This window comes from Bidens hawaiensis, unplaced genomic scaffold (genome assembly GCF_021521415.1).
Source record: "Bidens hawaiensis isolate Kalapana, Puna unplaced genomic scaffold, B.hawaiensis_p1.1 tig00012999_1, whole genome shotgun sequence".
NCBI classification, from domain to species: Eukaryota; Viridiplantae; Streptophyta; class Magnoliopsida; order Asterales; family Asteraceae; genus Bidens; species Bidens hawaiensis.
Window position 1 is genome coordinate 66,732 of NW_027492089.1, and position 143,119 is coordinate 209,850.

At 39.3% G+C, this 143,119-nt stretch overlaps 10 protein-coding genes and 4 pseudogenes across 12 annotated transcripts; 9 read left to right on the forward strand and 5 right to left on the reverse strand.

Moving 5' to 3' along the window:
- The first annotated feature begins 3,548 nt into the window (after positions 1-3,548).
- Positions 3,549-9,318, forward strand: LOC143542876 (lysophospholipid acyltransferase LPEAT2-like). 2 transcript variants are annotated; one of them, XM_077035350.1, is made up of 15 exons: positions 3,549-4,067; positions 4,938-4,970; positions 5,662-5,842; positions 5,912-5,971; positions 6,109-6,272; positions 6,356-6,419; positions 6,507-6,575; positions 6,880-6,975; positions 7,066-7,110; positions 7,229-7,299; positions 7,397-7,463; positions 8,077-8,127; positions 8,314-8,424; positions 8,502-8,549; positions 9,011-9,318. In XM_077035350.1, the coding sequence occupies exons 1-15, from the start codon at positions 3,604-3,606 to the stop codon at positions 9,173-9,175; spliced, it is 1,689 nt and encodes a 562-aa protein (XP_076891465.1). In that variant the 5' UTR covers positions 3,549-3,603; the 3' UTR covers positions 9,176-9,318. The 2 variants fall into 2 exon arrangements, with proteins under 2 accessions (XP_076891465.1, XP_076891463.1); XM_077035348.1 differs by lacking the exon at positions 4,938-4,970 and having other exon boundaries at positions 3,549-4,100.
- A 10,608-nt stretch (positions 9,319-19,926) lies between these two features.
- On the forward strand, positions 19,927-20,481 carry LOC143542847 (uncharacterized). The gene has a single exon (XM_077035327.1). The coding sequence runs from the start codon at positions 19,927-19,929 to the stop codon at positions 20,479-20,481; it is 555 nt and encodes a 184-aa protein (XP_076891442.1).
- A 1,163-nt stretch (positions 20,482-21,644) lies between these two features.
- Positions 21,645-23,775, reverse strand: LOC143542877 (receptor-like serine/threonine-protein kinase At2g45590). The gene has a single exon (XM_077035351.1). It carries the CDS (start codon positions 23,773-23,775, stop codon positions 21,778-21,780), a length of 1,998 nt encoding a protein of 665 aa, XP_076891466.1. The 3' UTR covers positions 21,645-21,777.
- A 4,595-nt stretch (positions 23,776-28,370) lies between these two features.
- LOC143542878 (vesicle-associated membrane protein 722-like) lies at positions 28,371-32,096 on the forward strand. Its single transcript, XM_077035352.1, has 5 exons — positions 28,371-28,681; positions 29,846-29,987; positions 30,073-30,193; positions 30,347-30,409; positions 31,629-32,096. The coding sequence occupies exons 1-5, from the start codon at positions 28,492-28,494 to the stop codon at positions 31,776-31,778; spliced, it is 666 nt and encodes a 221-aa protein (XP_076891467.1). The 5' UTR covers positions 28,371-28,491; the 3' UTR covers positions 31,779-32,096.
- Positions 32,097-33,865: 1,769 nt separating this feature from the next.
- LOC143542879 (zinc finger protein CONSTANS-LIKE 16-like) lies at positions 33,866-35,574 on the forward strand. Its single transcript, XM_077035353.1, has 2 exons — positions 33,866-34,998; positions 35,116-35,574. The coding sequence occupies exons 1-2, from the start codon at positions 34,063-34,065 to the stop codon at positions 35,368-35,370; spliced, it is 1,191 nt and encodes a 396-aa protein (XP_076891468.1). The 5' UTR covers positions 33,866-34,062; the 3' UTR covers positions 35,371-35,574.
- Positions 35,575-38,863: 3,289 nt separating this feature from the next.
- LOC143542848 (cytochrome P450 76T24-like) lies at positions 38,864-46,409 on the forward strand (annotated as a pseudogene). The gene is made up of 4 exons (XR_013136967.1): positions 38,864-38,892; positions 39,412-39,900; positions 40,669-41,118; positions 45,638-46,409. The product of XR_013136967.1 is annotated as a cytochrome P450 76T24-like (transcript).
- LOC143542871 (cytochrome P450 monooxygenase 76AD94-like) lies at positions 41,210-41,899 on the forward strand (annotated as a pseudogene).
- A 12,967-nt stretch (positions 46,410-59,376) lies between the features above and the next one.
- LOC143542881 (cytochrome P450 76T24-like) lies at positions 59,377-66,297 on the forward strand. Its single transcript, XM_077035354.1, has 3 exons — positions 59,377-59,978; positions 64,629-65,078; positions 65,611-66,297. The coding sequence occupies exons 1-3, from the start codon at positions 59,532-59,534 to the stop codon at positions 66,211-66,213; spliced, it is 1,500 nt and encodes a 499-aa protein (XP_076891469.1). The 5' UTR covers positions 59,377-59,531; the 3' UTR covers positions 66,214-66,297.
- A 64-nt stretch (positions 66,298-66,361) lies between these two features.
- LOC143542880 (small ribosomal subunit protein mS80 (rPPR6) pseudogene) lies at positions 66,362-69,151 on the reverse strand (annotated as a pseudogene).
- Positions 69,152-70,309: 1,158 nt separating this feature from the next.
- LOC143542882 (brefeldin A-inhibited guanine nucleotide-exchange protein 2-like) lies at positions 70,310-77,958 on the reverse strand. The gene is made up of 11 exons (XM_077035355.1): positions 76,599-77,958; positions 75,118-75,435; positions 74,683-75,040; positions 74,183-74,605; positions 73,812-74,095; positions 73,453-73,726; positions 72,880-73,376; positions 72,460-72,781; positions 72,022-72,373; positions 71,301-71,935; positions 70,310-71,150 (listed from the first exon to the last, which is right to left on the reverse strand). Exons 1-11 carry the CDS (start codon positions 77,789-77,791, stop codon positions 70,539-70,541), a joined length of 5,268 nt encoding a protein of 1,755 aa, XP_076891470.1. The 5' UTR covers positions 77,792-77,958; the 3' UTR covers positions 70,310-70,538.
- Positions 77,959-80,325: 2,367 nt separating this feature from the next.
- LOC143542884 (LOB domain-containing protein 30-like) lies at positions 80,326-84,372 on the reverse strand. The gene is made up of 2 exons (XM_077035356.1): positions 83,839-84,372; positions 80,326-80,706 (listed from the first exon to the last, which is right to left on the reverse strand). Exons 1-2 carry the CDS (start codon positions 84,136-84,138, stop codon positions 80,326-80,328), a joined length of 681 nt encoding a protein of 226 aa, XP_076891471.1. The 5' UTR covers positions 84,139-84,372.
- A 25,161-nt stretch (positions 84,373-109,533) lies between these two features.
- On the forward strand, positions 109,534-111,116 carry LOC143542849 (LOB domain-containing protein 31 pseudogene; annotated as a pseudogene).
- A 2,823-nt stretch (positions 111,117-113,939) lies between these two features.
- On the forward strand, positions 113,940-116,059 carry LOC143542885 (uncharacterized). Its single transcript, XM_077035357.1, has one exon. It carries the CDS (start codon positions 113,957-113,959, stop codon positions 115,817-115,819), a length of 1,863 nt encoding a protein of 620 aa, XP_076891472.1. The 5' UTR covers positions 113,940-113,956; the 3' UTR covers positions 115,820-116,059.
- Positions 116,060-116,248: 189 nt separating this feature from the next.
- LOC143542850 (protein transport Sec1a-like) lies at positions 116,249-122,201 on the reverse strand. Its single transcript, XM_077035329.1, has 21 exons — positions 122,132-122,201; positions 121,305-121,351; positions 121,079-121,160; positions 120,883-120,961; positions 120,670-120,720; positions 120,483-120,579; positions 120,372-120,404; positions 119,672-119,800; positions 119,411-119,584; positions 119,224-119,307; positions 119,058-119,156; positions 118,910-118,980; positions 118,311-118,407; positions 118,118-118,243; positions 117,938-118,033; positions 117,279-117,395; positions 117,105-117,182; positions 116,848-117,026; positions 116,695-116,785; positions 116,538-116,627; positions 116,249-116,448 (listed from the first exon to the last, which is right to left on the reverse strand). Exons 1-21 carry the CDS (start codon positions 122,199-122,201, stop codon positions 116,407-116,409), a joined length of 1,932 nt encoding a protein of 643 aa, XP_076891444.1. The 3' UTR covers positions 116,249-116,406.
- Positions 122,202-143,119: the final 20,918 nt, after the last annotated feature.

Consider the following 143,119-nt stretch of genomic DNA (forward strand, 5'->3'; position numbering starts at 1 on the left):
TGAAGTGAACAAAATGAATAGTATAGCTATAACTATAGTCAATAAAGTTAGCTAAATAACAATAGTGTCAATTTAGCTAAAAGAAATCAATAAGGTTGACATATTACTTATCATTTTAAGTACTATACATATACAAGTATACAACCATCGTTTTTATATTTTAAAGTGTCTTAACCTTTTTCGAGACGAAACTATTGTTTATGTTATCAAGTGGTTTATAATATTTCGAGTATCAATTACGTCTTGATTACTTTTGAGCATCTCTTCATGTTATGGTTATTTCGCATTCCATTGGTATATATCTTCATTGCTGAGAAGATATAGCGTAACTACACGTTCTAGATAAAATATATTTTTTAACAAGACTAGAACAAAGTAGCGACTCAACATTCATGGCGGTAAAATCAAAATAAGTAAATTAGTATAGTAACAAATATGTTAAAAGTATGACTATGTTCAATTTATTTGAGATAATCTTATGGTGTGATGTTCTAATAACTGGTTAAACGTGTTAACAAGGTCTCTTTCAGAGTTTCAGTCAAGAGTTTGTGAATATTATACTGGAATGCAAGGAAGTTAAAATAGAAGGACTGTTATGCAATATTGAAAAAGATAAGGAGCTACCTGCAACTGGTCAAAAAGAGAACTCGATATCATCTAAACACTAGTTTCCTTCATTTTGTATTTTCGTTTATTGGATTTGCTCTTGTTTATTTGTATTTGGATTTGTAAAATTCTTTTTGAAGTAACAAGAATTGGTATTTTGGTTTCCATTGTTATTTGTTAACATCTTTTTCGTAGTTTGAAAGGAATAAAATTTAAATTAAAATAAGTTGTGTAATACTCGAACGTTGTCACACGTTAATCACTAATAAAAAATTAATTGTCTTCACAACTTGTTAATTTTTTATATACTTGAAATATTTTAATTAGTTATAATTGCTTTCTTAATGAGATCTCACGCTACAGATCAAAAGAATATTGCCACCCATTATTTAATTTAATGAAATCTGCATTAGTTTTAAAATTAGAAAATCTTACATCTAGTTTTATAACTGTATAAGGTATATTAGTTTTTATTAATTTCAACTATTATCTTATAGTCGTTGTCAGTTTTAATTAACAAATTTGTTGTTGACGGTTCCATCTTTCAACGTATTCGTTCCCAACAATGCGCGACTAACAAAATCTTAACTTCGTTACTTGCAGGTCATCAGAAAAACGTTTTTGGCTGTAATTATTTTGTCGGAAAACACCACCTAAACATCGCCACCACCACCGCCAATTGACTCACCACCAACACCACTTGAGCAACACCAACCGATTTTGACGATGGTTGTAGGGTTCCGGCGACCTCAATAATTGAGACTTTTACTATAAATGTTTCTAAATATCCGATCCAATGTTACAAAGATGTTTGAGACGAAAATGTTGAGTTTCCCGAAAAAAATACGAGTTTTCCAACCAAACACGTTTCCAACTACTTGCAACTAACGACGTTAGGACTCTGTTAGTCGTGGACCGTTGGGAACAAACACGTTAAAAGTTGAAACCGTCGGCAACCAATTCACTAGTTGAGACCGACAACGATCAAAAGATGATAGTTGAGTGATAAAAACCAATACAATATATAACCTATAAAAGTATACATGTATTATTGGATAATTAATGTGTTGATAATGTATGATTATAAACTCGCCTTTTAGTTGATTCAGATGTGATGCACAAAACAAATATAGAATAATATTTAGAGTATGGGTGTGATTATTAGTTTTCTTAAGATGCAATTCTTTATATATTATATTGAATATTGAATCTTATACATACAAAATGAACGAACATAATTGTATTCAAACAAACATAAATAAATGAACATAAACAAATTTTATACCGTAAATGAATAGACAGAACCGTGTTCGTTTTTGTTTGTTTGATTAAATAAAATAAAAACTTGATTCCTGTTTATTCTTAGCATTAAATAAAAGAACATAAAATATTTTCCGTCACACAATTTATGAAAGATTCAGTAAACGTCATATTCTTTTATGCCTCTATAATTAGTAAATCCATTTATTTCGTCTACTTTTCAATTTTATTCCCATAAATTCAAAAAGTTGTAAAAAGTTGAAAATGATGTTGCTTCTCCCAAATACAATTACACAAATCTACTTGGAACTTCAACACATTTACAACTAACACCCTGGGAGTTTCGACCGACAATAGTTATCCAAACTACATTAACGTATACAAAATTATTAAACTATGACGATGAGTATTCATTAATTATTAGCTGGAAAGCTTGTTGTCCGTTTGCCTTCTATTTCGATGTAATCATTACTTTTTAGTCTGTTATATCGAATCTTTCCAAAGCTTATGTCCGTCATATTATTTGTCTAGAATCTTTATATCACTAGACAACACTGACAACCATAATTACATTGAGGAACTCATCACCAACAATCCAAAAATTGTGTCTCATTATCTATTTGATAAATTGTTGTTTTGCAAGGATGATTTGGTCAATAATTCTCTAATGGGTCAAGCTATTAGTACAACAATTTTGGAGTTCCCAAATACGCAATAGCTAACAAAAGAGAAGAGTGATGGTTTCACCTCTTCTATTAATCTATTATACTAACACACAAACACTAACACCTTTTCTTGACCCATTGGTTATAGCTTGGAACAATTCAAGGATGTTTTTAGCCACAGAACTAAAACTCAAAGGGTACAATCGTATATAGTTATCGTTATCTCGTTTTTTCTCATCAACTTCCAGAAAATATTAAAAAATTTTACGGTGCGTACAATAAAACCCCAAATGTAACATTTTCTATCTCCTATTCTCACAACCATTCATAACCAGACCATATCATCTACAAACCCGAATCACATAATCATATGCATGGGCGAAGCTTCTTTAGGGCCCTGGGTGCCCCTTTTCGACCCCCTGTTTTTTTGCGCAGCAGTGGAAATTGATCCATTTTCGCCTAAAAATGGGGTATATGTAGTGTAAATTTACTCGTTTTGCCCCAAAATTTGAGCCCAGCCCCCTCGTTTTTTATTTTAAAAAAAATACATTTTGACTCCGGCCCCCGACAAACTCGTCCAAGCTTCGCAACTGATCATATGACACATTCTGAGTAAGGATGGATCGGTACCGGTACCGAAAATCACGATCCCGAAAAATCACAAAATTTTGTTACCGGTACCGATACCGAGACGGTACCGGTATTGAAGGTAAAAATTCGAGAATCCGATACCGTACCGTACCGATCCTGAAACTTAAAACTTTGGTACCGATTCGATATTGATAGTACCAAATCGGTACCGATTTGCTCATAACAATTTCTTAGAATGCTTAGCTCACGTATTATACTAACATACAAACACCAACACTTTTTATTGCCCCATTGGTTGGAAACTTACAACAATCCAGGGATGTTTTCAGCCATAAATCCAAAACTCAAAGGGCAAATTTGTAATTTCACCACCAACATAATGACAATTTAAAATGACAAAAATAGTGTCCAAAACCAGACCACCTTTCCCTCTCTTTTTGACTGCAAATAATAATAATAATAATAAATAATAATAATAATAATGTCGCCGGCCGACGACCTCCGCCGCCACCTACTACCGTCCACCACCGTCAACCACCACACACCCACCACCACCACCAACCCAAATCACATCATCACCATCACCGACCCACAAATCAAGATTCAACCCCAAACACCCACAAATCAAGATTCACCATCAAGACTCAAACTTTACACTGATCCAACACCAACTGACCAAACTGAGCAAAACCCCTATCGGGTTATCGGGTCTGACGGGTTTGACCCACCCGGGTCAACCACCGTTGACCCGTTTAGAAACCAGACGCCCAAGATTGTTGGGGTGTATGAGTGGATCAAGATGGTGATTTGTGTGCCAATTGTTGTGGTTAGAGTTGTGTTGTTTATGTTGATTGGGTATGTGGCTACTAAGACTGCTTTACATGGGTGGAAAGATACGCAGAATCCGATGCCGAAATGGAGGTGTAGGGTTATGTATGTTACTAGGTTGTGTACTAGAGGGATCTTGTTTTCATTTGGGTAAGAATTAAGATCAAGTTTGGATTTTTATTTAGTTATGCAAAATCATAAGCTTGATTTGTTGAGAATTGAACTTGGTTGGGTTGGTTTTGGGCTAAAACCGAAACTTTGGTTTTTGAATTTTTGAAAACCGTTCGATTTTGATCCAAAATATTGAATATGGGCATACATGGTTTTGTTAATTAATAACTTGTTGATTATTAAACACTTGGGCGAAAATATTTGAGTTACGTGTTTATTAAAATTTTATGTTACATAAAATAAAAAACATAATATTGCTTTATTTGGGTGGAAAAATAAACTGAATCCGATGCCGAATTGGAGATGTAGGATTATGTATGTTACTAGGCTATGTACTAGAGGGATCTTGTTTTCATTTGGGTAAAGATCAAGTTTGGATTTTTATTTAGTTATGCAAAATCATAAGCTTGATTTGTTGATAATTGAACTTGGTTGGGTCGGTTTTGGGCTAAAACCGAAACTTTGGTTTTTGAATTTTTGAAAACCGTTTGGTTTTGGTAGTACAGTTTGGGTTCGGTTAGATTTTGGTTTTTTATATATCAGTTTTGTCATTTGAGTTTGAAAATTTGGGCCAGAAGAAAATTGATACAAAATTATGAATTTTGGGCGTACAGCGTTTTGTTAATTAATAACTAGTTGATTATTAAACACTTGGGCGAAAATATTTGAGTTACATATTTATTAAATTCTTATGCTACATAAAATAAAATATAATAATAAAATATAATAATAATAATAATAAATTGCTTTATATGGGTGGAAAGATAAACTGAATCCGATGCCAAGATGGAGGTGTAGGGTAATGTATGTTTCTAGACTTTGTACTAGAGGGATCTTGTTTTCATTTGGGTAAGATCAAGTTCTGATTTTTATTTAATTATGCAAAAATATAAGCTTGATTTGTTGATAAATGGACTTGATTTTTAGTCCTGCAATGACTTTTCAAATCAATTACAGATTTTTATTTAATTATGCAAAACTATAAGCTTGATTTGTTGATAATTGAACTTGATGTTTGGTCCTGCAGGGACTTTTTCATTCAATTGTAAATTAAATTAATTTTTAACATTATTTTTGTGCACGGTTTGGTTTGGGTCGGTTTTGGGCTAAAAACCAAAACTTTGGTTTTTGAAAACAGTTTGGTTCGGTTCAAATTCGTTTTTTTGGTTTTGCCATTTGAGCTTGAAAATTTGGGGAAAAAATTTGGTCCACAATGAATTTTGGGCCTAATTTTTGTTAGTTAATAACTAATTGATTATTAAACATTTGGGCTAAAATATTTGAGTTACATATTTATTAAATTCTTATAAATTACATAAAATAGAAAACACATAATGAAAATCTATAAATTTGGTCCGGTTAGGCTTTTCGGTTTTTATTACATGCAAAACCAAAACAGAACCGTAAGTTACGATTTTTACATAAACATAAAAGCAAATCGTTGGTATTTGTTTCGGTTTGGTTTCATCGAGGGTAAAATTGTGACTTATGAAGCTAACAAAGTTGTTAAAAATCTTAGCTTTTTGTTAATATGATGCAGCTACCATTGGATTAAAAGAAAAGGGAAACCAGCTCCAAGGGAAACCGCACCAATTCTTGTCTCTAATCATGTATCATACATTGATCCAATATTCTTTTTCTATGAATTATTTCCAACAATCGTCGCAGCCGAGTCACACGATTCCATGCCCTTTGTTGGAGTCATAATCAGAGCAATGCAGGTAAATTCAAACTATTACTAGTTTTACTATATATCAAATATGTAATGTTATTAAATATTTTATTCTCAGGTGATATATGTGAATCGATTCTCATATCAATCACGGAAGCAAGCTGTGAATGAAATAAAGGTAACACGCCTTCGTTCTTTATTATTTTGCTTACCAATTTTGAAAGTTGATAATACTTTAAAAATACTAGCTTTTGCATTCTATGAGTACATATACAAAGTTGATACAGATGTATTGTTTCAAGGATTTGTATACAGAAACGGGCGGCAAGCAATAGATATCCACGAGTACTTTTGTTTCCCGAGGGAACCACAACCAATGGAAGGCAGCTTATTTCTTTCCAACTCGGTGCATTTATTCCTGGTTATCCAATTCAACCGGTGGTCGTTCGTTATCCTCATGTACATTTTGATCAATCATGGTAAACTCAGCTCTTGTTTATTCAATATTACTTTTTTTTAATGTTCATATGGTTTTTTTAATTGGCATCTTTCGTTGCTATAGGGGTCATATTACGTTGGCCACCCTCATGTTTAGGATGTTCATGCAGTTTCACAATTTCATGGAGGTAGTAATGTAGTATGCTTAACTGGATGATATTTAATTTCTAAAGCTTCTATAATAATATTGTTTTGTTTTGTATTAAATAAATCAGGTTGAATATCTTCCTGTTATTTCACCCTCACAACATCAAAAGGAGAGTGCTGCGCGATTTGCTGAAAGGGTTAGTTTATAACTTTATATCTTAAATCAAAACATTATATCTTTTTCTTTATCATGTTAATTTGTTTTATTAATACAAATAAAATTAAAAATACCAACTAATATTGCACTTTGTAGCACAAGGAATTATTAGAAACCTTTCATATTAACGAATGTTTATCGTCAATAAAAAGTGCAGCTAAAAATCGTATAACAAATATTTAGTAAAGTATTGTTAAATTTTTCATGGTTCCTTTTTATTTTTGTTTTAAAGAAACGACTTAAACGAGTGTATATCTATTTAACTAACGTTGATGGTTTTGCAGACCGGGAGAGCAATGGCTTCTGCTCTAAATGTTGTACAAACACATCATTCTTTTGCAGATTATGCTCTTCTTTCAAAGGCACTTGAGGCCGGACAGGTGTCTACAAATTTTCAATAAGTTTAAATATAAGATATAATTAAAATATCTTCTTTAAAAAAATCTTACCGTATCTCGTTCTTTTTGCAGGAGAATTTTTCACTTTTTATGGTTGAAATGGCGAAAATCCAAAAAGTAAGTTTTCACTTAAAGTTATCCTTTTGTAATTTTCATATTAATACAAATTTGTTTATTACTTAGTGCTGCAAAATTTACTTAACTGATATGAATTTTGTTTTCCTGGTGTTTCTAGTTATATCATTTGAACTCTTCGGAAGCCGTTGACTTTTTGGAACAATTTCTTGCCATGAATCCAGACAGCAGGTATATCCATATGAAATTGTTATCAATTTATTTATATTTTTAAGCAGAAGATTTGCAGCAGATGTGTTAAAATTCAACTACTTGCATTTTGTTTCAGTGGATGTGTTAAATATCAAGATTTTATTAGGGTTTTAAGATTGAAACATTCTCCCCTTTCGGAAAATGTCAGTAAGCAAACCACTCCCGCTTTCTTTATAATTTACTTTCTTTCGTTTCTCTATTAGATGTCGTTCTTCGACTCATGATTATCAGTTGTATATAATAAAAGCGCAAACTGCACTAAAAAGTACTAAACTTTATGCAATTTTCCATTTGTAGTATTTTACTTTTTTTGTCAATAAAAATTATTTTACCTTTCTTTTAGGCATTAAAAATGGATTTTTGTAGGTTTTCACGTCACAAAAATTTAGCCAGCGTGTCATGTACACACGGCATGCCACATGTACTGCCACACAGACAACCAGGGTGACCTGGCATGCCACGTTCACTGCCACATCAGCATTTTTTGCCATAAATGAAAATTTGCAAAAAAAAAATCAATACCTTTTAATAATGCAGTTTTTGCTTGATAAAATTATATGTACAGAATTTAGATTACATTTTGTTACAATGTAGTTTTATTATAAAGTTAATACTATAAAATAAACCTGAAAGTAGTTTCTTTGACATTTGAAGTCAAAGCAGGATGAATAACAGAAAACATAAGGAATATTTTTTTTATTAAATTACTGTTCTGCTCCAGTCATTAACGACTTTAAGCTTCTTTCTTTGTGACAGATTTTTCGGTTTATTGATGTCAACAAGAACGGTGTTATTACCTTCAAAGAGGTAACTATGTCTATATATGCATAAATGCCCTTCATTTTACGGGTCTCGTTATTGTTTCGTATTAAATTAAAAAACCGAGATCCACTAAATATTTTAATCGTATGGTTCCGTCTTTGCTTATGTTAAAAATATTTCTGTGTGGGTCCCACGTCTGTAAATATTTACCGTAAAGTTTAAATGATGCAGTTCTTGGTAGGATCGGCTCACATTCTGAAGCTGCCGTTATTCCAGCAAGCATGCGAAGCGGCTTTTAATGAAAGCGATGAAGACAAAGATCATTACATTTCATTGTTGGAAGTAATACTAAATAATTTTTGTTTAGTTTCTTGATATTTAAACCACTAAAATATTATCTAATTCGTGTTCATATACAGTTTGGAGGTTCCACGAGCCCAGCTATACCCACCCTGACCATGAGCGAGGTAAGTGTTTCTTAGGCGTGTCGGTGTCAATTATGTCGTGTTGGCATGTCGAATGAGTTGTTATTTTGTTGTAAATGTTTTAAACTGGTTGGTAGGTCGACCTGTTTAATCACACGGGTTAAACAAGTTAACCCGAACACTAGAGGTGTAAACCGACCGAGTCGAGCTCGAACTCGGCTCTTTAGTATATTTTCAAGCTCAAGCTGGTTCAAGTTTGGCTCGTTTATTATGTATTAGTATTAATTATTTTATTTAGTTTACTTATATAAATTTATAATTATTTTAATATATTTGTAAAATTGTAATTGTAACTTTTATATATAACATTACATATCATTTAGCTATTTTTATAATAACTTTATATGCACTAATAGTAATTATTATGTAAATATATCAATTGAAAACCATAAAAAAATATTCTTTATTAATATTTATAGTCTAATTAATATATTTTTGAACAGATACAAGCGCTGTTCGAAATGTTTGACATCGATGGTGACGGTAGGATCAGCGAGAAGGATTTCGTGACTTGCTTACGAAGAAATCCATTGCTGATAGCTCATTTCAGTCATTTTTTAAAGCATAAAGATTTAGATGCAGCAATAGGTTTAGAGGAAATAGTTTGATACAAGTTTGCCATTTTCCAGTGCTAAAAGAACAAAAATTATGTACAACTTTCTATGCATAGGGTGCAAGTCAGAAAAGGGATTATTATTTATTATTCTTGCTGTAAATTATGTAGATGGATTTTGTTTGACTCTTGAAGTTTTGACTTTTGACTTTTTGATTGATTAAAATGAACAGGGATCCTAGCATGAATTTATTTGATTATAAATATGTATAAAATAAGTTTTTGATTATAAAGTTTTTTATTTTTTTCGTTTTTGTTTTTTATATGTTAGGGGGGACGGGGTGGTCTCGGCAAACCCCACCTGGGGTAGTCACCTTGACGATGAAATCCCGATATGTATTTCGTAAATGCTCACAAAACAATTTCAAATTTGATTTTTGGTAATGTGGAAGAACCAGTTTTTCTCAACGAAAGAAAAAACGCAAAGAAATATATAGGGGTCATAAGGAAGGAGACACTTGTGGGATGATTACTTTGCTTCAAGCCTGTGTATGATGAGAGTTTATTTAGACGACAGTACAGGATGAGCTACGCCTTTTGAATCACATTCTTATGGATATATACGAACAAGGTCAATATGAAAATTTTAAATGTTTTACGCAAAGATATGATGTTGTAGGTAGAACGGGTCTATCACTAAGATAAAAAAGAAATGCATATGTGCCATTTGTTAGTTGGTTTATGATGCTTCAAGTGACAAATGTGATGAATACATATACATGGGTGAAAAAAATGCCCTCGAATTTAATACAATTTTAGTTTTTTATTTTCAAAAACGCCTTTACAAAAATAGTGGTTAATTAATTAAATTATTTCATACGTAAAAGAACACATTTATTTGTTAAATAAAGTTTAGAAAGTAATAATGGTTTAATGTGGGAAGGATGAGTAGGGATGGCAAAATAACTTGTGCCTGACTTGTATACCCAAAACCTGAATCATCCGAGACGGGTATACCCGAAGTCCAACGGGTATTGGGAGGGTATGAGATTATTTTAAAAAAATTTCCCGGGTACGGGCTATGTATGGGATTTGGTAATACCTGGCCCGATTACTAGAAACCACATGCCCATTCCGAAATATAAACCTGAAAAATCATAACTATTAATTTTTATTTTTCCTTAACCTTTGTCTAATAACACTTCATTTTTTTTAGGTTCATTATAAGGAAAAAAAAATTTGTTTAAGATATGTTTTTAAGAAGAACATTATTGATATTTTATGTCAATCAAGTTTACATAAAGTTACATAAAAATTATGGTGATAATTTTTATATATGATAATGTTTATATATATGTAATGTGTCAATTTTAATTTGTAATAGTTCATATATAAGTAAAATATATATGTGATAATTATAATGGTAAAAAATATAAAAAAAATATGCTTGAAAATCTAAACATGAATTTTTCAACAAACTAAATGTATACCTGATACCAGAGGTGCACAAATCGGTTTTTTTAAAAAAACCGGTTCGGTTATTAACCGGACCGGTTTTTTTTGGCCCGGAAAAAAACCGGTTCGGTTAATAACCGGACCGGTTAATAACCGGTTTTTGTCTGTCAAAACCCTAACCGGTTAGGACCGGTTTAGAAACCGGTTAGAACCGGTTAATAAACCGGTTTTTTTATTAACCGGTTTTTTAATAACCGGTTTTTAGGTTAACCGGTTTTTTTTTTTTTTTTAATAACCATTATTTTTCCACAGTATAAACAAACCGGTAACTACAAGGCAAACCGGTAACAACAAGGCAAAACGGACTGACCGAAGCCATTCTTTGCTTTCGTTGTTAGTGTTCTTTGCTTGGAAGATGAGTATGAGTGTGTGTTGGTGAATGTGTTTTCAACAAACCAAAGATTAAAAACACATAACTTTCATTTATAGTTTTTACATTAAAAATACAAACATTAAATCGTTATCGCATATTCGTAACTCAAAAATACAAACACATAACTATTTTTCTTCGCTACCCGATCCCGAGCTATTTCTTAGGTAATCGTCTTACGCGGCTTCTTCATCGGTCATTGGTTGAGTGTGTCCTTCATTGACCTCGTCTTCATACAAGCCCGCTTCATACTCCATTTCCCCCTCGAGTGAGCGTTGATGTTGTGCCCTATCTAAAGAGTCCAAGTAATCCTTGTAGCAAATCGACATCTCTATAGCTGGTGGAGTGAGTCGAGTCCTCCTAATCGATATAACCCTGCCAGAAACAGAAAAAGCAGACTCCGAAGCTACAGTGGAAGCTTGGACCGTTAGTAAATCTTTGGCCATGGCGGCGAGGATCGGAAACTCATCCTCCTTACCTCTCCACCAAGCCAGCAAATCAAGACTTCTAAATTCATCCGGAGTCATGTGTTTCACAAAGTTGGTACCACCATACCTTCCAAGTTCACTGCTTGGGGTGTTTACCTTTTGACGTTTACCAGCGTCTTCCCAAATCATGTAGTACATCCCCATTTCAAGGTCGGTTTGGGATTGGGATTGGGCAACAGCTCTTAACGAGTCATGAATTTGGGAAGACGACCCGTATTTTGTAAGGTAGACATCATACATGTTTGACAAGGTGGTGTTGAAAGCATTCTTTAAAGTTTGGCTATAATAGGGGTTTTGATCGTCGTTTAACTCTAGCTCATCACAAATTTTTTCTATTAAAGCTTCAACACCACCAACATTGATGCAAGGGTTTAACGCAGCAGCACATGTCAAAACAGCGGGTAGTTCTTGAAAATATTTTCTAAATTTTTCTTTCATTTTTACACCCATATCAAAATAAGGTGCACCCCTACAATGAAGTTCACTCAACTTTGTGCACATGACAGCAATTTTTGGTAAAACAATGGGGCTTGTTGGATAGTAAACCCCGGATAAACTAGTTGTGCAAGATTTATAAATTTGAAGGACCTCCGTAACGATCTCAATCAATAACCAGTTTCTAGGATCGTACGGTGCACATTTACCCCTACTTGACAAAATTTGATGAAACGCAATTAATGATTCTTTTTGTTGGATGGCTTTCTCAAACATATTACAAGTCGAGTTCCATCTTGTTGGACAATCCCAATTTGGCCCCAACCATTGACAATTAGCTTCTACACAAAATTTTTTGTATCTTGAAAATGTTTTATTGTTGCTAAAAACATCTCGTAACATTCTTTTAAAATTGTTTCTTTGCGTTTCGATCACGTTTAACCCATCTTGCACGGCCAAGTTGATAATATGTGCAATGCATCGGCTATGAAAAAACGCTCCATCACAAATAGGTTTATACTTTAATTTTAAATGGCCAACCGCGGCCGTATTGTTGGACGCGTTATCAAACGAAATTGAAAAGATTTTATGTTCAATCTTGTATTGTCGAATGACTTTATCCAAGATTTTAAAAATATTTCTACCTGTGTGCGGGTAATCAAACAATAGAAACGCAACGGTTCGTTTCATCATTTGCCACGACTCGGGGTCAACCCAATGAGCCGTCACACAAATGTATGAGTCGGGCGAACCATGAGGTGCCGACCACACATCCGTTGTTAAGTTTACACCAGTTTGTAAGTTTGAAAAGTATGAAATTAGTTCGGATTTAGCGTCTTTCCATGCTTTAAGACAATCTCTTCTAAGGGTCGAACGACTTACGTGTTGGTAGCGTGGTTGAACATAGTTTTGCATCATCTCCGTGAATTGAGGGTTGTCGAAGTGGTTGAAAGGAAGACCTTGTTGAATCACAAAGTTTGAAAACTTTTGACGTACCGCTTCAAGGTCGTACGTAAACACCGCTCCTTGATTCGTCATCTCCGGCTGCGAACTACTTCCCGATTCGTCCTTCAAGGCCTTGCAAAAGGGCCTTTGTACATGCGCTTTTAAAGTGGAGTTTGCATCTTTGCCATAAAACTTCAAACAATGTTTGCATCGAGCTTTTTGGCTACCGTTAGACATTTCGCATAGGTCGAAATGTTGCCAAACATCTTGGTTTCGTTTCGTGGGGATGACCCGAACGACCGTTTCTCCCGTGTTCGAGGCACCCATGTTGACGGATGAAGCAGCACTTTGGGAGGCCATGATAATCGACTACGAAATAAGAGTGGTATACTCGAGTATGAAATAAACGACTACGAAATAAGAGCGTATGGAGTGGTAATGTGGTATGATTGAGCGTGAGATAACAAAATAATCGCGTATGAAATAAACGTTTAGAGCGTTTGGAGTTGTATAATCGAGTGTGATCTAACCAATACCCAACCTAAACTATATATAGATGTTTGTGGGGGCAAAATGGAAAAAAAAAACGGTCAAAAAAAAAAAACGGGCATATAGCCGTTTTTCAACGTTAAAAAACCGGTTTTTAACCGGTTATGGAGAAACCGGTTAACCGGTTTTTCCACAACGGTCAAAAACCGGTTTTTTAATAAACCGGTTATTAAAAAAAACCGGTTTTTTCATTAACCGGTTCGTTAACCGGTTTTGGATCTAAAACTTGTAACCGAAATACGAACCGGCGGTTTGTAAACCGGTCAAACCGGTTTTTAAAAAACCGGTTTTCGTAAAAACCGGTTTCCGGTTTAAACCGGCAAACCGGTTCCCCAACCGGTTTTTTTGACCATCTCTACCTGATACTCGCGGATATGCTCGATACCTGATGGGTAATGGGCCATGTATGGAACTAAATTCTACAACCGGATATGGGTATCCCGGCCCGAACCCGGCTCATTACCATCCCTACTTAAGGCTGCAAACACTTTGTGATTATCATTATTACATAAAAATATTGTTGGGTTAAGTTATCTTACACAATCTCCTGAATCTAGGAAGAGTATAAAGACACAATGAATCACAAATATAAAAAATGATAAACAAAATATAACACAATGCTGAGTAATATTATATATTATTGGGAAAAAAAAAACACAATGACAAAATAATTAAAAAAACATAATGATAAATATAAATATACAATCATCCGACCAAAAATTCTAAAATCTGCAAGCTAAAAATCGAAAAGAGAAAACCTAAAATCCAATATCATAGAGTTCGACGAGACGGTTCAAATGCAATTAGTTTGAGTTTTATTAGAGTCCGTTTAATACCCTTTCTACGAGTTTATAGTTTTAGATTACTATCTATTTGAACTCAACCCTATTATTGTTATTAAAAAAACTCCCATATAAATCAAAATAACAATACCATTTTAACTAAAACTTTGTAGCATTTTGTTTATTTTCATTTATCAAGGTTGATAAAAAAAAGTGCATCTCTTTATTTATTTACTAGGATGTAGCCCGTGTAATACACAGATGGTTAAAAAAATACAAAAAGAAAGAAATAAATTTAACAATATACATAATAACATACTTTATGGATTCATAAGAAATGAATAATGATAAATTAAATTTAATAATTCATAAATATCTAAAAACTTCATTTAATACAACAATTTAATTTATATTTGTAACTTTGTTAGTAATTCTATAACTGATAAGGCTGAGGGGTGTGGAGCGCGAGAGGGGGCGCGTGAGCCCATCCGCTCGCGCCCCGGGGCGCGAGCACCACACCACCGAGGCGCGAACGCGGAAATCCAGGCAGGCGCAAGGGGTCTCGCGGCTGGGAATAGCGTGAGGGAGCCTGGGAATGCGTAAATAGAGCCGTTGGGCTCAAAAAAAAAAAATCCGCTCGCGCCCCCTGCTCGCGCCCCTCCACACCAGGGCCAGGGGCGCGAGCGGGGGCTCCAACACCCATCTTATCAAGTTTCTCTCTCTGCCACACGTCACAATATTATTGGCTGGAGCCCCCACTCGCGCCCCCACACCCCTCAGCCTAATAATATTAGTTGGCATCCTATTTAGCTACACTAGTTGAATGACATGTGAAATGATAGTTTTGTTTTAATAGCATAGGCATATGAGATGAACTTGTATGATTGTATAATTTAATTGCTGAAACTCTTTAAATATACTACTTTTACATCAATAATATATGCATATACTAAACTAAATTTAACTGCGCAATTGACGCGGACAGGGATGGTTTCTGTCAGGTTAAGCTGATTTAGACGGATTTATGGGTCGAACTGTGACCACAATTTAAAGAACTAAAACAAAGTTTATTGTTTAGCCGGGTAAGCTGGACCAGCTAAATTATTTTGGTTTGGGTTGGTTTTTTATCTGAAATCGTACTATTAAATTTTTAAAGTTCAATAAAATGATAAGCTAAAACCAATTCATTTTACATTATAAGTATTCAAGGGTTTACAAAAACAATTTGACTAAAAAATTAAAGCTACATCGAATAAGGTAAATTATATATCATTCACAATAGTTCATTCATAAACATCTGAGTCTTGTGAGTGGAAGAAAGGAAAACAAATTATTGTTCATGAGTAAATTTGGAGATACATTGTTCACACAATAATTTTTAATTTTAATATTTTTTTAAAGTGGTTGTGAGTAAATAAGAGACTAAAATGTGATAATAAATGTATAAAAATTATTATTCAATTAAAAATGAGAGTGAAAAGATAGTGTTTTTAGTGTAATTATAAAAGTAGAGATTAATGATCAACAGATAATTCTCTATTATATGTGTGGTTCAAAATACCAATACGCATTATAGTTAGCAGGATTCATATACATGACTTTTTTTCAACTAATATATCGATTCTGAAAGGACAACACTTTGATATGTCTGGTAATAAATAACAACTAGCCCGACAACACCATTACCCATGTCTTATGGGACCGACTCAACTGTTCAAGTTGGACCCACAACCGCTTCAAATTCACGCACATCTTTCTTTATATTAGTCTTTATCGGTGCTTTTTTTTATTTTCATGACACGGAGCCGTCCATGATGCATCCTAATCAAAACATTTTTATATCTTCCAGGCAATACATACGAGTATATTATACGTTTCTCATAGTGTTTTTGATAGGCTAACTGGATTGTTGATGAGTTATTGATCCACCTGATCAACTTTATCCTCTGTTTATACGTTTCTCATAGTGTTTTTGATAGGCTAACTGGATTGTTGACGAGTTATTGATCCACCTGATCAACTTTATTCTCCGTATAAAACCGTAGGATGCTAGATTGATACGTCCAAAAAAAATCATATATCATCACACATAAATCTAGAGTCACGTATACATAAATATAATATTATACCTATACATATATTTATGCCCTATATATACACTCCTGACAACCCCACCACATCAAGAGACTAGACATCCACCTGGACCCACCTAGCAAAACTCAACCTGGGTGTGTGGGCCCGGATTTAGATGCGTTTTCGACATCTAATTGGTTCATGCTTCTTTCATCGTACCAAACACACTGTTGAGCTACTTCCCACTCGTACGGACCACAGTTATTCTCTATATACAATACTTGCCTCACATAGTAAACTCCTTATGCTATTATTGTCCATGTTTCCTAAATTTAGTAGGTAAACATGAAAGAAAACATGTCTTTGTAATTGCAACCGAAGTTTTTAACATGATCATCACAACCTTTTATTCTCTTTGATTTGATTTAAGTGATATTTTGATCATTTCACACATATTTTAATATAAAGTTTTCTTAAATTCATTTCAAAAATAATTAGACTATGTGTTATATATATCATTTATTCATTCTCTTATTCGTCACCTCAGCAGATCATACATCATTCGCCTCCATTCAACCTATGTTATACTTATTGGATGATTCAATCCCCATGTCGCATAAGGCACACGCCCTATCTGAAACCGATAAATTCCTCTGCTATAGCGTCTCGTTTTTTATATAATAATTACTTTTATGTATGTTTTTTTATTATTTTTATATATTTTGAGAAAAAAACCTTTAACGAGCCAAAGCACAGCCGGACTTGATTAGTTGGTTGTGCAATGTGAAACTAATATATAGAAGTAGAAAAGAGGTCAATGTTAACTAAAATGTGAAAAGTGGCCCGCAACATCAGTTCCAGCAGGACTTTTACAAACCATAAACAATTAAGAGCATTCTTAGCCTATTCTCTATATTTGTGTGAGAGAGTTTTGTAAATTATATGGTATGTGTATGAGTGGTTGTGAATATAGCAGAGAGAAAATGTTATATGCGAAAGTTAAATTTGGGGATTCACTGTTCATACCGTATAATATTTTATTATTTTCTAAAAGTGGTTGTGAGTGAAAGAGAGAGAAATGATAATAATAAATGTATAAAAAATATTATTTAATTAAATATGAGAGAAAAAATACAGTGATTTTTAGTGTATTATATGATATATATATAGATATATAGTAGAGAATGAGTTCTGAATGCTCTGAGTATGTGATGGTTTCACTAGATTGCATTTTTATTTATTTATTTTAAGAAACATGAGATGGACGATTGTGACTGGTCCATGCAATATAATAAACAAACAAGTAAACACCCCGCACCTCACTCTCGTTATTTGCCCCCACCCATTCCTCTAAAACGTCCCGGGCAGTGTTTCACAACATTTTGGGCTGAGGCAGCCATGGTGTTGGTCCATTACACATGGTCTAGCATCATACGAAATATATAGCTGACAAATCTAGACATGTTTTATGCTGGAATCTTTCTGAAGACAGGAAGTCACGTCTCTTGAATCTTGATGCCCAAATATACATAGTTTAATTTTCAGTTCAAAAGAAACGTTAAATAATATATACAAAACGCCAAAATATATTATTATTAATCTCACTAAATTTCGGTCGAAAATCAACTCAACCAATAATTAATGTTTTGACTTTAAAAAGTGTAAAGTATACTGTATTTGAAAATACAAAAAAAAATGGTGTATTCAAGATGACAATATAAATATTCTATAAAGGATTAAATTATTTCTTTCAATATCTTCGAAGTTTTTTTTAATCCAATTATGCCATATTTTAATAAGAAAATTGGGTTATAATATTATATGTTTTGCAAGTAATGAAGATATTATTATCCCTATAAAGTGAATCACATTAACACGTGAAGATTTCGACAAAGTTCTTGAGGTTGTGGTCCTTGCACCTGTTGGGTTAATATCTCGAGGACATGAACATCAAACCAAACATAATTAGCTAATATTTAAAATACCATTCTTTTTGAAAACTATTTTTATTTTATTTTATTGAAAATAAATAAAATGTAGGAACTCGTGTCTTACACTAACACCTAGTCACTTGGGTGTTTGTAACTTGTTACGATCTGTGTAGAATGGAATCACACATATAATAATGTAGACATATGCTTTATGATTTAAAAAGACGTATTATTTTGTCAAACCTCAAGTTATGCATCATAGATCTTTTACAAGGTGAACCCGAAAATATGGATTCGGAAAACCTGATCCGATATAAAATCAACAGTTTGGTTATATGCTTTTATAAAAACCGAATTAACGGATCAGTTTTGGTTTTGCACGTACTAAAAGACAGAAATACCGAAGCAAACTGAATATATAAGTTTTAATTTTTCTATTTATTATTTTAACTAATTTTTAAGAATTTAATACACATGTAATTTAAAAATTTAGCCCAAATGTATAGTAACCAATTAGTTGGTAATAAACAAAATTATTTATCATTTACGCCCTAAATCATTCTTTTTAGCCAATTTTTATTTTCAGACTTACATGACAAAAACGTAAAAAAAACAAAACTAAATCCAAATCCATACTGGAAATCGAAATCGAACATTTTTTAAAAATTCAAAAACCAAAGTTTCGTTTCTTGTTCACTTTTAGTCTAAAACCAACTCCAACCGAACTGTACACATCCCTTATAAACAAAAGAAATGGAAAATTCTAGTCATGTTGCAATATAACCATCAATTATTATTTTTTTCCTTATTTAACTTTGGGAATGGATATGTTGCAAAGTAAATGAGACATATGGGTATAAGTTGGTTGTAGCTCAATTGTAGAGCACTTACTTTATAAGTGAGAGGTAGGGGGATCAAACCTCAATACCACTAATTTATATGGGAGATATGAGGGATGACCCTGACTTGCCAGGGTTCGAGTCCTGATCTCACCCGGTTTTACCGGCTCCTCGCTGTCGTGCCGTTTGGCGGGCGTGGGGGTCGGGTTTTATCCGGTGAATCCCTCAACAGGTGGACCGCTAGGGCTCCGTCCATCCGAACTAGTGACCGGCTCGGGCTACCTTTAGCCAATGGGAGCCGCGTACGGGATACCCGGCGTTACTTAGTTGGCCGTTCAAAAAAAATGAGACATATGGGTCCCTATAAATTCCCAATGCATAAAAAGTTAAATGTAATGAGTTCAAAGTAGAATCTCTAATGAAAAAGTGAAAAGGTGACTCATGGAGATTAAGTGTAGAGTGGGAAAAAGAAAGTCATCGACAACTTTAATGCACATCTATCACCACTTGAAAACTTTATACCTCAATTTCAACAACAATAGCAAGAAAGCTTATGTCATAATCATAACTCTCACCAAAAAGTTCAATCACACAATTAAGTTGTAGACCATCCCAGACCCATACCGATTCTCCTACACAAAATTGGAAAACCATACTGTGATGTCAACTTCTTCATTATCAGTGGCTATCAAAAACGAAGTTGGAAATGGATACTGAACTAGATTTTGGCTGGATCCCTGGTTATCGGATATCACACTCAAATATGCTTTTCCTATCCTATTTAATTTAGAGGTAGAGAAGAGTTGTCGGGTGGCTGATCGGTGCAATTTAGTAAATGGGGAGTTAAGTTCTTTTAATTGGAATTGGAAGAATAGAGTGATGAATGGGGATATGTCAAATGATCTCAACAACCTAACTACTTCCTTACAAGCTTATCACTTCAAGGCTGGTGCAGATAAATGGTTGTGGTTAGGTGATAAATCAGATTCATTTTCGGTTGCATCAGTCAAAAAACTCCTTAATCAAGTCGGGCATGCACCGGAGGAAAATATTTATAGTTGGAATTATTGGTTACCCCTAAAACTAAACACGTTCGGTTGGAGAGTGAATCTGGCTCGGTTACCGACCATGGACGCGTTGATTAAACGTAAGATTATTAATGGCCCAAACGCTTGTTGTTTTTGCTGGTCCGACGCAGAGACCGTGGATCACCTTTTCACAGGGTGTTTTGTTGCTTCGTTGGTGTGGCAAAAAATTAGCAAATGGTGTAAAATCCCTCCCATTTTTGCGTTTACGATAGGCGACCTGTTTAATGTCCATAAACACATCCCAGGCCACTTCAATAAGAAAAGAATAGTACAGTCGTCATTTTGGTTGGCTACTGGAGCTTATGGAGAGCCCGTAACAGATTCGTTTTCTCAGATATCCCTATAAAGGCAGAAAAAATAATTGGCGAAATCAAGTTTTGGTCGTTCATGTGGATTAAATATAGGTCAAATAGTGCGGCTTTAGACTGGGAGAAATGGAGGAGATTTGATTTGTAATAGTGTCTTTCGTGTGATGTTTTGTCTCACCCGCTAGCTGCTTGTTAGCGGGTTGGTAGGCTGTTTGTTTAATAAAATTTGATGTTCGAAAAAAAAAGTGTGATGGTAACTCATTTGGTGAAAATTGGTCGTGTAGGGACCCGGAGTGTAATTTTCACTTGATTAGTTACCGAAGTCAATAATACCCTGCTGACTAACGGGATCAAATAAAGACAGAAATACAAATGTTATCCTTTAAGCATACTTGATTTACGAATCAGGTCGTTTAAAATGTTTACTTTTAGACGGTGTCCTTTACATGCTATGTTTATTTGATTTTCGTCCTTTAAGTTAACTGTCATCCAATTCCTCCGTTAAGTTGATGCACGTGAGTAACATGTAGACATGTCAAAGATATTTGGGTGTGATTGATCTGGTATTTTATCGTGGTTAAAGAGAGAGAGGACGGATAATTGACATGTTAAAAGACCAAAAAGCCCTCACATGTTACTCACGTGCATCAACTTAACGGAGGAATTGAATGACAGTTAACTTAAAGGACGAAAATCAAATAAACATAGCAATGATAGCATGTAAAGGACACCACCTGAAAATAAACATTTTAGATTACTTGATTCGTAAATAAGGTGTGTTTAAAGGACGAAATTTGTATTTTTCTCGCAAATAAATTACAATTTATGTTACAATTGTGAACTACAAGAGGTTATGCTAGCAAGATTCGCTTCATACTTAAGGAGTTACAGGCCAATTTATTAGATTTTGTTAATCGCTTTTTTGTATCAAAAGATAACAACTACCATTTGGTCACTGGTATCTTGGTGTATTGTAAGATGTTATCTCTTTTAAAGGTCGAGAGTTTGAGTTCCGTTAAAGACTTGGAGTAGATTTAGGAATAAATTAGATGTTCATGTGAGTTATTGTTAAAAAAACAAACAAATGCTGAATGTTAATAATATGAATTGACCAAACATTTAGAAATCTTTACTAAAGTGACATTTTCATTAACATAGTAAAGAACCTAAACCAATTTCATGTAAAGATGAGGTTTGTAAATGAAGCAACATATATACTTTATTTCTTTTCTTTTTCAATTTTCTTTTCTTTTGAGTAATAATTAACATTTAACAAAGAAGATGCATGCTTTATCATATCATCAACCCTTGAAGAATAAAACTTTATAACAAACTCACCGAGGTTTTCTCCGGGACTTGAACGGAATATTTGTCGGCGGTGACGGAGAAAACTCGAACGGCAAATGAGGCGGGTCGGCCTCACCGGCCAACATACCAACAACCTCCGGCATTGTAGGACGTTTATCCGGAGATCGCTGCAGACATAATAGCGCGGTTGTGATACAAACCATTGCTTGTTCTTGATCCAATGAATGAATATTAGGATCAACCAAATCTAAAAGCTTTCCGTTACGCGCTAGTTGTCTAGCCCATGAAATAAGATTAGCCCTTTCGAATTCGGACATAGGAGAAGCGGTCACTTGAAGCGGCCTGCGACCCGAAACCAAAACTAGTAGCAAAACCCCGTAACTATAAACATCACTCTTTTCAGACAGCTGCCCGCCGTCACATTTCTCTGGGGCAATATAACAAACCGTTCCTCGCATACTCGGAGTACTACTAATACCACCACTTTTAGGGATCTCGCCACTCGAACATTCTTGACTACTTCTTCTTCGGTGACGAAACTCGCCGCTTAACCCGTCTAACCACCAATCTATACTTGACTTACTACTGTTTTTACTCTTCTTTTGCGGAACAAACTCTTCGTCCCGTTGCCACCACATTTCCCCGGTGTGACTTCCTCGTCGTTTCTTCTTCTTTTTCGATAACTCGTCACAAAACTCCTCCTTCCACCACTCCCTCGGCTTTCGATTCTTCTTCTCCGCCTCCTTCTTTGGCTTCTTCTCCAACGCGTTCGCGCATTCCACTTCCGACGAGAATGAATCCGTGGCGGTCAACCAATCTTTCTTCGGTCTCTCCTTTATCTCGCTCCCGATCCACTCCATTACATAATCCTTCACTCTCCCTGACTCGCCGCCGCAACCGTCCTGCTTCCACCACCAATCCCTCCCCGAACCACCGACGCCCTTCTTTTTCCCTAAAAATCTCCGGTTACTACTATCAACACTAATCTGATCCGAAACACTCGTCCTCTCCAAATACTCCGAAGGCGACGCCTCCATATCTGCAACCACAACACTACAACTCTCCGGTGATAGATCCACATTCACTACAACTTCTCCTGTTACCACCATCTCAGTCTCCTCTTCGGTATTGTTCGCCTTATTAATATAATTATCATTATCGTTTTCTATATCGCCTTCGCCTTCTTCTTCACCGCATTCAATAAACGATTCGATAACATTAATCTCGTTATCATCCACGCCTAAAACTCTCGCCAAACCGAAATCGGCAACTTTCGCGTGGAAATCACAGTCTAACAACACATTAGAAGGCTTAATATCACAATGCACAATAGGCGGATCACACGAACAATGCAGAAACTCAATACCTCTGGCTACATCTAACAATATCCTAAACCTAACATTCCAATCCATAAGCTCAGTACACTTACGATACAACAACGCGTCCTGTAAGCTCCCGTTCTGCATATACTCATACACGATCATCATCCTCTTCCTACGCCGGCGGCTCTTGTCCGTACAGTATCCGAGCACGGAGATCACGTGACGCGCGTGCGTTACACGCGCGTTAACAACGCGCGTGGATAGCGATAACTCGTTGTGAAACTCACGCTCGCCTTGTAACGAGCCTGAACCGTTCATCAGCTTCACGGCGATCTGTTTACCGGCGTTACCGGTACCGGACGGAAGGACGCCTTTGTAAACGGAGCCGAATCCGCCTTGGCCGAGGCGGTTAGTGGCGGCGAAGGATGACGTGGCGCGACGGAGAGTTTTGTACGGGAAGTGTTGTAACGATTTTTGAGGTTGTGGAGGTGGAGACTTGAGATCCGATGGAGCTGTGCGGTTACGTGAGAGTTTTCTGTAGGCGATTGCGAGAGCTGTGAAGAGGATGAGGAGTAGTGCTCCGGCGAGTGTTGAGTGGAGGACGGTTGAACCGTGGTGGTGGTGGTGGTGGTTGTATGGTGGTGGTGGTAGTGGTAAGGCGGTTGGGAAGGTTGGTGGAAGTGTAGTGGTGGTAGTAGACATTGAGAGGTATGTGTTTCTCTCTCTAGAAATGGTTGTTTCTCTCTCTAGAATGTATATCTTCTTTCCGGTGAGGTGAACCAGTGTGAGTGAGTGAGAGAGTGAGGTGGTAATGGTAAGTTGACAACAGGGTGATGGTGACTGGTGAAGGACTAATGAGTAAGTGTGTGTAAATAAATAAATAAATATATGTAGGTGTGGAGTTGACTATGGATAGTCATACCCATTGTTTTGTTTTCGGTCATGTGGTCATACACTCATACCCATATACTTGAATCATGTTATTAAACTATGTGTATGTGTAGTCATAAAGTTTCACTCACAGGCGTTATGTGTCACATAGCGTATCGTTAAAGTTACGGTTTTTTACAAAAAGATGGTGTAGTAATAATGCCCCATTTCCGGGCGTTATGCGCCACGTGACGCCCAATCACTTTTACATTTTTTTTGTTTTTTAAATAATAATTCATTACATTTTTAAATATACAATTAAATTAAAATAACATAAACCCTCAAAACGCGCATTACGTAGGAAACATCTTGTTCAAAAAGCCATCCATAATGCCCAGGGGTGGTGTTCCCAGGCATTATGACACCAAAACGCCTCCATAAAGCTATCACTACGGATGGTCTTAGACCGAGCGTAGTGGAGGTTGGTAGGGGTACAAACGAGCCGAGCCTGAGCTCGATTATACGAAGCTCGGCTCGTTTTGATCTTTATTTATAAAGCTTGAGCTCGGCTCGTTTCGTAGTTTTTCAAGTTCGAGCTCGACTCGTTTAATATTTATTAATTAGTTTTTTTATATATATAATTATATTTGTATATTTTTGTTTTCATAATAACTTCATATATAAAATATATGTTATTTAGTTATTTTTTTCATAAAATTATATATATATATATATATATATCAACTACTAATTATTAAATATATATGTCTATTAATATTTATAGTTATAGAAATATATATAAATGTAAAGCTCGTTTAGGCTCGTGAGCCGGGCTCGAGCTCGATAAGTGAAGCTCGGGCTCGGGCTCGTTTATTAAACGATCTTTCTTTTAGGCTCGATCTTGGGCTCGTTTAAGCTCGGCTCGATCGAGTTTTTTCACGAGCCGATCTCGAGTAGCTCGTGAGCAGCTCGGCTCATTTGCACCCCTAGTGGTTGAGAAATGCCCATCACCATCTTTCTCATTGTCCGGAAAAATTGATGGTCCCACCTTTTACACTTTTAGCGTTTTTTCCGTAACGCTGGAAGATTTTCTAATATTCAAAAACCCCCCAAAACAACAAGAGAGACGGTGTTTATCGGCGTTTTGAAGCAAAAATGCCACCACAATGTTGTCATTACGGCTGTTCTTAAAGAGTGGCGGAATTAAGAATTTTTCTCATACAGGTTGGAATTTTTTGAGTCGATGGATCGTCACTATATACTTTTTTTTTAAGTCCGGCTATGTTATTTCGGTTGGGTTAAGTCATATATATATATATGTATAAGCATGAAATCCCTCACTATTAGATGGATTAAATTATTATCGCGACACAAACAATTTCATTCAAAACTTATCCAGGCATACACTATGCTTGTGGTAGTGTACCATAGGCTGATTAGTGTATGGAGTAGCTTCCCAGCGGCATATACAAAACACTATCGACATATCCGACCGGGTGACGGTATACGCTAAGGCACACCATACCCAACGTAGTATACGCTGAGCTCTGCATAACCCAGTTTGACGTAGTTTTGCTACAAAACTGACCCATTACCTTGTTTCTACCTTAATAGTAGTGGCGGACCTAAACCATGGGTTGAGGGGCTGGCCATCCCCTTTCTATATATATATATATATGTAGGGGTAGAATCGGCAATTTGACAGCAAAAGCAATAAAAAATCCAATATAGAATATTATTTCAAAAGCCACAGGATACGACTGATTAACTGATGTTTCAAAATTTAATGTTGGTTCATTAGAACCATATAAACCGATACCCAAAACTCCCATTAAGAGAAAAATAGAACCCCCCGCCGTGTACAAAATAAATTTTGTGGCTGAGTAGAGACGTTTCTTTCCTCCCCACATGGATAGAAGTAGATAAACTGGAATTAATTCTAATTCCCACATGATGAAAAAAAGTAAAAGGTCCCGAGAAGAAAATGATCCTATTTGACCACTGTACATTGCTAACATCAAGAAATGGAATAATCGAGAATCCCGAGTAACAGGCCAGGCCGCTAAAGTAGCTAAAGTAGTGATAAATCCTGTTAATAAAACGGGTCCTATAGACAGCCCATCTATTCCTAATTTCCAACGGAAATCAAAAAAATTGATCCATTTATAGTCCTCTACTAGTTGTATTAATGGATCGTCCAATTGGAAATGATAACAGAATGCCCCATGGTTTAGGTCCGCCACTACTATTAAGGTAGAAACAAGGTAATGGGTCAGTTTTGTAGCAAAACTACGTCAAACTGGGTTATGCAGAGCTCAGCGTATACTACGTTGGGTATGGTATGCCTTAGCGTATACCGTCACCCGGTCGGATATGTCGATAGTGTTTTGTATATGCCGCTGGGAAGCTACTCCATACACCAATCAGCCTATGGTACACTACCACAAGCATAGCGTATGCCTGGATAAGTTTTGAATGAAATTGTTTGTGTCGCGATAATAATTTAATCCATCTAATAGTGAGGGATTTCATGCTTATACTATAAAGTCCCATATCGATAATTAATACACAAACTAAACGAATAACTCTCGTTTATATTAATCAGAAAATATAACTCAAAAAACTGATTACAACTCTCAAACCCTAACTCGGTTTGACTCTTGATGAACCCTAACTCTGTTACATCTAGATGAACCCTAACTCGGTTACATCTCGTGTGTGCCTATTGGATGAACCCTAACTCGGTTGCATCTCACACCACACCAATCTATAATGTCTAACAATGACATGTTTATATAGGACTAACCTAACTTGCTATCAAATACATTACCTATTATAATTATAATACAATTAGGAAACATACTATAATTGTGAAACATAACCAACTATGACAGACTTGTTATCCTTGGCCCCTCAAGTTTACCGACTTGTGACTTAGAGTCTGAAATTACTTCCAACATACTATTATTTGTTTGACCTCTTGGGTGTAACAATTTTAGTTGAATGTTCAGTTGTGGTCTTTTAAGGTTAATAGTCTTGTATTGACATAGATAGCCAATGGCTTGGGCACTCATTTTGTGAAGACGTTTATGGTAACTATAACCCTCTCATCATGCTAAACAAGACATTAACAGTTAACACTAAGGTTTTGTATAGTTTAAAATTAAAAGTCATCCATAGTACTCTTGTAGGGATAAAGAAGTTTCAAGTCCATGAGGTGTTCTAATGGGTTAACTTTAGCTAAAACCTCACTAAAATAGTTCATTAGCTACCTTTGTTTTATCGTGGGACTTATTTGCGCATAATTATGCAATTAATCACTTAAATATTTTTGGTTTGTAACACTTTTAACTCAAGTAAACCATAAGTAACTTCGGTGATTTTTGTTCTAAACCTTTCGGTTCATGGTTTCGTATCAATGGTTTGTCTGTTTAATAGTTTGATGTCGTTCGGTACTTGAAACCAATAGAGTAAACCGAATCATCCCCTTAACTTAAACTATTACTTAAATTAAACAAATTTTAACAGTTTATGTATCATTTTAGTTATTAGATATACAGACTTTAAAAGCAATATCCATATAGGAAGCACTCTTATCACTTTTGCAATTTTCCATTACTTAAATAAACGAAATTAAAATAAAAATATATTGATAGATATTCTTTTAGTGGACATCAACAGTATTCAGGAATAGATCTGACGTGTTACTAGCTCGCGTGAAAGTCACGCGAATAATGTGTAAGCTCATGCTGCAATATTTAGCTGTGCTCCTCAGTCAACGCTCAATCTAGCTGAGCCTGCCTAGATAGTGAAGTCAAACTTTTCAAGGGTAAATAGGTGGGGATAGCACATAGTAGTACAACTGGACAAGTAGGTATTTAAAACCGGTATACCGACCGATAATGTCGGTTTTAACCAGGTATCGAGCAAGTGATCAGTACATTTTAGCCCCGTTAGTTGGACAAACGGGTTTATTAGTTGAACCGTTGATATTTGCAGTAATACCGGTTTGTATCAGATAATTGGTTTTTAAACCAAATACTTTTGACGGCTCATAAGGGTAAACATTCTAAACTAGCGGCCTTATCTTCCATAAATGATTTACTTGCCTCCCAATTAAAACTTTTAACTTAGAGGCTTTATAGTTCCATAAACGATTTACAAATGAATCCTAAAATTGGTGTTTTTAAGCCCAATGCGGTACGATTATTGTGTTAACTAGTAAACCCAGTTGAACCGTTTCTAAGCCCAATGCGGTACGATTAAAATTCTAGTTTTAAAACATTGACAATATTTAATTACTTAGTAACAATTTATACAATTAGTAATTACAATTTCTAAATCTAAATCCACTATTCCATCCATCCATCCATCCATCCATCCGACTCAGTTACTTTGGGTCCATACCGTATCTACAGTGTAAACAAACAAACAAACAAATTAAAGCGTAAGCCACACCACTTTCCCCCAAATCACACCAAACAGTCTGCTCGTTCGTTCGTTCGCTAGGGTTTCAATTCAATAATCAAACTCCATAACACAATCACCATGGGCCAACAGTCGTTGATCTACAGCTTTGTCTCCAGAGGCACCGTGATTCTCGCCGAGTACACCGAGTTCACCGGCAATTTCACCTCTATTGCCTCCCAATGCCTCCAGAAGCTTCCTACCACCAACAACAAGTTCACGTACAACTGCGATGGACATACCTTTAATTACCTCGTTGAAGATGGCTTCAGTATGCTTTATTTCTCATTCTAGGGCTTTTATTTATAATTTTGTTATACTTATGTGATTAATTGTTTATGAATACAAAGCTTATATGAAACTTAGACAGAATTAGAGAACTCATATACTATATATATATAAACTGGATATATGTAAGACATAATTAGAGAACTCATTTTTTATGTGATTAATTGTTTATAATTTACACATATGTGTATGTTATCATTTAATCTCCAGTTACATAATATACACATACATATGTTTACATTATCATGCATCTTAATTGGACATATGTGTATAAAAATAACATGTGTATGTACATATATGTATATACGTGTTTATAAGTATTATGCATATATGTATAATTTCGCAAAACTGAGGTTTTTTTATGAAACCGGGATGCTAGATAAACATTTTGTTTTTTTTTTACCTTTTTTTATTTTCGCATTTATTTTGGTTATACACACACACACTGGATATATCATGGAAATGAGGTTGTAAAGGCCTTGTTGACGTTACGTTCGTTAGGCTTTTGTCGGTCAAGCTAACGGTTCACGAACAACTAACCGAATGAAGGTTTTTGTTCGCGTTCGTTTATTATGGAAATGAGGTTGTTTGTGAACCGTTCACGAACATAAACGGACAGACGTAAATGAACACAAACAATGTTTTATTGTGGCTAACAGAGAATGGTTAGTGTCAGCGGTTTGGTGCTACCAAGTTTGTGTTGGTGCTTTATTTTTAACATTTATATTCGTATGTTAGTTTTATATATAAGTTAATCATATAATACTCATATATATATGATAATTTTGCTTGAATCTGTAGGATAAGATTTGAAAAGTCGTTAACAACTCTTAAAAATCTTCAATGAACAAACATAAGCAAACAAACATTAATGAACACAAACGGGCGTAAATGAATACATTATCAAACGGACATGGCCTTTGTTCGTGTCTGTTCATTTAGATAATCGAACGAAATTCATTGTTCGCCTAACGTTCAGTTCATTTACAGCTATACTGGAAACAGGTATTTAAGTTGTATGTATCTTTATAAAGGAGGGAATGCTAAGAGTTAATATTAATAATAATAACATGACATAACGAAAATTGTTATAGATGTTAATGAATAATGAATTTCGTGTTTAATTGTTTGCTTTTGAATCATGAAGCTTTCTGTGTTGTGGCTGCTGAGTCTGCTGGCAGACAAGTTCCAATGGCTTTTCTTGAGCGAATCAAGGATGACTTTAACAAGAAATACGGTGGTGGGAAAGCTGCTACAGCTATTGCCAATAGTCTGAACAAAGAATTTGGGTAATTTGGTTCTTTGTTTACTTACTGTATTTGTATAATCTTTCTTGATTAGTTACATATTTATGGTTAAGCTTACTGTTACCAGACCTAAGCTGAAGGAGCAGATGCAGTATTGTGTTGATCATCCTGAAGAAATTAGCAAGCTTTCAAAGGTCAAGGCTCAGGTCTCAGAAGTCAAAGGTGTGATGATGGAGAACATTGAAAAGGTAGTCCTTTTGGCGTGTCTAGGTTAAATTTTCACGCACACACACACACAGAGAAAAACATTCACACACTCCTTTCTGTAAGGAATGTGATGAAAGATGCTAACTACACATGTTGGTTTTATTCTGATGTTGTAATTGTTTGAATTTGTATAGGTTCTAGATCGTGGTGAGAAGATAGAGCTTCTTGTAGATAAAACTGAAAACCTTCGTTCTCAGGTCAGTGAATTCAAGTTCTTATTGGGATAGTAGGTGTAACATAGTACACAGGTTTGACTTCAAACTCTAAACATAAATTTTTTAGAAATAATTAAAGAGATTACAATACAAATTAGCCTTTTTTGGCATGTTTCTATCTTTTTATTTTCTTAGCTAAGTCAGGCTTTCATAATAGTATAAGAAATATTTGATTTGTCATTCTACATTTTCATTATAATCTCTTCACATCACTATGTGTATAGGCTTCTGCATACAATTGTTTCACTAACTCCATATGTTTTTACATAATTTAAATTGCATCAGAATTTATCTACTACTTGATTACTATCATGTTCTTTTTGTACAATCTAATTGGCAAAGTGTACGCAACTATGCATATTGGCATATCTTGTCAACGACTAGTTTAATGTGTGCAGTTTTGCTTAAGGGTTATAACGGAATCTAATTGTATGTACTTAGGAAGAGTTTTCTGGAGTTTAAGATATTAAAGTCCGTTCTCAATATGCACAAAATACTAATATAATGCAAAAGCAATTTCAATATGAAAAACTAAACTTCTCATAGGAGTTTTACATGCTTCAAATATGGATTTGTGTAAAGGTAAATAGTTAATAACCCTGAAAACTTATTTTCATGATAACGGTGATTGTAAAATTGTCACTGGATACCTTTACTTTGTTATTATTAAATAAATGGTACGTTAGTTATTTCGCGAGTTCTTGAACAGCTATGTGAGTGAATTTTCAAACTAACATTTTTAGTTTACACATGAATCGTTGAAGATAAATCCCCTTTATACCGCTCTGATATAATTCAAAATTTGGAATTTGGCATTTACATTTGCATTTCATCTGATTTGTTTTCTTCATTGCTGCATTTTTTTCATTACAAAGCATGAATCTTTATTAGTGGTGGCATAGTGGGCGGGTCACACAGAGCAGGTAATGGGCCAATACATGTAATTTTCTGATATGATCTGACTTGGGTCCCAAAACATCGTCCAAAAGCTTTATTTTTCATAAATAATCAGGTGTCAAAATTAATTACAAATTTTTATATATTTTAATAGTTTGTTGCATAAAACAAGCTAGAAAGTATTATACATAATAACATAAATAATAATACACTTTGGTGGACTTCTGACCAACATAACTTATATGGACTCGTTCGTAAATAAACGATTCAAAATGCCCCCTTTAATCTTTATATTTACTTGCAGGCACAAGATTTTAGAACACAAGGCACACAAATGAGGAGAAAAATGTGGCTGCAGAATATGAAGATAAAACTTATAGTTCTTGGAATCATCATCGCCTTGATTCTCATCATTGTTCTCTCGGTCTGTGGCGGCTTCAACTGTGGCAAGTGAAGTACATACACATAATCTCTCTTTCATCTGTCTCCTTGTTTATCTGGTTTCCATGTTTTTACTATCTGCTATTGAAAAGCCTATGTTGTGTGAATGTTTGCTATTTTGTACCTCTAGACCATGGTCACTGGTCTGTAACTTTTAGTAGAATCATTTTCGGGGAGGGTATGTTAAATGGGGCTTATCGACATGGACAAGATTGTTTCGGCCTATTCTTAAATTACAAAATTGCTCCATATCATGTCGCTTTTTATTCCATTGCATCTGAAAACATTATTGGAAAACAACATTTTAGAATGATGATTTGTGTTTTGAGAATGTTGGTTTTGTCTTCGGCTCAATTTGTTATTTTGTTTGGAAGTCGTACTAAAGTGGGTACATCGCATTGACATGTTGAGGCTATGTGGTTTCGAGGTTTCATGTCCACCAACGCATCAAGTGGATAAAGAATTAAAGATAACAGAACGAAATTAGCCATTGATCTGAATGGAAATAACCTTAAAGCAGGACCAGTGCCTATGAATCGTTTGTGTTATCACTGTAAAATGCATGAGTTGAATGGATCCTTGGATGGTATTTGAGTATAAACTAAATTCGGACAGGACATTGAATCCTTGGTCTATCAGTTTATCAAGTTTTGAATCATGTTTCTGCCGTATTGTAAGTATGGTCTTTTAGTCTGTTCATGATTTGAAAACGATACGCTGACTGACCTACAATGTAAAAAACCTATCGCCAATTGAATTGTTGATAACCCCCTTCGTGAAAACAATGCGATAGAAAAAGTTTGCTGCATAATTGATGGCCTAACTACTGATGCTAACTCTCTCTCTCTCTCTCTCTCTCTCTCTTAAACGAGTAATTTTGATGATTCAACAATATTATTACTTGAATTTGAAGTTCGTAGTTACTTTGATTGGAAGAATCGTAGCAATGGAATAATTAAGTCATAATTCATTGGTTGAATGTAAAACGGAATTGAAAACAGTACAACAAAACTACCCGACCCGACCCGATTACAGCTTAAACCCACACCAATCTTCCCATGATAAAGACAAACTAGCCAACCTATTCTTTTTTTTTTACCAAAGATAAGATGGTGCTTTAATATCCACCCCCACCCCCCAAAACATACACACACACACACACACCATGCTCACAACCGATGTTGTCTTGCCGTTAGACACCATGTCGTTTCTCACATTCCACAAGCACCAATACGAGACAAGACAAATTGCATGAAAAAACTTCACTTTTCTCATCAGGAACTTGATGAATTTATGAAGGTCCAATAAATCTCGAATACCAAAAACAAGTATACACGGGATTTTACACCATGCATATTGTAGTCTTGAAGATAATAAAAATGATATATGTAAATGCTGTTCAAATATTTAAAAGTGTTGTTATGTATATCATATCAAATAAAAACACACCAAACAAAATTACCGTTATTTCAACTGTCGTGTAAGTTGTTTGGTAACCAACTACAATATAATAATAATGATAAAAATACCAAAAAGTTGTTAAATGGCCATTGGAGAGACCTTCCTTGCCCACATGCCAATGGACCCATAAAAATCCCCAAGGCAGCATATTCACCAATCAGAAACCTAAGATAACTCTAATCACTTGACGAATCAGCCACCAGATACGAGCCATATGATCGTGCCATGGGTCCACGAAACCGGCCCCTCGAGCCTGCTTGATCACAAAACGTGACTTTTGGGGACCAACACAACAATCAACAATTCTAATGATCAATGTTATCATCATCATCATCATCGTACTCAGTATATCCCACCAATAGCAAAGCTATGGTAGGGTCTGAGGAGGGTAAGATGTAGGCAGCCTTACCTCTACCCCATAGGGATAGAGAGGCTGCTTCCGGTGAGACCCCCGGCTCGATAGTAGTTTTGCATCAAGCCTTGGACATAAGGCACATAGCACTCAATCATCAGGACACCGGCTAATCGGTGCATGTACCCTTATCTTTCAGCCTTGGACATAATGATCAATGTTATGATATATATATATATATATATATATATATATATGTGTGTGTGTGCAATATTGTCACAAAACCTTGCACCGTACATTGACATTATGTTACTATTTTAGACTTTTTAATACTTATCAAGTTACTATTTTAGTACTCTCTAGAGTGAGATTAAATTATTAAGTTCCTTTTTATTATATAGAAAAAGTGATATTAACTTTATTAAGTTGTGAAACTTTTTGTTTGATTGCAGGAAAGAAAACAACAAATGTTGTCGGTGGTAAAATGGCAAGGGTGTGTGATAGCTGTGTAAGAAAGCGGGCTCGATGGTATTGCGCCACTGATGATGCTTTCCTTTTTCAAAGTTGTGATAACTCTATACATGGGGCTGACCAGGCGGGTGGTCAGCATGAGAGGGTGCTTCTCAAGATAGCAGCACCCTCTAAGCTGGTTGGTTCAGGTGAACTTGAACTTGAACCAACCTGGCACCATGGGTTCACCCGTCGTGCACGTACTCCACGACGGGCTAAGTGTTATCTCAAGGTAGAAGGAAAGAACAAGGGAGTAAACTCTTCGGTTCATGTAGTTCCCGAGATAGGTAGTTTAGATGCATCATTGCTTGATGATAGCAATGATGATGAAGAGCAAGAAAAATGTCTTGTGTATTGCGTTCCGGTCTTTGATCCTTTCGAAACTGAATTATGCAATGATTCTAATGAAATAGGTAGGAGCGTGGATGATATTCGTCGGTCTGATCACCCGACAGATGATTTGGAGCTCTTGGAATTTGCGGCTGATGTTGAAAGCTTATTAGGGAAGGAGTTTGATAATGATAATAATACATCATGTAGGATTGAAGATTTGGGGCTAACTAACAACTATAAAGAAGATGATATTAAAAATATAGGAACTTGTTTTGATGAAAATATAGTGAAGGTTGAAGATAAAGAAGTGGAAACAATTTTAGGCTTTGATTTTGATGCAACTAAGGAAACACTAGATTGGGACTTCGATTTTGAATCTTCAATGATGATTAAAGAGGAGGGGAACATGACGATTGTGTTAAGCGATCAATGTCACGAAGGGAAGTCGAGAACATCAAGCATGCTTTTGAGGCTAAACTATGAAGATGTGATCAATAGTTGGGATGACCAAGGTTCTCCTTGGACGAATGGAACCCGGCCAGAACTCAATTCTGATGATTACTGGCCGGATCTCATGGTTCTTTATCTATCTATACATCTATCTGTCTGACTATTTATAAATCCATTAGTCTCGATTTCTCTTATTTATTTGTTTAAGAACCACACATTTGCTAATCAAGAAATAATATTTTAGGGGACGCAATGGGCGTGGAGTAACAATCCTTCATACCGAGGCATAGGAGGACGTGACGGAGGAAGAGAAGCAAGGGTGTCAAGGTATAGAGAGAAAAGAAGATCGCGATTGTTTTCGAAGAAGATAAGGTATGAAGTAAGAAAACTAAATGCGGAAAAAAGGCCAAGAATGAAAGGGAGGTTTGTGAAAAAAGAAACCTTTGAACTTCCTCCTTCAACTTCTAGTTTCCCAACTTATGTTATGAAAAACAACTAGTACTAAGTAAATCTGTCGACAATAAGCTTTGTTCAGTAGTTTGTTGCATGTTTTTCGACAACCAACCGCCCAAATTTCTTTGCAAGATTGGGAAGTGTCGGCTAGTCCGTTGATTTTTCTTTTCAAATTAATAATTAAGATGAATATGTGATAATATTGATTGTACTTTCATCTTATCTATGATGTATATATATGATAATAATGATGCATATCATCATCATCATCATCATCATCATCATCATCATCGTACTCAGATAATGATGCATATAGTGATTGAAACCTTTCCATAATAATGATCATCATCATCATCATAATAATGATGCATATATAGTTGCAATTTGAGTTGCACTTAAATGAATATTCAAGCAAAATTGATGTGATATATTAAATGATCAACATTCAACAATGTCATTTGTTGCTTACACAAACCAACTCCAAATGAAAGTATAGTGATTGAAACCTTTCCATATCAATCTTGTGATATTGCATAGACCATGTGATGGATCGATATTCCGTAACAACATTATGGGGCATCCAATATTTAGTCGAATTTAATGAGGTGGCAACAACTAATAGTTAGTTAGTTTAAGAGCTCAATCACATAGAAGCTGTGATGATCGTCTTCGACTTCCTCAAACTTGTAGTAATCCTTTTCCTTCCTTTCGAAAAAGGTTGATCATTTGATCAGTTATCTCATAAACACTCTCATTCTTTGTGGATAATATTGCTCTAGAGATAAAATAATATGAATCATATACATTGTTCTGAATAGAGGAAAATATAATACATTAAAAGATATAGAAAAAACAAAAATAAATATATAAACTTGTAAAATACATGAGTTAACTTAAGGGAGTGGAAAAACATATATTATTTAGATTTATAAAAGTTTAAGTATAGTTGAGAATTAAAGATGTAATTATAATTTAAAGAATTAAATGTGTCGTTGAGGCATTGGATTAAAGGCCATAATACCTAATAACTTCTTTAAGACATGCAATATGGTAGTACAATGAGCAACGATAATTGCAATACTTTAATTTTAGATGTTGAAGCTGAACGCTTATGTGCCAAATAGCACTTAATTCTGACAAAAAAAGTCATGTTTAATGAGATTATCGTCATGGAACATGTGGATAATGATTCTCCATGCGTGTTCTTTACAAAGGTTTTTACCCATAGATTGTAGGAAAAAAATAAAATGGTAGAGAACATCTTGTTTATTGATAAGCAGATTATTGTGAAATTAACTGAATATTTGGCACATAAGTGTTCAAGCCTCAACAACTTCTCTTTTATGCATACTTTTCATATGTTTTTTTTTTCTCCTTATATTAAACAAATACATAACAAAAACTTTTAAATTTTTTGATGTATATATCCACATGATTTGTAGCATGTGATTAATTATGTTAGGCAAGGTTTTAATGCTAAACGCCCTGCTTGCGGTGCGCGCATATAATGTATATATGTGTGAACCCTCGGGTGGGCAAAAGTAAAAGTGCACTAATTTTGACGTTATTTTACTAATCTCGTGAAAATAACGTTAAAAGTGGCGGAAGGTTAATCAGGCATCATGTGGTGGCGTTGATAGCCGAAAGACAAGGGCACATGCACCAATCAGCCGGTGTTCCTGATGATTGAGTGCTATGTGCCTTATGTCCAAGGCTTGATGCAAAACTACTATCGAGCCGGGGGTCTCACCGGAAGCAGCCTCTCTATCCCTATGGGATAGAGGTAAGGCTGTCTACATCTTACCCTCCTCAGACCCTACCATAGCATTGCTATTGGTGGGATATACTGAGTACGATGATGATGATGATGATGATGAAGGTTTTAATGCTAAAATGTAGGAAAATTAATGTATATAGGGCAGCTGATATAAGGTCATGGGGTATACTCTAACCCATCTTAATTCTACATAAGCTCCACATCATCATTTTTTCTCTCATTCACTCTATGTCATACAAAGGAAATGGTTTAACCCATTTAACACATAACTAATATAACAAATCAATTAGTAGTTAATACATATTTAATGCATATTGTTCCTTTTAACCTGTTAAAAGCTTAATCCATGGGCCATTTTAGCACACTTAACACAAGTGGAGAGTGGTTTAATTCATCTTTAAAGTGCCATGTCATGTTAACCCATGTAGGGGTTAGAGTATACCCCATGGCCTAAAAGTTGATAAAAATTGTCTAATGTAAAAAATAAAGGGAGAGTAATTAATGGCATAAAGAGCAAGTTTAGGATTGGGTTTGAAAATAAGTTATTAGGTTGTTGGGTTATTGAAAAAAAGTGTTTGACAATCACAAAAATCTTTTTTATTTTAGCCTTTTGAAAATAACTAAATTTGCTAAATTTCACCAATTTATACTCACAATTTAATTGTAAAATTAAAGCCTTCTAGTGCGATCTTGGGGGATAAATTTGATAATCATAAACTGTTATGCAGTTGATATCACCGATATATCAGTGATATATAGGTTATCGGTCCCTTGGTGAAATATCAGTCAAAATATTGGTTAGAATATCGGTACCGATAATATCAGCGATATTGACCGATATTTGACAGATATATCACCGATATTCTCGATATTAATGTTTTAAGTCTTGTTTATCAACTTTTAGTGTTCAAGTAAGTGTTTTGAGTCTTAATCAATTCTTACTTGCTACGATTGTTAGTGTTTTGCAAGTTGGAAAATGTTAATTTGTTAGTGGTAGAAGACTTTATTAGTGTTAATTGCTATATATGCATATGAATTTTACATGATATTAAAATTACCGATATCCCATCGATATCTCACTCGATAAGATATCTGTCCTTAACCGATATCCAATATTTTTCCAAATTAACAGCTTAAATAAATTCAAATCCTTTGCCGATACTATCTATTTGATTTAATTTTCAGTTCTCCTGTCCACAAACCTTAAACAAAACGGCCATGCGGAATAAATGATCCGCCACATATCTAAACAACATTCTTCCAACTAAACGCCGTAACTTCTCCACTACACACTTCGCCCTATACCTTCATTACCTGTCATACGAACACATTCACCGATTCACGTGTTCAGTAACTTCACTTGTGTCTACTATCCAAACATGTATGCTACTATGCCTTATAAATCACATCCTCGATCTCTGCAAGGTATTTTTCTCAACTCCCCCCCCCCCTCCAGGGTATCGTTTTTACGAACTCTACGAATCGGTTTATGGTGTACCAACATGTCGTATTTGACAAAACCGCATTTCCTGTTTTCGAACCTGCTTGATCTTCCTGAAACCTATAACTTCTTAGATGATGACCCACTCCCATTACATTTCACACCCAGCCTAGTATTTAGGGTAAACACCACTAGTTAACCGACCTACACACCTACAAACCCAACCCACTATACCCAAATATTGAAATCCCATACGGTATTAAAAGTTTTAAGTTATAAATTTAGTGATTAATTATCTGGTCCAAGCTTAGCCGATTAGGCATGGCAACTTATTTGATCAAACCTAAAAGGTTAGTTGGTCATTATACGTGATAGGGGTGTGCGTTGTGCGGTTCTGGTTTTTGGTTAAAACCGAACATAAAACCAAAACTTCGGTTTTTGGAGTATTTGAAACCGTTCAATTTCGGTTTTCCGATTTCATTTTGGTTTCGGTTTTTTCGGTTTTTGTCATTTGATCTTGAACATTTCAGGTAAAAAAAAGTTTTCAAAAAATAATTAATTTAGGTATAAATAATTTTGTTAATTTTAAAATAATAGACTATTATACATTTTACCAAAAATATTTGAGTTACATGTTTATTAAATTCTTATAAATTACTTAATATAAAATATAAAAAAACAAAAATTTAGGATTTCGGTTCGGTTTTTTCGGTTTTTATTATACGCAAAACCAAAAACCGAGCCGTTAGTTCGGTTTCTACAAACACATAAATCAAACCATCGGTTTTTGTTTCGATTCGGTTTTTTCGATTTGGATTTTTCGGTTTCGTGCACACTCCTAATACGTGACACACAATAAATATATATAGTGTCATCAGGACATATTCTCTCGTAACCTCCACACACAAACCCATAGATTATATATCTTTCTTTCTAATGTTTTCTTTCCTTTCAACATTAGTCTATTTCATCAACATCTCTAGCCGCCACAACTCGCGCTTCCACCAGGACCTTACCCATTTCCAATAATCGGAAACCTTTTACAGCTTACCAACAACCCACACCGCGCTCTAACCACACTCTCTAAACGGTATGATCCTTTAATGTCACTTAAGCTCGGATGTAGAACAACTATAGTTATTTCATCACCTGATATGGCTAAAGAGTTTTTTAAAACACATGACCAGTCGTTATCTGGCCGATCAATTCCAGACACTGCCCGAATGGTGGACCTACATAAACACTCGGTAGCATGGTTGCAGCCAGGAGATCATTGGCAGAGACTACGTCGGATAATTAAAGAATACGTGATCTCTATGCAACATCTAGATGCTAGTGAACTCCTACGATAGCAGAAGGTACGAGTCGATCAACTAACAAACTTTTTATGTTAAATTTATGCTTAAATTTTGGTTAAATGCAAGAGCATAAACAATCCCAGGCTATTCATTTATTATTAAAAGCTAAATAAAAATAATATGAAATTAATTTTCCTGATCAATATTTTTCTACTTTTCCTATCCTAACAAGTATTGTACACTTGTGTAGATCATAGAATTATAATAAAATTACATATGATTAACAATATAGGAATACACGTATATTTACCCACATATTCGTATAGCAATTCAAGTATATTCAGATAACCATGATGTATTATAATGGTCATGTTAAAATCTTAAAATAAATACAAAAACAGAAGGTTCTCGCAGTTATCACATTAATTAGTTATAGTTTTGAAGTTTACACTACATATAGCCGGTTAATGTGTAAAAAGTGATTATCCATGAAGTATGTGAAGGATACAAGACGCAAGATGTTTACTTTAGGGCACGGATATATGTGTCTATAAAGTTACAAGTAGTTTTAGATGCACCTTGCAATGGTTTGCACGCACCATTATATTCACACAGTTCTTTCATGCATAAGATCGACCTTAACAACTTGGACATATTGTTATACATTAAATGAATTCTCGTATTTGGTTAAACGCAATGCTCTAACTAGTTTAGACGCATTGCACTAATTGGATAACTTAGACGCGTCGTTGTAGCTAGCTTAGATGGACAACTTTTTTTTAAAAGAATAAACAATTGTAATATATATTTTTTATATCATGGTTCTAGGTACAAGAACTGCTTGATCATGTTAATCAATGTTGTACAACTGAAAAGGCTGTCAACATAGGTGGAGTTGCATTTACGACATCAATTAATATTATTTCAAACATCATGTTTTCCACGAATTTCGCTCAACATGACTCAGAGTCTACACAAGAATTCAAGGACACGGTTTGGGCTTTAATGGAAGTTCTAGGGAAAAGTAATATAGCCGACTTTTTCCCGTTTCTTAAACCGTTTGATCCACAAGGATTAGTGAAACAGGGAAATGTTTATGGCAACAAAATAATTTCTGTAATTGATAGGATCATCGATCAACGGTTGAAAATAAGGTCGGGTTCAGCACCATATGAGAGTGCTACGGCAAGAAACAACGATGTTTTGGATTCACTGCTCAACCTCAACCTAAAAGATGAATCTGAGTTTAGTCGAGATGACATGAGACATTTGTTTTTTGTAAGTATATAGTTATAGTATGTCATCAAGGTAAGTCACATTAAACTATTTTAAAAAATCAAATTACATGCTTTTAAAAAAAATCTAGTACATGAACCAAGTAGTTGTATTTTTTTCTTTTAAGATATTGAATCTTATATTTTTATCATTCATAAACTATCGTAGGCATTTTTTACTGCAGGAACTGATACGACATCAAGCACGGTGGAATGGGCCATGGCTGAGCTTATTCGTAACCCAGATAAAATTGAAAAGGCCCGATCAGAGATCAAACTCATGGAAAGCAACAAGAATACGCACAACATAGATTTCTCTCAACTGACTTACCTACAAGCTATTATAAAAGAAACTTTTCGATTACATCCTCCGACACCATTACTTGTCCCTCACCAAGCGATACACGACACAGAAATCCAAGGCTTCATCATCCCTAAAAATGCACAAATTCTTTGTAATATTTGGATGATAGGGCGAGACCCAAAAATATGGTCAAACCCAGAAATTTTTATGCCGTAGAGGTTTTTGAACGTTAAAACAACCTACAAAGGTCAAGATTTCGAGTTCATTCCATTTGGTGCTGGGAGAAGGATATGTCCGGGATTGGATATTGCTCATAGAATGTTACCTATAATTTTGGGTTCGTTGATTCAAAAGTTCGATTGGAAGTTAGAAGGAAACATGAGAGGACAAGATTTAGACATGGGTGAGAAGTTTGGTCTCACCATACAAAGAAGTATACCATTGAAGGCCATTCCAGTCAGAGTTTGATTGTTTCTAAAGTAGTGCTTATGTTGTCTAATTAAAAATAATAAGCATGAATCATAAGTGTTAGCAAATGATTTGTCAAATAATGTCGAACTAAATATTAATGTACTCGATATTAAATTTCTAATGAATTTGTGAAGTATATAATTTTCCAGGTAGTTTAAATATTAATGTACATCAATGGCGAAGGATAGCGAGGGCCAGGGGTGGTCCCGTCTGTTAGGATTAAACGCACACACGAAAGCAATAAACGAACACGAGGATTTAACGTGGTTCGGTCTAAACTGACCTACGTCCACGGGTGGCAACTAGGTATATCTTTATTGAGTGACCAATATTACAAGTACATAATGTTGTTTATATAGAGACTGAACTAGGGTTAGTAAATTATTATGCAATAAATCTAAACCGGGCCGGGCTTGGGCCCGACCGCCCACACCCGTCTCCTCTTTTGACTTCATATAATAAACCGGGCCAACAAGGCCTACGAACCCAACAATCTCCCACTCGGAGGCCTTGAGTACTCTCGTCTGCACTCCTGATTGTACTTCTGTAATCTGAACATTAAACTTCTTCTAGTTGCCACCGCCTTCTCATCAATTAACCTGAAGGCCCGTTGAATTTCCCCGGAGCTCCAACACGTCAGTCATGGCTGAAACTGCCCCTGACCCGTTCTCTGTCCCTACCGGCTCCCACTGTAACGAACTACCGGATTCTGAGATAACCTGAGAACAAACACTCTCCATATTCAGCAAGTAATTCATTGGAGAGACTTTTACAGCTGGAATACCGGTTTTCTTAATCCACTGTCGACCTGGAACTGTAACTGAAACACGACCTGTGCTCCCACTGTCACGATGTCCCCCAACTGATTTAACCTTCCTACTTCGTTCATCCTGAATCTTCACTTTGGCTATGGGTTTGTTACTTGCAAAACAAACCTTCTTCTGCCTACGAGATTCTGTGAACCGGATTTTGTCTTTCACCAAAACTGGATCCACTCCTTTCGGTGACATATCGACCATATAAGACGAACCCATTTTCTTGCCACGAGCAACCACAAGATTCCCTTTGACTACTTTCCACTGCCCATTCCCGAACTTAACATCGTGCCCCTGGTCATCCAACTGCCCAACTGAAATCAAACGTTTCTTCAAACTTGGAATAACCCTCACGTCTTTCAAAGTCCAAGAAGTACCGGCTGAAGTTATCAAATCAACGTCTCCTATACCCGTAACCTCTAAAATATCATCATTCGCTAGTCGAACCTTTCCAAAATCCCCAAATTTAAGATTCTTCATCGTTTCACTACAGTGAGTGGCATGAAACGATGCACCAGAATCCATCACCCAAGCATCAACGATACTCTCAACACTACAAACCAAAGCCTCATCACTACTGACCCCGTCATCTGTGTCGTCTTCTGTAACGTTCACCTCTTTCTTACCATTCGGACACTGATTCCTGAAGTGTCCTTTCTCTTTACAACCCCAACATTCAATATCCTTACGAGTCTTAGACTGACTCCTCTTCCTGCTCCCACTGCCTCGCTGTTTTCCCCTACCTCTACCTTCTGTGACTAGCATATTGCCTGATGATTCACCTGAACTTCTGCGTCTTGAATCTTCTCCCAGAATCAGATCTCGAATCCCATCGAAAGTAATATTTGTAGACGAACTACAAACTGCAGTCACTGTTTGCGACCAACTGTCGAGCAAAGAGGATAATAACAAGAGGCCTTGAACTTCATCATCAAACTTAATGTCAACTGACACTAAGCGGGACAAGATCGAATTAAGATTATTGATATGAGTTGTAACTGACCCACCCTCTTTCATTCTTGTTGTCACTAGCTCTCGGATAAGATAGACTTTATTCGCTGCCGAAGGCTTCTCATACATGTTGGATAGCGCCTCCATCATACCACGTGCTGTGGTTTCTTTCATGATGTTAAACGCCACATCTTCCGACAACGACAAAGTAATACAAGCCCTAGCTTTCTTGTCTAACTTCTTCCAATCTGCTTCTGACAACTTTTCTGGTTTTTCATCCTCAAACACTACATCCAAGTCTTTCTGACAAAGTAGTGCCTCAATCTGCATCTTCCACCAACCGAACTTCTGTCCGTCAAACTTCTGTATCGAAACCTTTCCGTCTTCTGCCATAACAATGACTAAAACGAAAAACTGGATAAAAAAAAAGAGACAGACACAGCAACACGAGCCTGAACTTAACGATTGTTCTACTGAACTCTGTTAAAAATCAACCTATTTAAACCGCAGCGGAAATACGAACTGTAAATCAGAAACTGAAACTTTAAACTGAAATGATGAAACCTGACAAACGCGGTTGGTACTAGTTCTAAGTTTCTTTAAATTTCTTCTGACTTGAAACTGTTCTTCAACGAAAATAGGATCTTGATTCGCTGTTTTACTCGTTCTTTGCTTAACCGAAAGCTGATTAAAAAAACTGATCTTCAACCCAAGCCCACACAATATAAGAGACTGGGCCTACAGCCCTTTGTATTTCGGCCCAAAAGAGACAGCCCACAAATAAAAATTAAGAAACCCTTGCTCACGTATTCTTCCCTGCCAAAAAAAAAACTCTCTTGTCTTATAGTGGCATGAACTCCAAAAAAGGTTGAAATAACAATTCTTGATTTCTTGCTCCTTCCGGCCGTCAAACGTTCTGCCACAAGAACACCAAACTCCAAAGAAAAAATAAATAATAACTTTCTCCTTTATGGTCAATCATATACAGCCAAACAAACTGGAAACAAATACACGTTGACCAAGCAATCGGTGGCGGAAAGCGGCACAGGTACGGTGGTGATGCGTGAACCTACTTTCGAACAGAACCTTTACACAGATCGTCGGCACTGGGTATGGCAGAACCCTAGCCGGCGATTACCCTTCTGCAGTAACGCAACGAAACTGACCGGTGGCTACTGGGTACCGTAGCGGAACCCTAGCTCCGACTCTTGATGCGGCGGCGGCGGAACTGGTTCAACGTGTTCTTTGCGTGATCCGAACCTAAGCTCTAGATACCACTTGTTAGGATTAAACGCACACACGAAACCGAACACACACACGAAAGCAATAAACGAACACGAGGATTTAACGTGGTTCGGTCTAAACTGACCTACGTCCACGGGTGGCAACTAGGTATATCTTTATTGAGTGACCAATATTACAAGTACATAATGTTGTTTATATAGAGACTGAACTAGGGTTAGTAAATTATTATGCAAGAAATCTAAACCGGGCCGGGCTTGGGCCCGACCGCCCACACCCGTCTCCTCTTTTGACTTCATATAATAAACCGGGCCAACAAGGCCTACGAACCCAACACCGTCCCCTTTTTTTGCGTGGTAGTTTAAATTTACCCGCTTTTCGCCCAACAAATTTTATACATTGTGTAAAGTGTCCCGTTTTTTTTACCGAAAGCCCCCCCCCCCCTCGTTTATAATTTTTTTAGATACCTTTTAACCCCCATTGACTCACATTATATATCTTTTAGACTAAGAAATGAAGAATGCATGGACATTTTCACTTACTAGTAAATGGAGATTTTTTATATATAAAAGTGGGTGTTCTATTAAAACAGTTTACATGTCTGAAAAAGTTCTTCATTTATGCAAACTGTTTTAATTTTATTATTATACTTTTAAATCAAGTACACGAACCAGATAGTTAATATTTTTTTCTTTTCTAGATATTGGGCCTTATATTTAGTAATTCATGAACAATCGTAGGAAAATTTAATTGCGGGAACTGATACAACATCAAGCACAATGGAATGGGCCATGGCCGAGCTTATTCGTAACCCAGATAAAATGGAAAAGGCCCGATCAGAGATCAAACTCATGGAAGGCAACAAGAATACGAACGACCTGGATTTCTCTCAACTCACTTACCTACAAGCAATTATAAAAGAAACTTTGCGATTACATCCTCCGGCGCCTTTACTTATCCCTCGCCGAGCGATACACGAAACAGAAATCCAAGGTTTCATCATGCCTAAAAATGCACAAATCTTCATTAATGTTTGGATGATAGGGCGAGATCCAAAAGTATGGTCAAACCCAGAAACTTTCATGCCGGAGAGGTTTCTAGACCTTAAAACCGACTACAAAGGTCAAGATTTCGAGCTTATACCATTTGGTGCTGGGATTAGAATATGTCCGGGATTGAATATTGCTCATAGAATGTTACCTATGGTGTTGGGTTCGTTGATTCAGAAGTTCGATTGGAAGTTAGAAGGAAACATGAGAGGACAAGATTTAGACATGGGTGAGAAGTTTGGTCTCACCATGCAAAGAAGTATACCATTGAAGGCCATTCCAGCCAGAGTTTAATTGTTTCTAAATTAGTGCTTATGTTGTCAAATTAAAAATAATAAGCACAAATGGTAAGTGTTAGAAAATGATTTGCTACGTAATGTCAAAGTAAATGTTAATGTACTTTATATTAAATTTCTAATGAAATATTGTACTTATTATAAAACTTTAGGAATTATTCAATTTTTCGGGTAAGATATTGTGTTTGATTTTACTCAAATGGAACCCAAAACTAAAACACAAAGTCACCTAGATTCCAAGTAGTGGATGATGTTGTGGTGTTGAGCGCTGCAGTTTTCCTCATCTTTTCCTTTGAAATTTTCTAAGTGTTCAGAATAAGTTAACTTTTGAACGTGGTAGATGATAGGTTGAAGTTTTGCTTCCTTGTTCGTGATTGTGCGGGTAAGACCGTCACTTGCATTTACAAGGATGGCTAAACTTTACTTACATCTGACCTGCGTGTAGGTTTTCCTTATTTTTAGCGTTGTGTTTATGCGGGTTTTGCCGCCTTCCACACGTAACGACTTACTTCTTCCCCCATTTGTGCGGTGAATACCGGCACCAGTGTGGGAAGTTCATAAGTATAAAGGTAAGGCTATCAACACATTGTGAAAGGAGAATCATTTCCATTAGAAGTGGCTCTAGGCCTTTTCTTTACAAATTTGGAATTGATCTACATATAACATTTGCGTAATTGAGCTCCATTCCATGTTCTTGGGATGGGAGTGCCATCGAGCCTTTCGAGCCGGTATGCGCCCTTTCCCAGGACTTCTTTGATAATGTATGGCCCTTCCCAGACTGGGGCCAGCTTTCCTGGGCGTTCTTGGTTCGAAGCCTCGTTGTTACGCAGTATGTAGTCTCCTTCATTGAAGTTGCAGAGTTTTACCCGCGTGTTGTAGTACTTTTGCATTTGTCGCTTGTAGTTCTCTTCACGCACTGTGGCTAAGTCTCTGCGTTCCTCGGTTAGCATAAGGTCCAACCGTCTTTCCGCATCATTGTCATCTGGCTGAATCAAGACCCTTGGTGAGGGTAAACCAATTTCGACCGGGACCATGGCTTCAGTGCCATAAGTGAGACTGAACGGGGTTTCTCCCGTACTGGCCTTCTTCAGCGTTCTGTTTGCCCAAAGGACGTGCGGAAGCTCGTCCACCCAGCCGGATCTGTGTTCCAAGAGTCTTTTCTTTATGCCTTCGACGATGCTCTTATTTGCTCTTTCCACCTCACCATTACCTTGCGGGTGTGCCACTGAGGTAAAGGTGTGGGTGATTTGAAGTTCTTTCAGCCACTGTTGTAGCTTCTTGTCAGCAAAGTTGGTGCCGTTATCGCTCACCAAATTCTGTGGAAGTCCAAAACGACAAATAATAAATTCCCAAATAAATTTTTTGATATGTTTCGCGGTTGTTTGGGCTAAAGGTTTTGCTTCTATCCACTTGGTGAAGTAGTCGATGGCTACCACTAGGAACTGAACATTTCCTGCTGCTGTAGGAAATGGGCCTGTCACATCGATGGCCCACTTCTGAAATGGCCATGAAGAAGTGACTGGAACAAGTTCATTCTTCGGGCGGTGCGTGTTGGGTGCGTAAAGCTGGCAAGACCTGCATTTTCTGATGTATGCCAGTGCATCCGTATGCATCCCCGGCCAAAAGTATCCCGCGTTGTTTAACTTAGCTACAACAGCGCGGGGACCTGCGTGTACTCCACAGATGCCTTCGTGTACTTCCCTTAGGAGGTAGTCAGCATCTTGGTTGTCCACGCATCTTAAGAGTGGCCCAAGAAAGTTACGTCTGTAAAGGATGTCATCGATGAGTTGATAATTCAGTGCTTTACAGCGTAGTTTTCTTGCCTGTGTTTTGGATTCTGGTAGTGTACCTGCCGCAAGGTATTTTATTATTGGTGTCATCCACGTTTCCATGCCGGTTTGGATGACACAAATTTCCTTGTGCGGGACCGAAGGTGTCTCGAGGAGTTCAATGCGGATATCCTTTCCTAAGTGGGTGAAGGCTAATGATGCAAGCTTGCTTAACGCATCCGCAGATTTGTTTTCACTTCGCTTGACGTGTATGACTTTGCAGTCGTTGAAATCGCGCATAAGGGATTTTGCTTGTGCGAAGTACAGGGCCATTGTGTCGTTCACGGCCGTGTACGTCCCGTTGATTTGATTGGCTACTAACATGGAATCCACGTGGGCTTCCAAGTTTTTCACACCCATCTTACGCGCAATTCTCAGCCCAGCCAAGAATGCCTCATACTCGGCTTCGTTATTCGTACTTGGAAAATCCAGTCGAATAGCGTAAGTGTATTCTTGGCCTGCTGGGTTGGTTAGTTTCAGCCCTGCGCCTGAACCCTCGTTACTGGCTGCTCCATCAGTGTAGAGTCGCCAGACATCATTGATGTCTTGTGCTGGAGAGGGTTGAGCCTCTTCCTGGCACTCTTTTTCCCGCGATGCAGGCACTTCTGCAATAAAGTCGGCCAGAACCTGGCCTTTTATGGCTGGTCTTGGCTTATACTTTATCGCGTATTCCCCCAACTCAATTGCCCATTTGGCTAGGCGTCCCGATAACTCGGGTTTGCCTAGAACGTTTGCAAGTTTGAAGTTGGAGAGAATGGTGATTGGGTGACCCTGGAAATATCGTCTTAGCCTGCGTGAAGCGTGTATAAGTGCTAAGACTAATTTTTCGAGGGTAGAGTACCGGGTTTCTACGTCTGTTAGGATACGGCTGACATAATAGATCGGCATTTGGATGCCTTTTCGTTCTACTAGCAGGACTGCCCCGGTTGCTCTATCAGTTGCGGAAAGGTATAGGATTAACTCCTCTCCCGCTTTTGGTGCTGTCAGCGTTGGGAGTTCGATCAAGCGTGACCGAATCTCCTGAAAAGCTGCTTCCGCTTCTGGTGTCCAGCGGAAGTGCGTTTTCTTTAAACAGTTTCTCAATGTTGACACGAAGGGAAACGACTTATCCGCGTGGTTTGCCAAAAAGCGATTAAGTGCCACTAGTCGTCCATTCAGTGTCTGAGCCTGTTTGATGGTAGTAGGTGATTCCATTTTGATAATGGCTTCGACCTTTTCAGGGTTCGCTCTGAAGCCATCTTTAGTGACGATGACCCCCAAGAACTTCCCTTCTTCCATTCCAAAGGCACACTTGCTCGGGTTGAGCTTCATGTTTATCTTCCTGAGCGTGTTGAAAGTTTCTTCGATGTCTTTCAACATCGCTTCTGGGTCAGGGCTTTTGATGACCAAGTCATCCATGTAGACTTCCAAGTTCCTCCCAATTTGGGAATGAAACTCTTCGTCCATCAGGCGTTGGTATGTGGACCCGGCATTCTTAAGTCCGAATGGCATCATTTGATAACAAAATGTGCCATCGGGCGTCCGAAAAGCGGTTTTGTCCTGATCATCAACGGCCATGTGGATTTGATGGTACCCCTTATACGCGTCCAGGAAGCATTTAAGGCGGAATGGTGCCAACGAATCCACCTTAAGATCAATTTCAGGTAACGGATAACAATCTTTGGGGCATGCTTTGTTCAAATCCTTGAAATCTATGCACATGCGCTATTGTTTGTCATTCTTCGGTACCATAACGGGATTTGCAACCCAAGTTTGATATCTACTAACGCGTACGATGCCTGCGTCAAGGAGTTCCTTGACTTGGGTTCTACACGCGTTAGTTTGTTCTGGCCCCATTACTCTGCGCTTTTGTACGATCGGAGTAACAGCCGGATCGCATTTGAGCTTATGCTCTGCCTTACTTCGGGGTACACCAGTCATGTCAGCTGGTGTCCACGCGAAGATGTCAGCGTTCTTTTGTAATAAGCGCTTGAGTAAGGTGCGTGTGGGATCAACAATTGTTGGGCCAATGGTGACGGCCTGGTCAGGGTACTTGCCGTTGAAGGCCCATCTTTCTGGTTCGGTGATGGTTGGTTTAGCCATCTTTGGTTTGGGTTTAGATGAGACAGATGCGATGCATACCTGGGGAATGCCGGTGATCATCGCTACACCCTCAGCTGTTGGCCATCCCATCATGCCGTGGACTGAGGATACCACGGCGTTGAACCTTGCCATCCCGTCTCTCCCGAAGAGGATGTCGTATGTATGGTGTGGCTTCCTCATCACGACAAAGTCCACATCTTCTGTGCGGGAGTGTTTTCCATCCGTAAGAGTGACGGGGAAAGATAGGATACCCAGGGGGGTGTTTGTGCTGCCATCAAACCCTTCCATCGAGGCGCAGATCGTTTCCAGGCGTTCCTTGTCTTCATCGTCTAGCTTGTCAAAGAACTGCCTGTACATCACCGTTGACGATGCGCCGTTGTCAGCAAGAGTGCGGGAAGTGATGTAGTGCCTCAGCTGGCTTTTGATGACGATAGGGCCTTCTTTGCTGGGTCCTCCTGGCACTCGCGGGAAGCGCACCTCAGCTTCCTTCCACGCGCATGGTTCTGGCGTTCGCCTTTTTCTTCCTCTGACCTTACCATGAACCATGTTGATGCTGATGTCAACGGGCTTTCGTCCGTTGCCTCGGTACCGGTTGTCGTTTCTTCCTCCCTTCTTGATTGATGCCACCAGGTGTGCCAGTCTTCCATCCTTGACGAATGCTTCGATAATATCCTTCAAGGATGTACACTCTTCCGTACTATGACCTTTTGTCCCGTGGAAGTCACAGGATTTGCTCTGATCCGCATTAGGTCGCTGCCGGATCATTGGAGCTTTTGGCCACGGTACCTTTTCAGTGGCAAATATCTCCGTGACGCTTTTGGTGAGTGGCGTCCACCGGTGCTTTTGGTTTGAAGGGTGTGTGTGATTTCTTCCGCCAACAAGAGGGTGAGAGTTGGATGATGTGTCAAAGTTTACCCTTGACTGCCAGATACCTAGCTTCCTCTTTTTGTTCTGCCTGGCGATCCGAACATTGTTCTCCCTTGTCCTCTGCGTGTAGAGGTGTGTACTCTGGGGAAGATCCCTTCCCAGTTGCTTCTCCGTCTCGGCAAAGCGCTTTGCCGCCGTCATGATGGCATCCCATGTTGATGGCATGCCATCCTTACCCGTTAATGTGCGGATAAGCTCTGGGTATTCAGCGCCTTGGATGAAAGCGGCGCGAACAAGATCTTCACTTATGTTGCCGAGACTTAGCTTTTTGGAGTTGAAGCGGGTGATGAAGTCTAGTAAAGATTCATCCTCCTCTCTCACGCAGTTGAGGATCGTCCACTGTTCTTCGGTATATTTCCTCTGTTGGCTGAAGTGCTGGCTGAACTTGTTCTGAAAGTCCGCCCAGTCATATATGTGGTGGACCGGTAAACGATCGAACCATGCCCTGGCCGCTCCAACCAGAGTCATCTGGAACATATAACACCACGTGGGTTCCGTCCAGTTACTGACGGTTGCCCCCGCAATGAATCTGTTCAAGTGGTCGTCTGGGTCGGATAGACCATCATAAGTGCCAATGTTGGACATTTGTTTGGCACTTCTCGGGGCGATTGCTTCCGCAATGTCCCTTGCGAACTTTGACTTTCCTGCATTTGTAGCAGTTGGCCTAAAGGTTTTGGAGAAGTCACGCGGGTTTCTCTCCGCATTGGTTGGTTTAAAAGCTTCCCCAAAATTTCTTTTCGGCTGGAAGTCCGTTTCCTTACGCTTCCCTTTCGCCTTATGGCGAGGGTTTGCGTCGGTATCGGATTCTTCCCTTTCGTCGTCTGAGTACTCGCACTCGCTGTTCATATTGAGATGTTGGCGAGTACTGCCGAACTCGTCAGCCTGTTGAACTGAACGCAAGCGTTCATCCAATTCAGCTTGGAACTCTCTCTGACGTGCTTCGGCCCACGCCTTCACTTGATCCAGTGTTTGGCGAGGGACCCTCGTTCGTTTTTCCAACTGGGCATCAGTGAACCCCAGTGGAATATTTACTGCACTTGCCCCGGCTTGGGTAGTCGGGGTAGTGTTCGTAAGATTTGTATAACCGCCGGTGTTCCTCCCAGTTGCTGGGGTTGTGGTTACCGGGGTTTCTTGGTCGGTTACTGGCCTTGGGACCGGAGTAACGTTAACCATTTCTTCAGAAATTTTGAAAAAACTAAATTAGTTCTAGCTTTTATGCACGGATGGCGCCAATGAAGAAACACTAGGTTAACCCTGGGCAGATTATAGATAATCTGGGGGTTAAGTAATGTTTCCCACGAGGATGAGGTCTAGCAGAGAAGGTTGTTCTTCAGGAGACCTGCAAAACAGACACCGTAAGCTCGTCACTGAGAAGGGGGGGGGGTTCCTCCTTGTGACCACCCTCCGGCGTGAGAATCAGACTAGATTGCTCTGAATATAAGTGTATATTAAGAGATTGCTAGATAAGATTGAGATATCAGATGATGTCCTTACCATTCCAAGGTGTTGGAGTATTTATAGCCGAAGGTAGGTTTCCCAGAAGGTACAGCCGGCTGAATAGTATTCCTGTTCTACCAACAGTGGACTACGCACAGGCCATACTGGTTGGTGGATAGGCTACGGCCAACAGTAAAGGTCGGCTGTATACTATTCCTTTATTGCCGGCTACGCACTGTTCCACCAACTGTAGGCTGCGCACGTCCCATCGTAAGGGTTGGTGAGTAGGCAGCGGCTAATAGTGACAAACAGTACTAGAGGGGTGCTCCTCGTATTGTTGTCGGTGAGCTGTCACCCTTTGATTGGTTCATGGGCTGCTCTGGTCAAATTGTCTGTTCCGTCCATACCTTAGTAGGTATAGTACGAAAGACCTTCCAGAAGCATACGGACTGGCTCATTTATGCGGGCGTATTCCTGCCTTGCTCATTCCTTCATGTGACTACTGAAGTAGCGAATGCCTTGTGCGTGTAGCCTTGCTGTTAGTGCGGGTAGCCTTCCCTGATGGCTTGTATCCGCAGCTGCGGGAACAGGCGGTGTACTTCGCCATTGGGAGGCTTTCCCTGCTGGTACAGCTGGCGTACTGCGCGTAAGGTTCTCTGAGCATGGTGGGTCCTGCTGGAGCAGTTGGTCATTGCACAGACGTCCCTATTCAAGGTGAGTCTTGCGGGTCCAACTGGGCTCTGCTGGGACCTACCTCTTCAGTGCTGACCAATTTGAGTCGCGGAAAGATTGTAAGAACCTGTGCCGCAAAATTAACATTATGAAGAACATGTGGAATAGTGATGTTGACCTTCGAGTTGTCTCAACGTGTTTGTTTCTAAAGAGTTGCGCATTCGACTTCAGCATGGTTTATGTTCTCTTTGTTTGTCATTGCCATCAAACTGAGAACACATTTCATTAAGGAGTCAGAGATGGAGATTCTCAGATTCAGAAGGTTGGTGGTGGCCGTGGCACAACGACGATTTCATGTCATTGTCATCACCTGATGCACTAATATAAATAAACCAAAAGAAACTTATACCATATTCATTTTGGTTTTGACTGTCAAATCGCCATTTATGATTTTGACTGTCGAAACTATATACTGAGTACGATGATGACTGTCGAAACTATATTATGTTGTGCATTGTAGCTCTAAAAAGACTTCTGCACTAATATGTGTGATCAGAAAGTGCAACAACGTGTTAATTATTCAAAATGACTAGATTACTCAAAAGTGTTCATTACTCTAAATGACTAGATCACTCAAACGTGTTAGTTACTCAAAATGACAAGATTACTCAAATGTGTTAATTACTCAAAATGACTAGATTACTTAAAAGTGTTCATTACTCAAATGACTACTATGCCCGTTTTAAGTCCAACTTGCTACTTTAATATTCTAGAGAACCCGATCTATCATTATTATAACTTATCGTTCTAATCATCAAAAAGCACACCTTTTAACGAGAACATATCTTTCACGCACTCGTACTATCCAGATGATCTTGTGGTTGTTTGATTTTGTTTCTTTAACGTTTTTGAAGTTTGGATGAGATCTACATGTTAAGGGCTTCGTTTCTTGAATCCGAGAGTGTGTGTTTTAAAATGTGATTATGGTAAACCTTCCTTAAGCCCATAGTTCGAATCACATAATTAATCAACCCATTTAAAACTTACATAAATCTTTTATTTATTATTTGTTCTAAATAACCAGATGTTACATTAAGACATGCAATAAGAGTAGTACAATGAACAACAAATTATAATACTTAAATTTAAGATGCATCTTGAGGTACATGAAGAGTATTGGATAGTTTTGGGGCTGAACAACTTATGTGCCAAACATTCACTTAATAATTTTAATAAAAAAAAAGTCAGGTTTCATGAGATCATGACGCATGTAGATAATGCTTATGCATGTTCTTTATGAGATCATGGCGCATGAGTTTAGATCCGTGTTTCTTCACCATATATTGTAAAAAACGATAAAATCGTATATTTAAAGAAACTTTATCCTGCTGAACATGTTTGTTGCAAGTTATCCGGGGTAACCTAAAGGTAAAAGGCAAGCTCATACGTCCACGATAGCAGACAACACTAGATATCTCAAGTCCATCATCTCCGATTTCGGGGAAACCGCCGCCTGAAGACCCATTATGGTAAACCCGGTTGGATTGAAATTCGAACATAAGACCTTGCAGTCTCTTGTCCAAATCTTCGGTTCTTCTCCTATATATATATATATATATATATCAGTTGAGCTAAGCTTATTGTACAGTTAACTTTTGTGTTTACAAAATTTGAAGTTGCATTTAAAGTTTGTCAATCTTTGCCAATTATTAATAAGTTTAGCTCTCGTCTACTTGTTACTTTGAATAAAGCAACATATAGTCGTCTATGTGAAAAACATTGAGACCTAAAGAGCAAACCAACCCTAAAAAGAGAATATCCTTTTGACTACTATTTATAGTCATTGCAAAGCTTATGACAACCGGAAACTGTATCCCTTAGAATATTAAGGAAGTTTTTTGTATGGGAGTCAAATTAATTCTTGATATAAAAGTTCGTTTTGCAATATTACTGTCTGGCATGACGTCTGCCTCTACAACCCAAGTACCCAATGATTTAACTTGTAGCCTTGTCCCATTACATAAACCGTTTTTCTAACTAGTGTTAGTAGTAACATAATTGGAGTTCTTTTTTCTTTTTCTTTTTTTAATATCAATTGTTGATTTGGAATATATTCAAGGTAATTTTAGCCCATTAAAAACATCATATGAATATAATCACTAGCAGTGGAACATCCTGCATCACATTAATCCATCCATCAAAAATACGAAATTCGTTTCCAAACTTTCCAAGCCTTCCGAAGGTTAGGATCTTCGGCATATATATGCAATAAAGTGTTGCTAAACGAAATACCAAATTCGTCTACAACATAAGCCTATGGCAAAGACTGCATTAAAATTAAAATAAAAACTCTTAGAAATGTATTTAAGAAAAACAAATTAATAACAAAGATATTACTTATATGTGTAAATTCTGAGACTTTGTTATTAGAAGGCAAACAAATTTAGACCAAAACGCATATTTTGTATTTCATGCTAGTTATACATTTTGTATTACAGAACGGTTTGATATGATTAATCGCAAGCCATGTCACGCTCCGGTTGATACGTCCACTAAGCTTAGTGCCACTGCTGGGAATCTTCTCCCAGATGGTTAAATATTGTATGCAGTTCAGCAGGCTTGTTTGTATATGCATGCCCGCATGACTCTCATTTCGGATTTGTGAAACGAATTCTCCAATACAGCTTAGTAGCACCATTGATTATGGTATACGTCTTGTCCCGGTTACAACCGAAACTTTGACCAAGTTCATTCTCTAGGTCTTCCAAACGACAACCTTCTATTTCACGATCTAGTATGGAGGCTGAATACCGAAGTGTGGTGAATACCGTGGCAGAAACTACTTGGATTCACAATTTACTAACTAAACTTGGTGTTGTATTACGAAAGGCCACATTCGTCTATTGCGATAATGTGTTTGTAGTGTATTTATTCCATAACTCAGTGTATCATCAACGAACAAAGCATGTTGAAATTGACTTTCATTGTGTTCACAAGAAGGTTCGTCTAGTCATGTTCGGGTATTACATGTCCTGTCATCCATTCAATATGCTGACGTCTTTAGCAAGGGGTTGTATCGACAATTATTTCAGGAATTAGAGCTAGTTTAAGCGATCAGTAGAATCCCGCTCAAACTGCTGGTAAAAGATTATATATGAAGAATATATATTAGACTCATATTATAAGTAAAATATATTTACGTATTTATCTAATGATCTAGTTTCCTTTTCTCTTAAATTGCTTCCCTATTTAAAGGTTTACACAATTAATAATAAACACACAAATATTGAAATCATATGTGTGATTAAGTTTATTATGTTAACTAGGGTTTTCCCCGGCGCATTGCACCGGAACAGGTTGGTAAAACCCCGGTGGTGGTAACCCAAGTGTTGTCGGTCTCGGGTGTTAAGACGGTATGTCGACACAAACTCGGTGGGTTTTGGTTATGTTTGTTATGGAACCGGAACAAAATATAAACCAAAAAATTACAAAATTTGAGGTAGACCAGTGGGTGATGTCGATAAGTTTTTAATAAAACTCAGGCGTTAGTAAAACTCGAGCGTTGTTGACCCCATGAGGTGAGTCTATGCAAATTTAGTTGGTTAACGTCATGTTTTGCTACAGTACCGAAACTAAAACAAAAATAAGAATAGAGAAAAAAAAAGAAGAATAGGAAACAAAACAAAATTGACATTTGGTTGGTTTTCATTGCGTTCATTACGGTACCATAACTAAAACAAAATGCGGTATGTTAGTCTACGTAAATTCGGCTGGGTTTCGATAACTTCGTTACGGTAACAGAACTAAAAAAACAAACAAATTGGCATTCGATAAGTTGTTATTACGTTCGTTATGGTAGAAGAACTAAAAAAACAAAATTTAAAACAAAACAAAACAAAAAGAAAAAACAAAAATCCTAATATCAATATTATGGTAGAAGAACTAAAAAAACAAAATTTAAAACAAAACAAAACAAAAAGAAAAAACAAAAATCCTAATATCAATATGGTGTTTGCCCAATAGGGACTTTACAACACCAAAGTTCTTAATTATTATTATTAGATAATAGATAATATATCAAATTAACCTAAAATTTAGTTGGTCGTTATACGTGAGTACGTAATACACTATAAATATATAATGTCACTAAGAAACAGTCACTCCAACCTCAACACACAAACCTATGAAATATTGTAATTGTACTTATAAAACGTTACGAGTTATTCAAATGAATAATATTATCTGTGATTTTATTCAAATGGAACCTAAAGCGGAAACACAAAGTCACCTACTTTATCAAATTAATAATATTATCTGTGATTTCAAATGAATAATATGATATGATAATGTGGTGTTGACGTTCGAGTTGTCTCAGCGTGTGGTAGTTGGGAAAGTTGAATTATGTACCAAAATTTCACCTAATTTTGACAAAAAGTCATGTTTGATGAGATCATGGATGATGATTAATTGATTATGATGTCTTTAGAGAGGTTTTTACCCATATACCGTAGAAAACGATAAACAAATATATTTTAAGAAACTTTATCCTTATCCAGTTGAACATGTTTCTTGCCAAGCTAGTAATTCTAGTGGTATATTGGTTTTTTATTTATCTCAGTTATCATTTTTTTCTTCGGTTGTCGGTCGTAACTAATAAATTAGTTGTTGACGGACACTATCCATTAACTCATTTGTTCCCAACGGTGCACGACTAAGAGAATCCTAATGTCGTTACTTGCAGATCACCAGAAAAACGTTTTTGGCCGGAAAAGTCACATTTTTTTGCCGGAAAACTCAACCTGACACCGCCACGGCGCCACCAGCACCAATTAACTCACCACCACTACTTGAGCACCACCAACTGATTCCATTGATGGTTTTTAGGGTTCTTGTGATCTTAATAATTGGGGCTTTTTTTAAAGGTCCGATACAAGGTTACGAAAATATGAGATATGAAAATGTTGAGCTTTTCGGAAAAAAATGTGAGTTTTCCAGCCAAAAACGTTTTTCCAGCGACTTGCAACTAATGACGTTAAAATTTTGTTAGTTGTGGACTGTTGGGAACAAATATGATAAAAGGTGGGATCATTATCAGCCAATTTATTAGTGGCAGCGACCAAAATATGATAGTTAAGACTAATAAAAACTCACACACCAATCTAAATGAATATCTGACAAATAAGTATTCATCGTCCACAACTTCCCTTCTATAACTACTTTTCATGTGTTATCTTCTCTGGTTTAAAGAAATAAATAACAAAACCACTTAATTTTTGGATGTACTCACATGAAGTGTGTAACGTCCTGAAAATTTCGATTCAAGTGTTGACAACTTAGAAAAGATGATGGACTACAAAAATTCCTAAAAATATGTTATGGAGAATGTGAAATAAGAAAAATGTATTCATCCCACGTTAAAGAAAGAAGTGGATTATTCCTTGCTTATCTATAATCACAGACAACAACATGATTACTTATTACTTTATGCAGACGTATTATAGTCATCGCTCTTGCCTCTACGTTGTTACAATCCATTTTAAATACTCTGTCACGAGAATTTGCCATGACTAATTTGGGGGATCTACATCATTTCTTAGGCGTTACTACTATTCAGATGTTAATGCTCTAGTTGATAGTAATACATGTGATATTCTGGAACGGGCCACTATGGCTAATCGCAAGCGAAGTCACGCTCTAGTTGATACATCCACTAAGCTTAGTACCACCGCTAGGAATCTTCTTCCAAATGATTAAATATTGTATGTTGCTCGGGGCTCCTCAGTATCTCACGTTTAGTTGTCCAGATATTACGCATGCGCTTCAGCAAGTTTGTTTGTTTGTCAAGAAAAGAGACAATCAATGACGAAAATAAACACAAAACTTAATAATAAACAAAAAGACACAACAAATTTTTTCACTTACCATTGTGTGTGTTTTTTTTATGAGAACGAGAAAGACGGTGGAAATATTTTTGTGTTTTTATTTTCTTTGTGTTTTTATTAAATTTTGAGTTATGATTTTTTATTTATTTTTCTTTAAATTTTCTTAAGGTTTTCTTTTTAAAGAATTTCTTAAATTTTGAGTTATGATTTTTTTTAGAATAACTTGATCCGTAAAATAAAATATATATGTGTATTTATCTATTAATCTATAGTTTCCTTTTCTCATTTTAAATTGCTTCCTTGCTTAAAGGGTTTACACAACTAATAATAAATACACAAATGTTGAAATCATATGCTCTATTAAGTTTATTATTTATTATGTTGGTCGTTAACGTGACACACTATAAATATATAGTGTCATTAAGAAATATTAACTCATAACCTCAACACAAACAAACCTATGGATTATCTATCCTCTTTTCTTTTGTTTTCTTTCCTCCTAATATTAGTCTATTTCATCAACATCTCTAAGCGTCACAACTCGCGGCTTCCACCTGGACCGTACCCTTATCCAATAATCGGTAACCTTTTACAGCTTACCAACAACCCACACCGAGATCTAGCCACACTCTCTAAACGTTATGGCCCTTTAATGTCACTTAAGCTCGGATTTAGAACAACTATAGTTATTTCATCAGCTGGTATGGCTAAAGAGTTTTTAAAAACACATGACCGGTCGTTCTCTGGCCGATCAACTCGAGACACTGCCCGAGTGGTGGACCAAGATAAACACTCCATGGGGTGGTTGCAGCCTGGAGATCATTGGCAAAAACTACGTCGAATAGTAAAAGAATATTTGATCTCTATACAACATCTAGATGCTAGTGAACTCCTACGAAGGCAAAAGGTACGAGTCGATCGACTAACAAACTTTTTATGTTAAATTTATGCTTTTATATATTACGTTTAGTTGTATAAAAATTGGACCATTCATTTATTATTAAAAGTTAAAAATAAATTGATATAGTTGTGAACTTGTAAAAGATGAAAATGATTTTTTAATCAATATTTTCTACGTTTTCTATCCTGATAAGTTTCGTAGACATGTGTAGATCATAGACTTAAAATAGATTCACATATTTTTTAATCAATATTCGTCCCTTTCCTTCTCTCAAAATACAAAACTAATCTAATTTTCTCTCATTCTTAACTAAATAATATTTTTTATACTGTCGAAACACGAAATGAAATCTGACCTGATCCATGACGATGTTTCCACGGATTTTGAGATGAACGAACCACGTCTTGATCTTCTTCTTCAGCTGCTTGAGACCTGCAATGGTTTTTCGGGGGTGTGGAGGTGACTGCTAAGAAATCCCGAGGATCTCTTGTTTACAGACACAAAAAAGTGGTGGTGGCTCTTATTGAGCATGACCCTGAATAAGGAGGTGGAGACCTCCTTATATAGAGAGCCTCATGGCCACCATCATGGTACCCTAATGGGCCTAGCCCAGTTAGGGTTACCTCCACAAAACCCCCTCAGCCCAATAACATTGTATTAGTCCATGTAATAAAATAAGCCAAACATAATAGATTTAGGGTCGTAAAACCGGGTTTTAGTACCATACCCCTACAAGCCCCCCAAGTCCAGCGTTGCTCCTGGGCGCGCAAGCGTCTAGGTGGAGCGCTGGACTTTATAAGGTGTGTTAGGCCATGAGGCGGTTTTTTTTCCCTTTTCTTTGGCCTTGTCTTTATTGTCTTTGAGTTTTGGGAGATTTTCTTCATGATGGTGACGTGTTGAGGTCTTGCGCATAGGCTCTGGCTTGCGCGAGTTGCGGCTTACGAGCTATAATAATAATGAAGCTTGCGCGTGAGGCGACTTACGAGCTATAATAATAATAGCAGCTTGCGCGCGAGGCGTCTTATGAGCTGTGAGAATAATAAAGCTTGCGCGCGTGGCGTCTTACGAGCTATGAGAATAATAACAGCTTGCGCGTGAGGCGTCTTATGATCTGTATGAATAATAACAGCTTGCGCGCGAGGCGTCTGTATGAATAATAAAGCTTGCGCGCGTGGCGTCTTACGAGCTATAAGGACAATAACAGCTTGCGCGCGAGGTGTCTTATGAGCTGTAATAATAGTGGAGCTTGCGCGTGAGGCGGCTTACGAGCTATAAGAATAATAACAGCTTGCGCGCGAGGCGGCTTATGAGCTGTATGAATGATAAAAGCTTGCGCTCGAGGCGTCTTACGAGCTATAAGAATAATAACAGCTTGCGCGCGAGGCGTCTTATGAGCTGTATGAATAATAAAAGCTTGTGCGCGTAGCGTCTTACGAGCTATAAGAATAATAACAGCTTGCGCGCGAGGCGTCTTATGAGCTGTATGAATAATAAAGCTTGCGCGCGTGGCGTCTTACGAGCTATAAGAATAATAACAGCTAGCGCGCGAGGCGTCTTATGAGCTGTAATAATAATGAAGCTTGCGCGTGAGGCGGCTTACGAGCTACTTTATGTCCCGCGCCACGCGCTGATGTTGCATGCGCGTGCGCGTAGACTTTATATCCCGCGCCGCGCGCAGATGTCGCATGCGCGTGCGTTAGACTGTGATATGTGTGAGCATGTGATGCGTAAGCATGTGTAATATGCGTGAGCATATGTGATGCGTGAGCATATGTGGTGCGTGAGCATGTGGTATGAGGATTCCCAACCTTTAAGTATGGCGTGTAGCCATATGGGATATCATGAGGATTCCCAACCTTTAGACATGGCGCGTGGCCATATGGGATATTATAAGGATTCCCAACCTTTAAGTTTGGCGCGTAGCCATACGGGATATTATGAGGATTCCCAACCTTGAAGTTTGGCGCGTAGCCATACGGGATATTATGAGGATTCCCAACCTTGAAGTTTGGCGCGTAGCCATACGGGATATTATGAGGATTCCCAACCTTGAAGTTTGGCGCGTAGCCATACGGGATATTATGAGGATTCCCAACCTTGAAGTTTGGCGCGTAGCCATACGGGATATTATGAGGATTCCCAACCTTGAAGTTTGGCGCGTAGCCATATGGGATATTATGAGGATTCCCAACCTTTAAGTTTGGCGTGAGGCCTGATGCGCGCATGCACGGCGATGGAGTGGTGACTCGCGAGTGCGCGTGCATGGCGGAGGTCTCTTGCGCAAAACCCACATGGTGGTTTCCGCGGTGGCACATGCACGGCTGCGGAATGAGAACCCGCGGGCGCGCGTACATGGCGGCGGAATGGTAATTTTTGGATCTGCAATTTAAGAGTTAGACCTGCAATTTTAAACCTAAAATCCAGGTCTGTAATCTAGATCTAGATCTGTAAATCAGATCTTGGTAGATCTGAAGCTCGGAGCAGATTTAAAACCATCACAGATCCGGAGACTTGATCATTCGAGTCCGGCAGTTTCTTTTCGCACAGATCTGGAAGCCACTTTTAGATCTATGGATCTTTTTGAGCTTTAATAGAACAAGTCTTGAAGCCTTTTTCTGTAAACTTCCAAATCTGGGTTTTTCCTGGGAGAGATCTGACAGCCGAGATGAAGATCGAAGGGTAGTTCGTTGCCGTCCCATGGATGGCGCCAATGTCGAAACACGAAATGAAATCTGACCTGATGCATGACGATGTTTCCACGGATTTTGAGATGAACGAACCACGTCTTGATCTTCTTCTTCAGCTGCTTGAGACCTGCAATGGTTTTTCGGGGGTGTGGAGGTGACTGCTAAGAAATCCTGAGGATCTCTTGTTTACAGACACAAAAAAGTGGTGGTGGCTCTTATTGAGCATGACCCTGAATAAGGAGGTGGAGACCTCCTTATATAGAGAGCCTCATGGCCACCATCATGGTACCCTAATGGGCCTAGCCCAGTTAGGGTTACCTCCACAAAACCCCCTCAGCCCAATAACATTGTATTAGTTCATGTAATAAAATAAGCCAAACATAATAGATTTAGGGTCATAAAACCGGGTTTTAGTACCATACCCCTACATATACATTTATCATTACTTTTATCTCCTTATTCATTTACAACTACTTTCAAAATATATTAAAAAATTATATGGTTTTACAAGAACTTTTCAAATATACAAAAAAATCACTGCATTTTCACTCTCATCTACTCACAACACCTTAAATCACTTCCTATATAATGAAAACCATAGTCACTAAATTTGATGGACGGATTGTGAACGCTCTAAGATAATGAGAAATTCTTTAGACACCCTCATTTAGGAGGGACGACACCCTCTATACATCGCATATATTGTTATATGCAACATATAGAGAGATGTCCCCCACACCCCCACCCAAAAGTGACATTAATTAAAAGTTATATGACGTGTGTAGAGCTATACATTGCATATGGACACGTATATTTTTTCTCTGTGTTTTTGTTTTTGTATTATTAATCTTTTAAAAAATCATTTTTTAATACAATTGTCGTTATCAACAGGCTCGAATTCAAAGTTACATTGGAACAATATAAATAAAACGATATTTATATAAATATATATACAACCATTACAACAAGTTCATACATATAAAACAAAATGTAGAAATCTATATAAGCGACACCATTTGGATGCGGTTGCATCTGTCATGATGCTCGCCTGAAACTGCATACAGGGGTAAGTCTGTAACTCCACATCCCCCTCGATGTAGACCGGTGCTAGTGTATGTGGCATCGCCTGATCTTGCTGCTCCATCTCATTTTTTTTAAGATTAATTAATATTTTTTAATAAATTAGTATATAAAAAAAGTATTAATATTATTTTTAATAAAACTATTAAAAAGTATTAATCAAAAAAATTAGTTATTATATTTGATTAATTATTTTTAAAAGTTGTTAATTAAAAAACTAATAATAAAAAATTATTAAATTAAAAAAAGATTAATTGGTTATTTATTAAAACAGTTTAAAATACATGGCTATACGCGACGTATAATGGAGAGCACTGTAATTTTTTTGCATGATATCTCTAGCAGGACCCTTAATAATATATGAATACACGTAACTTTACGCCCATATTCACATAGATCTTCACGTGTATTTAAATAACCATGATGTATTATAATGGTCATATAAAAATCTTAAAATAAATATTAAAACAAAAGGTTCTCACAGTTCTCACATTGATTAGTTATAGTTTTGAAGCCTAAGTCACATATATAGCCGGTTTATGTATAAAAAGTTATCATCCATGAAGTATGTGAAGAGGATACATGACGCAAGATGTCTATTTTAGGGCAAGGTTATATGTGTCCATAAAATTATAAGTAGTTTTAGACAAGCCTTATAATGATTTGGACACATCATTATATTCACACTTCTTTCATGGATGATACCTTAACAACTTGGACATATCGATGTACATTAAATGAACTGACGTCCTTGGTTAAACGCATGTAACTAGTTTAGACACGTGGTACTAATTGGATAACTTAAACGCATCGTTGTAGCTAGCTTAGATCGATTGCTTTTGATTTTTAAGAATACACAATTGTAATTCATATTTGATTGCGGTTCTAGGTACAAGAACTTCTTGATCATGTTAATCAATGTTGTACAACAGAAAAGGCTGTCAACATAGGTGGAGTTGCATTCACAACGTCAATTAATCTTCTCTCAAACATCATGTTTTCTACGAATTTTGCCCAATATGACTCTGAGTCCGCACAAGAATTTAAGGACGCGATACGGGCTTTGATGGAAGTTTTAGGGAAGAATAACATAGCCGATTTTTTCCGGTTTCTTAAACCATTTGATCCACAAGGATTAGTGAAGCACGGAAATATTTATGGCAACAAAATATTATCTGTAATTGATAGGATCATCGATCAACGGTTGCAAACAAGGTCGGGTTCATCATCATATGAGAGTGTTACATCAACAAACAACGATGTTTTGGATTCGCTTCTTAACCTCCACCTAAAAGATGAAACTGAGTTTAGTCGAGATGACATGAGGCATTTGTTTTTCGTAAGTACATAACGGTAGGATGTCATTATGGTAGTTACGTCAATGGCGAAGGATAGTGAGGGCCAAGGGTGGCCCCGTCCCCTTTTTTTGCGTGGTAGTTTAAATTTACCCGTTTTTTCGCCCAACAAATTTTATACATTGTGTAAAGTGTCCCGTTTTTTTTTACCGAAAGCCCCCCCCCCCCTCGTTTATAATTTTTTTTAGATACCTTTTACCCCCCCCCCCACCCCCCCCCCCCCCCCCGGGGCGCAGTTCTCGTCCAAGCTTCGCCATTGACTCACATTATATATCTTTTAGACTAAGAAATGAAGAATGCATGGACATTTTCATTTACTAGTAAATGGAGATTTTTTATATATAAAAGTGGGTGTTCTATTAAAACAGTTTACATGTCTGAAAAAGTTCTTCATTTATGCAAACTGTTTTAGTTTTATTATTATACTTTTAAATCAAGTACACGAACCAGATAGTTAATATTTTTTTCTTTTCTAGATATTGGGCCTTATATTTAGTAATTCATGAACTATCGTAGGAAAATTTAATTGCGGGAACTGATACAACATCAAGCACAATGGAATGGGCCATGGCCGAGCTTATTCGTAACCCAGATAAAATGGAAAAGGCCCGATCAGAGATCAAACTCATGGAAGGCAACAAGAATACGAACGACCCGGATTTCTCTCAACTCACTTACCTACAAGCAATTATAAAAGAAACTTTGCGATTACATCCTCCTGCGCCTTTACTTATCCCTCGCCGAGCGATACACGAAACAGAAATCCAAGGTTTCATCGTGCCTAAAAATGCACAAATCTTCATTAATGTTTGGATGATAGGGCGAGACCCAAAAGTATGGTCAAACCCAGAAACTTTCATGCCGGAGAGGTTTCTAGACCTTAAAACCGACTACAAAGGTCAAGATTTCGAGCTCATACCATTTGGTGCTGGGATTAGAATATGTCCGGGATTGAATATTGCTCATAGAATGTTACCTATGGTGTTGGGTTCGTTGATTCAGAAGTTCGATTGGAAGTTAGAAGGAAACATGAGAGGACAAGATTTAGACATGGGTGAGAAGTTTGGTCTCACCATACAAAGAAGTATACCATTGAAGGCCATTCCAGTCAGAGTTTGATTGTTTCTAAAGTAGTGCTTATGTTGTCTAATTAAAAATAATAAGTATGAATCATAAGTGTTAGCAAATGATTTGTCAAATAATGTCGAACTAAATATTAATGTACTCGATATTAAATTTCTAATGAATTTGTGAAGTATATAATTTTCCAGGTACCTAAAGCTGAAACAGTCTAATAGATTCCAAGTAGCAGATTATATTGTGGCGTTGATCATCGAGTGGCCATGAGATTGTAAGAGTTTATGCCGTAAGATTAACATTATGGAGAACATGTGGGGAGGATTTTAACGTCAAATTGACCAACGATATTGTGACCCTGACCTTAAAGATGCCTGCATAACTTATCGTTTGTTTCTACAGGGTTGTGCATTCGACTTTTAACATGGTTATGTTCTCTTTGTTTGTCATTGTCATAAAACTGAGAACATATTTCATCAGGGAGTCAAAGATGCAGATTCAGGTTTTGACTGCCGAAACTATATAATGTGATCATCAAGTGTTTGTAATTCTTAAATCGATTAAAATTACTACAGATTATTCATCTTCCAAAACTTGATCTTTCAGATTTATAATGGGTTATCAATTATAATCTAAGTTTTAGACAAGATGTCGCAAAAACTATTAAGCAATCAATCATGTAAATGTCTACAAAAAATGCACAAATAATTTCCAACATTCAGATAAACAAAAGGTCCACTATGGGAGATATCAAGGACAAACAGATAAACCAAGTCACCGAAATAAAATACTACAAATTCTTCGTCTTCCAAACCTGCCAGCGCAAGCTGAGTTTTACCCGATCCCATTGATAGCAGGGTATTGTTGGAACCCATTAGTTTTCTGGTAACGGGTTATCATGGTAACCAAAAAAAAAATATTAAAAACTGTCCGCCCTTGTTATTGTTTGATGGTTAATTGCTAAAAACCTAACTAAAGGGGAAATCTTTGTTGCAAAGTAGAAACATTTCTTTCTGTTGAACCTTATAAGGATCTAGAAAACAAAAAAACAAGATTTGACATACCTTCTTCATGGTACAGAACAACTACCAAAAAGACAAAAACTTTAAGCTGCAACACTCGTTTCTTTGCTCCCTTTTCCCTCTTCTTCCAACTCCTTAACCGCTCTTATAAGTGACTTTGTAATCCCATTAAGATGCAATCCCTTCTTGGTCATTTCCTCCATTAACTTCTCTGCCATTACCCAATCCGCAGCTTTCAAGCAAAGCGATTGAATCAGTTTATTATACTCATCAGTATTAGGCCGAACCCCATACTCTTCCATCTCCTCCAATAACTGCACAGCCTTTTCAAACTGTTCAAGTTTACAATACCCACGAATAATCGTATGATAAATAACAGGTGTCAGCTTGCAGTGATTCTTTTTAGCCTCGGTTAACATCTTGGCAGCTTCTTCCATTTCACCACCCTTAACGTACCCACTCATAATCACACTGTAAGCAAACACATCAGGCTTGAGTCCCCTATTTTCCATCATCCTCATAACCTTTATAGCTTCTGTTAAATCTCCCGACTTTGAAAGTGCATTGATAACCGTATTAAAGATTGCATTTCCAGGTGGAGGCCCGTTATCAATCATTCTCGACAACAACGCTTTTGCCCCTTCGATATCATTAACTCTGCACAACCCTTGAATGACACAAGCAAACTGCTTGATTGCATACTTCTGGTTCTGTATATCATCCAGCATCTTCAACGTAAAGTGAACCGAATCAAAATCGTTCTTCTTTCGGTCACATAACGAAGTAATCAAAAAGTTAATAGGCAGTTGAGGTGGATATCTTTGTTTCTCCTTCGCTGCCAAATAAACAGAATGAGCTTCTTTCACCATCCCGCCTTAACACAAATAATAAATAACATCCCCAACTTTCCCTGCTTCCGGTAACTTTCCTTCACTAACCATCCTCTCACAAACCAAACCAACACGATCATAAATCGATCGCCTGCAAAGCGCTTGAACAGTATAATAATAAGTATCCACATTCGTCTCACAACCCAAGTCTCCAAACTTGTTAAAAACCTCGAACCCAGCCATCCCTTTACCTAACCTCGAAAACAACGATATCAACACATTAAGCATCTCACTACTCACAACACTGTTATCCTTTTCCCCAATCTCCTTAACCAAATCCCATAACTTATACGCAACCTACTTTTTCAACTCATTCGAAACCGCTCTCACGAGCGCATCTAACGACCTCGTAGTAACCGGAACCGCAGCCCACTTAAAGAAACCAATCAAATTCTCCCCCGAAACATCCGAAGCTTCCAACACTTTCACCACAAACTCTTCGCTTATATTCAAATTCATTTCGTCAAGACTAGACTCTAACGACCTCGTAACAACATCCACATCCACGTCATCACCTTTACTCTCAAGCAAAGCTATCACTCTCTCTAACTCATCAACATCAATGTTAACCTCATTAGTTTCACCGTTAACCGGCTCCACCGATTCCTGATTCATGGAATCTGTATCTTCGATATCGAACACGCTTTTAACCTCATCGACACTCTCACTCCATATCTCTCCCATATTAAAACTATTATTATTACTTTCAATTTCATCAGCAATCATATCACTATCATTATTATTAATATTATTATTATCAGTAATTATTGAATCTGTGGAGGTGGAACTGAAGAGTCTAATAACATACGATTGTGGAAATGAACCTATGGATCTGAAACTATTATCCGTACGGCAATTGGAAGCTAGGGTTTGAAGATTGTGTACCTGAGAATGCGATTGTGAGACTCGTTTGACGGCGGATCGGAATCTGCGAGCTGTAATGACTCTTGATCGCCACATTTTGGTGTATTGGATTTGATAGAGTGTGTATGTGTGTGTGATGGTTGAAGGAGAATTGTAAAACCCTAATTATTTGGGGGTGTTTTAGGTTTTAGGATTTGAGTGTCAGTGGGTCGGGTCCGTGATTTCAATTATTATATTTTGGTTGTTTTCTGTTTTAACTAATGAATTGGCTAATAGCGACCTTGACTTTCATCATATTTGTTCTCAACAATACGCGACTAACAGAATTCTAATGGCGTTAGTTGTAGGTAGTCAGAAAAACGTTTTTAGTCAAAAAAAACTCAACATTTTCGTCCCTAACATCTTTGTAACCTTGGATCGAACTTATAGGAACTTTTTTCTAGTAAAATCTCCAATTATTGAGGTCATTAGAACCCCAGAACCATCGTCGAATTCAATTGGTGGTACTCAAGTGATGGTGGTAGGTTGGTGGTGAGTCGGTGGTGTTCAGGTTGAGCTTTCTGGCAAGATAATGTGACTTTTCCGGCCAAACGCGTCTTTTCGACGAACTGCAAGTAACGACGGTAGATTCTGTTAATTGCGGACCGTTGAAAACTAATATGTTAAAAGATGGGACCGTCATAAGCCAATTCATTAGTTGAAACCAACAACGAACAAAATATGATAGTTAAGATTAATAAAAACCAATACATCTTTAAAATAATAATAATAATAATTAAAAATATAAACTTTCTGTTTTTTATGGTACAACTAAGAAAAGTACTAAAATTTAAAATTATGTTATTTGACTTTTAAAGAACTTAGATTTAATCATATATATAAGTCAACAATGATGGTTATTCTTCTTTTACCCTTTAAAGTTTCAATCTTATTATATCAATATCAACTAAGATCTTCTCACCACTTAACATTAACCATTTAAGGGTATTAGGGACGTAGCTCGTGTACCAAAATAGGTTAGTATGGCTAACGCGGGTACACCTTCACCGACAATTTGGGTAGTGCAATGGTTATAGCATTTCGGGTTGTGCTACCCAAGTCTTCATGTGTGAGTGTGCAATGATTTAAAATGTTGTGTTTGTATTACCGCCACCATCAATTTGGATAGTTGTAGGTAAATATGAAGTGTAAGCTAGCGATTGGTGGTTGCATTCAGGTAATAGGTGGAGCACCTCGGAATCTATAACACTCAATGAGGAAACAGACCAGCATCTCATCACCAGTCGCAACGAGAAAGGGCAGCCGGATTGTACATTCGAGAAGGCGACATAGGATAAACACGCCACCTTACACTCTAACAATGAAACAAACCACCATCTCTAAGAACCCACCAGAAAGTCGAATTAACTACCATGTTATAAAGAAGGCTGTAATTTCTATATCAAAACCAAAAAATACGCAATACTTATTACATCATATGAAAATTCATCACCAAGATACAACAAAACTCCTTACCCAACCTATCGATCTCTAAACTAGAGAATAACGGTATTATAACACACAAACTTAAACATAAACATCCCTTACACTATCAACATGACCGGAGCAGAACTGGTCCAACTGAAGAACTAAGCATTTCACTAAGAGCCACCGGGATATCACTGGACCCATGTTCGCACCTAATCAAGCTTGAAAGCAGAGGGAAATAGCTAGCCAGATGCTTCTCAAACAAAGACTCGCCCAAACCAGATATAGCTTGTAAGGTTACAACAATAACAGGAGCACGAGCCGCCAATTCTCCCTTTTTACCAGACCCCAGCGGTATCAGCCACTGAGGGTGGACCCCAGACGACCCCTCGTTCGTATTTGCAGGAAGTGCTAGTTCTATGTAGGATTTTAAAACTTCCTGGCAAAGGGAAACGAGAGACGACTCCACTTTTGATTCGTCGTAAAACGGAGGCTTATCGATTGCAAGATTTTGTACAAATGTTAAGCAGATTTGGTATGATTCGATTTCGAGGCGTAATAATGGTGGATCTTGCATTTGTGTCATGGGTTGAAAGTCTAGTAATTTGGCGCGTAATGTGGCGTCGGTGTTTATTTTGTGAGCATGGTCTGCCACTGTGTGCACTGCATCAAATAAAACCATGGTGTTCTTTGCTGATAGAAGATGTCTATACCCGCTGTAAATGTCTGTTATCGCCTGACAGATTTAAAAATATTAAGTGATTTTATATAACACAAACCGAGCTACATCTGGATAATGGGTAAGCGAGCTACATATGATTATTTAAACAATATTATGATTATAATAAGAATGTTTAATAAGCATATAACTATATAGTATATATACCTGGATCAACAAAAGTTGAACTGCAGCGTGGCACTTGGCATCAGAAATGGCAGCATGTAAACGACTCTTCTGCACGTTCTCCAAATTGTCGCCATCACTTTGTGCTAATGAAACATCTTCATACTTCAAGTTGATAATATCTTCATTAAGAACAATTGAGAAATCTGGAAGTGTTGCATCAGCCGCTTCCTTAAGTGACAAAACCACTTCAAGCCATTTATCATCCGTGAAGAACTCGCCAGCACTGCTCATCAAACGAACAAATGCAGCAATACCAATACCAGCAAGGCTTTGATGCGGTCGTTTAATAAAACTTACTAATAACGACAAAACCTTCTCCAAAAGTGGGTTAACGGTTTCATAAAAGTTAACAAACAGATCCATAACCAATTGGAGGGCTAGAGTACACGTCTCATACAGCCAAGAGTCTTGATCGAGCTCATCCACGTCAGCATTAGGAGAAGAGTCAGACGCGTGCCGAACATAGTCAAAGATAGGAAAGAGGACAGAATCAAACACTCTTTCCCACAATGGTAGAGTAAAATGACGACCATGGTTCCTTAATGTATCAAAAAGTACTTGGAGGGCGCTTTCTCTAATCTCGGGCCTCGGGTCAAAGCCAAGTTCAGACAAACCTGATAAGAAAAAAAACAAAACAATTATGAAAATAGATCAATAAGATGTCACCTCAGCATCAAATAATGTTAATTATTCTTCTCACCAGCCAATAATGGAAACCAGAAGTATAAATGGTCTTCCTTATCTGCCAACTCATCACGGTCGTGTTTCCCATCCTTCCCTTGCTGATGTGGCGAAAGGGACATTGAAGAGGAACCTAGATCTCCTTCAGCAAGTTTTGCAGCACAGAAACGCAAGAAATTGATGGCACTGAGACTTATATCTTTGTCAGATCTGTTATTGGTAAACGCGACCAGACAATTTACACAATCGGTAAAAGTTGTGGTTTCCGTCTCGGTAATGTATGGAAAATAATCTCGAATTATTTTCTCGATTATCTCAAACGCGAGAAGTACAATGCTTCTATGGTCATCAGAAGCTGCTGCTGTGAACACCTGATAATGTTACCATGATCAGAAATAAAACAAAATTGCACGAAAACCAAGAAAACGAGAGCTTTTATATTGTAATAGTGTAATACCATGAACATGCTTTTCCAGCCGGACTTGACATGATTGACACGCGATAAAACCATCTGAGAGACGCATCGGATTATTAGTTCTCTAATTTCCACAGCACTACTCTTGCGCATGACAATCACAAACGGCTTCATAAAATCATTCTGGAAATTGTAATTAGACAGCTCTTCTCTTTCCAAAAACTTCATGGATAGTTGCCTTAACGAGTCCATTGCAAATATTGCAATTGACAAATTCTCAGAACATCCTATAGTAACGAAAAAGTTGGAAAGCACGTTCCAGATGCTTGTCCACACGAGCCTGATCCGGTTCATGTTGTAGTGACTGAGCAAAAAAGAAAAAACAAAGATATGTTACATACAATAAAATTAAAAGCAATGCTGACATAGCAGAGCTGATGTGGCAAGGAATAAGATTCATACGCAATCTCGACTAATTTCGTGAGGCTGAATACTCTGGGATCAGATGGAGAGCGTAGCTCCTCCATAGACACTTTGCAAAGTGCTTTCACAAAGTCAACTATAGCTTCACTGTTTAATTTCTGACTTCTTGTGAATATACGGTTCATTTCTCCAACTTGTTCCAGCAAGCTTAAGTTGTTGACCAAATTGTTGACTTGTTCTGGTGTAATACCAGCAGTAACATTACCACCTATGCCAGCACTATCATATGAACCTCGTCTCATAGCTGCCGCCACCTGGTGAATCCTACCAGCTTCCTTTTTCTTAAGTACAGGAAGGATGTTTGACTTTGACTGTGATTTTTTGGATTCATTCTGATTAACAGAAAAGAAAGTGGCATCTGGTGGTGCCCCCTCTCCCAACAAATGCAAATGCTCAAATCGAGACACGCATGTGAAAATATGTTCCCATGCGTCCTGTAAGTAGTTCCCATCTTCATATGCAACTGCAACCATTGCCTGTGAAACAACAAAGATGTTAATAAGAAATTTATGACCATAAAAAGTTTTTTATGATGTCAAAAATGACACAAACCTTGATGGCCTCTATATTCTTTTGTTTAATATCTGCTGGTGAATGGAGACTAGTAAACTTTGCAAGAGATGTCACGAAAGCATCTCGATGAGTCTTCATGGACATTGCTGATGTAACATGTATTGCATACCGGAACCCTTCTAGACATTGTGAAATTACAAGGTCGTCCTCACTTTGGTCAAAAGGAACAGTAAAGGCTGCCAGCATAGGAGCCCAGCATACCTCTACCATGAATCTAAGTATAAAGACATCCGTTGCAGCATAGAAAACCGACCTACAAAATAAAAATATATGTAAAAAACATATGAAGGTTTACAATTTACACCAATTGTTCTTAATAAATAAATGTTTCATCTTACTCAGATTTTTGTGCTTTCTCTTTGAACTGTTCTTGCATGTGTTGCATAAGATCGTCACTTGTATTGTCATCACCTCTCTTGCGAACCACAATATTCAGTATACTGTCTAAACCCAAAATCCTGTTTGAATTTACAGATTGCTTCTGTTTAAGAGCTAAATCATCTTCCTTCATTTTGATTTCATTTTTAGATATTCGTTCATATAATGATTTCAGGTACTCTGCAGGCAAATCTTTTCCGTCATCTATGCCACGGTTATTTCTTATAAAATCATCAGCTGACATCTGCAAATTTACACATATGTTCAGTATTGGCAACACTATGATCACTAATAGTTAATACTTCCATTTAAGTATATCAAATGATTATACCTTATTTTTAACCATGGGATTATGAGCATCAGTATTGAGCAGTATAACAGAGTAAGCAAGAACATAGGCAGTGTCGGCACTAATAAATGCTTTCGGGTTGCATTTACAGTAACGTTCAGCAAATTTTTCCATAATTCGATCAATTTTTTGTGCCTCGCCAGGCAATCTAAATCCCCTCAGAAAAGATCTGATTGCCTCATCGAAATCCATACCTTCAAAATCAAACGAGTCAACGTATGCATGCATCACTTTCAGTGATAGATCTTCTCTTTCCCCAAGGTAATCCCCAATCAAAGTTTTATTCAAACCAGAAGCATTTTTTAGAAAATCTGCTATTTCTTCAGGCGTATTCCCCACTTTGTTCACTTTGATCAAGAATTCAATACCCTTCTTGGGCTTCCTATTAAAAAGAGATATACCTTCCTGCAATTAATCTATCTTTAGATATCTGAGAAAAATCCAGATAAAACAGAATTAAAAACAAAACTGAAAATATTAACCTGAAGTTCAAGCTTGTAAGCCCGACGTTGCTCGATTGTTGAAGCATCTGAAACTTCACTAGAAGCTTCCGAATGGGAATCTAATCCATCTGAAGGCTCATTCTCATTTGCATTTGCATTCCCATTTTCCGTGGGAGAATCTCCAGTTTCAGGATTGCTTTCAATAACTTCAAATTTCTTTTCCGAATAAGGATCGGGAATGTGCAATTGTTTGTTCATCCAGTCACCCATTGATTTTAAAATAGCAATCAAGCACTTCATTGCTTCATGTTTCAAGGCTGCATCTTGAGGTGGTAAAAGTGTAGTTGTAACACCTGGTTGGACACCTTGAGCCGTTTTAAGAAGTCCATTCACCGTCCTGTGGAAATTAAAAACTTGCCATATTTAATGCAATCCTGTTAATTATAAAGGTAACGTGAATATAAAAGGATATACCTCTCAAATATGTTGGAAGAATTGACATCACAATCATAGTTGATGAATATATCTACCAATATCTGTGAATCAACGCACAGCCTTTCGAAAAACCGCAGTACAATAATCTTCTGATGGAAATTAGGTTGGGCAACATTTTCTAAAACCCTAAGAACAATCATTGGAAAGAATACTCCAATTTCTGCTTTTAATCCAGCTCTGAATCTTGAAACTAAGCTGAAGAATATGGAACAGGAGAGCTGAAATACAATCACAAGGGTTGAAGCACTGTTCTTCAATAAAGACAGGCATAGGTACTGCCTGATGGCACCCAAGAATCTGTTCCAATAAAATAAGGAATACGTAAGTGCAAACAATTTGAAGCTGAACCGTAACAAAAAGTAACAGTTTTTAATACGATAAATAACCAACTGTGAAAGCAGGCTTAAAAGTTTCCTTGAATGAAGAATATTCTAACTTGTAACCGTTCAGGACATTGGCTTAACACGAAATATAACTTGAGTTTTAACATGTTTGAACAGAAGCAGGTAATAGTACTTTAGCCGTCGTAATTACAGCACGGTAGCACTCTAAAAGCAACCGATTCTGTGGTGCTCAACATTCTGTTTCCCTATGCTTATATCAAAAGGTTTAAGTACTTGTATAAAAGCCTAGAAGCTTAAGATGATCTATTGATTCTTGTGGCCATAACATAAGAAAAGCTGGGAAGTATTATCCTCTCATTAATCCAAACAAATTGCTAGTGGGCAAAGAAAATAGTAATTCTAAGGAAGTAAACAAAATAAACTTTTTATCAAAAACTAAAAAGAGTAACTCTAAAGCCACGACCACAAAGGAAAGAAACTGCATGCATGTATCAATGTTCTAAAAAGCGTTTGGCAGAGCTACTCAGTCGAGCTACTAGCATAGCATCTATTCACCAACTTCATTTATACTGACTCATCATAGAAACCGTTAATTACAGGGCTACAACACATCAAATATTATTGGCATAACACTTTCCTTTTATCCATCATGTTTATCAATTCACATATTTGACTTTCATCCAAAGTATTTATACACGTATTATGTTAACAAGAATAGTCTTCTACCGTGAATTACTGTTTTCTAACATAAAATGAGCTTATAAATTAAATGCCTGGAGCAGTAGAGCCCTAAACTATTCTTTAGTTTATAAAGATCGGATGCATAGTAGTATAGTAAACAATGTCTTCAACAAAACATCATATCATAAAAAGGATAACCAGTCACATAGATAAGTCTTTTGGCCTTGGTATGAAACTATTTACAAGTGAACGTTCTAAATCATATATGGTGCACTTTATTCGATAAGCCGAGTAGCCGATGCAACCAATACAAGCATTAAATCATAAACTACAAGTTCACAAAGAGCAAGCTAACTGGCATAACTTAACTAGGCTAAATTACAAGTTACTATTAACATATAAAGGAACGGAAAAACATGCGTAAGTGGTAAGTACCTTTCACTAGTTCTAAATATAGCCCCAGCATTCTCCAACAAGATCTTGAGCAGCTCCAAAGCAACAATCTTTCCTCTCATCAACTGCGGATCTGACAATGCCTCTTTTGGAGGAGTCTTCATTGACAGCTTACACAAAGCTCTAAACACCAAAAACGCATCTCTTCTCAGCTTATTCCCAATCTGCACATCCGAATCATCATCCTTCTCAGTCTCCCCATCCGCCAACTCCCCTTTCCGCCCCTCCAAAGCCGTCTTATACATACTCATCTCCCAGTACTTCGCATCCAGCATATCCTTATCCGTCGAATCCAACAAATCCGCAGGATTCGTCGACTCCGTAGTCGACGTCTTCGTCTCAAACGCTCCATTATGCGCACCACCATTCGCTCCTCCCACGGGAGTCCCCTGATTCAAAACCCCATCAATCTCCTGCATAACCTTACTAATAAACCCTTGCACAAACACCGCCATCGGCCCGTCCTCATCGCCACCCTTCTCCGGCGGATCCATCAACTCGGCCACAACAATCGGCTGCACCGGCACGGTCGACGAATCCGCCTCCATCCTCCTAAACACAATCACCAGCATCTGAATCAACGACGCCTTCGCCGTCGTCTGGTTCACCACATTCCTACTATTCAAAAACACATCATAACACGTCCTCACAATCTCCAACAAACTATCACCATGAATCCTCAACTGAATCGACGTCACCGCCGACAAAATCGTCTTCAACACCAGCAACTCCACTCCCTCATCACCTAACTCACTACACCTACACACAGACTCAATCACCTTCCCTAACAGCTTCGAATCCGGTCCACCGGACGGATCCGATTCGCCGCGTAAGCAACCGAACGCAATCAGCTTCTGTATACAATCGACCGCCGGTTCGGCGATCTTAACATCACCGGAACAGCAGGCTTTAATAAGAGGACTTAATAACAATTCAGATTCATCTAGGTTAAGTTCGTTATTACCGGAATCGAATAACACACCGGAGTGATGAGGTGAATTTGAATTAGGTGACGTGGCTAGGTCTACTTTAGGTGAATTAATGCGTTCAATTAAGGATTTGCATTCGTTACCTAATTTGGAGTGTTTACGCCATGAGCATGATTTGGTTATTTTGTCTAGGGCTGGAAGTAACACGGTGTTGATTAGACGGGTATCAGCTTCCGGAGAAGCCATCCCGTAGCTATCTCGGTTAGATCTGAGGTTTAGCTGGTGGTGGTGTACGGTGGTTTGTGGTGGCGATCTCGTAGGAGTTATAAGTGTGTGTGTAGTCGTCTGAGATGGAGTTGAGATTGAGATCTTGTAAGTTCTGATTAGTGTGATCTGTTAAAACCCTCATTTCACATTAAAGTGGAAGCGTTTAAACGGTAAGTCGGCGCAAATTCGATCTGTTTTAGTTACGTACGTTATTTTATCGGAAATAACTAGAAATGGATCAGTGTGGTGGTGTTGGTTGGTAAAACTCGATTGTTGATGATCCTGAGAATTGAGGCGGTCGGTCTATGCAAATTCGGTCGGTTTTCAATTTGTATGTTACTGGAACTAAAAAACAAACAAAAACAACATTCGGTCGGTTTTCGTTACGGTACTGTAAATAAAATGAAATGTCGCGAATCTACGCGAATTCGGTTGGTTTTCGTCACGTGCATTATGATATAGTAAAATAAAACTAATAAACAAAAATAAAATTAGCATTCGGTCGTTTTTCGTTACATTCATTGCGTACCGAAACTAAAACAAAAACAAAACACAAAATACCACTAATAAGGTGCCGCAAAGTGGTCCAATAGAGACTTTGTGGCACCAAAGTTCTCAGTTGTTACTGTTGGTAATTAATAATCAATTCACAGACTCATTGGTATCTCAATCAACAATGACTATTTTTATAAAAGGTGGGTAAGTGATAAAATGTCTCATAGCTAAGCGCCTAAGCTTAAAACCAAGTGATGTAGTGGTAACCAAACATGTGATTGGATACCCCCCCCCACCCACCCACCGTTATACACTTGTATCTACAACATTCCAACCCAAAACTAAGCTGACAACTAGGGGCAATGCACCCCTCGTTTCGAGCTCGTTTTACCCACCACAACATAACTACTACGTGTGGTCTTAATAGCTAAGAGAGCAATCCAAAAGAAACAACGTTACGTGTTATTGTAGATGTCATGTCTAAGGACTACAAGAATCACCGAATAAAACTATCACTAAAATTCAAAGTAGCCAAAGTAGATAATAAGAAATGATTACTTGTAGAAAGCCTCACTAGATAAACATGTCATCGCTCTTATTTAACTATGGAAGTATCAATTCCTAATAAGAAAACATCATTAAAAATATATGCAGTTCGAGGAATATCCAAAGGTACCTGAAGGGAAGATTAAAAAGTAATTTTACAATTTACAAATATAACTTTTATGTGAAGGTTGCATGATGTTTTTTTTTATATTATTTGCAAGGGTAAAATCGATAAAACCTTATATTTGTATTTACTTTCTATCCAACTCTCCTTAACCACTACGTGTTTACTGACACGCTATCCCACCTTAGGGTAGGAGGAATTTTGAGCGTGAGCAACCACTCATGCAGCGGCAAGGACCCGCAAGCGATTTCGTATCCGGTCAAAATCTTGGCTAATTGATCAAAGTTATTTATTTTTGGAAGGAATTTTTGGAGTGAATATTAACACAAAATCCTTTACTAACATTGCTTTAAGGAATCATCCATACCGTTTATAGATTTTCAAAATTCATACTTATCGACATATTGTGGGAATTAATTTGGTTTTTTATCGCATTATAAATATGTTTCTGGAAACTATGTTCATATGCTTATTAGACTAGGCCATTTTACTAATAGTTAGGGTATTTAGGGTCTGACTTGGAATTTATGTTCATATTGTCATTAGACCGTCAAACTGTAAAAACCGACATGAACCAAGTCATTTGGATCTTAATCCGTCATACTTGCTTCGGTTTGGTTTTTTACATGAACCAAGTCATTTGGATCTTAATCCGTCATACTTGCTTCGGTTTGGTTGGTTCAGTCAGTTTTTAAATACCCATAATTATAATTAATAGCTTTGAAGAAATTACAAGTGTCATCCTAGATCTATTTTGATATATCACTCAGGAAACTTTGTTACATGTGGTCGAATTTGCACTTGTAGGAGAAATTTTTAAACCCAATGTTCATGACTATACAAAGATAATTCACGATTATGCTGAACAAAGTCGACTACAAGACGCTGAAAATGCTCTACAAGCTATGAAAATATAGGCTTTGACAGCTTCGGTTCACTTGTACAGTAAAGCTGTGAACTCTGATCTTACAAAAAAGAAAAAGAAAAACTATTTAAATACTCTTCAATTTTACTTAATAATTAAATTTAAATCTGGGATTGAATTGAATTCTTACTAGAAAAGGAAACATTAAATCCTTTAGATAACATAAAAGAACATTTCATTTTTCAAACCACATAGTTGCATTTCTATGACTAGTATCTGATTTGTGTTATGTACATGTGACAATATTTACTATCTATTATTTTTATAAATAGATTAAATCATGTTATATTTTATTTATAAAAGATAAAACTTGTAAAATCACAAGTTTAGCTTAAAAAAGGAAACATATAAAAGGCCAAACTCCTGGATCATTTGTGGTTAACAGATTAAGTCAAGAAAAAAAGTCAAACTTGTTCACCTCAGCTAACTATGTGATGGTGAGGTTAAAGCTTCCGAAGATTCAGTGCCACATCTTTGCACAAGTTCCCTAGCCACTTCATGAAGATCATCGACGTTGCTAGCACCTTGTTGTGGCGGAGTGCCCATGGAGCTGCCACCATTGAGTTCAACGGGGTCCACTTGTTGTGCTAATGGTTGCAATATTGGGCACGTATAAGATTGCATCATTGGATCAAAAAGTATTGATAAATCATAGTTGCTAGGAAAACATGACGTGATCGGGAGGTTAGCGATGGAAAATCCGACATGTGGAGCTTGTGGTTGAGTCGGCAGAGGAGGTGGCGGAGCCTCCAGGGTTGCTAGGTGGGCCTGGAGATAAGAGAGCTCGGCTTGTAAATTCGCCACCTGCTTAAATACAATATTTTCTTAGTGTTGGAACATCAAACATATGTGAAAACTTTGTAAAGTTCCCAACAAGACGTCTTCATGTTGTGAAAATACTTATTTAAGTGTACAGTTTGTAAGTAAATGTATCATCTTTAAAAAATTTAAGATTTTAGAGCCCTTATGATTATAACAATATTATAATTTTAATGAACTGGTTTTTATATATGTTTGTTTTTTTTTTTCATACCTAAAGAACGTATTTTATGATTATGGCACGAGACCAACAAAATTTACAAGACGATCACATATGAATGGTATTTGATATTTTTTTAAACTACAAAACTATATGATATTATCTTGAAATGGACAAGAGTTATAAAATAATAAATCATTTTAAATTAATTGATTAAAAAAATAATCTAAATTAAAAATGTATAGAGATACAAAATGGGGTAATTGTTCCTTGGAAGCAATACGAAACTAAAGGCTAGAAGCTACATTCTAGATTCTCTGTTTGTTGATTGTACTCTTCACCCATCACATTTCAATTCATTTCACATCATTTTTTCCATTAAATTTAAAGTATGCACAACCCTTTGGATAATACTCGTTTGGTTATTAAATTTTTTTTAACAATTAACAAAATTTTATTAATCAAACTAATAAGATGTTAGACACACCATCAACACCGAAAGAAAAATAAGCATACCACTAAAAGAATAAGAAAGACATAAGTATAGAAACCAGAACCCGTTAGGCCGTTATACAACAAACCGACACCAATATTCTTGTGGTTATTAATTACACTTTATGCATTATAACAAGGTATATGATTTAAACCATTTTAAGTTCACAAATTATAAATTATTTCAATAGCCAAATATTTCAAATGAAACATTTGAAATATATACAAAGGTGAATCAAGTTTGACCATAAAATCCAAAAGTAGCATCATCTTGTAAAGACGTAAACTTTTATATCAATACATACTTATTACATAAGTTTCAAAATCTCAATAAATATCCTTATAAACTTTTAACTTATATTATAATATTTCCATGCTCGTTTATCATTTACGAGCTCAAACCTTACTTGAAAACTAAACTCAATTTATCAAACTCGAACTCAAATGTTTAGAAAAAGTTTCATTCGTTTAGAACCTTGATAACTCTGTATGGATTAAAACAAGTTAAATCAACATAATTAAAAATAAATAAATAAAACCACAAGCATAATTAATTAAAATAATAAAACCTTTTGCCGCCTTGGAATTATGCTAAGTTTTTTGACAACTAAGTGTGTCATGTAATAATCAAACTATAACGGAGTTAACATCCCGTTAGTCATAGACCAGTGTGAACAAATAGATTAAAAGTTTGGACCGTTATTAGTCAACTCCTAAGTTGGGACTGTTATTCATCAACAGTCAATAATTGATATTATTTAAAACAAATTTTCCTATAAATAACAAAATTCGTATGTTTTAAATTTTGTATAAAATACGCATGCATAGATTAGGTATATAAAAACTATTTCACTTGCTAGACATTTTTATTTTGTATATGCTTTACTTAAACAATGTAAGTTGCATACACACACGTATAATCAACTAAATATGCATGCATACATAAGAGCATCTTTAACGATAGCATTTAGGTGATACCCGGATGTCATATATGTATGGATTTTAATAGAGGACCCTTTTGTTCTAGCGTTTGTATGAAAGCCATACAAATTTTCAAACACAAATAGTTGGATGGTGGTGAACACCAGAACCCTCTCATACCGCAACTATTTTAACCATCTATATATTATTTTATATTTTTCATACAAAAGTTTTTTAAAAATGGAAGCAATAGTGAAAAGAGAATTAGTGTTTTAACATCATTAAAGAATGAGTGAAAATCTAATGTATGTGATACTGGGCGTCATACGTGTTTGTAAGCATTTGAAACTAGATGTATCGAAGATGCTCTAGACCAACTAATAATTATTAAAAAGAAGATATAATATATGAAATAATACATACTTAAAATAGTAAATTGTAATCTTTAAAGGCACATGATGAGGAGCAAAAAGAGCGACCATTTCCCCAAAAACCGAAAAACAAATTAGGCTTCAAAGGAGAAACATTGTAGTCCCCGCTATATAGTTGTCACATATATATAAGCCTCAACCAAACCATCTATTATTTAATCAAATTAAATAACTAATATATCTTACTTTTTTTCCTTTCCGTATCACAAATACTAATAATTATCTACACACATATATATTAATCATGATTAATTTACAAGTAATTCCAACAATAAAACACTTAACCTTTTTTCATTAACTTTAGCAACATCACCTTTTTTTACATTTGTTCAAGTTTTCCTCAATATTCTTGCTTAGTTCCGCTCTCTCACACACACATATATATGAGAACAATGTTTATTTCAAAACCGAATCAGAATATGCTCATAAATCATAAGCGTAAGAATCGTATTATATATCTCCTATACTATTTATTATATAAGTTGGCTAAAACACATTCGCTATATGTGCATTTTTATATCCAAACAAATTAAGGAGATAGAAGATAAAACAAACGGAAAGGATGGATAAATAGTAATCCGCCTCTCTATTGTAAATTGATCATTTTATATAATATATATTAAACTTTAAATCTTTTATTGAAGTAGAATATAATTGGTTCTGGAAAAAATGCGCCTCTATAATAATTTATAGAATGACTGATTATATTTTATTCTAACATTCGTATATTATTCTTTTGACGTGTGATTTTATTTAATGTATATTTAGTCTAATAAAATAAAAAGAAATTAAACAAAAATATAAGTAAACTTAATCTAGTTGTTCTAATTTTGACTAAATTACATATAATTGGCTTAGTAGTTAGTATAGTGTCCTAAAATACATTATATACATACAACTAACTTGTAACAAACTAGAAATTGAGAAACAAATAAGGTTGTGTATGAGTGTTTCTATAATATATATATAGGAGATAAGTTATTGACATTTTTTTCTTACTTCACATAGGTAAGGTAGTATATTTAGATATTTATATCATTGATCAAGCTACTTTCATATAATCTTCATGACACATAACTAAAATTTGTTGTTAATAGAGACATATAATTAAACCTGTTGTTGAAGTGCAAAGAGATGAGCAACACAACCATAGACCGGGTCTCGAATCCTGGCTTGAGCTTCATAACATATTGTCACCACCGCATCAAGCCGCTTGTTCACCGGAACATGTAACAAGAGCTTGGAGACATTACTAGCTCCAAACACCTTGTGCACGGTTGCGAAACGAGCCGCGCCTTGATCCGAGTCAAAATAGGGTGCGAATATGCATCCCGCCACACACTTTCTTCTCAAGAACTTGCAAGCCCCACATGGCCCACCGGTTCCAGCACTAGTGCTAGGATTTGAACTCATGTTTTGACTATGGAGTTGTGGGTTTGTTTTGTGATTTGAATGTTATATATTAGGGTTTGTGTGTGAAGAGAGAGAGAGTTTAGGGTTTGATAGGTGTGTTTTATGAGAAATATGAAGACTTTAAAGGCACGAAATGGAGAAGCAAGTTACACCCAAATAAGATTGCTTGCGTGAAGCAAGCATTGGATATAAATATATAGCCATGCCAGCTGCTTCTTTCTAATTTATCTCTTAACTAGCTAAATGAAACTCCACCCTAAACACACACTCACTCTCTCCTTGTGTGTGTACGTATTTACTATTTGCGTTGTAATGTAAACGTTTGCTACACCTATCTTAAAAGCTGATCAATGTTTTATGCTTTGGTAGTAGTAACTTACTTATAATACATATGATTTTTTTTAAATATTGTTAAATAGAGTTTTCAAGTTCTTATGACTCAAAAGAAATTCTCAAATGATTACATTTCTATATGTGTATGCATGTGTATGTGTTTGTCAAAGGAAACTAATGAATATTTTTTATATTGATAGTTTATTTTAGAATTGGGTTTAACATCAATATATAATTAAATAGATTAAAATGCGTGTGGATTTCAATAATTCAGTGGTTTGTTTTTAAAAAATATCATATTGTAACAATATATATATATGCATGCATGGTTGCTTATACACCGTACACACATGTAGACATTGTTATACTTATATCATTTTTGTTTATTGTTAACACATCAAATCGCTGTTTATAAGTGTCTTAAATATATATAGTATATTCTAAGATTGGTTTTAGATTCAACAAACCAAACAATCTTATATAATGTACATGCGGGTTGGGTTCAAATACATACATAGTCTTCTAAAACTAGCAATGTTGAGTAATATAACTCAATGTTGACGTAAAAAGATAAAATAATGAAAATAAACAAAACCACAATAACAAATAAAAAGACATAATGATCTAATCAATAACTATAAAATCTACAAGCTAGGAATCGAAAAGCCAAAAATTATAACCTATAACTTAATATTGTAGAGTTCGACGAGACGGTTCCAATACCGCTAGTCTAAACTTAATCGAGTATGTTTGATACCTTCCTATATTTAAAAAAAGTGTGTAAGATAACTTAACCCATATATATGTATGTATATATTTGAGGCTTGCTAGACAGCCTAGACTTGAGATGATCCTGAATTTAACAAATAAGATTAAGATTAATTTTTAAGCACGGAATCAAACAAAGACCCGTGAGTTGGATTTTTAAGTACTGTAAGTAACAACACTTTGACCCCACTTGACTATTTTCTTTCCTGGGACTTAGTAAAGTCAAATAAATATAAAATATTTTGTTCTTTCTAGAAGAAAAAGTATGCTAAATTAAAGAGGATGTTGGGGTGACAAAGGACAAAGGAGCTTTAAATTGAAAATTAATAGCAGTTGGATATAATAAAATAACATAAAGTTGAAATTTATTTTGGAAATATGTACTACAAAGTGGTCAAAGTTAAGACCGACTAATCATGAATCTTGGGATGACTTTATGACCTTCAAAAAGTAAATTTGGTCAACTCATCTCCATATTCTAAGTTCGGATGCGTATATATACATTAATACATGTATGTACATTGTATCATATGTTTTACTAGACCAAATAGTTGGAAGTTTAAACAAACGATCAATCTTTCATCTTGCGACATTTTTTGACAATTTAAACAATTTTAACTTAGGCGGTGATGCAAACAAGACAATCAAACAACCTTATAGTTTAATAATAAGAGCTCGAGTTGGGATGATGAGCCATCATTTCCAAGCTCGAGCTTGAAAGTTAACTAGTACATTGCCACCAATATAGTTCCCTCTAATTTTTACGGATTTTGATATGAGAAATACACCATTGATCGCATGTATATAATGTTAAGTTTAGCTTTAATAATTTGTTGATTATCCACGAGAAAACTTGTAGCTTGATGTCATGTCATCCAAATATTTGTCCAGTTTAGTTCTTGTTTTATTGAAGATCCATATGTTTCATATGAGTCATACCTTTACTGTGTATAACATTGTGAACTTGCTTCTTTTCTCCAATTTAACAACGTTGGCGAGATAGCCGTGGCTAATACTTCTTGGATATGTGAACGGGCCTCTTTTCTCCAGCTTTAACAACGTTGGCGAGATAACAGTCGGCTAATATTTCTTGAATACTTGTAGACGCATAAAGATCTTTGCCTAACCACTAGGATACTCTCCAGTCTCCTCCACACTTATTTTACAAAAGGGCAATTGAGGAAAACATGGTTCCTTGATCTTTATTCTTTGAGAAACATAACAAGTTTTATCGGCTTCAAGATTAAAAAGGGACATAAACATATCTTTAAAAGTCTTACATTGGCTATTGCCAAACAATGTGACATGCTATCAGCTATAATAATATAGCTTGTGATCCAGTGGGCTGTTCAACCTTATGGCCCAAGTTCTTTTTTATATTGACTAGTAGTAATAATAATATACCATTGTATTGAAATTTTACTGTTTAAAAAACACGGTAAATTTCCCAATAAACTAATATATTTTTCATGCCCAGCCTTCTGACCCTACACTTTGACTCGCGCTTTGGCAAAGGCGCGATGAGAACTCAGTTGGTATCGGTTTGATTTGCTATAACACGAATGGTAGGATATCTATCTATACTATATATAATATGACAATGAAGAGCAAATTAGGACGGTGATTTTAAGTATTTTACAAAGTTTAAAGCATATAGTACAAGTTTAAAGAAGAACAAAATAGTCTTTCTAGCATAAAAACTCACGTTCATTTCATATTTTTTCAAAATATTTATGACATTTACCTCTTGACTTTAATTAACTTTTGTAAAATTAAAGAATAGTTGCAACTTTGAACCTTCATCTTTTATGTATATATTCTTTATATTTTCATTTTTAACCAAATGCCCCCGCGATTTTTAAACGGTCTACTTTTTCGTATGTTAATATTTTTTTTTTAAACTGCACCATAAAAACAAGCATTAATTTTCCTTAATTTGAGTATGATATTGTCATAGTTTTTTTTCCAGTTAAAAATAACATTTTACGTATATGTGTTTGTGGTTCGGTTTTGATGTTTTTAAATATAACCGCGAGCCAAGCTGTTAGCAAAAATTTTGTCGCCGAAAATTAAAACCGGAACGTTGAAAATTTATCTCAACAAAACCAAACCATTAGCAATGGTTAGGTTCCGGTTTCGTTTGTATACTAAATGAGTTTAAAATAAGAATTATTAATCTACCTATACCAATAAACGGTTTCACGATTACAAATGGAACAGTGAACACTCATAAATCTATTACGTGATTAATTATCAAAGTTTGTATTTCACGCTGCATCGCGCGGGCATTCGTCTAGTATACACATTACACATTCACAATCGGAAAAGAAAACTCAAAAAGTAAAATTCTAATATGATCAAAATGATATCCAATAAATTCATGATCTAAAACTTTGCCAAACGTTTATAATTTTGTGTCTCCTTTTTAATAAATAGAGAAAACAATCATATAATTTCTTTTTTAAAAGAATGGGGATAAAAATATTAACAGAATTACAGGAATCATCCATTTTATTAAAATTAAATACTATTTTATTAAAATTATTTATTATTAATTTATTTAAGAATTAAAGTTAATTATTATTCTTATAAAAGACATAATGCAATGTTGTGAGGGGCTTGACTAAATTCTTAAATTTAGACGACTTGACTCTCGAATGAACAAACTTTATGCCAGGTTCCAGGTCCAAACCTCGGTCCCACATTTTAATTCACCTAACCACTTAGCAAATTGTTTCCCATGTAATTATTTAATATGCATATATGGTGGTGGTGATGCCATAAACTCTTAAATACAATAAATTGTAATATTTATTAATAGGTAATATAATGAATTAGGTTATGGGGTATGGTTCATTGGTGATCATGGAGGTGCTGAGGAGATACGCATGACACTAATGGAACACCCCCCTTCCCCCGGTCACTAGTGATAGGTTCCAAATGATCATGGTCATGCCGGTCCTTATCCCACTCAACCAATCAAGTTTTTTATTTTTTTTATCTTTTATCTTTTCATTTCTTTTTGTTACTAAATAATATAAATAAAAGGAATGACAGAAAATGATGGGGGAATGATGTATAACATGGGTTAAGTAGCGGATTGAATGATAGTAAAAAAACTGATATTACGAATGATGAAGAGTGATCCATAACGCGTAACCGAACAAAAGTTTTAAAGATACTCCTGTAAACAACTAAAGAAATATCTTGTCTTTTAGTGAGAAAGTGAAGAAATATAACCGAAATAACAAGTTAAATATGTCAATTTAGCAAGTAAAAAATATTAAGGTAAATAGCTTAACCCTTTTATAACTTTGTAATAATAATAACAATAAAAAAAAACAAAACTAAACTATGGATATTGGAGACTAAACTACTGTGTGTGTTTGTGTGTGAAATATTACTTTAAGTGACAGAAGTGACGTGGACATGACCACACAAGTGCTTTGTACACGTGGGCTGTGGCGGTTGGGAGCCGTTGTTATGTTGTTGTACAGTACAATAGCAACAACACAGTGGAATAATAATAAATAAATTGTTATAATAAGGCCTTCTGTTTTACTTTACGAATACTTTGCCCCCCTATACTTTTTCCCACTTGTACCTTCCTTCGCTTTTAAGTTCTTATTTCATTTTCCAACAATTTCATTACTAATATACTTTAAACTATGGATGTACAAATAAATCGGTTAACCGGTCTGAAAATCAAATCAAAACCGAATTATTTTAAAATCGATTATATAAAAACCGGTTTGGGACTGATTGAAACCGTATATTCGAACATGGTTGTAACTTTCTCCACCAACGTGGGACAAAATCGAAAGATTAAATATAAGAGAGTAGACACAATAAAAGATAATAGTCAAATTTCTCTACATTTCTTATGTAATTAGCTAGATAGAGAATTACACAAGTAAATATTGGGTGTTACTTGCATAGCTAGTAAATAGTATACATGATTCAACTTTATGATTGACATATGATCATTGATTTGATCCTACAATGTCGCTATGAGCAAAATGTAAAAAAATTACCTTTCTAGTAACTAAATCAAGTGAAAATTAAACATAAATATATAATAATTATATAAGTGAAATTGATTTGGGTATCAAAGTAAAAGTTAAAATTGCTACAACCTATTCGTTTGGATTATATCGATGAGTATAGAAATATAAAATTTCAAGTTTACATGTGCTGATAATTGCGTATTTACCCCCCACCCCAACAGTTTTAGGCTGATTATTATATGCCGCAAATGAAACTTCAAAAGTTGATGTGCCCCGGCTTTAACGCCTGACACATCGGGCCGTTGTTGTGAAGGGGCTTCAACACATTAAAAAGCGGCAAATGAGGGGCTTCAACAAATGGTGGGGCCCATATGCTAAAGCAGTGAGTTTTAACGTGATAACGGAACTTTAAACCACAAAACAATGTTAAAGGGGTTGGACTTTAACGTGACATAACGTTTTAACTTGCCATTTGTAACTCATCCACAACAACCGTCCCCATACAAATAAAACTATTAGGTCATATGGTATAAATTCACGTTTCTTAGCTCTATATAGACATCACATCACCTACTTTACCCCATTTCACTCCACCTCACCTTAAGAAAATTATTTACCAATTTACCTTGTAAAATTGATTTCTTGAATTATTGTGTGTGTAGATGATTTTAAAGTCCATTAACATTTTAACCTACCTTACATTTAACGTCCCATAACTCATGAAAAAAATGGTATTTCACTCGTTAACCTTTGTCAACTCAACTTAAACGTCCTAAATGTTAAGGTATCCCTATAGACTTTATAAATACCAACCAATTCTAGAAAGTATTATACTATTATCCATTGAAGAGGTAGGTCCCAGCAGAGCCCAGTTGGACCCGCAAGACTCACCTTGAACAGGGACGTCTGCGCACTGACCAACTGCTCCAGCAGGACCCACCATGCTCAAAGAACCTTACGCGCAGTACGCCAGCTGTACCCGCAGGGAAAGCCTCCCAATGGTGAAGTACCCCGCCTGTTCCCGCAGCTGCGGATACAAGCCATCAGGGAAGGCTACCCAAACTAACAGCAAGGCTACACGCACAAGGCATTCGTTACTTCAGTAGTCACATGAAGGAATGAGCAAGGCGGGAACACTCCCGCCTAAATGAGCCAGTCCGTATGCTTCTGGAAGGTCTTTCGTACTATATCTACTAAGGTATGGGCGGAACAGACAGTTTGACCAGAGCAGCCCATGAACTAATCACAGGGTGACAGCTCACCGACAACAATACGAGGAGGAGCACCCTCTAGTACTGTTTGTCACTATTAGCCGCTGCCTACTCACCAACCCTTGCGATGGGACGTGCGCAGCCTACAGTTGGTGGAACAGTGCGTATCTGGCAGTAAAGGAACAGTATACAGCCGACCTTATTACTGTTGGCCGTAACCTATCCACCAACCAGCATGGCCTGTGCGTAGTCCACTGTTGGTAGAACAGGAATACTATTCAGCCGGCTGTACCTGCTTGGAAACCTACCTTCGGCTATAAATACTCCAACACCTTGGAATGGTAAGGACATCATCTGATATCTCAATCTTATCTAGCAATCTCTTAATATACACTTATATTCAGAGCAATCTAGTCTGATTCTCACGCCGGAGGGTGGTCACAAGGAGGAACCCCCCCTTCTCAGTGACGAGCTTACGGTGTCTGTTTTGCAGGTCCATTGAAGAACAACTCTCTGCTAGACCTCATCCTCGTGGGAAACATTACTTAACCCCCAGATTATCTATAATCTGTCCAGGGTTCACTTAGTGTTTCTTCATTGACGCCATCCGTGCATAAAAGCTAGAACTAATTTAGTTTTTTCAAAATTTCTGAAGAAATGGTTAATGTTACTCCGGTCCCAAGGCCAGTAACCGACCAAGAAACCCCGGTAACCACAACCCCAGCAACTGGGGGGAACACCGGCGGTTATACAAATCTTACGAACACTACCCCGACTACCCAAGCCGGGGCAAGTGCAGTAAATATTCCACTGGGTTCACTGATGCCCAGTTGGAAAAACGAACGAGGGCCCCTCGCCAAACACTAGATCAAGTGAAGGCGTGGGCCGAAGCACGTCAAAGAGAATTCCAAGCTGAATTGGATGAACGCTTGCGTTCAGTTCAACAGGCTGACGAATTCGGCAGTACTCGCCAACAGCTCAATATGAACAGTGAGTGCGAGTACTCAGACGACGAGAGGGAAGAATCCGATACCGACGCAAACCCTCGCCATAAGGCGAAAGGGAAGCGTAAGGAAACGGACTTCCAACCAAAAAGGAATTTTGGGGAAGCTTTTAAACCAACAAATGCGGAGAGAAACCCGCGTGACTTCTCCAAAACCTTTAGACCAACTGCTACAAATGCAGGAAAGTCAAAATTCGCAAGGGACATTGCGGAAGCAATCGCCCCGAGAAGTGCCAAACAAATGTCCAACATTGGCACTTATGATGGTCTATCCGACCCAGACGACCATTTGAACAGGTTCATTGCGGGGCTACCGTCAGTAACTGGACGGAACCCACGTGGTGTTACATGTTCCAGATGACTCTGGTCGGAGCGGTCAGGGCATGGTTCGATCGTTTACCGGTCCACCACATATATGACTGGGCGGACTTTCAGAACAAGTTCAGCCAGCACTTCAGCCAACAGAGGAAATATACTGAAGAACAGTGGACGATCCTCAACTGCGTTAGAGAGGAGGATGAATCTTTATTAGACTTCATCACCCGCTTCAACTCCAAAAAGCTAAGTCTCGGCAACGTAAATGAAGATCTTGTTCGCGCAGCTTTCATCCAAGGCGCCGAATACCCGGAGCTTATCCGCACATTGACGGGTAAGGATGGCATGCCATCAACATGGGATGCCATCATGACGGCGGCCAAGCGCTTTGCCGAGACGGAGAAGCAACTGGGAAGGGATCTTCCCCAGAGTACACACCTCTACACGCAGAGGACAAGAGAGAACAATGTCCGGATCGCCCGGCAGAACAAAAAGACGAAGTTAGGTATCTGGCAGTCAAGGGTAAACTTTGACACCTCATCCAGCTCTCACCCTCTTGTTGGCGGAAGAAATCACACACACCCTTCAAGCCAAAAGCACCGGTGGACGCCACTCACCAAAAGCGTCACGGAGATATTTGCCACTGAAAAGCTACCGTGGCCAAAAGCTCCAGTGATCCGGCACCGACCTAATGCGGATCAGAGCAAATCCTGTGACTTCCACGGGACAAAAGGTCATGGTACGGAAGAGTGTACATCCTTGAAGGATATTATTGAAGCATTCGTCAAAGATGGAAGACTGGCACACCTGGTGGCATCAATCAAGAAGGGAGGAAGGAACGACAACCGGTACCGAGGCAACGGACGAAAGCCCGTTGACATCAGCATCAACATGGTTCATGGTAACATCAGAGGAAGAAAAAGGCGAACGCCAGAACCATGTGCGTGGAAGGAAGCTGAGGTGCGCTTCCCGCGAGTGCCAGGAGGACCCAGCAAAGAAGGCCCTATCGTCATCAAAAGCCAGCTGGGGCACTACATCACTTCTCGCACTCTTGCTGACAACGGCGCCTCGTCAACGGTGATGTACAGGCAGTTCTTCGACAAGCTAGATGACGAAGACAAGGAACGCCTGGAAACGATCTGCGCCTCGATGGAAGGGTTTGATGGCAGCACAAACACCCCCCTGGGTATCCTATCTTTCCCCGTCACTCTTACAGATGGGAAACACTCCCGCACAGAAGAGGTGGACTTTGTCGTGATGAGGAAGCCACACCACACATACGACATTCTCTTCGGGAGAGACGGGATGGCAAGATTCAACGCCGTGGTATCCTCAGTCCACGGCATGATGGGATGGCCAACAGCTGAGGGTGTAGCGATGATCACCGGCATTCCCCAGAATTTGGTGAGCGATAACGGCACCAACTTTGCTGACAAGAAGCTACAACAGTGGCTGAAAGAACTTCAAATCACCCACACCTTTACCTCAGTGGCACACCCGCAAGGTAATGGTGAGGTGGAAAGAGCAAATAAGAGCATCGTCGAAGGCATAAAGAAAAGACTCTTGGAACACAGATCCGGCTGGGTGGACGAGCTTCCGCACGTTCTTTGGGCAAACAGAACGCTGAAGAAGGCCAGTACGGGAGAAACCCCGTTCAGCCTCACTTATGGCACTGAAGCCATGGTCCCGGTCGAAATTGGTTTACCCTCACCAAGGGTCTTGATTCAGCCAGAAGACAATGATGCGGAAAGACGGTTGGACCTTATGCTAACCGAGGAACGCAGAGACTTAGCCGCAGTGCGTGAAGAGAACTACAAGCGTCAAATGCAAAAGTACTACAACACGCTGGTAAAACTCTGCAACTTCAATATAGGAGACTACATACTGCGTAACAACGAGGCTTCGAACCAAGAACGCCCAGGAAAGCTGGCCCCGGTCTGGGAAGGGCCATACATTATCAAAGAAGTCCTGGGAAAGGGCGCATACCGGCTCGAAAGGCTCGATGGCACTCCCATCCCAAGAACATGGAATGGAGCTCAATTACGCAAATGTTATATGTAGATCAATTCCAAACTTGTAAAGAAAAGGCCTAGAGCCACTTCTAATGGAAATGATTCTCCTTTCACAATGTGTTGATAGCCTTACCTTTATACTTATGAACTCCCCACACTGGTGCCGGTATTCACCGCACAAATGAGGAAGAAGTAAGTCGTTACGTGTGGAAGGCGGCAAAACCCGCATAAACACAACGCTAAAAATAAGGAAAACCTACACACAGGTCAGATGTAAGTAAAGTTTAGTCATCCTTGTAAGTGCAAGTGACGTTCTTACCCGCACAATCACGAACAAGGAAACAAAACTTCAACCTATCATCTACCACGTTCAAAGGTTAACTTATTCTGAACACTTAGAAATTTCAAAAAAAAAAGGATGAGGAAAACCTACACGCAGGTTAGATATGGGTAAAGTTTAGCCATCCTACTAAGTGCAAGTGACGGTCCTACCCGCACAATCACGAAAGAGGAAGCAAAACTTCACACCTATTATCTACCACGTTCAAAGGTTAACTTATCCTCAGAAAAGATGAGGAAAACTTCCACGCAGGTCAGATATAAGTAAAGTTAAGCCATCCTACTAAGTGTAAGTGACGGTCATACCCGCACAATCATGAAAGAGGAAGCAAAACAAACTTATAATTTACCACGTTAAAAAGTTAACTTATCTAAGTACTAAAGAAATTGCTAAGTTAAAACATGCGTAAAATAAACAAGGCAAAGAACAAACACAATCTTTATTTCATCAAAATTCAAATATTACAAAGAGCTATACAAAAGCAAAAATCTACGCTAGTGGTGGAAAGGGATCTTCAGAATCAAGCTTCAGGACCACTTCCACTTGGACCCGCTCCATCAGTAGAGCGTGGTGGTTCAAGGAAAGCTCTAAGGATAGCAAGCCCATCATCAGCAGCAGCGACTTCGTTCACCTTCTCCACCACCGGATGCGGGAAGGCGGCATACTGGTTCACTGCTTGGTCATAAGCAGCTTCAGTATCCACATTATACAAAGGGAAGTTGGAAGGCGGGACGCCTTTCTCAACGAACCCTAGACCAAGCAGGAAGCCGGCCCGTTCCCCATCCTCGTGAGAAGCGTTGAGGGCTGCGCTCATAGCATCGTCGTAAGATGTCTCTGAGAAGACCCGATGCACAACCTACAAGAAAATATACAAGTATCAGAACCCTTTCTATTTACAAAGAAAAGCGTAAAGACATGAAAGCTTACCTGAGACAACGCTTCCCGAAGAAGCCATTCCTTGGCAACCAGAGCTTCTTGGAGGGCAGCTTGAGCTTCGTTACGGGCGCGTTCGGCTTCACTCTTGTTAAGGTTGGCAAGCAACACTTCTTTAGCCGCAGCCTCTTCGACGCCTTTAGCTTCCGCTCAGTATGGTCAATGTCACACCCGGCCCTGAGCGGCGGAAACAGCCGGGCGCGCGCGAGTGGGGATTGATAATTAAGCACGGGCCATTGCAAACATTCAAAGATTTTCATTGCGTAAGAAATGTTTAATACATTACATTGTTTAAAAGTTACATAAAAACATCCAAGTATAAAACTGAAGATTTCCTCGCCATATCCCCTTGCGCGGCGGGTAACCGTGCGCATCGAGGGGATAAAACCAAAATCTTCCAAAAAGCTTGTTTTAGATGTTCAGCGTGTGGTGCTCTAAGTGTGACTCCATGCGCTACCTAGTTATCTCCTGAAAGACACGTAAAAACATTTGAATCAGTATAAACTGAGTGAGTTCACAAGTTTTAGTAACTTGATAAATCGTATTGCATCATAATCATTCTGAAACATAATTCTGTTAGCCTCATTAAAACACATGCTTGGTAAAACATAGCTCTATCAATATATTCTGGTAAAATCGTTCCGCGGGTTACGCGCGAACATTTCTGGGAACTGTGCTCGTCTATGCAAAGTGGCGCTGCCACTACGAGCTAAACATAAGTAATACCGTCCCGCGGGTTACGCGCGAACGTTTCAGGAAAATGTGCTCGTCCATGCAAAGTGGCGCTGCCACTACGAGCTAAAACAAAGTAATATCGTCCCGCGGGTTACGCGCGGACACTTCTGAAAAACCGTGCTCGTCTATGCAAAGTGGCGCTGCCACTACGAGCTAAAATAACATATTACCGTCCCGCGGGTTACGCGCGGACGTTGTGCCGGAAAACAAGGCGCTCGTCCATGCAAAGAGGCGCGACCCCTACGAGCGGGCTCAAACCCATAGTACTGCCCCATGACCATACTAGGCACTCGTCCATGCAAAGAGGTGCGACCCCTACGAGTGGGTGGATCAAACCAGCAGTCCCTACCCTTAGAGTTCCAATGGTAAAGTGATCACTTACTCGAGTTCTAGCGCACATACATCGAAAACCTTAGATAACCATTCGCATTGCTCATCATGAAACATAACTTAAACACAAAATCGCTTGCATAGCTTGTAAGTATACCATGATAAATCATTATTTAAGTACGTGTCCCTCGCCCCGAAAACAGTTTAAAAACAGTGAAAACAGTGAAAATAGGGGCTGTGAGACTCACCTGTGGTTCTTGTTATGGAATTAATCGAGATTCGGGTTTTCTTGGTGTTGGCCTCGGAATCGAAGGTCTAGAATACGATTAAATAACAAATATGTATATTAAGATCAAGATATATGGGTCGGAAAGTAGATCTCAAGGTTATAATCTCGGCTTACCTTGTAACAGGAACGGAATTGAAAATCAAAATAGATGCTTGGGAGATGATTCAGGGCAGATTTGCAGTTTTAAGAGAGAAGTTTGAAGTGTGTTGAGTGATAATTTTAGGTTACATATTTATAGGCAAATTCAATGGAACACAATCCCTTGATTTAGGGGATTGTAATCTTTTCATATCTAGGTGTGATGATGATAAAGTATGGAAAGTATTATTATTTATTCAAAAGTGGAGGAGTGGGTGAAAGATTCTGATTTTTGCAGGACATGCAGGTCTGTGGTTGGTGAAAGTAGGGTGGCTGATAGTTGACTGTTCATGCTACAGTGTGCTTTTGCCAGTGCACAGTAAAAAGTAGAAATTTTCTGAAACACGTTACTGTTTTCTTTTGGGCGGGAACAATTTCCGTAAATCTGAACATTTTGACTAAGTGTTCTGCGCGTATAACTTGGTGCGCATAGCTTTCTGCGTGTAGAACATTTCTTTGCTGCGGGTAGGTGCGTAACCTTCTCGCAGTTAGGGACATTTGAGTTTCATTTGTAGATTCTCCAGGTGGTCTTGGTATTTCAACATAGTGATCAGTCATGTTGAAGTCAATTCCATCCTGGAGCTTCAGACAAACTAGCTCTCAATGTTCCCGCCATGCGGGGAGGTTAGTTCCCTTCCGCACGCGCATAAACGATTTAGGGTGCACCCGCCTTAGCATCATGCGTGACGGTCAACCCATTAGACAACGTTAAGTTTCATGAAAACATAAAGCCAAAACATTCACGCATGGCGCATATAACATATGCCCACGCTGGTTCTTAACATGGTGCGCTCGCGCATGGCGCATATAACATGCACGCGCTGACTAACATGGCGCGCTCGCGCAGGGCAAACAAATGCCCGCGCTGATTCTAACATATGCTCGCGCCGGGCGCACATAATGTGCCCGCGCTGATTCTTAACATAGCGCGCTCGCGCAGGGCGCACATAACAAATGCACGCGCTGACTAACATGGCGCGCATAATATTTACAATCACCTAATTATTAGGTTGATTACTTAGTTTAAGGGATTGGGGAATTTACCGGGTGTCACATTCTCCCCTCGTTAAACGAATTTCGTCCCGAAATTTAGGAGACGTTGCTGGCAGAAGCCATGTTCTGAAAGAGGTGTGGGTATTTCATGCGCATCTGATCTTCTCTTTCCCAAGTGAATTCAGGCCCACGCCTTGAGTTCCATTGAACTTTTACCAACTTGATTCTGCTTCTGCGCAACCTTTGTTCTTTCCAATCGGTTACTGCTATAGGTTCTTCTACGAAGTGCAGCTGTTTGTCAATATGAATTTCTTCCATCGGTATAATCAACGTTTCGTCAGATAAACATTTCTTGAGGTTGGATACATGAAACGTATCATGAACTCCACTGAGTTCGGCGGGTAGACGGAGTTTATAAGCAACTGGACCGATCCTCTCCAGGATCTCAAAAGGTCCAATGTAGCGCGGATTTAGCTTTCCTCGCTTACCGAAACGGGGGACTCCCTTCCATGGAGAGACTTTCAAAAGTACTTTATCCCCTACTTGAAACTCCAACGGTTTCCTTCTCATATCAGCATAACTTTTCTGTCTGTCGCGTGCTGCCTTAAGGCGATCCCTTATCTGAAAAATCTTGTCTGTTGTTTCTTGGATCACTTCTGGACCAGTCATTTGCTTGTCGCCCATTTCAGCCCAACACAGTGGGGATCTACACTTGCGCCCATATAAAGCTTCGAACGGCGCAGCCTTAATGCTTGTGTGATAACTGTTATTGTAAGAAAATTCAACCAACGGGAGGTGGGTATCCCAACTACCTCCAAAATCGATCGCGCACGCGCGCAGCATATCTTCCAATGTCTGGATCGTTCGTTCGCTTTGTCCATCCGTTTGAGGATGATAAGCCGTACTCATGTCCAGTCGAGTACCTAACCCCTCTTGTAATGATCTCCAAAACCTTGAGGTGAACCGACTATCTCTATCAGAAATGATGGACACTGGGACTCCATGTTTTGAAACTACTTCTCGAATATATAGTCGGGCTAACTTTTCCATTTTATCAGTTTCTTTAATCGGCAGGAAGTGCGCTGACTTAGTTAGCCGATCTACAATAACCCATATCGTGTCATAACCCCCAGGTGTCCTTGGTAGTTTGGTGATGAAGTCCATAGAGATTTGTTCCCACTTCCACATGGGAATTTCTGGCTGCTGAAGCAACCCCGATGGTTTCTGGTATTCAGCCTTTACCTTCGAACACGTCAGGCACTTACTGACATACGTCGCGATGGCGCCTTTAAGATTGGGCCACCAATACAACATTTTAACATCTTGGTACATCTTGTCTGCGCCAGAATGTACGGAATACCGCGTCTTGTGAGCTTCGTTTAAAACTTGCTCGCGCAATCCTCCCTTGAGAGGGACCCATATGCGGTTAGCGAAATATAGATTGCCGTTCTCTTTCAGTTCCAAACTTTTAACCATACCTCCAAGGCATTCATTTTTAACAAACTCTGGTTTCAAGGCTTCTTGCTGAGCTTCTCGGATGCGAGTAGAGAGATCTGCGTGAATGGTCAATCTTAGAGCCTTGACTCGTAGCGTTTTTATTCGCTCCTTTCTGCTTAGCGCGTCTGCTACCACATTCGCTTTCCCCGGATGATACTTGATCTCGCAATCATAGTCATTCAACAATTCAACCCATCTTCGTTGCCTCATGTTTAATTCCTTCTGATCGAATATATGTTGGAGGCTCTTATGATCCGTAAAGATTACACATTTCGTACCGTAGAGGTAATGGCGCCAAATCTTTAGCGCGAAGACAACAGCTCCAAGTTCTAAATCATGCGTTGTGTAGTTCTTCTCATTGGTCTTAAGTTGGCGCGAGGCATACGCTATGACTTTGTCTCGCTGCATAAGGACACATCCAAGTCCCTGATGTGAAGCGTCGCAGTAAACAACGATGTCATCTGTCCCCTCGGGCAGAGATAGAATTGGCGCACTACATAACTTCTGCTTCAACATTTGAAACGCTGCTTCCTGGTTTTCGCCCCAAACAAACATCCTGTCTTTCTGAGTTAGCGCGGTCAGAGGTAGAGCTATCTTGGAGAAGTTCTCAATGAAGCGTCGATAGTAGCCAGCTAGCCCAAGGAATTGCCTCACCTCAGTTGAGGTTTTTGGCGCTTCCCAGTTTTCGATGGCTTTAACCTTAGAAGGATCGACGTGAATTCCTTTCTCGTTAACAACGTGACCGAGAAAGTGAACTTCTCTAAGCCAGAACTCGCACTTGGAAAACTTCGCATACAACTTTTCTTTCCTTAACAATTCCAAAATCATTCTCAGGTGTTGCTCATGCTCGGCCTTGGTTCGGGAGTAAATCAAAATATCATCTATAAACACAATCACAAACTTGTCCAAGTATGGTTTGCACACACGGTTCATCAGATCCATGAATATAGCCGGCGCATTAGTTAGCCCGAAAGGCATCACTAAGAACTCATAATGGCCATATCTGGTTCGGAAGGCTGTCTTTGGCGCGTCTTCCTCATGGACCCTAAGTTGGTGGTATCCTGACCGTAGATCTATCTTCGAATAATAACTGGATCCCTGCAACTGGTCAAATAAGTCGTCAATCCTCGGTAAGGGGTACCGATTTTTGACTGTCAGCTTGTTCAGCTCCCTGTAGTCAATACACATTCTGAACGAACCATCTTTCTTCTTTACAAACAGTACTGGAGCTCCCCAAGGTGAAAAGCTTGGGCGTATGAAACCCTTATCCAATAGTTCCTGTAACTGATTGGATAGCTCTTGCATCTCAGATGGAGCTAAGCGATAAGGCGCTCGAGCTACTGGCGCAGCTCCTGGGACCAAATCAATACGAAACTCGACTTGTCGCGGCGGCGGTAACCCGGGCAAATCTTCAGGAAAAACTTCTGGAAATTCGCGCACTACTGGTAAGTCTTCAATTCTTCGCTCATCTCCTTTCTCTACTACATGCGCCAGGAAGGCGTAGCACCCTTTCCTTAGGCACTTACGCGCCTTTAGGCACGAAATCAGTTTCGTCGCAACTCCCCTTCTTTCCCCTTGAATCATCAAAGTTTCTCCGTTCAACAGTGGAATCCGAACCTGCTTCTCATGACAAACAATCTCCGCGAGATTTTCGACCAACCAATCCATACCTACCACAATATCGAAACTTCCCAAATCTATTGGCAACAAGTTAATATTGAACTCATGACCTCCCATGACTAATACACATTGTTCAGTCCTTTCATTCGCGCATAACTGCCTACCATTGGCTAGTTCTATAGTATAAGGTTTGTCTAGCCTACTGGTTGCTAAGCCCAGGGAGTTTTTAAACTCATGGGATATAAAACTTAGGTCAGCGCCAGTATCAAATAAGACAGATGCATAATGACCGTTAAGCAAAAACGTACCGGTTACCACATTTGGCTCTTCCTTTGCTTCACCCGCGCCAATCACAAAAGCTCTCCCGCGAGCTTGGTTTCCTTTCTGTGGGCAATCCCGACTGAAGTGTCCAGGCTTCCCGCATGCGTAGCAGCTGTCGCTCGATCCAGCTTCTCTGATGCGACAATTCATCGCCTTGTGTCCTGGTCTGCCACATTTGGCGCATTCGATTTTTGTGCACTCACCATCGTGGTGGTACTTGCATTTGCTGCACCATGGGCGAGGCCCGCTGTATCCTTTCCTTGATGGTTCCGCGGCTTGAATCGCGTAAACCCTTGTGCTTTCCTGCTTCTTGGGCGGTGGTTGCTTGAAGTCTGATCCTCGGTGGGAGTTCCATTTCCTCTTGGAGTCAGAGGTTCGCTGCTCGTTCAAGCGAGCAGTCAACATACCCGCACGAACCGTATCCCTTGTAAGGGTGATGGCTCGCGCAACCGCCTCGTCAAAGGTCGGAGGTGCGGCGGCGTTGAGCGGGACTCTAACGACAGGAGGTAACCCAAAGATGTACCTCTCGATTTTCTTTTCTTCTGTGTTTGCCATGTCTGGCACCAGTTGGCAAAGCTCGTTGAAACGATTGGTGTAGGCATCGATATCCGTTCCTACCATGGTGTGGTTCCAGAATTCTTGTTGCAAGCTCTGAATTTCTGCGCGAGAGCAGAACTTTCTCATCATCATTTCTTTCAATTCTTCCCAGGTCTTGTGGAGAGCAACTTCTCTCCCCAATGTTTTCACTTGAAGCTTCCACCAAGATGAAGCTGCTTCTTGGAACATACAGGTCGCGTAAAGGACCTTCTGGTTTTCACTACATCCGCTGATGGAGAGAACTGTCTCCATCTTGTCAATCCAATTGTAGAGCCCAATGGCTCCTTCGGTGCCTTTGAACGGCCAAGGCCTACAGGCCATGAATGTTTTATAGGAGCATCCTTTGTCCAAGGCTCCTGATTCGGGTTCTGGGGTCTCGTTCTCTTGGCGACCCTGACTAGATTCGGCCTTGCTGGCCTCATGCGTTGCAATCGCCTGCGCGATTATTTCTGCGAGCTCCTCGGGTGTCATGGTAATTCCCTTGGCTCTGGTTGGAGGCATTCTTTTCATAAAAAGAAAATATAACAAACTTAGCGCATGTACTCAGAGCACATAATGTTCTTATCTCTAGACACTGTGACCCGTGTTCCTAAGTGCGTGTGTGATTTTTCTTTTGAAAATATTCTTTGAAAAATTTTTCATGCGATTCCCCAAAGGTTATAGTCTAGGTTAAAAACTTCTTTTCCTAGTTCGCTATAACCAGTGCTCTGATACCAATCTGTCACACCCGGCCCTGAGCGGCGGAAACAGCCGGGCGCGCGCGAGTGGGGATTGATAATTAAGCACGGGCCATTGCAAACATTCAAAGATTTTCATTGCGTAAGAAATGTTTAATACATTACATTGTTTAAAAGTTACATAAAAACATCCAAGTATAAAACTGAAGATTTCCTCGCCATATCCCCTTGCGCGGCGGGTAACCGTGCGCATCGAGGGGATAAAACCAAAATCTTCCAAAAAGCTTGTTTTAGATGTTCAGCGTGTGGTGCTCTAAGTGTGACTCCATGCGCTACCTAGTTATCTCCTGAAAGACACGTAAAAACATTTGAATCAGTATAAACTGAGTGAGTTCACAAGTTTTAGTAACTTGATAAATCGTATTGCATCATAATCATTCTGAAACATAATTCTGTTAGCCTCATTAAAACACATGCTTGGTAAAACATAGCTCTATCAATATATTCTGGTAAAATCGTTCCGCGGGTTACGCGCGAACATTTCTGGGAACTGTGCTCGTCTATGCAAAGTGGCGCTGCCACTACGAGCTAAACATAAGTAATACCGTCCCGCGGGTTACGCGCGAACGTTTCAGGAAAATGTGCTCGTCCATGCAAAGTGGCGCTGCCACTACGAGCTAAAACAAAGTAATATCGTCCCGCGGGTTACGCGCGGACACTTCTGAAAAACCGTGCTCGTCTATGCAAAGTGGCGCTGCCACTACGAGCTAAAATAACATATTACCGTCCCGCGGGTTACGCGCGGACGTTGTGCCGGAAAACAAGGCGCTCGTCCATGCAAAGAGGCGCGACCCCTACGAGCGGGCTCAAACCCATAGTACTGCCCCATGACCATACTAGGCACTCGTCCATGCAAAGAGGTGCGACCCCTACGAGTGGGTGGATCAAACCAGCAGTCCCTACCCTTAGAGTTCCAATGGTAAAGTGATCACTTACTCGAGTTCTAGCGCACATACATCGAAAACCTTAGATAACCATTCGCATTGCTCATCATGAAACATAACTTAAACACAAAATCGCTTGCATAGCTTGTAAGTATACCATGATAAATCATTATTTAAGTACGTGTCCCTCGCCCCGAAAACAGTTTAAAAACAGTGAAAACAGTGAAAATAGGGGCTGTGAGACTCACCTGTGGTTCTTGTTATGGAATTAATCGAGATTCGGGTTTTCTTGGTGTTGGCCTCGGAATCGAAGGTCTAGAATACGATTAAATAACAAATATGTATATTAAGATCAAGATATATGGGTCGGAAAGTAGATCTCAAGGTTATAATCTCGGCTTACCTTGTAACAGGAACGGAATTGAAAATCAAAATAGATGCTTGGGAGATGATTCAGGGCAGATTTGCAGTTTTAAGAGAGAAGTTTGAAGTGTGTTGAGTGATAATTTTAGGTTACATATTTATAGGCAAATTCAATGGAACACAATCCCTTGATTTAGGGGATTGTAATCTTTTCATATCTAGGTGTGATGATGATAAAGTATGGAAAGTATTATTATTTATTCAAAAGTGGAGGAGTGGGTGAAAGATTCTGATTTTTGCAGGACATGCAGGTCTGTGGTTGGTGAAAGTAGGGTGGCTGATAGTTGACTGTTCATGCTACAGTGTGCTTTTGCCAGTGCACAGTAAAAAGTAGAAATTTTCTGAAACACGTTACTGTTTTCTTTTGGGCGGGAACAATTTCCGTAAATCTGAACATTTTGACTAAGTGTTCTGCGCGTATAACTTGGTGCGCATAGCTTTCTGCGTGTAGAACATTTCTTTGCTGCGGGTAGGTGCGTAACCTTCTCGCAGTTAGGGACATTTGAGTTTCATTTGTAGATTCTCCAGGTGGTCTTGGTATTTCAACATAGTGATCAGTCATGTTGAAGTCAATTCCATCCTGGAGCTTCAGACAAACTAGCTCTCAATGTTCCCGCCATGCGGGGAGGTTAGTTCCCTTCCGCACGCGCATAAACGATTTAGGGTGCACCCGCCTTAGCATCATGCGTGACGGTCAACCCATTAGACAACGTTAAGTTTCATGAAAACATAAAGCCAAAACATTCACGCATGGCGCATATAACATATGCCCACGCTGGTTCTTAACATGGTGCGCTCGCGCATGGCGCATATAACATGCACGCGCTGACTAACATGGCGCGCTCGCGCAGGGCAAACAAATGCCCGCGCTGATTCTAACATATGCTCGCGCCGGGCGCACATAATGTGCCCGCGCTGATTCTTAACATAGCGCGCTCGCGCAGGGCGCACATAACAAATGCACGCGCTGACTAACATGGCGCGCATAATATTTACAATCACCTAATTATTAGGTTGATTACTTAGTTTAAGGGATTGGGGAATTTACCGGGTGTCACAGTCAAGCACCCCCCTCTGGTCCAGGATCTCCTGGAGCTTTTTGGCGTCTTCCATCGCCAAGGCATCATGAGCCTGCTGAAGAGCCTCTAATTGGCTTTAAGCTCTTCATTCTCCACGCGTAGAGGCTCAGCAACAGCTTCAGCCTTGGTGGCCCTTTCGGTTGCGTTCCTCGCAGTTTCCTTAGCCAGCCGAAGCTGTTCATTAACAGCTTGGGCAGCCTTGGAACGGACCTCGAGTCGAGCCTGAACTTCAACCACGAGGGCCTTGAATGCCTTCTCCTTCTCCGCAGCCACTGCGGCAAGTTTTTGGTTCTCCTCCCGGACAGCCCGCGCCTGAGCTACTTCCTTAAGGCGAGCTGCTTTTAACTTGTCGTTTTCACGACAAAGCAGCTCGACGCGCGGCTGCATCCGGGCCAGGAGAACCCGAAGCTCATTGGTTAGCCTACCCTCCTGGTAGCTAGCCATGGCTTCCCCCAACGCACCACTGGGAGCAGCGTGACGAGCCCATTCCACGCACTCCACAGGGGTGCGAAGGGTTGTTCCTCGGCGAATGTTCCATCGTGGAACATACACTTCATTGGAATCCGACACTGCAAAAAACACAAAGCAGTTAGGAAAAGATGATAAAATATATATATATAAAATGGGCTAGAAGAACCCTACGCACCTGTAGGGTCAATAACAGGCCGATAGCCGCCGAACCCATCACCTGAACCCAAAGAAAATCCATCCAAGAGGTCAGGCAGATGGGAAGGTGGCAAAGACTGGCGAGAAGCCCCATGCGTACCTGATGGACCGGCCGTCGTTGCCGATGGCGGAGGCACGGTAGCAGCCGCCGCGGTCGCCGCCGCGGGATCCGCAGCAATAGTGACCGCCGGCTCGGTGAAAGATGCTGTAAAAATAGCACTCACAGCCGGCGGTGACGTCATCTCGACTGGAACAGTCGGCTCAAAGGAGTGAGCAACTGGACCAGCGGAAGCAGGCGCAGGCGCCTGGGTCGTCGCCTCAGGTAGGCTGACCAAGCCTACCGTCATTGGCGGGGAGGTACTACTCGGCGCTCCACCCTGGAATGCGTCAACATCCACGCCTGCGTAAAGAAGAAAAGTGTTAAAAGATATTAATCTATGAAGATAAAAGCTAAAGGAAAGTTGTACTTACGGGTTTTCTTGAGCCTAAAGGTACGGAGAGGCGGGGACGGACCCGATGGAGCCGGCCTCTTTGCGCCGGTCACCGTCGTCTTCTTTGGCTCTCCGGAGGTGACAGTCGCAACCTCCGGAGCTGTGGTCTTATCACCACCGAGATTCCCCGCCACCTCTTCGCTCTCGGTCTCCGAATCAGACCGAGGCGCTGGATCGGCAGTGGAGGCCTTCTCCTTCCCCTTCCCGCCGGCAGCCTTCTTCTTCCGCACCAACGGAGGACCATCTGCGGATTCCTCATCAGAACATACGATTAGAGGAATTCCAGCAGAGGTTTCAACATTGAGGGGTCGAGGGTCGAAGAGCGCCTTACCTGGCCGACGAGCGCTAAGGATCTCATGGCCTAGCGGATAGACCTCCACGAACCGATCCGCCGTTTGTTCTAGGATGGGCAACTCGTTCTCATCGAGAGCGCGAGTACCCATCCGTGCGGGACCGTCAGCCTCCCGCGGGTTCAGGAGCGACTGCAAGTCGTTCCCCTCTGAAATAAACAGGAAAGAAGTTAGAAGAAATTCAAAATCAACAAAAGGAAAAAAGGCATACCGTAAGGAACAGAGTTCGAACCGTATTCGAGGACGATCGGAATCTTGCGCGCATCAGCCTCCTTCCACACCCGGCTCATCCCCAGCATCACCATCCCGGACTCCGCAAACCGGTAAACCGGAGTTGGACCCGAGATATCTTCGCAAACCATTCCGCCTCCTGGTAACTGGAGGCGTGAAGGCTGGGAAGCGCTTGCCCATTCTTGAATTTCATGGCAATGGGGATGGCGCGAGCGGATATGAAAAAGAACTCCCGCTTCCACGAGCGAAGACTGTGCTCGGTCGCGCAGATCTTTAAACCCTTAATCCGGGTTGTCAACGTGTACCACCCCTGGATGCACCTCCAAGTGTAGAAGGTCATCAGGCGGTCAACATAGGGCTCGATGCCCAGTATCCGGCACACCCACTCAAAGTGGCGAATCTTAGCGATCGCCATGGGGTGCAACTCGGTCAAATGAACACCGTGCCTCTCAAGGACACGGTAAACAAACTTTGTCAATGGGAACCTAAGATTCCCATAGACAAAGAATGCAGCATAAACCCCGATCTTGCCTCTGGGGGCATCGTATACCGTCTGGTGGGGTTCAGGAAACTCAGGCTCGAGAGACTCGAGCATGAACTTCCTGACGACGTACCGATATAGATCGTCAGGCAGAGCACACTGGCACTCACCAGCAGTACTCTTGTCATCAGCTGTAGAATCGATATCACGAGACATCTTGTAAAAGAAGAAAACGATTTCGGGAGAATGCTTGCCTGAAAAGGATGAGTATTCGCCGGAAATCGCTTAAAAGATGAAGAGAAGAGTGAAAGTGTGGATTACAAAGAACCCTCTCCTCCTTTATATACTAATCGCAATTAATGCGATGAAATTAATGCGGAAGAGAGAGAAAACGAATGTGCAATGAAACTATGACACGTGGCAAAAAGCAAGCTGGCAACAGCTGTTGACAGAACGCATACCATTAATTTCGAGGGCCACGCGCCCGAAAAATCGCGCCCACGCGCCTAAAAAAGCGTCTGGAATGACCATGTACTGTCACGTCACCATAACTTCCTGCACGTCCTGACACAGTCAGAAGAAACCGTCGCACGACGTTTCAGAGGTTTGGACTGTTCTTATCCTTTCACCAACTCTTCGAATTTCAAAATTCAAAATTCAAAAAGATTCAAAAGTGAGCGGGAAAATACCCCTTACCTTGGCAACCAAGTAACCATAAGACGGATGCGGGTACAGTGTTAAGGCAAAACCCTTCACATACCTAACACCCGCAGGGAATTGAAGCCAAGAATAACTTGGCAACCAAGTAACCGTCAGACGGATGCGGGTACAGTGTCAAGGCAAAACCCTTCACATACTTAGCACCCGCAGGGAATTGACGCCAGGAATACCTTGGAAGTAAAGTAACCGTAAGACGAGTGCGGGTACAGTGTCAAGGCAAAACCCTTCACGTACTTAGCACTCTGCAGGGAATTCAAACCAAGAAGGATCTTCTGGGCCATGCTTGCGGAAACATGAATAACATTCCCGCACGACGGAAACGTCGAGAACTATATTGTTTGAAACTCCAAGATGGAATTGGTGGTTTTAGCATAATTGATCACTATGTCGAAAACCACCAAGACCACATGGAGAATCCACACAAGTGGGACTCAACGCTCCTGACGTGCGAGGAGGTTACAAACCTACCCGCTTCACACCCAAAGATCAAGTAGAAAAGTCGGGAATTTCTGCGTGACATCAGGAAAACCGCGGGATGAATCACCACGGAAAACCGAAAAACTAAACCCTTTTCAAAACCCCTTGCTAAGTCCAAAAGTTCACCTCACTTATTAATAATTCATGAGAAGAACATTGGACTGGGGGGACTTGAAGAGGTAGGTCCCAGCAGAGCCCAGTTGGACCCGCAAGACTCACCTTGAACAGGGACGTCTGCGCACTGACCAACTGCTCCAGCAGGACCCACCATGCTCAAAGAACCTTACGCGCAGTACGCCAGCTGTACCCGCAGGGAAAACCTCCCAATGGTGAAGTACCCCGCCTGTTCCCGCAGCTGCGGATACAAGCCATCAGGGAAGGCTACCCAAACTAACAGCAAGGCTACACGCACAAGGCATTCGTTACTTCAGTAGTCACATGAAGGAATGAGCAAGGCGGGAACACTCCCGCCTAAATGAGCCAGTCCGTATGCTTCTGGAAGGTCTTTCGTACTATACCTACTAAGGTATGGGCGGAACAGACAGTTTGACCAGAGCAGCCATGAACTAATCACAGGGTGACAGCTCACCGACAACAATACGAGGAGGAGCACCCTCTAGTACTGTTTGTCACTATTAGCCGCTGCCTACTCACCAACCCTTGCGATGGGACGTGCGCAGCCTACAGTTGGTGGAACAGTGCGTATCTGGCAGTAAAGGAACAGTATACAGCCGACCTTATTACTGTTGGCCGTAACCTATCCACCAACCAGCATGGCCTGTGCGTAGTCCACTGTTGGTAGAACAGGAATACTATTCAGCCGGCTGTACCTGCTTGGAAATCTACCTTCGGCTATAAATACTCCAACACCTTGGAATGGTAAGGACATCATCTGATATCTCAATCTTATCTAGCAATCTCTTAATATACACTTATATTCAGAGCAATCTAGTCTGATTCTCACGCCGGAGGGTGGTCACAAGGAGGAACCCCCCCCTTCTCAGTGACGAGCTTACGGTGTCTGTTTTGCAGGTTCATTGAAGAACAACTCTCTGCTAGACCTCATCCTCGTGGGAAACATTACTTAACCCCCAGATTATTTATAATCTGTCCAGGGTTCACTTAGTGTTTCTTCATCCATAGAACATTCTTATTACATGTAGGTTCTTGTTCTTCCCAGTTCCCATGATCCACCACCAATACTACAACACAAATTGACACATATACCCTCAAACTATGTCATTCATAGGACATCCCTACATATGAAAGGCTCCACCAATCTCAAAGTGACCCACCACCAACACCACCCTTCATCTCTAAATAAACAAACAAACACCCTAGCTAGCTTCTTCTACATATTATTATTATTATTATTATTATAGTAAATAACAAGAGAAAATAACAAAATATGATCATGGGTGGTAATGGTACTAGTGGGCCATGTGGAGCATGCAAGTTCTTGAGAAGAAAGTGTGTTAAAACATGCGTGTTTGCACCTTACTTTGACTCAAACCAAGGTACAACTCACTTTGCTGCTGTCCACAGGGTGTTTGGAGCTAGCAACGCCTCTAAGCTTCTGCTTAGTGTTCCACCGCACCGCCGGCTTGATGCTGTTGTGTCAATGTGTTATGAAGCTTTGTCTAGAGTTAGAGATCCTGTGTATGGTTTTATGGGTAACATCTTCACCCTCCAACAACAGGTATATGTTTTTTTTTAACGGGAAAGTTCCCGATCGAAATAGTCCTTTAGAAGAAAAAGAAACTTGAAACTCACGGACCCGATGCATTTGGCTTCGTACTTATGGTTTTTGTTAGCCACTAATATTATGCGACGTGTATCGTGAAATTTGAAAGGTAATCCGTCAGACTGTGAAGTTTCGTATCAAAACTAGAAGAAGTTGGGGTGTTTTTTTATTTAGAGATGAAGGGTCTGACGGATTTTCTTTGAAATTTCACAAGTGGGGTCCGACATCATACACGTGGTAATATTAGTTTTTTTAACAACTTTCAATAAAAAGGCACAACTAGCAAGACGTTAGAGACCAAAACAACATAACAAGACTAAAACGAAAAGTTACCCCGATTTTTCCAGGACAATATTCGAAAGGAGACCTACTTTTAATCCATAGAAAAGCTAAAGATTTGAAAAGAGGCATAATATTAGTTACGAAGCCAAATGCGTCGGGTCCGTGAGTTTTGGGAGGGACATTTTGAAAGGTTACAAATATATGAGCCAAAATAAGGTTTCTTTTCCTCCAATAGATTATTTTAGGAATTTTTTCTTTTTTAATATATATTTTTTGGTTTGAAAGATTATCCAAAATATTCAAGGTGAATTACATATATCACCAAAATTAATAATGAAATTAAAATGTATTTTTTATCAACTTTATTTGTTGAAACACTGCATCAGATTCACCATACCTTTTGAAATGACACGAAGTTGCTTTTAAACAACCTTTTTTTTATTTATATTTTGTAAAGTTTGGAAATTAAATTTGAAATAGGGCTAGAAAGCACTTGTAGATGGTACAAAGTTACATTATATATTGCCATTTGTCATTCTATATGTACATTGACATAATATAATCACATCATTGTCCAATATGTATATATCGGATGAAAATATATAATATGAAAATAGAGTTGACATAAATAATAAGAATAATCGTCACTAAATCCTAATATTTTCGTGTTGGTATTATAGGTTGAAAACTTGCAACTAGAGTTGGCATATATTCGCGCTCAAGTTACAATTTTACAACACTTACATCAACAAAACCCATCGTCAAGCGACGTTTTTTGGTCGTCAACACCTTTGTCTAGTTCCACCGAATCATTGGTGCACTTTGAGCCTGCTATAACCAACAAAGCATCACTAGCAGTACCAACATTTCTCGAGGATGATACATCAAGAAGCCAAGTACCACAAGAGAGTGATCTAGAAGTGTTAGCTCGAGAGTTCTTGACAAACTATGCGCCTAGAGCCAATGAATGACAATCTTTTTGAAGAACATGGCTTTGTTCTAGTGTTTCTTCTAACAACTAATGTTTAACTATTGCATGTGTATTCTTGTACTAAACTACTTTTGGTTGTTAATATGATCAACTAAGGTATAACTTACAACTTTAAATGGTTATTGTGGATTGTGGAATATATATTTCATTTGTGTAAAAGTTACAAGTTACAACCCAACGTTTCATGTAACACGTACTTTGACTAGAAGTTTTATAATCATTTGATTGAAGAATCTTAGTTATATTTTAATATGATTTGCTCTGAGAAATTGATAAAATTTCTTTTTTACAAACTATTAGAGTAATCAACTGGTATTATTACCCGCGCTTCGCTGCGGGGAAAAGGGGGGGGGGGGGTGCTGCTAAAGTAGGTAACTTTTAGAAATTAACATACAAATTGTTTCTAATATATCATCAAAAAGACAAAATTTTTACAATATTAGACCTACAAATTGCTAACAGCAAAATTACATAAACATAATAAGAAAATGGGCTCAATTGTCTCCCTTAGTTATTAGTCTTCATTACTATTTGCTGCAAATGAACTTGTACTTGCATCATCAATTCTGTTAACTTTGTTATTCTCTTTATTACTATTTGTTGATTTGCTGCAAATGACATGCATCTATTTTCTTTTATTCAACTCTTTTTACAGCTAGCACCTTTGTTAATTGGGACTTTTATTCCATGATACATGTCTATTTAGTTCAGGTACATGAAACTTACATTACAGTCCGGTCTTCCAAATAATCCATTCGATATGAGGCTAAACATGTGATTTTCCAATAATGAAATAAAAGTGTAGGTATGTGGTAAATCTGTAAATTAGCAAAAAATAAAATAAAATAAAATTGTGGTATAACTTGTCACCCAGTCAATTCAATATCAAATTATACAATAAACTAAAGGAGTAAAAACGATACCATGATTACCTGTGCAGGTAAGATGAATCTCTTAGACACTGTTGCTACTGTTGGCCATATTATCCCTTTACAATAATCCCAAATACACATTTAGTAAATCATTTTAGTTGGCTGTTGTGATTTACTTTAGTTGACTGCTGTAGACCATATATTTATTTAATCAAGAAATTCAACTTCGCTTTCTTGAACTTGAACTCATGCCCTTGTTCACGTGTTCGATAAAGTTAAATCAACAAACATGAACATGCCCTTGTTCACGTTTGTCCGGTTCGTTTAATAGACCTAAAATTTAAAGTAATCAAGTTAAAAAACTACACCTCCATTATTGCATTATCACGTTCAGAGAAAACCGTAGCAACCAAACTTTGGATCAACCTAATCAGCTTCTAAGCTCGATCTGTAGAAATAACATTATTAAAGTATTGGTACTGCATTAAACTATAGAACAAAAATTAAAAAAAAAATGAATATTATGTGTTGAAGACGGTTCTGCAAAACGAACTAATAAATTAATATTAATATATTTTCTTATCTAAATTATACAAAGAGCGTTTAAAAGAATAAAAAATTCATAAGTTACAAATAATCATAATGTTTAATAAAAAGCCCTAATTCCACTGTTAGGCAAAGCGAGAAGAATAATAAACCGAAATCATAGTCAACGAAAAAAAATACACATTTACCAAGTTCCCATAAATGCGTGTAGGTTTAGAAGTACATTATTAGAAAAATGAGTTTCTTAATTAATATTTTTTTACATGGGTCATTGACTCATTAAGAGCTGGTGATTAAAATTTAAGATTTTTATATTCTTATGTTTGAAATGGACTTGAGGGGGTTTCTTACAACGATTAGTATCTTCTTGATTGTATTTTTAAGTGGGCCTGACATGAAGTATGAAAATTAGTATAGACAGTTGATTGATATGTGTCTCTGGAAAGCTTATTCGGTTATTTTGAGTAATTCCAAACGTTGTTTAAAAAATTGTCTTGCATGGGTTAGAACCCCGGTGCTCCTACTAAGAGTAAAGAGCCTCTATGAACTAAGGTAGTCTCACGTTTAAAGAAATCAAAAATGAAAATAAATAAATAAAAACGAGAGCGAATTACATGATTTCATAGCGTGTTCATAATAATTATAAACTTCAACTCGAATGTGATAAGTAACAAGTATCAACGGCGTCTCCTCTTTTAGGTCTAATAAGAATTTAAATTAGGGTTGTGCGTAGTGTGGTTTGGTACGGTTTTAGACTAAAACCAAACCAAAAACCAAAACTTCGGTTTTTAGATTTTTGAAACCATTCGGTTTCGGTTTTTTCGATTTTCATTTTGGTTTCGGTTCAGTTTTTTCGATTTCTTGCTCACCCCTTATTTAAATCACAATTGAAGACTGTATCAAATCATAAATGAATAGGTAAGATCCTAAGCAACCCAAAACCATTCAGAAATGACCCGACCCAATAGATATAACACCTACCCGACTACTAGTTCGTTACGCCTACGTGGCAGATTTTAAACAACGAGGCAAAGTATCGTCACGAATTCACCAATAGAAAAAGAAAGATATAACCATCATAAAACACTTATACCTGAATTAGAAACCAATTGGTTTCATAGCGACATACGTCTCCAGCTCGCAAATATAAAAACTAAGCATTCTCACATTCACTCACACGTCTCTCTACTTTTCCGATTACTCAAAAAGAAGTCAAGACCAACCGTTCTGCGACGAGGCTAACGACGCTTGAACTATAAAATTATCATATTACCCTTTCGCACAGACCTTATATATATACTTTGTTCTTTATAAAAAAACAATAATAAGTTCAACTCCAAACCCTCATAACTCTTATTCGTCTTCTTCATCAAATCAAATCAAATCAAATCAAATCAAAACCATGAATACAACCAAACCCGAATCCGATCCGTTATTATTCCATCAACACCTGGATCCAATCGACGATCCTCAGCCGTTGATTCTCCACCACCACCAGCCGCCGCCGGACTTCTCTCTTCCGCCCATGCCGGAATTCGACTTCTTCCGTGACGACGACGACGACGATGACGTCAGCCACACGTCATCCGACGCCGAAGCTATCAATATCACTATCACTAACACTAACACTAACCCTAACTCATCCGATAACACAAACCCTAGGTTTAATACAGTTAATAAAAACCCTAGGTTTCAGTCTATCGATCCAGAGCCTCATATATCATCACAGTTCTACACATTTAATACTGAATCACATAGTTTAATGATACGGTGTATTGTGGAAAACCGTGTCGCCACGGCCGATGAGATTAAGGACGCGACGACGGCGTCGGTCCTCGCGAGCTGGCGGTCGGTGTGGAAGGACCGGAACGAGGACACGGCGTACTTAACCGCGTGGAAACGGATCCAGGATAAGCTCACGGTGCATATCGGCAAGCTCGGTGATCGGTTTTTGTGTTATAAGAATAATTCGAATAATCAGTTCGTGTCGCACGTTAGTCAGTGGCAGGATATTGTGATACGGTTTCATTGTGGTGATGAGAAGCATTTCGGGTTGAAGGAGACGGTTGAGCGGATTAAGCAAGTGTGGACGGTCGGTGCGAAGTTTTATGGTATACCGGAGTCGTATATTAGGGTTTGTGTTGCTGCGTGTCCGGTTTGTTCGGGGTCGGAGTTTGGTGGGGGCGGGCGGTCGAAACGGCGGAGGTTTGAGTATACGGAGTCGTTTGATGTGCCTGCGAAGGAAGTGCCTAGTAAGTTGCAGCAGTTGGCGGCTAAACATAAGGTTGTGTTGTGTATTAGGCAGAAGTATATTAGGTATAAGCCGTTTATGGCGGAGGTTAAGGATTATGCTTGTCATCGAGCGGGTGAGCCGGCTTCTTCGTCGAAGAAGTCGAAGAATTTTAAAAGAGAACCGTATGCGTCGAAGAGATGTGGATGTGGATTTAGGATACGAGCGATTGTTCCGATTTTGAATTATAACGAGAAAGATAAAACGTTTGTGTATCAAGAAGAGGGGATGGCTGTGTTTAAGCTGTATGCAGTGCATTCGGGGCATGAACCGGGGCCGTTGGATGGTAATGCGAGGATAATGCATAGGGTTCTTGGGCATAAAGGTGGGTTATTGATGGATCAAGATATGGTTTACGGGATGAGTGATGATGCAGATACTGTTTATGGAGATCCGCATTGTTCTGTGTTGCAGCAAGTTAAGGAATTGAGAAATGAAGTCGGGTTGCTCGAAGGGAAACTGTCGAAAGTCCCACCTGAACTGCTAGGTTCGGTGTCCCGAGAATTGTATGATCTGTTGAATAAAGTTAAAACCATTGGAGCGTACGAGTCAACTTCCGAAGGTTTGCTTTCTGAGAAGATGCAGGCTGATGATGTATTGGTGGGAGAGAATGATTTAGCCGATTGGAGCCATCATCAAATGATGTACGGTGACGACAAGGATACAAATTTGATTGAAGATGATGACGACAGTTTCGGTCATACGCTTGGGGATGTTGCGTCTTGGGATCAGATCAGGGCTGATTGCAGGACCGAGAAAGCAGAAAACTGGCTGAAATGTGGTGGCATTGATGAAAAAGTTGTACTCGATCATAACGACTCCAAACTAATAAAACCGGCGAGGAATGATATGGAGACAGATAGCCTTGTTGGCCTGCAAGTTGATGGCTTTTACCCTGAGAATCCAAAATGGTATGAATCTCCATGTGGGTTGGACCCGGGTGATAACGGGTTCAGGCATGGGGAAACTGTGTAGAATAATAACAAACAGGGGCCGGTGTGCAGTAACATTATTATGAGTATATATGGTGCCATTCACCTTTTTTGAGTGTGGGTTTTATATTTGTGTACACAGAAGGATCAGGTGACTCACTTACTTTAGGCCTTTTATAAATTATGACTTATGTCAATTGTGTTGTGAATCTAGTAAATTTATATCTTCTATCTTTTATCTTCACATGTGTGAATATTTAATTATCTTCTATCAAAGTCTTTTGTTTTGTTCTTGTTCGTGTTCGATTGTGACGTTTTTCAGTTTTCACATTCTATTTTGTCACTTGTCATGCATTAGACTGCGCACACGATGATACTTCCGTGCGGTTGATTGTTTTACAAGGTATACATTACCTTTAGGTTGTCTTAAGTTCAACATCAAGATTGTGTTTAAAACACAAAGATTCTGCATTTATGCTTTTGTTAAGACAATAATATACAAAATTTTGCTATATGAACACAATATAACAAGAGATTAGCAAGATCCTATCAGAACTAGCCCGACATGATCCGCAGCACTCATAAAAACCATATATCCTACGTAAACGGTAAACGATAAAATGTATCGGGTTACCAATCTTCGGGTAGTGCCATGGAAAGCATCTTCACTTTCTGCAACACATCAAAGTTAGGAAATCAAAACATTAGATATTAATATATTAATATCAAATAAAAAGCAAAAATAAGTGGTAGGTTAATACTGTGATGTATTGTGGAGGATCATCTATACTAGTTGAACCCAGTACAATCTCTCTCCTCAGTTTAGTAGTAAGCTTATGACAAACCCGCAGCTGCAAATAAACAGTGAAAGCGTCTTTAAGGAAACCGAGTTGGAATAAACATGGTACAAATGTATACCTCGGATCTGGTGGCACCGCCGATGATAAAAATAAAAATTCTCTTCCCCATGTGTTTTAAATCCGTGGCAACATTTTTTAGCACCGAGTCACTGCAAATGGGTCAAACCCGTTACATATATTAAATGATTTTACAAATGAGGAAAAAAGGTACCTTGAAGTTCCATCATCAGATGCAAACTTTCCATGTCCCTGTGTCCTTCTAGATCTCCTTGATTGTTGGGCCCCACCCTTTGCTGCCGGACCAGTCACCCCTACAGACGAACTCGTTTCGTTTATGCATGGGAACTCGTCCTTCGGTAGATCATGTTTTTCAATCTTTTCAATCAATTCCTATATCATTGCATACATTAACAAGTTAAATTATTATCAACATTTGACATGTTTGTTAAAATATAATAAAAATACTACCTCTATGACGGGAAAGAATCGAAAGAGAGCCCATGTTTCTTCTTCTCCTTGTCTATCTTTTCTTAGCGCTTTTTTCGTCTAATATTAACCAAATAGAATATAAGTTTCACAACTTCATGTCATGATGCAAGAATTAAATGTTACTGCTATGTACATTACAGAACAAAAAATTACCTTTTTATCAAACATATGAAAACCACCCTTTTTTTCTTCTTTAACTTGTTTAGGTGGTCCTTCAAGCAATCTCATGTTATCTATAATCATCATATCCTCAGGAGGCAAGTTTGCCATCTGAAAAATACAAAAAAAAAAAAAAATTAAAAATTAACGCATTTAAAAAAGAGTGAACTGCAGCTTTTGTCCATGTGGTCTCTCCAAATATGCAGTTTTAGTCCAGTAGTTTCAAATTTGCGATTTCCGTCCCCGTGGTCTCATTTCACTTGCAATTAAACCAGAATTCATTAACCTCGTTAAGTCTGGTCGTTAAACCTATCAGCATGCCCCTCACGTGAGGGGCAGTTTTGTCCTTTTTTCCCCATATACACCACAGCTCCTCACGTGAGGGGGCTCGTGAATTAGGACTGGGGTTTGGTTAAGGAGAAAAAAGACAAAACTGCCCTCACATGAGGGGCACTCTGATGGGTTTAACGACCAGACTTAACGGAGTTAACGACCAGACAAAACTGCCCCACAGGGACGAAAATCACAAATTTGAAACTATTAGACTAAAACCGCAGATCTGAACAAACCACATGGACGAAAACCACAGTTTCCTTTTAAAAAAAAAATTAGATTAAGTTCATAATTTTTAAACTAATTAATCAAGTTGGTACCTCTAGAAGCGATGCTGCCTTTTCGCCCTGAAAATTTTCTGGATCCGCTAATGCGTAAATCATTAATAATCTTAACTTATTTTCATCATTAGTGTCCTGTAAGAGGGGTAAATATAAACTGTTTGTGAAAAATATAAGGTCTTAAACTCTTAATGGATGTTTAGTTGAGCGAAAATTTACCCCGCTTTCCTCTAAATATTCAACGAGTTCTTTGTATCCAGCGTCACCAAAGACAAGATCCTGCTCGATTTGACCAAGATCTCTAAGTCCGTCCTCTCCTATTTTTGCGTTAATTTTCCCAGCAAGCTGATTTATAAGACAAATAAATAAATTAGATTGTTTAAGGTTATAGGATATATTAATGGAAACAAACCTCAACATGGAGTGAAAGTTTTTCCATTTGTTGGTTGTATTCGGGCAACGCTTGAACCAGTTGCTGCATGTCTCTGGTTGATAATTCACTACTATCTCTGCATTCATGTCAAAACTGTAATGTGAGAAACACGCACACGCATTTATGTATTTACGTATAGGAGCGTGTATTTTTAGAGCAAAATATATGTTGAGAATCGCAAGAACTGCTTAAGACGTGTACATTTTTCTTGAAATAAAAAGGTAAAAATTGAAAAACGAATGTTTGATTCTCTCTCTCCGACTATTTCTTTTTTTTTATATATTATCTCTCCTGATTTATTTAAATATATAAGAATACGCATATAGTGTATTTATATACGCATTCAGATAAAAGTATCAATATTATATTTTTAAAAATATATTTTATAAATTCTGACATCTACATGCATTAGTAAAATTTTATAATAAATAATACAAGATTTAATGCGGTTCTCGCAGTTCTCAACATATTATTGGTTCTGAAATGAACGCTCTCGTGTAAATATATACACACCAAAAGAGAGATACATTTGGAAAAAAAGAGTGAGATAATGTGTTAAAATGATTACAAGTACTCACTTTTGTTGCAGTTTTGCAGCTTTGTTTTTTGACCTCAAAGTGTCCATCTTATCACTCAATTTTTCACTAGCCTAATATGTAAAAAAATGAAAGAAACATTAAAAGTTGCAGAATTTAGGCAAAAAAAGAAAGAAAGCTAGAGACGTACGTCAGCGATATGCAAATGGCGCATTTCAAGCCAAACCGAATCATGATCTTCCAAAAGGAACTCTTTTTTCTCGGGAGCGCCACCAGATTTACTAGGAATCTGAATGAAAATGCTTGTGATTCATAGACGATAAATTTTTATAATTTTACTCAATTTAAAACGGTACCTCCATAACATATTTGTTTCCATCTAAGTCAACTAGATCATGGCACATTGCATCATAAGTCCATTCATGAATGACGGGTGCAACCTGAACTTAAACGTATGCATTGTCATACATTACAGACGATAAAATCATAAAACTTCGCAAATTATGACAAAGAAATCTAGAATATAAAAACAAGTGAAATTACCAGATCAACAGATCTATCCAGAATGAGCAACTCGCATGTTTCCGTTTGTGGATACTTAGGAATAGTAGTTTTATATGTTTTAATATCTTCATAAATAGCCGTAGCCAACTTTTTAGGAATAACGTCACGGAATGTTGCACATCCCTTTACACGGTACCGTATAAGGGGATGCTCCTGAAATCAAATATGATTTTTTTTTTCACTTATATAAGATTGTTTTTACAAATTTTTCTATATAAGGATATGTCTATAACTATTTACCTTAAGCGAAGCAAAAATAGTGGCTATGCGAGTAGCCATTGTATGTAAGCAATCTTCGGACTGGCGAGAATTCTCAGCACTATCAGCATATATCACTTCTATTGCTCTTTCATGATCAGTTACAAATGCCTATTAAATAATAATAATAATAATAATATTTGTGTAAACTGCGGTTTTCATCCCTATGGCTTGTCTAAATTTACGGTTTTAGTCCAATAGTTTCAAATTTGCGATTTTCGTCCATGTGGTTTCATTTCACTTGCAATTAAACCCGACCCCACTAACCCAGTTAAGTCTGGTCGTTAAACCCATCAGCGTGCACCTCATGTAAGGGGCAGTTTTGTCCTTTTTCTCCCCAAACAAATCCCAGCCCCTCACGTAGAGGGCTTGCGAATTAGGGCTGGGATTTGTTTGGGGAGAAAAAGGACAAAACTGCCCCTCACGTGAGGTGCACGCTGATGGGTTTAACGACCAGACTTAACGGGGTTAGTGTGGTCGGGTTTAACTGCAAGTGAAATGAAACCACAGGGACGAAAACCGCGAATTTGAAACTATTGGAGTAAAACCGCAAATTTGGACAAACCACAGGGACGAAAACCGCAGTTTACTCTAATAATAATAATAATATTTGAAGGAACATGAAACCATAAACCAAGGAATTGTTAAAGAATATTTGAAGGGATTAATATTACATTATTACCTGATTGTCTATAGGAAAGTATTCCAGGTTCATCTGCAATGAAATACGATCACACGAGTTTACACGGAAAAAAGTATCAGAAAATAAGAATATCATGAAAATAATATTTACCTCTCTTAATGCACCAATGCGCGGTACAACGCTAGAATCGGCCTTGATTCTACTAATAAAATCCTTCGGGATTGGAGAACTAAAAAACACAAACGCTCTGCAACATAAGGAAGAAACCGAACAATATTAACCATAAATAGAATACGGTTGATTGTAGCCTTGTAGGTAGCAACAAATCTTTACATACTTCTTATACAAAGGTTCTCGTCCCGACATGTCGGATATAAACATGATAAGGCTGCAAATGAAAGAAAAGACTAAATCTTAGTCTCTTTAGTCTTTACAAACTAAAAGAAAAATTTTTAAAAACAAAAAAAAAAATTTAAAAATTAATAATATTTTCTTTTTTACAAACTATTAAGAAAATAAAGTTTGTTATATGACAAGAGTAATATTATACTTTTCTTTACTTGGCTGCATGTAATATATGGCATCCATATTAGGCATAGGTTCCCTTCTTTTGAAAAGTTGTTCCACCACTGCATAAGATTAAAACACGCATCGTTAGCGTTTTTTTACATACGTGACACGAGTGACGAATTCATGGTTTTGTTAAAAACAACAATCACATGTTAGTATTGAGTTTATTTTCTTACATGAAACGCCTTGATCTGTGATGTCCGCCATTTTGCATGAAGCAGACATAACTTTCATTGTAACTTTATCCATGATAAGTACCTGCAAAAGATCAAACCGAGATCGATAAAATAAACGCATCATACATTTTCAAAAATTAAGTCTTTTTACAGCAGGTAAAGTCTTTTAACTTTTTAACATTCACAAATGAAACTCAAATCTCATGCAAAATTATGTAATATGTACCTTCCAACTTGATTTTGAGGCATTTTTAAGCATTTCATATAGCAACCCTGCAAAACATAATCGCTTTACACAATGTAAATGATAAATGGCATAGACTATTAGTTACTACAAAAAGCAAAAGACATTAGATATATAACAAGAAAGCTAAATCATAAGCTACATTCAACGTCTTTCTGCAAGTTAATATGGCATGTAACTTGGGCTGTAAACAAACTGAACCGAAATGAACAAGGCCTTGTTCATGTTAGTTCATTAAGCTTATACTGGAAAAGCGAACGGTTCACGAATACCCAACCGTACGAAATTTCTCATTCCTGTTCGTTCATTAAGATCATGAACTTGTTCGTGAACGGTTCATGAACATAAGTGAACACAACCAATGTTTTATTTGTTCTGGCTAACTGAAAATGGTTAGTGTCAATGGTTCGGTTAGGGTACCAATTAGTTTACATATAAACTAATCACTTAATACTCATGTATAGTTTTGTTTTATAGTTAACAATTCTGCTTAAATCTTAATGATAAGATCAGAAAAGTCATTAAAAAATATTAAAAACCTTAATAATGAACAAACATAAACAAACATTAATGACGCGGACACAACTGGATGAACATGGCCTTTATTTGTATTTATTCATTAAGTTAATCAAACGAAATTCGTTGTTCATGTTCGTTAATTTATTAAACAATCGAACATAAACAAGCTTCTAGCCAAACAGTTCTACATATATGTATAGCCCTAATTCCTAAATATGATCCTAATTCCTAAATCTGTTCCTTAAATATCAGACCTAAATTTTGAAACAATGATGTAGAAATTAACTTACGGTCGCGTGTGACTTGACGAAACATCTGGTGATCTCCTCCATGGGAGTCCGCTTCAGAATCGGACACCATGGTAACCGGGAGACAAGAGGTTCGGAATCTGGAAACGCGGAAATGAAAGTATTGAAGATGGATGCATCAACAATGTCAACAATGGAATGGAATTCAAGTGAGGAAAAGAAAAGAGAGGATGAGAGGTAAAAGAGGCGTTGGTCATGGGATATCAGTTATTCTTTCATTTTACCCGCCATTTTATTTGTAACATGAAGAAACACTAATCGACCCCGGGCAGATTACGGATAATCTGGGGGTTAAATAGATGTTTTTCACGAGGGGTTAGATCCGGCGAAGATGGTTCTTCTGATAACCTGCAAAACAGACACCGTGAGCTCGTCACTGAGAAGGGGGTACCTCCTTGTGACCACCCTCCGACGTGAGAATCAGACTAGATTGCTCTTGAAAATAAGTGTATATTAAGAGAATGACTAGAGCAGATATCAGGTAATATATCAAGATATGAGATATGAGTTCATACCATTCCAAGGTGTTGGAGTATTTATAGCCGAAGGTAGGTTTCCAAGCAGGTACAGCCGGCTGAATAGTGTTCCTGTTCTGCCAACTGTGTGCTACGCACATGTCATGCTGGTGGTTGGTAGGTAGGCAGCGGCTGATAGTGACCGGGCCGGCTGTGTACTATTCTTGTTCCACCAACTGCAGGCTATGCACGTCCTCCGACAGGTTGGTGAGTAGGCAGCGGCTAATAGTGATACAGTACAAGAGCGTGCCGCTCGTCATACTGTTGTCAGTGAGCTGTCGTATCTTTGGTCAGATCTTTTGTCCATACATCGTCAGGTACAGTACAAAAGATCCTCCAGTATCGTACGGACTGGCTCATTTGGGCGGGAGTTTGCCCGGCTTTGTGCGGGAGTGTTCCCGGCTTGCTCACTCCTTCAGGTGACATTACTGAATTATTTAAGAGTTAAGTGCCTTGTGCGTGTAGCCTTGCTGCGCGGGTAGCCTTCCCTGATGGCTTGTATCCGCAGCTGCGGGAACAGGCGGGGTACTTCACCATTGGGAGGCTTTTCCTGCGGGAACAGCTTGCGTACTGCGCGTAAGGACGTCACGTCTCTGAGCATGGTGGGTCCTGCGGATCCAATTGGTTTCTGCGCAGACGTCCCTCTTCAAGGTGAGTTCTGCGAGTTTAGCCTTTGCGCAGACGTCCCTGTTGAAGGTGAGTCTTGCGGGTTCAACTACGCAGGCTTCCCTCTTTGAGGTGAGTCTTGCGGGTCCAACTGGGCTCTGCTGGGACCTACCTCTTCAAGTCCCCCCAGTTCAATGTTCTTCTCATGAATTGCTAATAAGTGAGGTGAACTTTTGGACTTAAGCAAAGGGTTTTGAAAATGGTTTAGTTTTAAGGTTTTCCATGGGGATTCTTCCCGCGGAAGTCCTAATGTCACGTTCAGAAATTCCCGACTTTTCTGCTTGATCTTTGGGTGTGATGCGGGTGGGTCTGTAACCTCCTCGCAAGTCAGGAGCGTTGAGTTCCACTTGTGTAGATTCTCCATGAGGTTTTGGTAGTTTTGAACATAGTGATCAATTATGTTTAAACAACCAATTCCATCTTGGAGCTTCAAACAATCTAGTTCTCGACGTTCCCGCTATGCGGGGATGTTATTCCCGTTTCCGCAAGCATGGCCCAGAAGATCCTTCTTGGTTTCAATTCCCTGCGGAGTGCTAGGTATGTGAAGGGTTTCGCCTTGACACTGTACCCGCACTCGTCTTATAGTTACTTTACTTCCAAGGTATTCCTGGCTTCAATTCCCTGCGGGTGCTTAGTATGTGAAGGGTTTTGCCTTGACACTGTACTCGCACCCGTCTTATGGTTACTTGGTTGCCGAGGTATTCTTGGCTTCAATTCCCTGCAGGTGCTAAGTATGTGAAGGGTTTTGCCTTAACACTGTACTCGCACCTGTCTTATAGTTACTTGGTTGCCAAGGTAAGGGGTATATTCCCGCTTACTTTTGAATCTTTTTGAAATTCGAAGAGTTGGTGAAAGGATAAGAACAGTCCAAACTGTTGAAACGTCGTCCGACGGTTTCTTCTGACAGTGTCAGGACGTGCAGGAAGTTATGGCGACGTGACAGTACATGGTCATTCCAGACGCTTTTTCAGGCGCGTGGGCGCGATTTTTTGGGCGCGTGGGTGCGGATTTTACGGCGCGCGTCCCGTCAACAGCTGTTGCCAGCTTGCTTTTTCCACGTGTCATAGTTTCATTGCACCAGCTCTTTTCTCTCTCCTCCGCATTAAATTCATCGCATTCATTGCGATGAGTATATAAAGGGGGAGAGGGTCATTTGTAATCCACACTTTCACTTCTATCTTCTCCTTTAAGCGATTCCCGGCGAATATTCTTAACTTTCTGCCAAGCATTCTCCTGAAATCATTTCTTTACCTCCAAACCATGTCTTCTACTCACGATTTTGAGGCTGCCGCCGAGGAACCTGACGTGTACGTCGAGATCCCGACGTCTACGTCTGATAAAGACGATAAGAGCACTGCTGGCGAATGCCAGTGTGCTCTTCCCACCGAGCTTTATCAGTACATCGTCCGGAAGTTCATGCTCGAGCCGTTCGAGCCTGAGTTTCCGGAACCACACCAGACGGTGTACGATGCCCCCAAGGGCAAAATAGGGGTGTATGCTGCATTCTTCGTTTATGGGAATCTCAGGTTCCCATTGACGAAGTTTGTATACCGTGTCTTGGAGAGGCACGGTGTGCATTTGACGGAGCTACACCCGATGGCGATCGCCAAGATCCGCCACTTTGAGTGGGTGTGCCTCATTCTGAGTGTGGAGCCCCACATTGATCGGTTGATGACCTTCTACTCCTGGAGGTGCATCCAGGGGTGGTACACCTTGGTTAATCGGATCAAGGGTCTGAAGATCTGCGCAACCGAGCGCAGTCTTCGGTCTTGGAAGCGGGAGTTCTTTTATATCTCCGCTCGCGTCGTCCCGATAGCAATGACGTTTAAGAACGGGAGAGCTCTCCCGAACCTTCACGCCTCCAACTATGAGGAGGCGGAATGGTTCGCCAAGATTTCCCAGATCCAGTCTCCGGTTTACCGCTTTGCGGAGTCCTGGATGGTGATGCTCGGGATGAGCCGGGTGTGGAAGAATGCTGGGGCGGAGGCGCCGCAGATTCCCATCGTCCTTGAATACGGTTTGAACTCTATCCCATACGGTATGTTTCACATCTTTTTGCTGATTTAGGGTTTTTCCGCTAAACTGTTTCTTTTTTTATTTCAGAGGGGAATGACTTGCAGTCGCTCCTGCATCCGCGGGAGGCTGATGGTCCCGCTCGGATGGGTACTCGTGCTCTTGATGAGAACGAGTTGCCCATCCTGGAGCAAACGTGGGATCGGTTTGTGGAGGTCTACCCGCCAGGCCACCCGATTCTGAGCGCCACGCGGCCAGGTAAAGAGTTATTTAACCCTCGACCTCTCAATGCTGAAACCTCTGCTGGAATTCCTCTAATTCTGTCATCTTCTGATGAGGAATCCGCAGACGGTCCTTTGTTGACGCGGAAGAAGAAGGCTGCTGGCGGAAATGGCAAGGCGAAGGTTGCCTCCACCGCCGATCAGGGGAACCGGTCAAACTCGGAGACCGAGAGCAAGGAGGCGGCGGGGAACCCAGGTGGTGTTGAGACCACTGCTCCGGAGGCTGAGACGACTGTCACCTCCGAGCAGCCCAGGACGACGACGGTGACCAGTATGAAGAGGCCGGCTCCATCGGGTTCGTCCCCGCCTGTTCGCACCTTTAGGCTCAAGAAAACCCGTAAGTATAATCTTCCTTTACTTTAACTGCATAGCTTTCCACCATTGTACTTATATCTTCTTTGTGCAGGCGTGGATGCTACCGCATTCCAGGGTGGAGCGGGGAGGAGCACCTCCGGACCCATGATGGTAGGCTTGGTCAACCTACCTGAGGCGATGACCCAGGCGACTGCGCCTGCTTCAGTTGGTTCAGTTGCTCACCCAGTTGAGCCAACTGTTCCAACTGTGACGACATCTCCGCCGGCTGTCAGTGCCATATTCACTGATTCCTTCACTGAGCCGGCGGTGAGTGTTTCTGTGGATTCTTCCGCAGCCGCGGCCACGGTTGTGAGTTCACCTCTGGTGAGTTCACATCCGTTGGTTCCCACCGCAGCGGCTTCGACCGTGCCTCCCGCGCCGGCAACTACCTCGCCCCCGGCTGGTTTAGCAGGTATGTTTGGGGCTTCAAGCCAATCTGTGCCTCCTTCCCATCTGCCTGACCTCTTGGATGGATATCCGTTAGGTTCAGGTGATGGGTTTGGCGGCTACCGGCCTGTTGTCGACCCTACAGGTGCGTAGGGTGAATTTGGCCTCTTTTTATATATATATATATATCATCTTTTCCTAACTGCCTTTTGTTTTTGCAGTGTCGGATTCGAATGAGGTGTTTGTTCCGCGGTGGAACATCCGCCTGGGAACCACCCTTCGGACGCCTGTAGACTGCGTCGAATGAGCGAGCCACGCCGCCCCCGCTGGTGCGCTGGGGGAAGCAATGTCAAGCTACCAGGAGGGTAGGTTGACAAATGAGCTCCGGATTCTCCTAGCCCGGATGCAGCCGCGCGTCGAGCTGCTTTGTCTTGAAAACGACAAGTTAAAGGCAGCTCGGATCCAAGAAGTAGCTCAGGCGCGGGCTGTCCGAGAGGAGAACAGGAGGCTCTCCGCCATTGCTGCGGAGAAGGAGAAGGCCTTCAAGGCCCTTGAGGTTGAAGTTCAGGCCCGTCTCGAGGCCCGTTCCAAGGCTGCCCAAGCTGTTAACGAACAGCTTCGGCTGGCTAAGGAAACTGCACGGAACGCAACTGAGAGGGCCACCAAGGCTGAAGCTGTTGCTGAGCCTCTACGGCTCGAGAATGAGGAACTTAAAGCCAAATTAGAGAGGCTCCAACAGGCTCATGATGCCTTGGCCATGGACGACGCCAAGAAGCTCCAAGAGATCTTGGACCAGAGGGGCGTGCTTGACCATACTGAGCGTAAGCTTAAGGGCGTCGAAGAGGCTGCGGCTAAAGAAGTGTTGCTTGCCAACCTTAGCAAAAGTGAAGCCGAACGCGCCCGTAACCAAGCTCAAGCTGCCCTCCAGGAGGCTCTGGTTACCAAGGAATGGCTTCTACGAGAAGCGTTGTCGCGGGTAAGCTTAGCTTCATAATGTCTTCACGTTTTTCTTTATTCTTAGAAAATGTTTTGATACTTGTATTTTGTTTTGTAGGTTGTGCATCGGGTCTTCACGGACACCTCATACGACGATGCCATGAGCGCAGCCCTCAACGCTTCTCATGAGGATGGGGAAAAGGCAGGCTTCCTGCTTGGTCTAGGGTTCGTTGAGAAGGGCATCCCGCCTTCCAACTTCCCTTCATATGATGTGGATACTGAAGCTGCTTATGACCAAGCAGTGAACCAGTATGCTGCCTTCCCGCATCCAGTGGTGGAGAAGGTGAACGAAATTGCTGCTGCTGCTGATGATGGGTTAACCATTCTCAATACCTTCCTTGAACCGCCACAGCCAACTGATGGTGCGGGTACAAGTGGGTTTGGAGGGAGGGGTCTTGAAGCTTGAACCTTTAGATCCCTTCCCACTGTTAGGATAGTTTTTTGTATAGATTTACACTCTTGTAAGCGGGTAGATACCCGTCCATTCTTGTAATACTTGAATTTATATGGAATGTAAATCTTTTGTGCAGGTAAGACCGTCACTCTTGCTTTATAAACGTTGTACGACTTGCTCATGCATATTATAGTTTAATTTGGCACTTGTTTTGCCGCATAAACAATGTATGATTCGCTTGTGCATACTGTAGTTTAACTTAGCAATTTCTTAAGTGCTTTGAATAAGTTAACCTATCAACGTGGCAGATAATAGGTTAAAGTTTTACTTCCTCTTTCGTGATTGTGCGGGTAAGACCGTCACTTGCACTTAGTAGGATGGCTAAACTTTACCTATATCTGACCTGCGTGGAGGTTTTCCTCATTTTTTCCTTGAAGATATTTTCTAAGTGTTCTGAATAAGTTAACCATTCGACGCGCGGTTGTCGATAAGTTAAAGTTCAGTTTCCTCTATCATGATTGTGCGGGTAAAACCGTCACTTACATTTAGTAGGATGACCAAACTTTACCTATGGCTGACCTGCGTGAAGGTTTTCCTCATCTTTTCCTTAGAAATTCTTACCGTTTTTTGTGTTTATGCGGGTTTTGCCGCCTTCCACACGCAACGACTTCTTTTTACACTTATTTATGCGGTGAAGACCGGCATATCAGTGTTTTGAATAAATTAACCGTTCGACGCGCGGTTGTCAATAGGTTAGTTCGGTTTCCTCTATCATGATTTGTGAGGGTAGGACCGGCACTTTCATTTAGTGGGATGACCCTACTTTACCTATAACTGACCTGCGTGAAGGTTGGCCGTTTTTGTGTTTATGCGGGTTTTTCCGCCTTCCACACGCAACGACTTACTTCCCCACTTATGTATGCGGTGAAGACCGGCATATCAGTGTGGAAAGCTCATTAAGCATAAATGTAAGACCATCAGCGTCAATGTGATAAGGAGAATCATTTCCATTAGAAGTGGCTCTGGGCCTTTTCTTTTACAAGTTTGGAATTGATCTACATGCAGACTGTGTAATTTAGCTCCATTCCATGTTCTTGGGAGTGTCATCGAGCCTTTCGAGCCGATATGTACTTGGTTCGGAATCTCGTTGTTTACGCAGTATGTAGTCTCCGATATTGAAGCTGCAGTTTTATTCGTGTTTTCCCCAACTGGGGTTCTACACGCATTAGCCTGCTCAGCGTTCATTACGCCACGAGGTGCGTGAGCGTCCCATCTCTGACAAATGCTTCGACCATGTCTTTCAAGTCTACGCATTCCTCGGTGTTGTGGCCTCTTGTCCTGTGGAAGTCACAGAATTTGCTCTGATCAGCGTTGTGACGCTCTCGGATTATTGGAGCCTTTAGCCATGGGAGTCTCTCGGCGTCGAATATCTCGGTGACGCTTTTGGTGAGTGGCGTCCATCTGGAGTTCCGGTTCGACGACTGCATGTTATCTTTTCCGCCTAACCGAGGGTGCGAGCCGGATGAAGTGTCAAAGTTTACCCTTAACTGCCAAATGCCTAGCTTCCTTTTTTTGTTTAGTCGGGCGGTAAGGACATTATTTTCTCTTGTTTTCTGGGTTTAGAGGTTTGTGCTTTGGGGAAGATCTCTACCCAGTTGCTTTTCCGTTTCTGCGAAGCGTTTAGCTGCTGTCATGATGGCATCCCATGTGGATGGCATGCCATCTTTACCCGTTAAGGTGCGGATGAGAACTGGGTCTTTTGTGCCCTGGAAGAAAGCAGCGCGAACGAGATCTTCGCTAATATTACCCAGACTTAGCTTCTTTGAGTTGAAGCGAGTGATGAAGTCTAGCAAAGATTCATCTTCCTCTCGAATGCAATTGAGGAATGTCCATTATGACATCTGCCCCGATCCGACCCGACCCAGGTACCCGTTTCTCTGACCCGATCTCTTTCTTTTATGATTTAATATTTATACTTATATTTTACTTTTAATAATAATATATATTTTCCTTCCCGCCTCTTTCTCTCTCTTTCTTTCCGCCGTCCCGTCCCTCTCCTTCTCTCTTTCCGCCTTCTTTTCCCTCTTGTCGCCGTCCCGCCCTTACGCCTTGTTTCCCTCTTTTTCTTCTAACTCTTTGCTTGTCCTTTGTTCCTTCCCGCCTAAGGTTGTCTGCGCAGCTCCACGCGCCAGACCCCTTACAAGGAATCCTGCGTGAAGACCACCTGTTTCAGCGATACGCGAGACGAACTCTTCTCGCAGCGCGCTAAGAATTGTAATTCTTCTTGCAGCGCGCTAAGAACGGTAGTTCTTCCCGCGACGCGCTAAGGATTTGTAGTTCTTCTCGCAGCGCGCTAAGAATCGTAGTTCATCCCTCGACGCGCGAAGTATTATAGTTCTTCCCGCGGCGCGCTAGGAATTTTAGTTCCTCCCGCGGCGCGCTAAGAAATGTGATTCTTCCCGCGGCGCGCTTAGAAATGTATTTCTTTCCGCGACGCGTTAAGGTTGGTTCTGTCTGCCTTCGCGCTCGCGCTCTCTTGACCTTCTGTGTCTGCCTTCGCGCTCGAGCCTCCTCGCGCTAAACCCTTTGAGTTTTCTTCCGTTTAATCTAGCCGTTTGCTTTTGTGTTGTCTTATCTTTTGTGCTGTTGACCTAATCTGCTTTATGTCTGAAAATTTACTTTCGGCGCAGCATGCGCACCAACCCCATTGGTTGGCAGAAAAAGTGACTGACAATATCTTTTGAGATCTGCTTTTTCCATGCTTGACCAGTACCTTTTTCTGAACCGCCCATGCCTTTTTACTGTTCCCTGACAGCTTTATCTTGCCCCCTGCAGCTGCCATATCTTTTGATATCTTTTGCTTTTGGAATCTTTTGCTTTTTGGAGATCTTTTCCCCTTTTTCTAGGGATTGTGTTCCCTAGGGTTTCTCTATAAATAATAGTATTATTTTTCCTAACACTACACACACAAAACACTTAATCTCTCCTATTCTCTCTTGCTCCTTGCTCTCTCTGCCGCCTCCCTCTCTGCCTCCGTCTTCCTCCCTGTTCTGTCCTGCTTTTCCGGTAATATATATATATTATATATAATAATTTACTTATTAATTATGCTAACTTATAACCAAGACTTAAAACAGATCGTTAAAACAATAATCTTATTTATAGGTTAATTTGTGCTTGTTTAAAGTTGGTTCTTGCTTTATCTTACACCGCATCGTTTATCAAGTGAGTAATCTCGTACCTAATCCCTTTTTGCTTTTAATGTTTTGGGATGTTCATGTGTTCATACAAACTTAGAGTCTTAAACTGTTTATGAACTTTAGTCGCGCAGTATCCCATGTGTTGAGGACGTAGACTTGGCTGTTTATTTGTATGTGTGGATCATTAACCGTCTTGTCGGTCTATTCCGCAGTTCTCATGGTACCATTAGATGAACACGGGAGAACTATCGTTTATGATTTTCTCTTTTGTTTGCACATGCACAGTTTGTCTTGTTTGTGAGCTCAATTGTGAGCACTGGCAGTCTATGAATCTTAGAGTTGATCCCGATCAGATTACACCCTTGTTGAAAACCAGACATACACATGTTGCGCGCAGATTTATTGTTATCTATGTATTGTATTAAACTTGATTTCTCACCAACACGCAAGTGTTTGACGTTTATTTTAACACATGTTCAGGTTTGCAGTAGCTGTTTTGGAGCTTGAGGACACGTAGGAAGTTTTCTTTATTTTGGACCTAGATTAAAATGTATCAAGACAAGTTTTTGCTGTTCGAATATTATGATTTATAATATATTGATTTATGATGATTTATGTTATCTTGTGTTTACTTTGCGCGTGCGCGAATGAATGTATTTATTAAATATTGACACCCAATAGTGTCACGAGTAATGAAACAATATGTGGCGCCCCGATGTATAATCCGCCTTTGGTCGGGGTGTTACAGATTGGTATCAGAGCTCGTTGACTTTAGGATAGGTGGTTAGACGTAACGGCCTAGAATACCTAAGAGTCCCTTCTCGCGCATGAGAGAAATCTCATGTTTGCGCGCTTATTGTTAATTACTCGTTATTTATGAATATGCTCGCGCTTGCGCAGTATATGATTTTATGTTTTATTTCGCGATATTTCGATTTTTGTTGAATTTCGATTTTTATTGATTTTACTTACATATTCGTTTGTTGGGATTGAAAATCCGAAAAGTCATGGTGATACATGAATAGTTGATTTTCAATTTTCAATTACGATTATGTTCTGAGGTTGGAGACTTGAAAAGTAATGGTGATACATGAATTGTCAACCTCCAATACTCATTTTCTTGTATATTTTATATTGAGGATTGAAAAGTCATGGTGATACATGAATCGTCAATCTCCAATACTCGTTTACTCGTCATTTTAAATTGAGAATTTGGAAGGTCATGGTGATACATGAATTGTCGATTCTCGATTCGAATTTGTTACCTTTATTAAGTCTGCATTTAAAGTCATTTATTTTACTTTAACTTTTGATAGTATCTAACTCTGCGAAACCAAGCTTTATAAGATTAAAACTTTGCGCTAAAATCAAGATATTAACTAAAATTAAAACTTTTATAGAATGCCTCCACTATCAGCTCGCCATCTTAGGAAGAAAGAAGCCGCGCGCAGGCGATCGCTGCAACGTTCCCAGGAAATGGCCACCGCAATAGCCCAAGCTTTGAGCCAAAACAATACCAACACCTCCGGTTACAACATTAAATCCTTCAATGCGGGTAACCCCCCAAAGTTCACAGGCCTTGAAGGAGCCACCGTGATGCTCCAATGGCTCGAAAAGATTGAAAACACTTTCCTCCACACCCAATGCCCCTCAGACAGACGAACCCTATATGCTTCCAGTGTCCTGGAATCTAGAGCGCTTACATGGTGGAATGGAGTAGCTCATGCGCGTGGCGCAGAAGCTGCTTCCAGCATGCTCTGGGAGGAATTTAAGGAAATTCTGACGCGAGAATTCTGCCCTCCCAACGAAGCTAAGCGCCTGGAGGAAGAATTTTGGAATCTTAAGCAGTACAGCGGTGAAGCGCGCGAGTACGCGGCGCGCTTCCATGAACTAAGCCTGCTTGTCCCTCACCTTGTTACCCCTTCCCGCCGAGCCATAGAGAAATTCCTTGGGGGTCTCCCCATGGAAATTCAAGATTCTGTATGGGCCAGAAACCCAGTTACCCTCTCTGACGCCATCGAATTGGCCGCTGTGCTCAGCGACAACCATGTCAGAGCAGGAACCCTGTTCCTGCGGGGAGCTGAGAAAACCAAACCCACCAAGACTGCCCCTGAACCAACAGAAACCAAATCAGAACCCTCAAACCGTAACAACCTCAAGCGCAGGTGCAAAGCCTATGCGCTTACCAACCCGCCCATTGTCCAGCAACCCATCTACCAACCTCCAGTTTACGCGCCTAACCCTCTGTCAGCCTACCCAACACCTCCTGTAGCCCACAACTATGCCTTAACCAATCCAGCACTCCCTGCCCCGCCAACTAAGAAACCTTACACAGGAAACCACCCCTTTTGCCCAACCTGTAGACTCCACCACCCACCTCAAGTCCCATGTCGACTTTGTACCCGATGTGGCCGCGCTGGTCACCTTGCAGAAAACTGTAGAGTCCTTCCCGCCAATCCAATTGCGCCAACACCACCAGTCTACCCGCAAAACCCTCAACCAACCTACCAAAACCCACGACCCAGATCGTGCTTTAACTGCGGTGATCCCAGTCATTTCCGGAACGCGTGCCCGAGACTACAAGTTCAGATTACGCAAGCGAATCCGGTGAACCAGATTTCAAACCAAGTGACGCGTGGACGAGCTTTTAACATAACCGCGCACCAAGCGCAAGCGAATAATGACGTAGTTAATGGTACATTTTTGCTTAACGGATTTTATGCTTCTATACTTTTTGATACTGGCGCCGATCGAAGTTTTATTTCTCGCGCCTTCGAGCAGAAGCTTGCGCGACCGCGCGATAACTTAAAAGAAGATTTTTCAGTTGAATTGGCTAACGGTGAAACTGTTTTAATTAACTCTGTGATTAAAGATTGCACGCTTAACCTTAACGAAAACGATTTTCTGATCGACCTCATCCCCATGCCTCTTGGAAGCTTTGATGTTATCATTGGTATGGACTGGCTCTCGAAGAATCGCGCCGAAGTTATTTGTGCCAAGAAGATGATTCGCATACCTCGAGAAAATGGTGATCTTCATATCTACGGCGAAAAACCCTCCCGCGGTCTTAAACTTATGTCTTGCGCCGAAGCCCGAAGGCTCATGCGGAAAAGGTGTATTGCATTCTTAGCCCATGTGGTTAAACCTGCTGAAGAAAAGAAGCTTCGCGATATCCCTGTTGTGCGTGATTTCCCTGAAGTTTTTCCTGATGATCTTCCTGGTATCCCTCCCGCTCGTGAAGTCGAGTTTCGTGTTGATCTTGTCCCTGGTGCTTCCCCCGTAGCTAAATCTCCTTACCGTCTTGCGCCCGCTGAAATGCAAGAATTGGCCAGCCAACTTCAAGAGTTGACTGCTAAAGGATTCATCCGCCCTAGCTCTTCGCCCTGGGGTGCTCCGGTGTTGTTCGTTAAAAAGAAAGATGGATCGTTTCGCATGTGTATTGATTACCGCGAGTTGAACAAACTCACCATTAAAAACCGGTATCCCTTACCACGTATTGACGACCTCTTTGATCAACTCCAAGGTGCCTCTTGTTTCTCCAAGATCGATCTCCGCTCTGGCTATCACCAGTTGCGCATCCGCGATGAAGATGTTCCGAAGACTGCTTTTCGAACTCGTTATGGCCATTTTGAATTCTTGGTCATGTCCTTCGGTTTAACCAACGCACCCGCCGTTTTCATGGATCTAATGAATCGGGTGTGTAGGCCTTTCTTGGATAAATTCGTGATTGTGTTTATCGATGATGTTCTGGTGTATTCTAAGACCAAGGCCGAGCATGAGCAACATCTTCGGTTGGTGTTGCAAAAGCTTCGAACCGAGCAGCTCTATGCTAAGCTTTCCAAGTGTGAATTCTGGTCTGATGAAGTACAGTTTCTTGGTCATGTTGTAAACAAGATGGGTATTCATGTCGACCCATCCAAAATTGAAGCAATCAAGAACTGGATTACGCCATCCTCTCCTTCCGAGATCCGTTCCTTTCTGGGCTTAGCTGGTTATTACCGGCGCTTCATTTCGAACTTCTCAAAGATCGCATTGCCTTTAACAGCTCTAACGCATAAAGGTAAACCGTATATTTGGGGCTCGAAGCAAGAAGAAGCTTTTCTATCGCTCAAGCGATTGTTGTGTGAAGCTCCTGTTCTTGCGCTACCTGAGGGTAATGATGATTTTGTCGTGTATTGCGATGCATCCAACCAAGGTCTCGGTTGTGTTCTTATGCAACGAGGCAAGGTTATCGCTTACGCATCAAGGCAACTTAAGGTTCACGAAAAGAATTATACAACTCACGACCTCGAACTAGGCGCAGTTGTTTTTGCCTTGAAGATCTGGAGACACTACCTCTATGGTACTAAGTGTATCCTCTACACTGACCATAAAAGCCTTCAGCATATCTTTGATCAAAAGGAACTCAACATGAGGCAACGCCGATGGAACGAACTCATCAGCGATTACGATTGTGAGATCCGGTATCATCCTGTTAAGGCTAATGTGGTAGCCGATGCGCTCAGCCGAAAACCCAGCCAGCTTAACTGTATTTTGCCGCGCACGCAGCTTCACTTCGCGCCGATTCAAAGCAACCTTGAATCGCGTATTCGTGGCGCGCAGCGCGCATCCATCAGTAATGGTAACCTTCGCGCCGAGTTAGCGTGTGGCGCGGAAGCGCATTTTGTCCCTAATCTGAGTGGAATTCTCTGCTATCTTAATCGCATCTGGATTCCCTTTGATGAGAATCTTCGCGCTGATATCCTGTGTGAAGCGCACAAATCTCGGCATTCTATTCATCCTGGCGCTGATAAGATGTACAAGGATTTGCGCATTACTTATTGGTGGCCCGGTATGAAAAAGGATATTGCTATGTTCGTAGCTAAATGCCTGACTTGTTCTAAGGTAAAAGCTGAACATCAACGCCCATCTGGTTTTCTCGAACAACCAGAAATTCCTACGTGGAAATGGGAACGTATAGCGATGGATTTTATTACCAAGTTACCTTTGACAGCAAGCAAACATGATAGCATTTGGGTAATAGTGGATCGTTTGACTAAGTCTGCTCACTTTCTGCCCATTCGTGAAAACTACCGTGTTGAGCATCTCGCGCAGCTTTATGTCAAGGAAATTGTCTGCCGCCATGGTACTCCTTTGAGCATCATATCCGATCGCGATGGCCGTTTTATATCCCGCTTTTGGAAATCTCTCCAATCTGCGCTAGGAACTCGCTTGGACATAAGTACGGCATATCATCCTCAGACTGACGGTCAGTCTGAGCGAACTATTCAAACTCTTGAGGATATGCTCCGATCTAGTGTTCTTGATTTTGGAGGTAATTGGGATTCGCACCTGCCTTTGATTGAGTTCTCTTATAATAACAGCTATCATTCCAGTATCGGTATGGCCCCATTTGAAGCACTTTACGGTCGTAAGTGCCGCTCCCCGATTTGTTGGAGCGAAGTGGGAGAAGCTCAAATCACAGGACCCGAACTTGTTCAAGAGACAACCGATAAAATCGCCAAGATCCGTGATCATCTGCTGACTGCCAGAAGCCGACAGAAGAGTTACGCAGATCGCAGGCGAAAGCCTCTCGAATTTCAAGTTGGTGATCTTGTTCTCCTCAAAGTGTCGCCCTGGAAAGGTGTTGTCCGCTTTGGGAAGAAAGGTAAGCTTGCTCCTCGATATGTTGGACCATTCAAGATTCTCGCGCGTGTGGGAAAAGTTGCCTACAGACTTGACCTGCCGCCCGCGCTCAGTAATGTGCATCCAACGTTCCATGTATCCAATCTCAAGAAGTGTTTAGCTGACGAGAACCTTCACATTCCACTTGATGAAGTTCAAGTTGATGAAACTATGCATTTCGTTGAGAAGCCTGTTGAGATTATGGATCGCGAGGTAAAGCAAACCAAGCGCAGTCGTATCCCTATCGTGAAAGTTCGTTGGGAGTCCAAGCGCGGAGCCGAGTTTACATGGGAAAGGGAAGATCAAATGAAGATCAAGTACCCGCACCTGTTCTCTGCGCAACCTACTTCGAGATAAATTTCGGGACGAAATTTCTTAAAGTAGGGGAGACTGTGACATCTGCCCCGATCCGACCCGACCCAGGTACCCGTTTCTCTGACCCGATCTCTTTCTTTTATGATTTAATATTTATACTTATATTTTACTTTTAATAATAATATATATTTTCCTTCCCGCCTCTTTCTCTCTCTTTCTTTCCGCCGTCCCGTCCCTCTCCTTCTCTCTTTCCGCCTTCTTTTCCCTCTTGTCGCCGTCCCGCCCTTACGCCTTGTTTCCCTCTTTTTCTTCTAACTCTTTGCTTGTCCTTTGTTCCTTCCCGCCTAAGGTTGTCTGCGCAGCTCCACGCGCCAGACCCCTTACAAGGAATCCTGCGTGAAGACCACCTGTTTCAGCGATACGCGAGACGAACTCTTCTCGCAGCGCGCTAAGAATTGTAATTCTTCTCGCAGCGCGCTAAGAACGGTAGTTCTTCCCGCGACGCGCTAAGGATTTGTAGTTCTTCTCGCAGCGCGCTAAGAATCGTAGTTCATCCCTCGACGCGCGAAGTATTATAGTTCTTCCCGCGGCGCGCTAGGAATTTTAGTTCCTCCCGCGGCGCGCTAAGAAATGTGATTCTTCCCGCGGCGCGCTTAGAAATGTATTTCTTTCCGCGACGCGTTAAGGTTGGTTCTGTCTGCCTTCGCGCTCGCGCTCTCTTGACCTTCTGTGTCTGCCTTCGCGCTCGAGCCTCCTCGCGCTAAACCCTTTGAGTTTTCTTCCGTTTAATCTAGCCGTTTGCTTTTGTGTTGTCTTATCTTTTGTGCTGTTGACCTAATCTGCTTTACGTCTGAAAAGTTACTTTCGGCGCAGCATGCGCACCAACCCCATTGGTTGGCAGAAAAAGTGACTGACAATATCTTTTGAGATCTGCTTTTTCCATGCTTGACCAGTACCTTTTTCTGAACCGCCCATGCCTTTTTACTGTTCCCTGACAGCTTTATCTTGCCCCCTGCAGCTGCCATATCTTTTGATATCTTTTGCTTTTGGAATCTTTTGCTTTTTGGAGATCTTTTCCCCTTTTTCTAGGGATTGTGTTCCCTAGGGTTTCTCTATAAATAATAGTATTATTTTTCCTAACACTACACACACAAAACACTTAATCTCTCCTATTCTCTCTTGCTCCTTGCTCTCTCTGCCGCCTCCCTCTCTGCCTCCGTCTTCCTCCCTGTTCTGTCCTGCTTTTCCGGTAATATATATATATTATATATAATAATTTACTTATTAATTATGCTAACTTATAACCAAGACTTAAAACAGATCGTTAAAACAATAATCTTATTTATAGGTTAATTTGTGCTTGTTTAAAGTTGGTTCTTGCTTTATCTTACACCGCATCGTTTATCAAGTGAGTAATCTCGTACCTAATCCCTTTTTGCTTTTAATGTTTTGGGATGTTCATGTGTTCATACAAACTTAGAGTCTTAAACTGTTTATGAACTTTAGTCGCGCAGTATCCCATGTGTTGAGGACGTAGACTTGGCTGTTTATTTGTATGTGTGGATCATTAACCGTCTTGTCGGTCTATTCCGCAGTTCTCATGGTACCATTAGATGAACACGGGAGAACTATCGTTTATGATTTTCTCTTTTGTTTGCACATGCACAGTTTGTCTTGTTTGTGAGCTCAATTGTGAGCACTGGCAGTCTATGAATCTTAGAGTTGATCCCGATCAGATTACACCCTTGTTGAAAACCAGACATACACATGTTGCGCGCAGATTTATTGTTATCTATGTATTGTATTAAACTTGATTTCTCACCAACACGCAAGTGTTTGACGTTTATTTTAACACATGTTCAGGTTTGCAGTAGCTGTTTTGGAGCTTGAGGACACGTAGGAAGTTTTCTTTATTTTGGACCTAGATTAAAATGTATCAAGACAAGTTTTTGCTGTTCGAATATTATGATTTATAATATATTGATTTATGATGATTTATGTTATCTTGTGTTTACTTTGCGCGTGCGCGAATGAATGTATTTATTAAATATTGACACCCAATAGTGTCACGAGTAATGAAACAATATGTGGCGCCCCGATGTATAATCCGCCTTTGGTCGGGGTGTTACATCCATTGCTCTTCGGTATACTTTCTTTGTTGGCTGAAGTGTTGGCTAAACTTCTGTTGGAAGTCTGCCCAATCGTAGATGTGGTGGACCGGTAGACGGTCGAACCACGCTCTGGCTGCTCCAACCAGCGTCATCTGGAACATATAACACCACGTGGGTTCCGTCCAGTTGCTGACGGTTGCCCCCGCTATGAATCTGTTCAAATGATCGTCCGGGTCAGATATACCATCATAGGTGCCGATGTTTGACATTTGTTTGGCACTTCTTGGGGCGATTGCTTCCGCAATGTCCCTTGCAAACTTGGAGGTTCCCGCATTTGCAGCGGTTGGTATGAAGGTTTTAGAGAAGTCACGTGGGTTTCCACCCGCGTTTTTTGGTTTGAAGGTTTCTCCAAAATTCCTTCTCGGTTTGAAGTCCGTTTCGTTACGCTTCCCTTTCGCCCTATGGCGAGGGTTTGCGTCGGTGTCGGATTCCTCCGAATCATCGTCTCAGTACTCGCACTCATTGCTCATGTTGAGCTGTTGAGTGCTTCCGAATTCGTCAGCCTGTTGGAGTGAACGCAAGCGTTCATTCAACTCAGCTTGGAATTCCCTTTGACGTTTTTCCGCCCACGCTTTAACTTGTTCAAGTGTTTGGCGGGGGGGCCTCGTCTGTTGTCTTTCCACCTGGGTATCAATGAATCCCATGAGAGGATTGTTTACTGCACTTGCCCCGGCTCGGGTACCCGGGGTAGTGTTCGTAAAGTTTACTGCACTTGCCCCGGCTCGGGTAACCGGGGTAGTGTTCGTAAAATGTGTGTATTCGCCGGTGTTCCCCCCAGTAGCTGGGGTTGTGGTTAACGGGGTTTCTTGGTCATTCGCTGGCTTTGGCAACGGAGTAACCTTAACCATCTTTCCAGAAGTTTGAAAAAACTGAATAAATTAGTTCTAGCTTTTATGCACGAATGGCGCCAATGAAGAAACACTAATTGACCCCGGCAGATTACGGATAATCTGGGGGTTAAATAGATGTTTCCCACGAGGGGTTAGATCCGGCGAAGATGGTTCTTCTGATAACCTGCAAAACAGACACCGTGAGCTCGTCACTGAGAAGGGGGGGTACCTCCTTGTGACCACCCTCCGGCGTGAGAATCAGACTAGATTGCTCCTGAATATAAGTGTATATTAAGAGAATGACTAGAGCAGATATCAGGTAATATATCAAGATATGAGATATGAGATCATACCATTCCAAGGTGTTGGAGTATTTATAGCCGAAGGTAGGTTTCCAAGCAGGTACAGCCGGCTGAATAGTGTTCCTGTTCTGCCAACTGTGGGCTACGCACATGCCATGCTGGTGGTTGGTGGGTAGGCAGCGGCTGATAGTGACCGGGCCGGCTGTGTACTATTCTTGTTCCACCAACTGCAGGCTATGCACGTCCTCCGACAGGTTGGTGAGTAGGCAGCGGCGAATAGTGATACAGTACAAGAGCGTGCTGCTCGTCATACTGTTGTCAGTGAGCTGTCGTATCTTTGGTCAGATCTTTTGTCCATACCTCGTCAGGTACAGTACAAAAGATCCTCCAGTATCGTACGGACTGGCTCATTTGGGCGGAAGTTTTCTCGGCTTTGTGCGGGAGTGTTCCCGGCTTGCTCACTCCTTCTTCAGGTGACATTACTGAATTATTTAAGAGTTAAGTGCCTTGTGCGTGTAGCCTTGCTGCGCGGGCAGCCTTCCCTGATGGCTTGTATCCGTAGCTGCGGGAACAGGCGGGGTACTTCACCATTGGGAGGCTTTTCCTGCGGGAACAGCTTGCGTACTGCGCGTAAGGACGTCACGTCTCTGAGCATGGTGGGTCCTGCGGATCCGGTTGGTTTCTGCGCAGACGTCCCTCTTCAAGGTGAGTTCTGCGAGTTTAGCCTTTGCGCAGACGTCCCTGTTGAAGGTGACTCTTGCGGGTTTAACTACGCAGGCTTCCCTCTTTGAGGTGAGTCTTGCGGGTCCAACTGGTCTCTGCTGGGACCTACCTCTTCACATATTTTAATTGTTTGTGGTTTTACTATTTTACCCTTTTTAGTGTTTATTCGTTCAGTTTATTCGGGTAGTTAAAAGTTAAAACTGAGTAGAAAACTGAACTGGAATTATGTTCGGTCTAGGTTTCGGTCTTGAAGTCACGGTTCTTTGCGAGATTTCAAGACTTGTAAAGATAGTGTTTTATTAATTTGTAATGATGAAATGTTCGGGAAATTCTGTCTCTCATAAATTATATAATTATTATATAGTTGTTATTTTTATGTTGATAACTGATAAGTGATGTTTTATGGTACTTTTATATACACACGTTTTTATGTCTTTACTCTTATTTGATCTCGTTATGCAATCATAAGATAGCTAATAGGGGGTAGGGGTTCACATTGGAGGGTAACGCCTAGGAGGCTAGGACCATGTACGGTTTGGATAGGCGAGGTATGGACCGGCTTAACTCTAGGCCTGATAGAATTAGGTTGCATTCTATAACTTATCAACAAGAAAAGTTGCGAATAATAATACCAATCAACTAAAAGTTGCGAATATTAATATGACACAAAACTTAGTCAAGGAGAACATTATATCATGAAGTACTGTTGATAGTACATATAAAGACATTGTATTCAATTCACTCTTTTAAGAAAGGTGAACTTTAATTATTTTTATGGTAATGTATAGTCAATGAGAAAACCCTTATATGACGAAATCATCGATATTGGTCTCTGTAAATAATATGTAACACGATTCAAATGTTACCGGAGTAGAGTCTCTTCATCTCTTGTAGCAACTCACCCAGAGAGCTAGCAATTAAAGATTTACCAAATACAGCCAAATTTAATGAGATGTATATACACTTGGATATATAAAATTGACATTTTTTTTATCATGCTTTGGAAAAATAAAGTTAAAAATTTATATGGTGGAACTAGTATGTATAACAACTTCCTACTTCAATCTACTTATAAAATAACTTTAGATTGTATATAGTTTAAAAAAAGACTTGCTAAAGTAAGAACAATTTGTTTTTTTTAAAGGTTTCTGGTTGCCTAACTTATCCTTTCATTAAATATAAATAGCAAATCACATTTTTATTAATAAAGTAATAAACCCACAAGTTTGACCCAAGTTTAGTTTTCACATCCACCGTTTAGTTTAACGGCGTCAGGTGATGATAAGAGATTAGATGAGTAAGCGACGATTATAGTTTGATCCTAAAAGTCCACATGCCAGCAAAATATAGATAAGGCTTTAAACCTACATTTAATTAAGACCTCCAAACAAGGTTGCAAAAGTCGCTAGACAGACCCTAGGCGGCTGACTGGGAGTTGGGTGTACTTGGAGTACTCAGATATGGTAAATATAAAGAAAATTAATTTTTGGATTTTGTATATATGTCAAATATCATAAGTTTACTAATATTTATAACAAAATAGGTGAAGCTTAGTATAAATATGAGAAATACATTTTTAAACAATAAATTATTCTAAAATTGTTAATCATTAAGTAAAAAAATGATATTTATTCTTTAATTTTAAAGAAACATTAGTTATGCTTTATTGTTTAAGTCAAATTCGGCCAAAGTCCACCGATTAGATGTGATTCTGGCTGACGTTGACCACCTTTAATCGTTTCTTAGTAACCATGCGGAATTAAAGAACCTCCCCTCGGCGACATACCTTGTGACGAGTATTCGGGAGTACTCGGCCTTGGAAACCTACTTTTACAACTTTGCCTCCAAATTATAAAAAAATATCACACACACACATATATATATATATATATATATATTTAATCGGCATATTAAAAACATAAACAACTATTAGTCTAGTGGTAAACTCATGTGTTGTTTAGTTGTATATCCCAAGTTCCCAGTTCAAGACTAGTTATTAACAATCTTTTTTTCGCTTTTACACAATTGTCTTAAAATGACTATAACCTCATTTTGATTTAGGCTTCCAACATCATTGAGCTGGTCATGTCTTAAGCTCAACAAGTTTTATCTCATCACACTATTGTGCTTCCAGGTGAGTATTAATGATGTTTTGAATT

Excerpts from the sequence above, each read along its gene's own strand:
- LOC143542885 (XM_077035357.1), top strand. The coding sequence starts at position 113,957 with ATGAATACAACCAAACCCGAATCCGATCCGTTATTATTCCATCAACAC.
- LOC143542884 (XM_077035356.1), bottom strand. The coding sequence starts at position 84,138 with ATGAGTTCAAATCCTAGCACTAGTGCTGGAACCGGTGGGCCATGTGGG. Across the intron at positions 80,707-83,838 it reads TCTTTGCACTTCAACAACAG|GTGGCGAATTTACAAGCCGA; the intron begins GTTTAATTATAT and ends GTATTTAAGCAG.
- LOC143542881 (XM_077035354.1), top strand. The coding sequence starts at position 59,532 with ATGGATTATCTATCCTCTTTTCTTTTGTTTTCTTTCCTCCTAATATTA. Across the intron at positions 59,979-64,628 it reads AACTCCTACGAAGGCAAAAG|GTACAAGAACTTCTTGATCA; the intron begins GTACGAGTCGAT and ends TTGCGGTTCTAG. Across the intron at positions 65,079-65,610 it reads ACATGAGGCATTTGTTTTTC|GAAAATTTAATTGCGGGAAC; the intron begins GTAAGTACATAA and ends GAACTATCGTAG.
- LOC143542877 (XM_077035351.1), bottom strand. The coding sequence starts at position 23,775 with ATGTCTACTACCACCACTACACTTCCACCAACCTTCCCAACCGCCTTA.
- LOC143542879 (XM_077035353.1), top strand. The coding sequence starts at position 34,063 with ATGGCAAGGGTGTGTGATAGCTGTGTAAGAAAGCGGGCTCGATGGTAT. Across the intron at positions 34,999-35,115 it reads ATTACTGGCCGGATCTCATG|GGGACGCAATGGGCGTGGAG; the intron begins GTTCTTTATCTA and ends ATAATATTTTAG.
- LOC143542882 (XM_077035355.1), bottom strand. The coding sequence starts at position 77,791 with ATGGCTTCTCCGGAAGCTGATACCCGTCTAATCAACACCGTGTTACTT. Across the intron at positions 74,096-74,182 it reads ATCCCATGGTTAAAAATAAG|ATGTCAGCTGATGATTTTAT; the intron begins GTATAATCATTT and ends GTAAATTTGCAG. Across the intron at positions 73,377-73,452 it reads AGAATATAGAGGCCATCAAG|GCAATGGTTGCAGTTGCATA; the intron begins GTTTGTGTCATT and ends GTTGTTTCACAG.
- LOC143542878 (XM_077035352.1), top strand. The coding sequence starts at position 28,492 with ATGGGCCAACAGTCGTTGATCTACAGCTTTGTCTCCAGAGGCACCGTG. Across the intron at positions 28,682-29,845 it reads CCTCGTTGAAGATGGCTTCA|CTTTCTGTGTTGTGGCTGCT; the intron begins GTATGCTTTATT and ends TGAATCATGAAG. Across the intron at positions 30,410-31,628 it reads CTGAAAACCTTCGTTCTCAG|GCACAAGATTTTAGAACACA; the intron begins GTCAGTGAATTC and ends ATTTACTTGCAG.
- LOC143542850 (XM_077035329.1), bottom strand. The coding sequence starts at position 122,201 with ATGGTGTCCGATTCTGAAGCGGACTCCCATGGAGGAGATCACCAGATG. Across the intron at positions 120,721-120,882 it reads ATGCAGCCAAGTAAAGAAAA|CCTTATCATGTTTATATCCG; the intron begins GTATAATATTAC and ends TTTCATTTGCAG. Across the intron at positions 117,183-117,278 it reads TTCATATGTTTGATAAAAAG|ACGAAAAAAGCGCTAAGAAA; the intron begins GTAATTTTTTGT and ends GGTTAATATTAG.
- LOC143542847 (XM_077035327.1), top strand. The coding sequence starts at position 19,927 with ATGAATGGGGATATGTCAAATGATCTCAACAACCTAACTACTTCCTTA.
- LOC143542876 (XM_077035348.1), top strand. The coding sequence starts at position 3,604 with ATGTCGCCGGCCGACGACCTCCGCCGCCACCTACTACCGTCCACCACC. Across the intron at positions 6,976-7,065 it reads AGGCACTTGAGGCCGGACAG|GAGAATTTTTCACTTTTTAT; the intron begins GTGTCTACAAAT and ends TTCTTTTTGCAG. Across the intron at positions 7,464-8,076 it reads ATTCTCCCCTTTCGGAAAAT|ATTTTTCGGTTTATTGATGT; the intron begins GTCAGTAAGCAA and ends TCTTTGTGACAG.